The 144,179-nt window shown below is 43.5% G+C and overlaps 1 long non-coding RNA gene and 1 pseudogene across 2 annotated transcripts; one reads left to right on the top strand and one right to left on the bottom strand.

Annotated features, from left to right (window-relative positions):
* Positions 1-17,544: 17,544 nt before the first annotated feature.
* Positions 17,545-18,675, bottom strand: LOC147890980 (uncharacterized). The gene is made up of 3 exons (XR_015542651.1): positions 18,458-18,675; positions 17,914-18,076; positions 17,545-17,815 (listed from the first exon to the last, which is right to left on the bottom strand). It is a non-coding gene; the product is annotated as an uncharacterized LOC147890980 (long non-coding RNA).
* Positions 18,676-46,519: 27,844 nt separating this feature from the next.
* On the top strand, positions 46,520-143,083 carry LOC147890979 (argininosuccinate synthase, chloroplastic-like; annotated as a pseudogene). Its single transcript, XR_015542604.1, has 9 exons — positions 46,520-47,144; positions 47,295-47,388; positions 78,580-78,718; positions 84,215-84,263; positions 96,358-96,540; positions 138,980-139,054; positions 139,164-139,349; positions 139,504-139,592; positions 142,170-143,083. The product of XR_015542604.1 is annotated as an argininosuccinate synthase, chloroplastic-like (transcript).
* Positions 143,084-144,179: the final 1,096 nt, after the last annotated feature.

Below are 144,179 nucleotides of genomic sequence, written 5' to 3'. Positions count from 1 at the left end.
TCTATTTACGAAAGCTCTACCTGGACCTAAGTTAGAGGCTTTTCGGCAAGCTTTAAACTTAGTACCTTTTGTAACTTGATCTATTGTACTCTGTACAGTCATAGGTTGCTATATCCCTACAGGATGAATATGTGCAACCATGACCTTAGATATTTAGGTATCCTAAGCCATGTCCAGGATACTTCAGCCCATACCATGGAGAGGGGTTTGTAGGCCATTCTATGGGCTAACCATAGGTGCCACTTATTCTTTGGTATGTGCCTTGTAGGCCTAGTTATAGTCAGTTAGGACTATTGGTAGAATTAGTACATGTACCACCTAGATCAGTTAGGACACTTAGTCCAGTTAGGGCATTTACCCCTAGGATTTTGTCATATTGGCTCACTCTTGAACCTCCACTTGTTGCAGCATTTTCAATGCAGCATCTTGTTTTTCTTCTTCCATCACTCATTTCTGGGCTCCCTTTGTCCAACAGTTGTAGCCCTACGGCGAATAAGTGCCACAGTGACTCCCGTGAGTCGTGCATCTGGTCGAGCAAATATCGAGGTAATATCCCCTAGCATGATCCGTGCTTGAGTACGCTGGCGGGTCTGGCGTGGCTCTAGCTCGAGCCACCATGGTCGTCGCCCCTGTAAGCCCTATTCAAAGCTATCTGATCGAAATAACTCGGTGATCATACTTTGAGGAGTGTTTAGATGTGTGCCTTGGTGCCCCCTACGCCCTCTGAGCAACCGCTCCCCGTGTTGAACGTCCTCATGTATGAAAGCTACCAAGCACCGCTAGTCTGGAAAAGATAAAGAGGCTGGGTAGGGAGCCGAAACCGTCTCTAAGATGATGTGGTACCGACCTCTGATCTAGTAGTACACCGGGCACCTAAAAGCGAAATGGTCCTCTAACTTGATCTCCTGGGAATCGCACAGAGTACAAATGTGACCCTCTCTAGGTATGCCCTCCGAAACTGCCCAATCGAGATCCTCATGAAGTGGGGGAGGTGGATCCACATGTATCTTGGTGCGTCGATGAAGCCCTCCTCTGAAATCTGTAGGCAGTGATCTCTGAAGAAGCTAAGCTTCACAAGGAGCTCATGTGGTGCTAACCAAGTCGTGAATGTGTGTAGCTGTAGGAGATCCTCTCGTATGACCTGGTTCACCTTGTGGTAGGTGAGCAGGATAGGGGGGTCTCAACGCTATACTAGAAGGGGGGTAATCTATCTATGTCGAGCCCAAGGCTCTCAAATCATCTGCAAGTATGTGCATACTAGCTCCCCTACTGCCAGTAACATGGAGGAGCATAAACCCAGCCATGGGAGCCTACGCCGCCCTGTGGTGTAAAATCCATACTGTCGAATGCGGAACAGACATGTGATGACCTGGAATACCGCATCTAGCTGTAGTGGGTATGCCCCGAACTCGGCCACGACTATCTTATGTGAAACAGAAGGCTTATTGCGGATCATTCGTGAAAGCATGAGAACTTGAAGTCTCTCGCGACTCGAGACCACTCCGCCTCTGAAAGATCAAGCCCCCAACAAGGACTGCCATACATACCTGCAAGTCGAACCAGAGAGTCAAAGAGGAGAGACTTGGTCTGAGGGTCCTCGAAGTGAGAGTGAAAGCCTTGTCGCTTGAGTCTAGCTAGCGCAACGTACCTCCTACTCAGTCGAGCTTGTAAACTTGCTCACGTCGTGAAAATCGGGCCGAAGAACAAAACCCCCAAGTAGGTATAGGATGCAACTACCTCCACTGGCAACCCATCCAAAGTGAAATGCTCTCTGTGCATGGCTGCTCGAGATATGTTGAAGATCATAACCATGGTTTTACCAAGGTTAACCTTCAAGTCGTGTGACTCTAAAGTGCGTCAAGATGTCGCTAAAGCCCCTATGCAATGGAGGATAGTAAAACCATATCATCCGCATGTAGCAATATTTGGAGCAAGGATCCGGCTAGAGAGCAACCAGTCCCTCCTAGGGTCCCGATGAAGGTCTCAAGCTCATCAATGTAGAGGCCAAACTAAGTCAATGATAATGGACAACCTTGTTTGACCCCAATAGTGCTCATGATCTCCTCTATCCATCCTGTCCGAACCCATATATATATATATATATATATATATATAGAGAGAGAGAGAGAGAGAGAGAGAGAGAGAGAGAAAGAAAGAAAGAAAGTTTATTACAGTCTGCCGATGGGTGGTCGTCCCATTGATTATCTGACCTGGCTCTTAAAGGGTGGTCATATTTGATTTGCCTGATCTAGCCTTTGCGAGTGAACAACACTCGTATGGCTGACCTGGCCCTTTGTGGGTTGGCCCATGGGGGGGGGGGTTGGAATATGGGTGTATTGCGCCCGAAACCCCTCGTGTGGCATCACGAAACCCCTCATGTGGCATCACGAATAGATCAAGGCACTATGTGATATGGGGGGCCTAAAAGGCCTCAGAAGAGCGTTGAATGACACGTGGCTAAAGAAGACTTAGTCCCATATACAAAGATGTGAAAGACATCCCTCCTGGAATATTTTGAAGGCTCTAGAGGCTGCGCAGCTATGGGATAGGAATCAGGGCCCTCGCACCCGGCGCTTCCTTGGGTGACACTTGGCAGCTTCTGGCTGCGTTTCTAACATCATAAAACTCCATAACGAGTAGCTGGTTCCATCCAACTTGTCCTCCGGTGTCAAAACCCAAGCATATCTACTCCTTGCTGATCCAAACGAAAATTCAAAGAATGCTTACAATCTACCTTTAAAATCTGACTCACACTAAGCCTAGATGTTTGCAAAACTTGCCTTGAGTGTACACTACACTTAAAAATCCGCAACAATAGCTTAAGCCTCAAAATGCCTGCAAAAGAGCCTGTATGTTTGTCTGCAAAAACAGATCTAGGCGAATGGCCCAAATTTCAAGATAAAAGTACCTGAAATCGACAACAGCCCTAAACTTGCACGCTCCATCTGAGTGATTTTGACTGCAAAAAATACTCAGATCTGCATATCTCAAACTAATCCCCACTTCGCACCTAGTTTAACTCATCCTCCAAGTCTACAGTGTCTTGATCATTAATTTAAACCACCTCCTCCATCTGCACCTCAACCTGCTCCGTGGGCTGCTCCAGCTCTATCACCTGACATTCATCTCTGCATTGATATCGCAGAGATGATCATGCTTGAGTTACATGTGATCCTTTTAATAACCCTCATGCTCAAAGCTGATAACTATGAACTGGCTCTGGAGCCTACGGTAATCCAAGACCCATGCCGTGTGTACATATAGCTTCTACAGTAAGAAATGCTCATCATACATGAGTCGGGGCACAAACGTATCTGGCACTGAAACCAGAGCATACCTTCTGGTAAATTGTCCTCTTGACTTCAATCTGTCAAGGTTGAAAAAGATCATTATGACTCACTTACTTTAAGCTCCACTCTACCGCTGCTTGATCCATTTGGAGATCTGTGCTTCTCAAGAAGACGTAGGTTTGCATTTACATATACAAACCTATTGAGTTGCTTGGAGTCTGGACTAAAGAAAACTTACTCTTCATCTTTTCTGTATGTCAGTAGAAATGCTCCATTTCTCTCAGTTGGACCTAAGGTGAAATGCCTATGAGAGGATGTGGAGAAAGAAAGAAAGAAAGAAAGTTTATTAAAGTCTTCGGAAGACCAAAGGGTCTATGAGACTGTGAAAAACCTGATACAATGAGCTGTGGTAGTGGAGCTACTAAACGAGCATCCACACCAATGCAGAATGCAAAAGATGCAAAATGGCAATACTAATTCCTAAGTACAACATAGTCATGTCGATAGTCGACTGTATATATCAATCTCAGCATCATCATCGACATCATCATAATCATCATCATCATCATCAGCAGCAGCAGCAGGACATCAGAATGGATGAGGCAGTGGAAGTGGAGGCATGAGGTCAACAATAGAGCATTGTCGGCCCCTCAAGGGTGCAGTCCTGGTACGTCTCCTAGTCGTAGCTCTGCGTCTAACTAGGGCCACTGTGACCCCCGTTGGTCGGGCTCCGACCCTAAACAAGGAGGGGATGTCCCCAAGTATGATCTGTGTGTCAACCCTCTGTCTAAGCTGTCGGGTCACAAGCTCCGGGTCGCGGTCATGTCGAGGTCTCGTCTCATGAAAGTCTATGTGATCTGGCTGAAAGAACTCCGTGATAGAGCTCTGAGAAGTATCAGTCGAGGAAAAAGTCTACTCCTGTCTCCGTGCTCGTAGTATCCTCTCGCGGTGTCTAAGCACCTCATGAATGAAATCAGGCAAACACTACTGGTCTGGGTAGGAGAGGAAACGGGCCAAAACCCCATAACTATCTCTGAAGAGGCAATAGAAACACCCTTGAATCTCATAGTAAACAGGACACCTGAAGATGAAATGCTCCTCTGTCTCAACCTCCTACATGTCACACAGTGTGCATATGCGCCTCTCCCTGGGTAGCCGCTCTGCTCTGCCGCTCTCGATACAAAGTCTGTGTGAAGAGACCCGGAACTGCCCAAGAGAGATCCTCAGCGAGGGGGGTAGGTGAATCTGCATGTATCCTGGTGGATCAATGAACCCTCCGCTGTGATATGTAAGAAGTGATCTCTATAGAATCCCAGCTTCACTAGAAGATCACTTGGACCCAACCAAGTCCGGAATGTGTGTAGGTGTAGTAGATCCTCACGGATAACCTGGTTGACCTCGTGTGATAGGAGGGGAGAGAAAGAAGCATCGATGCTGTACTGGAATGGAGGTAGTCTGTCCATGTGGAGCCCTAGTCCCGCAAACCATCTCTCTGTGCATGCATACCAACACCTCTGGTCTCCCCCTGCTGCAAGTGCCATAGAAGAAGACAGTGCTAGCCATGGTATCCTGCTACGCCTGGAGGTGTAATCCCCATACTCCCTGACTGGGTACAGATACGTAATGACCTAAAATGCAGTATCTAGCTATAATGGGGGTGACCCAAACTCCACCTGAATAATCTAGTGAGGGACGGATGGCTTACCATGGATCATCCGTGATAACATGAGAACCTTAGCCGCTCCACCCTCGCCCACTCTGTATCCGACAAGTCTGGACCCCAGCATGGACTGCCATACATCCCTGCTCGGCGGACTAAGGAGACAAAAAGCAACCCTTTGGTCCGTGGATCCTGAAAGTGAGAGCAGAAGCATTGCCTCTCTAGTCTAGCCAATGAAGCATATCCTCTACTCAGGCGTGCATGCATCGCGGGTCTCATAGTGAAGATGGATCCGGAAAAGACGACCCCAACAGGGGACCCATCAAATGCGACTGCTCCTCGCGCATGATGGCTTGAGATGTATTGAAGATCATAACCTTGGTTTTATCCAAGTTGACCTTCAAATCATGAGACTCACAAAAGGACTGTAGTGCATCAAGGTGTCTCTGAAGCCCCTCTGCTGAGGAAGACAAGAGAGCTACGTCATCTGCGTAAAGCAATATCCAGATCAGCGTGCCCGGGAGAGAGCAACCTACCCCCCCTGTGTCTACATCACTGTCTCGAGCTCGTCAATGTAGAGGCCAAACAAGGTAGGTGATAATGGACACCCTTGTTTGACCCCGACAGTGCTCATGATCTCATCTATCCATCCAGATCCTGTATGAACTCTGCCTGAAACTCGCTCATAAAGTGCCATGGCAGCCCAAATGATCTCCTAGTCGTAACCCAAATCATGTAGGCGTCGTATGAGGCAGGCTCTCAGAATAGTGTCAAATGCCTTGCGGAAATCCACAAAGCAACAGTAAACCCTCTGCTTCCGTGCCCTCGCCTCCTCGATGATACATCTTAGCGCGAGGATGTGGTCCATGGTCCCATGATCCCACCTGAAACCGGTCTATCCCGCTGCTCTAAGTCCTCAACACTCCGCAAATCTGTTGACCTCAAAATCAAGTACTGATGCATAAATCTTGGACATGACATGTCCAATCATAATGGTCATGTAGTTCTCTGGACTCATAGGATCCCCTGCCTTGTGAATGGGTGAGATAGTGTTAATGGTCCAAGTACATGGAAACCCCAAGCAAACAGCTTCATTAAATAGCTTGGCTAAGATCAGGGCTAGGAGGTTAATCCCATATGCAATGAACTCAGTGCATAGTCCCTCATGATCCTTTGCTCGGCCATTATGAAGTTTCATTACAGCATCCTTTACCCCCCTTAGTAAAGAGGGTGCAGGATGTGGGGTGTGGCATATGTAATAGGTTAGGGACTGGCTGATTTGGGATATCATAGAGCGTGCGTGCATAATCAGACCACACCTGAGTGTCAATGAGTGGTGAGCAGGACCATCCCTCTAGAAATCTCCACCAAAAGTCCTTAGAGTTGTTACTGAACAGAATGTTCAGTAGCTCCTCCTCGTTCCGGCACATAAAGTCAAGTTTCTTCATGTGTTCCAATCGACGGTACTCACGTAGAGTATCTGGCTCGCTCAGAAGGCTGTTTTTTATTTCGAATCTGAGCTGACGGCGTAAAGCCTTACACTAATCATCATACCAGCTATTACACGGTACGGTCCCAGGTGGTGGTGGGCGGGTGGTGTGGGGGAAGGCGTGAAGAGCAGCCTCGTGTAGTGAGTGGGTGACTAGGGCAGCACGATCCTCTACTAGGGGTATAAAGTCAATGTATGCGAGAAGTATGTACAGACGGTCAAAGTAAGTAGGTGAGTGATCGCGATTAAAGCGTATATCATGGTAGGTGGAGTAAGAACTCAACGCGGTAGAAAGTGCTGTGCAGCGAGGAGTAGAAATGCTAAAGAAAAAATAGGTATGATCAGCCCCTGGAGGGAGAGGTGCTACGGTAAAGTCAGTGATGCGAGATGTGAAGGCAGGGGATCCCATGATGTAGTCCACAACACTGAAGCCTCCCCCATGTGGGAAGCACGTGAAGCCACCTGATGCGGTCCATCTGTCAAGACCATTATAGATAATGAGATCATGCATCTTGCCGAGGTCTAATGGGCCTGCCCATAAGATGTGAACGGTCCTCATCTATCAGCCAAAACTCGTAGCATACTTGCCTTCTCAAGGTCAATGTCTGGCAGTAGAGTGGAATCATCCTTGAAGTCGAGGAGTGGTGCCTGACGAACATCTGTCCTCGCGTTGAAGTCCCCAACTAGGAGGACTTCTCCGCGGCTAGAGAAGTCAACAATGGACTGATAAATGGGGATGTCTCATCCTCCCCTTGAATATCTCTGGCAAAGCGGGAGGTCTCAGGGGGGAAGTAGCAAAATGCAATAAACAGATCCCGGCTATCCATGTGCCGAATCCGGATCCAGAGAAGCCTGGAGTGTGGATCTCTCTGCTCCACTGAGATCGCCCCCAAAAGTGTGGATCTGTAAAGGACTGCGACTCCTCCTGACCCTCGAACCCCTCCTATATCCCTCGTCTCATTTTTGTAGGCAGACTCCCATGTATACCCGATGACTACTGGTAGTGGGAGCTCTGGACTCTGATGTGTCTCTGTATAAAAGACTATGTCGTGACCTGTATAGGATTCCAAGAAGTTCCCTGGTTCTCACCATAAGGTACCATTACAGTTCCATATGGTACAGGAGAGGGTCTCGGATGTTTGAGTCTCATAGACCCCGCCTCCCTATGCGGGAGGAGAGGTGGGTGTCCGACAGGGGCCTGTAAGGAGTCATCCATCTCATACTACTGCCCACTTCCCCTCCTTGCAGGCCTGATCCCGTTGCTCCAACACAAAACGCCTCTCCTCAACCTCTAGTGGAGTAAGGTCCTCATCCATGGAGATCGCTCGCTGGTCTCATAAGGCTGACCTACGATGTAAAGCCAAAAGTCGTGCCTCGGCGTCATGGAAGCGTATGATTAGGGACTGCTCTCGGTTGGGGTCCCTCCCTACCCGCCATGCTCTCTCAATCCTGTGCTCAGTCGCCCCTAGAGTAGTGGCCACGAAGGTCGTCCCATCTGCCATCAGTGTAGCCTCAATGTGGGGAATCCCAAGTACTCTGATATTGGGAGCCTTGCTAGCTCTCTGCAGGAGGGTAGCCGAAACCGTTACCCTTGTAGGTTCCTATTTGGCTACGTCAACCCATCTAGACGTCTCCTCGATGGCAGATTGCATGCTCGCAATCTGTGCCTCCACAACTGGGGTGCTCCCTAGGACTGTACGTATAGCAGTGACCTCCTGTCGGAGCTGCGAGATCTCCTGTCTAAGCCCTTGAATAAGATCAGCCTGGTCTCCTAAGACTACTCCTGTATGAGACGTGCCTGCTCCTAGGTGAAGCGTGTCTGCTCCTGTGCGAAGTATGACAGCTCCCTCTTGCGTTCTCGGATACTCTGAACCTCCATCAGCAAGTACTCCCAAGCCTCTGATGGGTCAGCTCGTCCGTGCTCTAACGAAAACTGAAAGGACTGCGGCATGAAAGTGTGAGGATGAGACTAGAGGCTGGGTGATGACTGGGTGAGATGGGTGCGGTATGGAGATGATAGTGGCTTGGAGGAGGCGATCCCAACAGGGTGTGGGAGCGTGGGCTGACTGAGAGGCAGAGGGGAGAAAAAGGTTGAGTAGTACGGAACACTGTATGACCCCTCCAAAGTAGGTGTCATAATTGGGGAGAGAACTGTAGCGGGAGAAGAAGGAAGAGATGGTGTTAGTGACAACCCCTCTATCCTAGGGGAGGGTGGAGCAATCGACGTCATGGGTAGGGGTATATCAGAGCCAGTAGAGGCTGTGGGCGGAAGTGGAGCTGACGCTGAAGTTGAAACTGGAACTAGAGCTGACGCTGGCGCTGAGGCTGAGGATGAGGATGTAGTTGAGACCGAAGCTGTAAAGCTCCTGGTCCTACAGAATTTTTCCAAGTATATTGGAATACTTGTAAAACTCATATGGTTAGATTGACAAATTGGTGCATTTTAAAGGGTGAGCTGCCCAATGGATTGAACACAGGGTTATCAAGTTGATACCTAAGGGTCACAACAGGCTATGCTCGAGCCAATGCAGGCCGCTTCACATGCTGAACACTGTTTATAAGGTCATTGCCAAATTACTAGCCCACAAGATCAAATTTCTCCTTAGGAGGTTGATACACCCTAACCGGTGTGGTTTTGTGACGTGTAGGAATATTCATGTTCTAGTGATGAATACCTTATTGGCTATGGTTATGCATTGTCTCGGAATGAGAAATTCATCGTGCTTAATTTGGATTTAGAGAAGGCTTACGATAGGGTAAGCTACGAGTTTGTTCTAGGCAGCTTGGATGCTCTTGGATATGGGAGGGGTTTTTGCAAATTGGTTAACATGCTTTTTTCAAATACTTGGGCAACAGTGTTAGTTAATTATTTTCACTACCAAAAGTTTTCTCTGCAAAGATCAATACGCCAAGGGTGCCTGCTAGCACCTCTATTGTTTGCCATCCTTACAGAACCCTTGCTAGTGCAGATTGATCGGCATCTAAATAGTGGGAGTATCAGAGGGTTGAGATTGCCAGATGGGTTGTCTTCCTGCTCACAATTCTTTGCGGATGACAAATCTGATTTTCTGGCTAGAACTGAGGCAAATGTTAGCAGATTTCTAGATATTGTTAATGAATTTACTATGTTATCTAACTCTAAAGTTAACAAGGACAAGACCACAGCTCTCTTGCTTGGATGGCATGAAAGAATGGGCAAGCAATTTTGAGTTCAAATGGATTCCGAAGGGCCAAGTGATAAGATACCTTGGATGCCCTCTTGGGATTGGAGTGACTTTAAAAGATAAGTTTGAATGGGCAGTCCCGAGAATTAAAGAAAAGTTTGACAGATGGGCTCGGAATCCTCTTTCATTGGCAGGTAAAATTACGATGCTTAGCACATGCTTGAATCAATCATGGTCTTTGTACTTTCTATTCTACCTTTCACTAAGACAAACTTGAAAAGTGTGGACAGGAACATTTCAAACTTTGTGTGGGAGGAATGAGGGCACGGAATGTGCTAGGAGTTAATGTCGACATCCAAAGAGGCTGGGGGGCTTGGGTTGGTATCCATGAAAGAAAAGAATGAGGTTCTTTGCAGTAAATGGCTCTTGCAACTAGGTTGCAGCCAACCTTGTGGTGTTATTGCTAGACAATTTATCTGCTTGAATGGGGTCTAAAGGGATAAATTACCCCTAGCAGGATGTGGTATTATCAATTTTTTTTATTAAATTAGTACCTCAATCAGAGATACTTTCAAGATTGATCCAAAGTTTGAAGACAAAGTCAAAGGGGTGCATATGGGGAGGGTTGAGGTCATTGCATGGGGACGCATCTCTAGAGAGATCATTGTGGCTGCCGGGTTGGCGAATAAAGAGTGGACTTGCCTTCCTCAAGAGTCACCCACGGATGGCTGCAAGAATTTCTAGAAAAGGTCTTAGGACGTTTAACCAAGTTTGGGACCCAAGTGGCAAGAAATGGAAGGACCTCAAGACTATTATGCAGAGGTTTGGGTTAGCTACAGGTGAGGGAGAGACAATTGGTCTACTATTGAGTAAGCTTAAAGATGGCTAGCCAAATAGCCAGCTCTATCGGGAAGAGCTGGGCCATAGCGGGTTTATCTGGAGTTCAGGCAAACCTTTCTCTAAAGTCAGCCTAAAAGAGTTTAAGGAGGCTGTCTTTGTTGATGTTCCTATGATAGCAAGTAGGTAGTGGAAGTTTCATGCTCCAATTGACAATTTGTCAGTGTGGAATTTTAGGCTCAAAAGGGTGTGGAAGGCCACTTCTTCCTTTAAGTTGAATTTACTACTTTGGAGAGTTATTATTGGTAAATTGCCTGTTAGAGCAAGGATTGCCAAATGGTATCCTAATGTTCCCTCAATATGCCCATTATGCAATGTAGGGAGGGAGACTCATATGCATCTATTTTGGGACTGCTTCTTCACTAAGGAAGTCTAGAGGGAGATCATTAAAAGTCTAGCTAGAAGACAAATCCATGTCAAACTCAAGTGGAAAATGGCGCTCTTAGCAGGGGCAGCTTGAGTGATCCCTTGTATGGTTTTTGGGAGGTGGTTGTGATGATGCATCTGTGGAAATAGAGAACGACCTAGTTTTTCATAGACCTCACCTTGGGAGGTTGCTGGTTGTGGCTAAAGGACACTAAAAGAGCTGTATAATTTTTTCGGTAAAAAAATGAGGCCTTTAGGACTATAAGAAACATCTAGAACTAGAGGTCATTGCCTCTTATACTAGAGGCAGTCATTTTTCCCTTTGTCTTGTATATTTCTCTTTCTTTCTTAATATAATTTTGCTGAGTTTACCGGCCCCCCCCCAAAAAAAAGCACAAGGATCCATCACAAAACAAGACTAAAAATGTATGATCCATCCATTACAAAAGATGACTAAAAATGCATGATCCATCACAAAAGAAGACTAAAATGTAGGATACATTTTTAGTCTTCTTTGTGTCAGATCCATCTTTGTGATTCTCAGTCTCACAAAAGCCTCCCATGACCCAAAATGGATACATTTTGATGGATCCATCTTTGTGTGTGATGGATCCATAACAAAATGTATCCATTTTGTGTAATGGCAGCCTTTCGCAACTAAGGATCATAGACTTCCATGATGGATCCATCACAAAATGTCTCCATCACAAAAAAGACAAAAAGTTTTATGATGGATAGATTTTGTGATGGATCCATCACAAAATGTATTCCAAAATAATATATCCATCACATTTTATGCACCCTGAACCACAAACAAGACTAAAAATGTCTTTTTGATGTATCCATTTTCAGGTTGCACAAAGAAGACTAAAAATTTCTAGTCTTCTTTAATATTATGTATCCTTTTTTAGGCTTCCTTGTGATGTATACATTTTATGTAATGGAAGACCTTAGTGCAAAAGTCTGCCATTACACAAAATGTATAAATCACAAGGAAGCCTTCTTTGTGATGTATCCATTTTGTGTAATGGCAGGCTTCCACGACTAAAGATGTATTCATTCAAGCTTACAAAATTAATACATATTTAGTCGTGGAATATGTATTTATTTTATGAGCCTAAACATTAAAGATTACATTTTGTGAAATGGCATTTAAATGGACAGGCTTCCTTGACGAGATGTTTTTGGTCTCGTGCCACGTAAGGTTAAAGGTCATGCGTCTAGAAGTGATAGTGGATTAAAGCCTGGAAGCTTGGCCATATTTTTTATGCAATGATTTAATGACTTCCTAGCAATCAATTGATGCTATCTTGTATGCTAATAGAACAATTGTGGAGCAACTATGTTCCTATGATTCCCTTGGCACACTGAAGAGAGAGCGACCTAGGTGTCCTATTAGGCCATCTCTCTCTCTCTCTCTCCCCCCCCCCCCATGAAACTTGGGCAACTCCCTCTTAAGTTCTTCTTCAATCAACCAAGTTGCCTCCTTGTAAAAGTCTATTTGTTAAAGGAGTTTCTTTAATCTCAATCATTTCTTCAAATTCAAATTAAAATTGCAAGCATCATTTATTACTTCGTCAATTTACAATAGGTGGGTATTGTGTGCCACATGTCTTTCAACAAGCTCATGTGAAACACATTATTGATTGTGTATTGGTTGGGAAGTTCTAAGCAGCAAGCTTGTTATCACTTGTTCTCCAATCTAGGGTCTTTATCTAGAAGAGTCCATAATATCTGAGCTTTAGTTTGCTTCGCCTTTAAATTTAATGGATGACAGATAGGGCTTCACGCTCACTCAGATGCTTATGAATATATAATTTCTTTTGATGGTCGACAATGGCCACTCAAAGAGATGTTTCTTAACTAAGTTTCTGTCGGCACTCCAGAGGTGAAGGGCAGACTCAGCCATGACAAAAGCTACTATAGCACTAAAGGAGAAGGCTAATAAAAAAGTAGTCCAAAATCTCTTCATTCAATCTACAGCTGCTTGTGAAGTTTCATTTTAGTCTCCATACAAGTCCCATGCCGTCTTGACATCATCCTCATGGCCACACATCCCTTGCTTGTTGGTTCGCTTTGCAGTCCTGTCCTCTCCAAGCATGGACAGCCTCTGGAAACTTCTTTGCCAGATCTATAAGCTTATGTAGACTCTTTGTCCATTGATCCCTTCCACCTTGCTGCCCGGGTAGTCAGCCTGGGTGGAAGCACCTTTTGAGCTACGTCTGTAGCCTCTTTATCTTGGTTCCCCTCCTGGGAATAGGCCCAATTGTTGCTGGTCTTGCTGCTCCTTTTTGCTATTCTATGGCTGCTCCAATTGATGCCTTTGGAGGCCCCAAGGGCCCTTCTTTTATAGGGGTTGAACCCCCTTCAAAATGGCCCACCAACCAACAATTACCAGCTAACTAGAATCCCCCCTACCAGCCGACTGGATGGGGGGGGGGGCTTATAAATGCCCCTTACAGCTTCAGTTGGAAACCTTTGCTGACCTACTTGGCCACGTAGCTCCTAGCCACTGGCCCAGGTTGTTCTAGCCCTATTATAGGCCCCAAACCAGGCCCATATGGACTCAAAACATTCATAAACTATTGTGCTTACCATCAGTCTCTAATTTTCCTCTTGTGGGGCTCCTGTAGACCTTGGGAGCTGCCCCAGACTATCTGTACATCTATCAGCAACCCTCCGTACAGATCCCGTGCCGTAGTGACATCATCCTCGTGGCCATGTAACCCTTGCTTGCGGGTTTCCATGTGCAGTCTTATCTTCTCAAAGCATGGACAGCCTCTCAAAACTTCTTTGCCAAATCTGCCCTCCATGGTGACTCTCCTCTTCAAGAGGTGAACCAAGGTTTTTTTTTTTTTTTTTTTTAAGGAGGTGAACCAAGTTAATTCTAGCAGGTGAACCAGCAACAATTGGGCCTATTTCTAGGAAGTGAACCAAGTTAATTCCTCCGAGCAATGAATTAAGGTCGTCCTTGAGCAAGGTCCTTGCCTTCAAGCTCCACCTCGCATGAACTTTTTCAAGGCCCGTAATACCATGTTAGAAAATGGAAATCCCACTAGAGGATATCCCACAACAGATAGACGAGCCTATGAATTACATGCGTAAGTGTTTCACTACAGACTGAAACTTCTTAACTTGTGTGTACTTCACAACCATAGATGTGTGTGCAAGCCAGTAAACAGACAGTGCGTCCAAGACAAATATAGAAGCAAAATCATATGTTTCCGTCCATCCACACAATACAAAAGAAATGCAAAGTCCCACCAAACCGTGGCCCTCCTATCTTACAAAAAATCATCTTACTATCTACCTGGCACTTGTAGATCTCTGAGCCTGCATGCTCCTATAAGCTTATGTAGACTCTCTGTCCATTGATCCCTTCCACCTTGCTGCCCGGGTAGTCAGCCTAGGTGGGAGCACCTTTTGAGCTAAGTCTGTAGCATCTTTAGCTTGGTTCACCTCCTAATAGGCCCACTGCTACTGGTCTTGCTGCTCCTTTCTGCTCTTCTGTGGCTGCTCCAAGTGATGCCTTTGGAGGCCCCAAGGGCCCCTTTTTATAGGGGCTGAACCCCCTTCAAAATGGCCCACCAACCAGCAACTACCAGCTAACTGGAATCCTCCCTACCAGCGACTGGATGGGGGGCGCTATAAATGCCGCTCACAGCTTCAGTTGGAGACCTTCGCTGACCTACTTGGCCACGTGGCTTCTAGCCACTGGCCTAGGTTGTTCCAGCCCCACAAACCCAGCCCATATGGATCCACAACATCCACAAACTATTGTGCCTACCATCAGTCTCTAATTTGCCTCTTACTGGACTCCTGTAGACCTTCAGAGCTGCTCCAAACTGTCTGTACATCTATATGCAACCCTACGTAGAGATCCTGTGCCGTAGTGACATCATCTAGAAACTTCTCTGCCTTATTTTCCCTCCATGGTGGCTCTCCTCTTCCAGGTACTTCCTCTCTTTGTCTGCTGCCAATGATGCTGGAAGTGTTTGTCTGTACCCTCTCTCTATTCTAAGCAGCTAGGTGGTTATGTGGGCATGGTCGTGAGGAACTGTGGCCAAGAGTGGGCTGCTAGTAATAGTTCTAGGCCGTGTGCAAGATTTCTCAGACAGAAATGGATGCCTATTGCCAGGATTGGTGAGAGCTATGTACAGCAAACGCTATGCTTTAGATGTTGACGTCAAATGGTTTGTGGAATGTCTATGATGCAAGAGTAATTGTAACCTTTGTGTAGCCTATTTTTCAAGGATTTTCCAATCAAATAAAGAAATGGGTTTCCAAGGTTTGGGGGAATCTGTGTCTTTGCATTGGTGCAGGGGCAATCTAGCTCCCTTTGCTATGAATTTATTTGCTAATTTGTTGCGTTGAGTTAATTTTGATTGCAAGTTATTGTTCTGCTGCCTTTTGGTAGATAGTGAAGGCCAGTTTCATGGCTTCATTGCTGGGATATCACCATCTTCTGTAAGGAGGTGAGCCTATGGTTGTCTTTGGTGCATGTACTACTTGCTGTAATTGAGTTGCAGTCAAGAGAACTCAGTAAAGATGTCATACAGTAATGAAGATTGGGAAGAGGAGTTGCAGTCCTCTCTTGACTGACAATCATTGCTTGAGGATCTTCTTCTGATGATCAGAATGTTGATGGACAGCAAGCTGTAAATGCACTAGATGTGAATGCTACACAATCTAAAAGGTTTAAGGAGGAGGATGATGCAGAGGAGGCCAGTGGGGGAGGTGGACTTGGGCATATTACGGTTGCCCCATGGGCAAGGCATTGGTTGCCACATGGGCAACATACAAACAGTAAATCATGAGAGCATGGATGGGCAGCACATAGGCTACCATGTGGACGGCACACCTAAGAGAGTACTTGGCCGATAGAAGGATAGATTTGGTACAGGATGGCCAAGAGGTGCTCACAGGTTGGTGGGAGCAGAACTGCGAAGGAGTTCCAACCTGGAAGGACCCATCAGCATCAAGGGAATCTGCAGGAAGCATACGGATGGCTGTGCCAGGGTACATGCTGCTGCAGGCAGTAGTACAGGCCTATACGGAGATCTGGAGCAAGGCAAAAGGAGCCAAACCAAAGGATCTAGGGCCGGTAAAGTCCCTAAACATAGTCAAAACAATAGGGCAATGATTGGCCTATTTTGGAGCAGATTTAGATGTTGGAATTGGCCTGGAAGAGGTCAGGGCAAGAACAGGAAAGCCTGGGCCAGTGGCTGCCTAGCAAGCCCCTCAGGTCAGTTTTACAGACCAGGGGGTATGTTGGTTAGTTCGGTCCATCTAGGACCCCCACTCGAGCATTTTGGGGGGAGGGGGGGCAGCTCCTATAAAAGGGAGTCATTGGGGACTCACCATTTATCCATCAGAGCAAGTCTTCAAGGATCCAAATCAGACTCGTGATGCAGAGGCCTTGGCCATTATCATTGGCACCACGGCAGATGCGTACTTCCTCACATTTGGAAGACGGACAATTCCTCGAGGCATGGACCATGCTAAGAGATGTGTACAAGCTGAACAACGAAGAGAGGATTCTTGACCTCGAGATAGAGCTCTATGGCATGAGCATGGATGAGAGTGATTCAGTACAAGAAGACATCACGAAGATGAATGATTGCTATCTGTTCTGTGAATGATTGCTACCCCCATGGCAGCGAAGGTGCTGCCCATGTGGCAACCCCATGACTTGTCTTTTCTATGTTTGTATGCTGTCCACATGGCAGCCCATATGCTGCCCATGTGGCAGCCTCAATTTCATAGTTAGTTCAGCCCATGTGGCATGCTTCCACAATGCCCACATGCTGACCAACAGATCCATGTCCACCTCCCCCACGCTCTCCATGGGGAGGTGACCACCTTATCTCCAACACAAGTGTAATTCTCAAAGATTTGAGGTCAGTCCAAGTGATTGTTAATGGCTACAAAGTGCATTTTTCCCTTATATCCACTAGACTTGCATGGCTGTATGTATTCAGAACACTAACAATGTCACTAGATATGGTTTTGCACCTCCTAGCAGTACAACAAGCATCATTATTCTCTCTAATTGAGCATATGCTACAATAAGTGCACTCCACAAGACAACATCTTAAACTAGAAGCTACAACATCTCACACAAAGGCCGCCTCATGAGCCTTGCCAATACCTTTTACAGGCTATGCACTCTCTTGATTAATGTCCACAGGCTTGAGCCATGAGCTTCAGTTGCTCCAATCTGCAAGGGACTATGGCTTGCCTTCTTTGGTGCCTATAGGGTCATTTAATCTTGAGATCTAAATTCCTAGCATGTAGTGCTAAAAGATGGAAATAAAATTTTTCATGCATTGTCTTCTCCCGAGCAATTTTCTGATGGGCTAATTAGTTATACCAATAGTGGGCCATTGAACTCAAGATAGACCGCAAAAGCAGTCGATGCTTGAGTCTTTAACCAAATCCTAGAATTAGAATAAAATGCTCTACCACAATGTCCTCATCTTTGTTGAGGAAGTCTCTTTTCTTGTGTGGTAATGAAGAAGCCAAGTCAGCCTACCAAGACTCAGACTCGTGAATCATTTATAGTTAGGCCATTTTTGAGGTAAAATACGCATGCAATAGCGACTTTGAAGAATACATCACAATTGTGGCACATCTCTCATTCATCTTTCCAGCCAGGTATCATAGTGTCCCAACGATCTCAATCTTGTAAATTGAGCCAATGTCCAAAGCAGTAGACCCAAGAAAAGGACCTTTTCTATGCAATGGCACACATTAAAGCTCTCTGGAATTTATCAAATAGAATGTTTTTTATAATTTATCATAATTGTAACACATATAAAAAGAAAATTTTGCAAAGAAAGGTCGCTTATCGGTATCTTGCAAAAGATGTCCACATGTGTGTCTCAAGGCTAAACCTACATCTAAACATGTACTCTAGCTTGAAGACCTGGCACAAGCTAGACAGGAGCTGCATACAAACATTGCAAAATATCAAGGGTGCAATATGACATAGCTATAGAGAGTACATCGAACGGAGTGAATCATGAACGATTTTTGCAAACCTACTGCATAAGGTGGAGCTTGAGCAGGCAAGTGGAGGACATGTAGCAAGCTTGCGGGTTTGTACAAAATGGATGTCTTCAGTGTGTCTTTTGTGGGTGCTAATGGTCGGAATCATACCAAAGAGGGGTTGCGCCTGTTGGAGAAATGGGGAGCCGATGTCAGAATACTGACAGCACACCCAAAATAACTACAAATACCCAACTTGAGAACTATAAATGCACACTATCCAAAACGCCAAACTATAAAGTGTAAATTCGTACATCGCTATACTAACTGCAAACATCCAACGATTGCAACTTGAGAGCTAAAAATTTTCCAAAACTCAAACACTGAATTTCAAGAGGGAATAGAGAGTTCCTTGGTCTGATTTCTCTGCCGTCATGGAATCCCAAACTAGTGAAAACCTCAAAATCGCCTCAAAACCCCTATTCGGTCCATTGACTGACGGAAAAAATAGGATTCTATCAATTACTAATGGAAATCCCAAACCTTGAATCTTTCTCTATTCCAATCAATCGTTTTCTTTCCTTTTTTGAACGAAACATACTATGCCACCAAAATCAAACCTACCAATTTGCTGCAAATTTCATCGTTGATCAGATCACGACATGACTACTCTCTGTTGTTTACACGTGCTGATTGAGAAGATTAGGTCATAGGACTTTACTGGGCATGGATAAAATTGCTTGAAAACATTTTCTTTTAGCTGAGCAGGAACTAGCTTCCGCAGGCGGAAGGAAAGGGTCATTTGGCGCAAAAACTTTTCTTTCTTTTTAATTTGTTTCCCCCAAAATGAATTTCCCCCGCTTTTTTTTTTGGAAAATTTTATTGCAAGAGAAAATAATAAAATTACAAAGCTGACTCTCCTCTCAAGAGCTTCACAATGTAGGCAAATTCCTTTCTTCTTGCAAAATAATGCAAAGCATCAAGTATGGAAGATCGTACTTGAGCAAAGAAGTCTTATGGGATAGGTCTATGGTTGAAAAGAATATTCTTACAGATGTGATCAATAAACACAACTCGAACTATTTGCCAAATTGTCCACTGCAAGTCATTTAGTCCTGTTTTATCACCAAGATTGCCATTTTCCACCTAAGTGGGATGACAAACTGAACCGAGGTAAACCAATGTTGTTGTATGCATCGCCAAACTCATTTCGTGAACACGCATCCCCATAGTAGATGGAAGTGATTCTCAAGCATGGTTTTATAGAATACACAATATGGAGAGACATCTTTCCAATTAGTTATGCGATCTTTTGTTGGGAGTTTGCAATGCAAAAACTGCCACAAAAGAAAGTAGTGAGTTTCCATACCCGGATAGATCTCATCTTCCAAATTTCAAACAAATCATTAGGAGCAATATCTTTCCAAGCTGATTGAGGAGAACAAGCAATATGTGAATCGGGAATATTGATCAAGCATTTGTAATTGAGTCTATTAAGGTCCCTACCTACTGCATCAACCAATCCTTTGAAATCATTAGATCACTGGAGTACTGGAATAGTAGGCCAACTTGGGTCACAAACCGAGCAAATGTAGCCTCGATGAATCTTCTTTCTCGTGTTTGGAACTGGTCAGCCAAAACATCCAGGGTCAGAAATGAATTTTCTTGAAAGTCCCAAACCAAGGCCCAGGTACATATTCCCCTATCATTGAGCCCTCTAACCAAGGGCAGCAGGCTTATTTGAACTGGAGCTATATGAGGCCACTTACTAATCCAAATGTTTAGCCCCAAAGAGTAGTAACCTGGCCGCTCCTTGCCAGCGGCCACCCACATTCGCCAATAGCTCGGCGCTAAATTGGTATGAGCTTGGCTTAGTTTGTAGCCGTTGGTCTTAATAGGTAAGTCACATAGTAGAATCTCCCTCCATGATAATGATCCATGTGAGAAGCTAATAACATCTGTTGTTTGAATCCAGTGTCAAGCTAGTGAAGCCCACGGTTGTGGCGAATGCAGCACTATAGCTATTGCAAGTATTTTGTAAGAGGCATTTAACATTTTCAATGACCTCCAATCACCAGGTTGCATACAATTTGCAGATTTAGGAATGAATTTAATCAATCCTTGATTCACAAGTACTGGCAGAGTATTCTTTCGAATACAATTGTTGAGCAATGCTGTGAGCTCTGTACCACAAAGGTGCCAGTAATGTTTAAAAAATTCAGTTGGGAAGCCATCAAGGCTAGGGGCCTTTGTTGTTGCCATGGAGCAAAGAACATAGTGAATCTCATTCTGAGAGAATGGTCACTGAAGAAATGGTGCTTCATGAAGAGAGACAATTGAGTGAGTGTTTTCCAGGAAATGAGAAAATCGTGCATCATAGTCTAGGGGATGTTGTGGAACAGCACCTAAAGTACCAGATAGATGGTTGGCAAAGACTGAAGCAATAGAGGCTTCATCTATGTGCTAAAATCCATGAGAATATGTGACAATGCATATATGCTCACGAACTCTTTTCTCCTTAACATGCTGAAAGAAGAATTCGAAGGGTCGAATTCTTCTTTCAGCATGCTGACGAACTCTTTTCAGCCTTTCCACCCTATGGTTCACCCCCCCTTTGTTATCCTAATTTGAGGGCTTATAGATGGGGAGATGACCTTCCCAACAACATTGAGAAACTGTATCACATGTGTGTGGAAGTTCCTGTGTGGGTATGACCTTGCTTTGAGGACTATAGGTCAAACTTCAACAAGGTTTTTAGCTATAATTCCAATTATATAAAAGTACAAATTAGCCACTCACGAGGTCAAACTTCAACAAGGTTTTTAGCTATATGATTTAGTCCTCGACATATGTGAATCTAGGCTTGTCTCCTATAAATCCAACCTCATAGTTGGATTGCACCTTTCCATCTCCAAACTCTACCCAAATGGAATTGTATGCCATGATCTCAATGTATGGGCCTTTATAACTATTACAATTCACCTAAGCATCATTATTTCTTTCCCTATGACCTAACAATTGTGGGAACTCATTCAAATGTCCTAGATCATGGTAGTGTCAACTAAAACCAGCCTCAAAACCTCTCCCAAGCTTAAGCACTGAGGGCTACCAGTTAAAGAGGTCCTTGAGAAACAACACACACTACTAGCCAAAGAGCTTTGCAAGTGGCAATCATTCTAGATAAAAGAGAACAAAACGTCCATGTGCATTTGCAATTCAAAGAACTTTGCAAGTGGCAATCATCCTAGATAAAAGAGAACAATACATGCATGTGCATTTGCAATTCAAAGACTAAAAGAGGGAAAACCACATTATATAGCCCTATAGGCTGATTTGCTTTTTTGGATTTACCATGTCCATATACATGTGAAGCTCTAAAGAAGAAGCATTTATGTCATCCCAACCACTGGCCTAAATATGAATCTCAATTTGCCGAAAGGTAGACTGTGCCATTGTGGCCAAAAGGGAGCAATGTCTCGATGTGGTTGTTGTAGTTGAATGTGGTTCGTGTGTAGCAGAATGCAAAGGGCAAGTATAGACCCCATGGCAAATCCCAAATCTACATCCAATAGGGGAAACATATCTGGCTCGCAATCACTAGGGTACACTACCATCTTCTTCTATTTGTGATATTGTGAAGCAATTACTATACCCTGTCCATCTCCAATGCATTTGGACTGTATTTGAGATGAATACATCCTTTTATGAATGGAAGTAATCCACATTGGGACTTGTCATAGAAAGATATGACAATGCTATGTGATTCAATGAGGCAAACACTTTAAAATTTTAGGTCCCATGGCATAACCACTTTATGTAAATGTCTGTATTGCATATCGAGAGCTTCTAAGACTTATAGTGTTACGATGCATACGAATCCTTACAATGTTTAGGAAAGAAGGATTGATCTATAAGGTTCAATTCAATATCAAAAGCCACATAACATGCTAAACCCTCATATTGAGGCCCTTTTTGTCCTTTAGAAAGGTAATAATATGAGCATTCCATTGCTTCTCCTTTTTTTCTCTATTCTTTCAAGAAACCTTGTGAGGACCACTTTTAGATGTACTATAACCCAAGATATAAGACATAAGTTTGAGTATTCCAATACCAATTTTGTCCTTAAAATTATGGCATGCTTAAGGTTGAAGTGATAGATTTGGTTTATGCAAACATCACTACTGCTAGATGTAGGAGTGCCCTGCTTCTATATCCTTGCGGTGTAAGATGGTAAGGGCAATCATGACACCATAGGAAATGGTGATCTTTGTGGACATATGGGTGCATTCTTGGTGCATGGTTTCAGCATCCTGTGGATTAGCATTCATAGTACACATTTATTAGTGTGAATTTGCACGTTTATTAATGTAAATTCTTCATATGTGCTAATTTATGTATATGTTGTTTCTAATTTCTTTATTGGTTTAGACAATGGATAGTTCGAAAGGAACCAAAAGGCCAGATGTGACACTGGGGAACAAGAATGCCCATATTTGCATGTGGATAATGGCCTTAATGTCCTTCCAAAGTATCAGGTGGATCGGATGTTGTTTGTGCCACCGGGAGCAAGAATGCACGAAGCAAAAATGTGCAATGGACACCGACATCCATATACCACACCATCGGATCAGCACTAAACTTTGCAAGGGTCTTAAAACAAGTTGTTTTAATGTCCTTTCAAAGTGTAAGGTGCATTGGATGCCAGATGTGATACCAGGGAACAAGAATGCCCATATTTGCGTGTGGATGCTATGTATGTGAAGGAAAAATGCACAATGAACATCCGCATCCATATGTCCCACCGTCGGATCAGCACCAAACTTTGCAAGGGTCTTGAAAAAATTGGTTTTAATGTCCTTCCAAAGTCTCAGGTGGATCGGATGCCGTATGTGACACCGTGGAACAAGAATGCACATATTCGCACGTGGATGCTACACGATATGAAGGAAAAATGTGCAACGAACACCAACATCCATATATTCCACCATCGGATCAACACCAAACTTTGCAAGCATCTTAAAACAAGTTGTTTTAATGTCCTTGCAAAGTGTAAGGTGCATTGGATGTCGGATGTGCCACTGGGGAACAAGAATGCTCATATTCACATGTGCATGCTATGTATATGAAGGAAACAAGCGCAACGGACATCGACATCCATATACCACGCCATCAGATCAGCACCAAACTTTGCAAGGGTATTAAAACAAGTTGTTTTAATGTCCTTGCAAAGTTTAAGATGCATTGGATGTCGGATGTGACACTGGGGAATACACAAAGTATGATGCTTATCAAATGTCATTTGCATGGCTAGAAGTTGACAGATGAATGTTTTTCAATGACCATGCATGATCCATGGTGCGAAACAAGGAAATATCCAATGAAAATGACATCGAATGACCATGATTCTTTGCATTGGCCCATGTTTTAAAGGGTGCAAGGTGTGGTGAAAAAGGAGATTTGATAAAAAAAGTAAACACACACCCTAAAACAGGGCCTCCCAGGCTACAAGATTTTGGAATCCAATACAAGTCATCATTTATTAAACCTAGTAAAAAACTAGAAGTGAGAGAAGTACTAAAAGTTTTAGGAAATGCAAAAACAAAGGAAAACTTTATTTTCGTTGGTATAGGTGCCGGTATATACCGATGCCTATACTGACTCAGATAAACTTTCAAAAAGCAAACCCAAATGCCTCTTTTTTTGCCACACCTCTCTTGTTTGAGATCTTGCCAACTTTCTGCCTCTTCCTCATGACCTTTCCACCATCTCCCTACCCTCCCCTGCCATCCCTACACCACCCACACCACTGTTGTCCCACTCCCCTCCACTCCAAGCTTGAAGAAGAAGATTTATATTTTGGGAACTAAAGAAGTGGATGATATTTTGAGTGGTTTGTCTTCAAATTTCTTCTTCTAGGTAAGCTTCCCAACCCTTTCATCTGCATTAGAATAATCTTTGAAATCTGCATTGTGTGTTTACACATTTCTTATGTCTTTGTGGTTGCACAAAAGGCAAATATGAGATTTTTATACGGCCCAGGGGAGATGCTACCAAAATTTTCCAATTACTTGCTTGCTTGATATGATTGCATCTTGTTGCTTGCTTGCTTAACTTCATTGCTTTCTTGGTATCTTGTTGTCTTGTTTGTGTTCTTTCATTTCTCTTGTTTCTTTTAATTACTTTGTTGCTTGACATTGTTGCTTTTTACTGCATTGGATGCCGGATGTGCCACCGGGGAACAAGAATGCTCATATTTGCATGTGGATGCTATGCATCATGCATGAGTGCTTCTAGCATATGTACGTGTGTTTGATAGGCATGATACTTTACATAGATTCAACAAGATAAAAACCCTTGTGCTTTCAAAGTTTGATGGGGATCAGGCATCAATTTCATGGTTGGGCATGTGTATTTTCAAATTTCTTAGCATGCATTGTGCATGAGTGCTAAAAATTATGCTACAAATGGGGGCCCTTTTTACTTTTTCCCAATATTGAATTTAAGTTAGGGGGGCCATGCCATATTTAAGAGGGGGGGACATAGTATAGGCTAGCTTGGGTAACTAGTCTGAACAAGTTTGGTTTTGTGTATGGTTTTAAATAGTCATAGGGAAAGTAATCTAAATTTTATTATTGTGTAATCTAAATGCTTGAGAAAGAACATAGATTTAAGAAAAGGGGGGGACATAATAGAATTTTTGTGGTATCTTATAAGCTTAAATAGGGGTGTTATGTCATCCTACATGGATCTTAACTAGGGGGTTTTCTTGAAGTTCATGCACGCAGGTGACGTCCTCATTTAATGAAGATTGAATCCAAATACGCCTGCCCAACCATGCAAATGATATCCTATCAACTTAAAAATTTGCAAGGATAAGGGTATTATTGGTATTGAGACTTGTATAAAGTATCATATCCATCAAACCCACACACATATGCTAGAAGCACACCGATGCATATTTTTAACACTCATCCACGTTGCATGGTAAGAATTGTGGAAATACACATTCTCGGCCATGAAAAAGATACCTGATCCACATAAAACTTTTGCAAGAACAATTCTATTACTTTCATTAAGGCCTATACAAAGTATCATACCCATCGGGAGTGTTAATGATGCAATCATTAAGGATGCTTGTATATTTAAAGAAAATTATGAGATTCAGACATTGGGTTAAACCATAGGCTTGAATGTTTCTTCATGTAGTGTCTTTATAATTTTATATTTTATTTTTCTATGTAAAAATTGTATTATTTATTTCTCAATCAACTATTGAATAATATTTGTTATCAAGTAAAATGCGTGTGTTATAAAAGTTAAAGTTATTCCTTAGAATTTTAGATGACTTCTTCACACTGTGTACTATGAGTATTGATGCACTTAAGACTTTTGATTAATCTTTCACACTTAGACAATACAAAAATAGTGACAATAATATCAATGTTGTGAATGGTAGTACTGAATCTTTGGCAACAATAAGATACTTTGCAGTAACAGAATGGTCAACCATTGTGTAATTTTACTCCACATATGCATTTTGTGCTGCTATTTCTTGGTAAGAATGACAGTTAAAAAATGGTTGCCATTTCTTCATAAGAAATGGCAGTCAAGAGATAGTTGCCATTTTGTGCTGCCATTTCTTCTTAGAAAATGGCAATCAAGAAGTGCTTGCCATTTCTTTGAACGAAGTGGCAGTCAAGAAATGGCTGCCATTTCTTACCAAGAAATGGCAATCAAGAATTTGCTGCCATTTCTTCAGGCAGTCAAGAATTTGTTGCCATTTCCTCATAAGAAATGGCAATCAAGAATTTGCTGCCATTTCTTCATAAGAAAGGGCAGTCAAGAATTGGATTCCATTTGGTGTTGCCAATTATTGCTAAGAAATGGCAGACAATAAAAGGTTGCCAATTTTTGTTGCCATTTCTTCTAAAGAAATGGCAATTCAAGAACTACTTGCCATTTCTAACTGCCATTTTTGCAAAAAATATGGCAATTTGAGAAGCTGTTTCCATTTCATACATAAGAAATGGCAAAATTGGAAATTGTGTGCCATTTGCTATTGCCATTTCCACCTAGTTTTGTAGTAGTGTAATTTTCAGGGTCTCCTTTTGCATTTGTCTTTGCAAATATCAACTTGCTCACCTAATCACATATCAAATGCATGAGAAACATTAGATTGACTGTATAAGGCTCTAAAGAGGGACATCTTAATAAAATTTTGGGATATGCTATTCCACTAAGTGAATGTATTCTTCCCATAAACTCCCTTGTAGTACATGTGAAGCATGTCGGGAGCATGTCTTTTAGGATTCACCTTCTCAATCTACTCATCCATCCGAGGATGATAGGCAGATTATGTCGACTTGCCAAATTTCAGAAGTAAATTTTCTTGTCCCTTTTCAAAACTATTCTTTTTGGGAGGCCATGCAATCTAAAGATGTCCTTTACAAACACTCCACCAATGTCCAAGGCAGTTTTTATAGTCTTAACTAGGATGAAATGTCCCACTTAGTTAGCTTATCCACTACTACAAAAGTGGAATCATGCCCTATCTAAGCTTAGGTAGCATTGATAAAGTCCATGGGCACACATTCCCATTTCATTTTTGAAATGTCTAAGGGACTAAGATTTCTAGCTATCTTCACATGTTCAAATTTAAGTTTCTGGCACAACAAATATTTAAGCACGACGTCATGGTTTCTAATTTCTTTCTTCAGTGATTTGTGGGACATTTAAATCGATCATTTTAATTCGATGATTTAATATGTTTGAACAAAATTTTGACAAAAAGCCAGCATTTTAAACTGGTCCAGCATGAATTTTTCCACCAAAGGCTATGTCTAATTACTATGTGGTAACCGTCTATCACCAAGCAGTATTTGGTATATCTCATGGATTTTGTCTCTTATCGTGTGGTATTTCGATATACCTCACAACTTTGGTCTCTTATTTTGCACTATATTTATTTTTATATATAGTCCAATGGCCATAGTACTTTATGCATTTTTTGAGAACCCAATGCTCTATTTCTTGTAATAGCCCACACTTCCCAACAAAACTGTTCACTTCGTCACTCACTGGTCAACATGGGCCTCACTAACCCCTCAATTCTTAGCTTACTACCTTGGTTCTCTAGATCTCCTAGACTAACAACTCGTCAACTCACAATTCAATTGACCCTTCCCGAGCAAGATTGCCAAAATGTTGACGCTTTGATTCACTCACCCACAACCAACTAAAGATGCTCGATGCTATCCTAACCCTGTGTAGTGCTTAGTGTGAAGATGCTCACTCTTGCAGTACTTACTACACCGTGCTTGGGTGACAGAATAGATGACAACATTAAACAAGTCTCGGAGTTCGGGGTTAGTTGTTGTAGGAAGAACCGTATGTTGACGAGAGACTCCAAGCTCACACACTTAAGGAAAACAATACTGAGTGCACAACACCATAAATGAAGAGACAATGTATAAAGGAAATCAACTTGTATTGATATGCTCTTACAACCAAGCTACCTCACCTTGCTATAAACACTTAGTGTAAGCTTCCTATCCTACCAAGCTCAAGTGAGAGGGAGAGAACTCGGCACATTTCTCTCTTGTTCTCTACCCTTCTCCATGCTACAAAATCTTTCTACTAACTACACAAAATTGCCTTCCAAAAAACATCGCGCCTAGTGCACCACACTGCTACCTGCTCTACTGGTTGAATCACCACATCACTTGCACCTCCAACTGTAAATGGCGCTCAGTCTAGAATGTTTTCACAGCTTCCGAGTGAGTCTGCACTCGATAACCACACTTAGGCTTGACTCTGCCCATGTTAGCATGACTCGAGGGCTAACAAGGGGGGTATCAGTCCATAGGATAGAGAGGTAGGGAGGGAGGAGAGAGTAGAGAGAGAGGAGGAGAGATAGGAGAGAGGAAGGGGGAGAGGAGGGTGGGGATAGGCCATGAAAGGAATGTAAGGGAGAAGATGTCATGAAAGGGACAAGAGGAAAGATACTTGCAGTAAGGGAAGGGAATGGAAGGGAGGGAATATTCATCACACAAGTGAATGCAGGAGAGGGAAGAGCGAAAAGGTAAGCAAAGGCAGGAGAGGGAAGAGCGAAAAGGTAAGTGAAGGGAGGGGAGGGAAGGCAAGGAAAAGTCATCTTGACTCAAGGGATGGAGGGAAGAGATGAAAGGTAAGGGAAGGGAGGAGAGGGACAAGAGGAAAGGTAACAGAATGAAGGGGAGGGAAGGGAGGGGCGAAATATCCTTGTACGTGGAAAGAAAGAAAGCCATGAGAATGACTTGAGAATGTATAAGAGTTGTATCTAGGGAATAAAGAATATCATGAGAATATAGTAAGAGAGGAAAGCTAAGTAGAAGGAAGAAAGTAAGAAGAGGAGTGTCATAACATTTTAATTTAATAAATAAATTATATAATTAAATTATAAAATTAAAATATGTAAAATTAGTTTATATACTTACATACATACATATATATGCATGCATGTATGTATGTATGTATGTATGTATGTATGCATGCATGCGTGTGTACTTATGTATTTATATGTTTCTTATAAAGTGTGGGATAGGGTCAGATAGCTGGGAGGACTTTCCTCCTTCATCTACAATTCTATTTTGTCGGGTAGTACTCCCCTATAGGTCCCCGAGGGATTAGTTTGAGCTTAGGAGTCAGGTCTTGTGGTTCACATGGTTACAATGAAATGCTATGGTTTTCAATAAGGTTTTTGTGGATGCAATTCTACTCACCTCTCAGTGGCTTTTGCATGCAGGCACAAAATTTCTAAATCAAATAGTGTGATGGCCTCATTGAAAAGATCACAGAGAATCTCAAGAAGGGCATGGCCTTGAACACCTCCGTATTACTAAAGACATATGGAACTTGTGGGGAGATGTGCATGTACCCTACATCAAAATGGAATGTGCTAAGCTGAATTTGTTCATCTCAGCTATTTTGTTGCTACTTTGGTTTCACCCAACATGTGGAGACGGACTCTTAAATTTTTTTGCATTTATTGTGAAAATAGCTTTATACATAATTAAAATAACCTCTTGAATGATTTGATATAATCATGATTTGTAGACATAAGATTATCATAGCACCTTTTTTAATTCCAAGGTTTCTTTCCCTAATTAAGTTGTTCTAGTTTAGAAAGTGGGATTGAGAGCCCCCCTAACATATGTTTGATGATGTAACTGATTAGGGCTACATAGCTAGTTAGGGTAGATTATACGTATGACTTGGCTAGAAGATTTGGTAGTATCCTAGGTGTATGATGGGTATGGGATGCCTCTTATCATGCTTTTACTTTCTTGATTTAAAATTTTAAATAATACTATTATCTATTATGGCACCAATTTGTAGCTTATTGAGATTGAACCACCCCTTGGCATGATTCAGATCTTAAGATAATAACTCCGTCAAGCCTTTTGTTTTGCAAATTTTTGGTTATTTTTCCTAAACCATTTTGTATAGGGAATCATTGCTATATTCCCCTTATCTTTTATCTTTCCTTGATTTGTGTTATACTTGTTCAACTCTATGATTTTGGGTGTGGGTCTCATCATAATTTACAAATAGCTATAAATGGAAGGTGGACACTATGGATGTGGATTACCCCTCCTACCTTTGTTATGTAGGTATAAGTGTATATGATTTTAGTTTTTGGATACTCTATACTAAAAAAACCCTCATCCAAAGTAGTATGTAACAATATTTTTTAAATCTTAGTTGCCATGTCCTAATATGAGATGACATCTGATGCCAATGCCAGAACTAAAATCTATTGGGGATTTTCTATTATTTCATCTCACATATTATGATGTTTTGTCAATTATTATCTTATACTACCATGCACTATCATTTATCAGCACTGCTATTAGTTTGTTGCAATAAATGTCATTTATTGTAAATTGTTTTCAAACATTATTATTTGCAACAATGGTTGAAATAAATCAGTCTCATTGAGGAGTACCCCTCCAAATTGGGACATGTAGCATGTCAAATCAAATGGCAAGACATGATTTAGAAATTCATCATGTTTGAACATTACACCTTGTCAATAATAAGTTGTCAAAGTTTGGTAGTTCTTGGCGATTAACATAGATTTTTCCCAAAAAAAGTTGAATGCCATCGTCACCCAGCTTTACATCTAAAATTCAACTAGCCAAGTATGTTGCTAGTATTCACCTAAAAAAGAAAACTATGGTTAAACATCAATATTATATTGATCATCCACACGAAACATGAGAAATCAATCCATTTGATATCGTATTGTTGTAAGCATGAATATTAGATAGCTCAATGGCTCCTTGTGTAACTAGAGAACAACATCACAACATTGCTCAATATAAAAGGCGTCAAATTTTTGATAGCTCAACACTTAGAACAACATCAAATCATTGCCCCAATCTACAAGGTATTAAAATTTACATAAGTCAATACTTGCATAACAAGACAACAATGTGGCATCATTTCTCCAATCCAAAAACTGTGAAAAATTAATGCAAGGAGTGACATGTAAGCGATCAATGTTAGGATAAAATGCGCACACAGGCAAACACAAAGGCACTACAAAGGCAACAAGATAACACCCAAAAACACTCTTGGAAGAGAAGAGGGAGCTAAACTTGTGCATCCAACAATGAAGACCAAAGTCAACCACTTGGCCATTCATACATCTCACCTTTTGAAGGGAGGGCCAATCCTAATCTCTTTATACCACTCTCTCTTCTCATTCTTTTACCATCCTCTTGGGCCCATGTAGCTCCAAGACACAATCTTGGCTCTATGGACTTGCCACTATCCATTAAATCACATCACTAACCAATGGTGTCATATTGGTAACCAATTGGTTAACATGCCCCCCTTCCTGCAATCCTCTAGATCGTGCAATGTTCATGGTTGTTGGAGTGTTGTCAAATGAAGATCATGCAAAGTAGTCTTTCGTGTGCACTGGGCTGAATCTTCTTTTGTTACATTGCAACAGAGGGATGTAGTGAATCCTTGTTATGGAATTGTTGCTCGAAGTATGGATGAGTGATTCTTCTATGACTGGCACCTCAGGGTTTGAGTGAGCCGAGTTGAATACTTGTGACCATTCAAAGAAGGAAGAAGAAAAAAAAAAAATTTAAGGGGTAAGTTATTAGGAAAAGATTGTTAGTAGGGGTTGATGTAAGATCCTAGTTGTGTTAGTGTTAGCAGAGTAAGTAAAGTGCACTCTCATGCTCCTCTTAAGTCCCATATTTGATTTGAGTGGGAATTCTAATGGATTCTCATCAGACTATGTCTTTGAGTCCGGAGTTGTGCATGACATTTTATCATGCTTCTCTGCATTGAAGTTCCTTTAAAATCCATTTTATGGATTATATTTCATTGAGAGCTTTGCTTGGAAGTATTTGAGGCCAATAAGGTTGTGGCACCGTCTGTAGCTTTATTTGTCTGAGTCATCAAATCGAGAGGAGTCTGAGAATACACCACACAAACCCCTAAAATGAAGACTATGGATGGTATTTGCACGGCTTTTGAGGCTCAAGTGGTTATCTCATGTCTTGGATGAATTGTATCAACACTCTTGCTTGCCTTGAGCCCCTTCTCACATTCCTCTTAGCACTTGCATACCAATTTCTGTGCCTCGATGAGACATTGTTTCCCCACCCATGGGTTGGGATATTCACCGTGACCCTTAGGTGTTATGGCTTGGCCATGGGTTGAAGCCCTTATCATTGCCTCATTTGCCTCATGCAAGTGCTTATTGATGCTACCGTTTGATAAGGTACCACCAAAGGAGGAGTATGTTGCTAGGGAGGCCGTGTCTTCATCCGACCCATCTTGGATGATGACCTTATTTTGTCCCTTCCCAATCTTTGTTGTGCCCTTGGTGCTTACTCGTGCTACTTCAGTTGCCTCCCTAGGCTGTGACGTTTTAGCTTTATCCCTTTTGGCTTGTTTGCAAAGCTCTTTATTAAGGTCTTTAGCTTGCAACCTCGTGATTACATTCAAGGATACTCCTGACACTTGGCCTCTTTCAAGCTTAACAAGTTAAGGTCTTAGATGGCCTTCTCATCGATCAATCCTTAAAAAGATGGTCCACACCACACCCAATGCATGATGGTGGTGGTGTATTAGACGTTGGTGCACATGTGACCGGCTGATTCATTGCTCCCTTGAGGGGACACTCATTGGATCAGCGGGGCCCTTGACACATAGGGCAGGTTGTGTGTTGGTGAAATTGTTCCTATCTCCCATTGTTTGAGGAATTGGTGTCGTTTGGTAGACCGAAATGTATTGGTCATCTTGTATAATGTAGTGACTTATAATGATGGATCGATTTGCATTGTCACCATATTGGGGGTACTCATTTCCACTAAAGGTAGGTTTGGGGTCACCCCAATCACTAGGTAGCTCTTTCAAGGAAGTAATTCGTGGTGGTGGTGGTTGAGGTCCCAGTACTGGTGAGGGTAATGGAATATTTTTAGCCCTAAATTGCCCTTGATTAGCTGATGTGGCTCCTTGTATTGCCAATTGTGCCTAATTGGACAGATTGGGTGGTGCAGGCAATGGTAGCAGCGGCAGATTGTTGATACATGGATTGCGAAATCACCCTAGGATAACGACAATGGGATGTGTCGTGATTTTCCCAACGAACACAATGGGCTCGGTAGAGTGCTGGCCTCGCCTTAAGATGAGGGCAATCCTTAGTGGGATGATTTCCATTGGATACCCCACACCATATGTTATCTCTTTGTGGAAATAGATGGGGGTTTCTAGGAGCATCTTTTGGTGCTTCTATCTTCCATTGTTGGCTCAATTTGTTTAATAGATCGGTGGCCAACTCTTCCATGTTTGGCACCTCGAGTGTCATGCTTGCATCCTTAGTTGCTTCTGAGGTCAAATCTTTTGTTGTTTGGGACATATCAAAGGAAGCTAAGGATTTATCCTTTTGGGGCTTCTCCCTCATGTTATCCCCTAGGCATATCGCCGGCTTGCTACATAGCTCAAATGATGTGGGATTCATAGTAAATAGATGATCGTGTAGCTTAGCATCCCCTAGCCCTATGAGGAAGCTTAGCAGAAGCTGCACATCACTCATCCTCTCGTGGGGTTTGAATCGCAAGTTTAGATGTTTAATCCTAGCAATATAGTCTCTTAAGGACTCAGTCTCCTTTTGCCTCACCTCATAAAGCTGGTTAATCGGGCTCCACCTAGGACCACTGGGGGCAAGCCCCACAATAAAAGATTTATGCAACATGTCCCAATTTATTTTTTCCTCAGGGCTTAAGGCTCTAAACCATTGTCTAGCCTTGCCATAAAGACTCAAGCCAAAAGCATTGGCCTTGTCTAGATCTCAAATGTCACCAAATGTCTCACAAATTTATTCAAATCTCTCAACATGGGAGACTGGGTCTCCTTCTCCTACAAACTTGGTGATTAGCTTCAAGATTGTGACAGGCTTGCACCTTGAGGGGTTGGTTTCCCTTTCTTAGAAAAGCTGGAGGTGGTGTTGTGGCCCCCATTCCTAGTGCTCGCACTAGGATTCTCATAGCTTCATCCAGAAGGACCATTTGTGATACAGTGGGAGCTTGTGTCCAGAATGGTGGGCGATGTCCCATACTTTGGTGGTCCTGATGAAGGGTTCCATGGATTTGATGGCACAAGGTTGGGATGGGAGGATCTAGGCCCACCAGACATTTGCATTGTGACTTAGATTGGGTTGGGCCTAACACGTTGGACTGGAGGTCCTCTAGGGATTGGGTTACTCCTTTTCCCCCTTTGCTCTCGCATTTGGGACCCTTGTGAGAATCTGGGTCCAAATCCATCCCCATAGGATTGTCTATCATTAAAGAATTGGTACAATGGGGGTTGATTGCCCATAGGTATAGTCGGACTTGGTTCTCAAAGCATTGCTTCTAACACTGGCAGTTGGGGGCTGACACTTGAGGCTCTTTAGGAGCTCTAGTCTACCAAGCAAATGGGTTTAGCAATTCTATTGGGTCTGTCTATCCAAACCTTCCCATGATATTGGAAAAGGCTTTCCTAATCCTAGTTGCTGCTGTAGATGAGGTAGGAGAGTGGAGATCATCGGGGATGGAGTTCAGAGCCAATGAGGCTCTAACATTAGAGGGTCACCCATATCTCCGTCCTAACTCATGGACTGTTCCGAGTAGATAATTCACCTGGCGGTGATTCTTGCAAGGATTGAGAACCGACTTTTGAACTTGCTGACCCTGAGGATGCCAAGCTAGGTATGGAGGTTGAAAAGATGGTATTTGAGGCAATGTCTTTAGGCTAAAGGTGAGCTTGTAGGACTCTTCTTGATCTCAAGATCATGTGTTCATTAGCACAGTTGAGGCCCCAATTCTAGGTTGAGTCCGCCTTGATGCGGGGTCAAGGGGTGGTAGCCCCTTGTGGCTTCCCTGTGCCACAGTAGGGCAAGGTCCAGGAACAGCATCCTAGCAGGGTTTTTTTCAATGCGATTTGCATGCAAATTTCATCATTTATTGATGCTCGTGGTCCCAATTTTCACGTGCTAGATTGCACTTATATCCCTGCTTTTTTTCTAATTTTTGTGTTCTCAGAGCTATGGCACCGACTGGTGGAATAGAGCTAAGGCAACGACCCGTGGGGATAGTAGGCCAACGGGATAGAGCTAAGGCAACGACTCATGGGGATAGAGCTAAAGCAACGGCCCATGGGGATAGAGCTAAGGCAACGATCGGCAAGATAGATTTAAAGCAACAACTGGCGGGATAGAGCTAAAGCAACAAGTCAACACCTATTTGATCGACGGGATAGAAGGTTGGTAGGATAGAGTTAACACAATGAGTCAATGCCTATTTGACCGGTGGGATAGAGCAAAAGCAATGAGATAGGATAGAGTTAAAGCAACGACCGGTGGGATAGAGCTAAAGCAACAAGTCAACACCCATTTGACCAGCGGGATAGAGATAAAGCAACGATTGGTAGGGTAGAGCTAAAGCAATGAGTCAATGCCTGTTTGACCGGTGGGATAGAGTTAATGCACCGAGTCAATGCTTATTCAACCAACAAGATAACTGACTGACAGTAATTAATTAGGGCGATGGGTTAGGTACTGACATGTGTCAGGTCGTGGGGATAGCGACATAAGGCGACGGGTCGAGGGGATAGGAACTCACAATTTTGCCAACTAGTTTTTGATGATTTTGAAGGTTCCGTTCAGGTTTTTTTGTAATAGGACTCAATGCAAAAAACAAGAAAGAAAAACAACATTTAAATGCAAAATGAGAGATTTCTTGTAGAGGTGACTGTCAACACTGAAAACCAGTTCCATTTTCAACATGATTTATCATTCTTGGTTGTTTTTTGTGAGTTTTGACACCATACACTCCTTATCAATCTTCCAAACTATCTTGCTATCAACTCAAATTACTAAAAAACATAAAAAGTAAGCCTCAAATTATCCAAAACGCTTTCCTACAGAAAATGATAGCTTCTTCTTTTTCCTTCCAAAACTCATACTTCTTCACTCACTCCACTCCTACAACTCCACTAACAAAGCTCCAAGTTAAGCTTGAACTGATGTGCAATGGGTAGATGACGAGAGAAAGCAAGTGCAATGCAAAAGCATACCTTAAACTCCTTGGCAACGGTGCCAAAGATGTGTAGTCTCGATGGTGACTCACGTGCCGTGTGGATCTTGAAGGAATGCTAATGGAGCCTCCACTCCAAGCTACTCCTTGTGAGAGCAATGCAAAGCACAAGCCGTCTGCGTAGGTGTCACTCAAGCGGCTCTCGGATTGTTGCAATGTGTTTTCACGAGAGAAAGAGGGAAAGAGGAGATGGGAGAAGGAGGGAAAGGGGAGATGGGAGAAGAGAGGGAGAAGGGGAGGAGAATGAATGGGGATGAAGTGGCAAACACAAAGGCACTACAAAGGAAACAAAAGAACACCCAAAAACACTCTTGGAAAAGAAGAGGGAGCTTGTATTCCAAACTTGTGCATCCAACAATGAAGACCAAAGTTGACCACTTGGTCTTTTATACATGTCACCTTTTGAAGGGAGGGCCAACCCTAATCTCTTTATACCACTCTCTCTTCTCATTCTTTTACCATCCTCTTGGGCCCATCTAGCTCCAAGACACAATCTTGGCTCTACGGACTTGCCACTGACCATTAAATCACATCACTAACCAGCGATGGCATATTGTTAACCAATCGGTTAACACATGGAGCCGTACTTGGGATGGAACCCAATGTATCACAATATGTGGTCCTTGGGATGGAACCCAATGTGTCATAAGATGTGGTACTATCTATACAGCTTCCAAGCTGACCTTTAGAAGTTGTTGTCAATTGGCAGAGATAACAACCTGAGGCATGGGGTCTCCAAAATTAAAATAAGGGATATATGCCCTCACTGGAATGACATGCCTGAGGGCTAAAAGAAAAGGTACTTCTTGTGTAGGGTCAAGGACGTGTTTATGTTCCATGGGCAGCTATTTAATCTACATCAATGTAGCCCCAACACTTATTAGTGTTGGCTTGTAGAGTTTGTTAAGAGTTGTAATCATGGTTAGGTCAATTGAATGTGTGCCTTGTAAATTGAGACTCTGTGACACAGTTATCATCTCGGGAGGGATTATTGTCATTTCATCCTCTGGCACAGTTGGTGAAACACTCAAACTGGGTAAATCTTATGAAATAGGTCTACCCCTTTAGGTCCATGATGCTGACAGCTTCTTCTTGCTAGGATGATTGGCCATCCTCATCCTGTTGTGTCGTTATAGCATCCTGGTTGGTGTTCTACAGAAGGGACTATTCTGTAGCATCATCGTGCTCACTCCCCTTTGACTACCCCTTCTTTATAATGGGTTCTATACCCATTGCTTCACTATTAGGGCCTTCCTTATCAGCTATCTGGGTGGCTATCTAATTGGTTGGGGGCTTCTCTTTTGGCTTTTCATTGCTTAGCTGCTTAGCTTGGTGCCTTGCTTGCCTGTTAATTGTTACTCTTCAATAGAGCACATTGGAGAGAATTGCTTCTTGTGGGGAGGAGAGGAAACTAGTTGAACTCGAGTGGTGGCAGTGGAAGCGGGTTGGGAACAAGAGGTAAATGGGGAGAGCCATTCCCCGCGAGCAAGAGAATGTGGCTCATTGATAGGAGGAGAGGGCTGATGGGGCTCTTGGTTGGAAGGGGTTGCCTTTTGGGATGATCCACATAGGATCTAGTCCTCGTAAAAATTTAACTAGATTTGGGTGGAGGGGGCTTGGGCATACAGGTTGAATTCACAATACTCAAAACTTCATGTATGTGCTGCTCATTAGAGTCCAGGCCCTAGCCTTTAGGTGGCTCATCCGATTCTTTTAGCAAGAGCCTTGGTATTTGTCCCTCCAATTGCAGTGTTGGCCACTTCACTTCTCTAAAAAGTAGTCTATGCCTAATCATGCACATATGCAGTCCAAGCTTACAGTGTGACTATCCACTCTTGCAAACTGCTTAAAGTTACGCATCAATCCTTTTTTAAAAACCCTAAGCGAGCCAATGTTGACTTGGTCTTTGTATGTAGAGAGGGCCTTTGCAACATAGGCTCTAGGGATATTTTCTGTGATCTTCTTCAAACTGATGTATTCCAACAAAAGTTTGAAGAAGGGTTGCATATCATCATGGATGGCTTTGCTAATAAGGTACCTCTATGACAAAGAGAATCTCTTTGGCTCAAAAAACTTGTCTCCATGGGCATTACTCAGCACTGGTGTAGATTTGGAACTACCCATTGATATGAGAGAAATCCTAAATACTTCAGCATAAAGCCACTTATTGAGATGAACATACTTGTTTTTGATGGAGATGTTGTATGTATCTACATTGTAGCCTCTAGTAGCTATTATGTGACCTCGTCATCCCAAACTTTTTACTAAGGTAAGCTTCAAATGTGCACAGGTCATTGTTTTGCAAAAAGAGCGACCCGCCAAGCATCACAAAATTGCTCTAAAAGACATTCAATGAGGTGAGGAACTGATGTCTTCAGAGCAATCTTGCGATGCTTGGCGGGTTACTCTTTGGATTTAGAAGAAGGAGGAGGAGGGGATGACCATGAACAAGGACATCTTATGCATGGCTTGCAACTTGATCAAGTATCCCATCTGTGAGTAGAATTGGGAATCGATGTGGCATTGTTTGAGAATTCAAATCCCTATAGTCCACATAGAATTAGAGTTTTCCATTCTTTTTGGGCACCACTACGATTGGAAACAACCAATCACTATGATCTATTTCATAAATGAATCTTGATCATATGAGCTGATCAAGCACAATGTTTACCTGCTTGGCATAACTAGGATTCATTATACGCATAGGTTTAGCATTTGGTACCAATGGAATTCTATGTTGGAACTCCTTGCAAATCTTTACAAATCCATGCAAACACGTCTTTGTATTACAAAAATAGAGTTTTAACAGCTTGAAGTTAATCAGCCAATAAGTAAGCACTTACCACCATTGAGTGTTTTAAAATTAAGTTCTTAGTTGGCTCATGCATCAAATGCTCTATTCATGGCTCATTGAGTGTTTTAAAATTAAGTTCTTAGTTGGCTCATGCATCAAATGCTCTATTATGAGCCAAGTGATTGTAGCTTATGGCTCAGTTATCTGGCACTCTTACGTGACATCTTCAGTGAAATTCTCATGAAACAAGTGCTATTGTTCTGCCAAACTTGAGTTATGCTGCCACTTGAAATATGTTAATCTCTCCCACAAGCAAGATTTGCATTTCCATCAAAGCCGAGTTTCAACATTCTATGGAACCTAGGGTGATAGCTACTTGGGACCTTACTCGCGTTGGTAGGGATTTTCACCTCCTTGTCTCTAGTCTTGATAATCATTATTTTAGCACCCCAATCATTGCAAGGCCTTAGCACGCTTCAACCAATGTTTACCCAGATAGCAATAGTGTTCGCATTTCCTTTCATTGGGATGACCATGGTTGTAAGACACGTTAAGACTGTTAGATATGCTCAATGCCCCACCCTCCTGGTAACCACCAGTGGTCCAAGGTGCTTAAGTTGTAAGGCCCCCATACGAGGAGAAGCCATGTGTGAGCCCGGGACACTGGATGGATCTTGACTTGCATGTCAAATGAGGTCTATCAATGAGACCGTTGATGGTAGAAAGGTGATTGTGTGGGAGCCCCTTATTCTTGTTGGGCTCTGGGGGCTAGTTGGCCCCCAGCTGCGGGGTCGCTGGCCCCCCTGGTGGGGGTTCGGGGGCAAGAGCCCCCGAGGTGATGGTATAGGGAATATTCCCTGAATATTCCATGGATGACTAGTCGGTTCCACCAACTAGGTTGACTAGTCGGTGGAGCCGACTACGTTGACCCGACTACCGCCTCATAGCTACAAAGAGGCGACCTTCCCAGTCCATTGTATCATATCAGTTCAGATCAGATCAGATCTTCCAGCTAGTAGCTCTTCACCTAGTATCTGTCTAGATCGCCATCTAAGCTCCACTGTGGGAGCGCACAGGTGGACAGAGCCATCATCTATACTACATCAGTATTGAAGGAAAATTTTGTTCCTCTCCAGTTTGTTGTGTACTCTCTATTCTTTGTTCAGTTTCTCTTCCGCTGCGCCGTGTAATTTAACACAGACATGACACTTCAGACATGCTTACGACATGAGTGTCTAAAGTGTCTTATAATAAGTAAGACATGTCATTGTAATAATAAATATTTAATTAATATATGTATAAGTACACAAGTGTACAACTTACTAGCATAGCTAGTTGCTAGATTCTAGAAGTAAAATAAGCTACACTTAAACAATGTAAGAAGTAACAATGCACTTGTACAATGTATTCAAGACTTAAAAGTTAAAGTTAAGACTCACGACTCAAGATCTTGCAAGTTAAGAGTCACGACTCAAGAGCTTGCAAGTCAGACTCACAGCTTTAAAGATTTAAACTAACAATTGAATCTTGATATTCAAAAATCTAGATAAATGACTTAACAAGAGCCTAGAGGGCTACATAGATTATATACCAACATCATTAATCAATACAGTTAAATATCATGGCAATAGTCTGTGAATTACATGTGACATGAATGAAAGATGCATCTCAATACATATAATTGAAAGGAAACTTTCGACTCTCAAGAGTCAAATCTCTCAAGATTCATCCTAATCCAAACCTGCGAGGTCACTGCCACTGCTGGATCCAAAGTCACCATCAATGATAGCATGGTTAAACCAAACTCGATGTTTGTTGTTACACCCCACCTTGCCAGACAACATAAATTGCTACTCTCAATGTTTGTGCACTCGGTACTAAGGATCACTAAGCTCAATCCACTCCATCCCTCGTTCACACTTTCAGCATGTCACTCCTGAGAAGGATCACCAAATATTGACGGTCTTTTCCTCAATCCTCATGTTCCAATGACCCAACGCTTGGATTGATGTGTGTGCACAACACTTTTGGGAAGATGCCCTCTGTTGCACTCCGGAAGTTGGCTACTTGGTGTGCAATATTTTCACTATGCTCGGGTTGCAAAACAAGACATCAAGGAAAGCACAACGTAGGGGTTGGTGAGGTGGGGCAAAATTGTATGGAGACAAGTGATTAAGCGTATACCATGTGTACAAGTATGCAATAATGAAAAAGCAATACGATGAGAAAAATAATACTTGTATTAATATAGTTACAATAGTCACCATTAGCTGCTGTAGACTCAATGCTTATACATTTTGTTGCTCGCCTCAGCTGAGGCTCACCACTCATTGTCAATCACTAGACTCGAATCCTTCTAGCCTATGCCAATCCTAACAAGATAAAATACGAGGATCCAAGCAAGCTAGTGAGTGAGTCCGTGCTAACTCAGAATCACTTTCTAAGTACCTATAGACTCAAGCAGCTAAGATATGCCACCTTCCTATTCTAGACCTTGGAATTTGTTGGACCGTTGCTACCAATTGGTTTCCCTTTGTCAGCCTAAGTTGGCCTTTCCTATTACTTGGAGTCACACTACTTCAACTATCGGTGTTGAGGGAGGGAGGCATGTACCAAAGTAGGAGAATGGCCAAGACCTAGGTTTTTGAATGCATGCACCAAAATAAGGGACAAAGTGAATCCCAATGGAGCTGAAGCAAGAAAAAGACATAAGGAGGAGAGCATGTGGAATAATATTTGACGATGGTGTAAAGGTAGGCTCCATTAGGTTGTGGTAGCAATCTAACCTTGAGGGTTTTTGCAGAAAGAACAAATTGTGAAGGAGTGCAAGATTTGGTAAAGACAAGAAGCCCTCCACAACAAAGAGACAAATGCCACAAACTCTTTCCAATAAATTGAAAAAAGAGAGAAGGAAGGTAGGACTATATGCATTGAAGTGCTTTGTAGTTCTTGGATTACATTGTAAAATGAGACCACATAAAACTCTACAAAACTATGAATCAAGGTCTCCAACTACATCCAAGAATGCTACAACCACCTACAAAGCAACTTACACAACAAATTGGAGATGAGAAGAAACACATGATGATCACTTTTGACCTCAGGTTATCTCAACTACCTTGGGTTGAGACAAAGCATGCAAGTAAGTGCAGCTAGCTCAACTAAGTCAAAAAGACTACTATGAAAAGATGTGCTAAACTACCCTTTAGGTTATAAAAATAACAAAGGAATCAAAGGACACAAGTAACTAGCTTAGTGATATACCTGTTTATAGGAAATCAGGAAATTACTTTTTTGGCATGGGGAAGATTATTAAGCTATTTTTGACCAATTAGACAAGTCATGTTCTTATGTTCTAGTTAACTTTGAGTAAATATTGGGTGCTACTATATCCATGGTGACGGCACTAGTAATTGATTAGCTCTTATTGAAACACAATGCTCTTTGATAACTAGTACAACTATCTATATGAAAATAACTAGATTTGCGGCAGGCAGCCTTTTCATCATGGAGCACGTAACTACGGACTCAAAATTGAAGTTGAATCCTACTATTTTATCGACATTTTTAGGAAAAAAGTGAATGAGTAAAATAGTGGACATGAAACGTGACACAGGGTCCATTAGGACCCGATCCTCCCTACAAACGTCAGGGGGGGTGATTTATTATTGATTTTGTGATGTCCATATTTTGGGAGCTAAAGTCCAACAAATACATGAATAAGGCGATACAATAACTAATCCTCATTGCAGTTTATACAATATTATCAGATTGACTACAACCATATGAATAAAGGCATAGTCATCCTTCAATCTTGCATCCATCTTGGATTTCCTTGCTCCCTTGCATCGATAACATGCATTAAACGAGAGGAATGTTGTAAGAATTCGGATTAAAAACAAGATATTTTGAATGGACGAGTAATTGAGAATATTTATATTATAATATATAATTATTATAACCACATAGTGTGGGGAGGCGGCGTGCTTCCTTCCCTAAAGAGTTATAATCCGAGGGAACGGGCCCTTCCAGTGCCGAGATAACGCCGAGAGTACTAGCGCCGAGGATAAGTCTCGTGAATGGATAAGAAACTGGCATATTACCTGAATGTCAATAGTCGTAATCGTAGTCAAAACACCGAGAGACAATATCCTGAAAATTTGCCAGATGTGAGCCTAAGAGGATTTGTGTAGACTCTAGACACCACAAAAAGACAACTATCATTAGAGGAAGAGCACATAACATTCTCACTCTCCACTTAGCCAACATTACGTGTCTCTCCAACCTCGGAAAAATGGGAGTTTGAACACTGTAATAAGTCGAGCTTTTAGGCTTGTGAGAGTAGAGCATAAGGTCATCATGAGACTCTCCAAAGCTTCACATGCTAAGGCTATGCCACGCTGGGCTTCATCTTTTCAAGGCCCTTGCTACGCTCATGTGCTAGCACCTGCTTACACACAAACCCATCTTGGCTGCTTGCAGCTGCTTAACCTAGAGGCTGGCGGGCTTCCAACAACCTCACCACAGTGTATCCAATGTAGCTAACGTGGCACGTGGAGTGATAGATAGATTAGCATAGAGCTACAATCATTCAATTGTCTTGCAACCTCAAATCTATATACAAAAAATACCGAACGGACATCAATTGGGCGAGAATCTTACCTCAGAACCTTGGTTGAAGACATTGCAAGCAACTAGACCTCTCCACTATTGCTTGAAGACATAGACAATGCTAACAGATTTATGACAAAAGCACTGCTATGCTTTTCTCCCATCCTTTTGATTAAAAGCTTAACTATGCTTTTGCACCTTGCATTTCACACCGTTAGATTTTCTTGAAATAAATGCCCATGATTGTGACAAGTGGCTCAAGGAGAGCTCAAAAAACCTCAAACTTCTCCTTAGGCTGCCTACCATTAATTTAAAAAACCAAGAAGAAAAGAAGCGCATATTTGCAGAGCTTTGTCCTTCATACGATTGCTCTCACTAGCTTGCTTGCTCGAGGATTTCCAAATTCCAACACTCCACTGATATAGATTCTCTTGGTTTTCAGTTGTGTTGCGGTTGTTCTCCAATGCCTTTGATCAAGCTGCTAGAGCCAGTTATATTTTCATTCCCGCTGATCCTTTGATCAAGCTACCCTTAGACCCACACACAGTCAAAAGTGACTTTTTGCTCTAGATTAGTGTGAATTCCATTGCTTTTTGCATAAGTAATTTCCTCTTTGAGATTTTTGCCGCGGCTTCTCCACTCTCTCTGTGAAATTCTCTTGACTTTTTCGCATAAGTAATGCTTTAGGGTTCAAAGAGACACCTTCGATCTAGATTGAGTTCCGTTGCTTTTTGCATAAGTAATGTATCATCATCCGCTTCCTATATGCTTTTTTGGCTATTGTTGAAACAGTTTATGGTCGATCTTCACAACCTGATTGCTTGTGTTCTAATACATTAATCCTATGCAGGTAATCTCCCATAGAGTGCACAACTCTTTGCATTGATTCTCTTCATTTCACTCCCCGCATACTTCCCTTTTGACTCTTTCGTATAAGTATCTTGCTTTTGGATAGCACTTTTGCATGCAGATATCCTAAGTCTCTTCATCACAAAGTAATTTAGACTGTGTGTGGCACCGCACACAGTCAAAAGGGACAAAAGTATTTCCAAAAGCATTCCCATTCCATCGTAGACATACTTCCAAACCAAGTGTACGCTATTCAAAATACAAAGGCAAAGCTCAGTTGTGAGACGTTTTTCATTTCGCCATCTCTATAAATCAGACCATACAAGCTATCCTCATTCAATCAACCCTCAACCATACAAGCTATCCGCGGTTCATACAAAGAAGAAGCATCCATTCTGCGAGCTAATGGAGCGAGTATATTCACAAGGCACCAAAGGACACACTACATCAAACGCCACCGAAGGAACATAACAGGCCCAATGAAGTAAGCCACCGTGCCTCAGGAGTGAAAGAAAGCCGTGCACAAGGTCAAAGTACGCTAGGATGCAAGTCTGAGGGCATTGAATCTGTAGTTGACCAGCATGATAAGGTCAAGCACCACGAAGATAGCCAGGAAAATAACAGCGCCATTTTGAGGTCACGAGGAAAGAGGGTCAAATAGAACACATTCTGATGAATGAATTGGAGAACAACACTACCACCAGCTACTGCAACACCAATATACTAACATGCAACGGCTAGAGCAGTGCAATAAGGCTTTAACACAGTAGATTGAGAAGTTCACCTAGCAAACATGGTAGAGACAGGCTCCTACGAGGATGTAACGGCCACTCCTCCAGTTCTCCAAACTGTAGTGGACTATGTCAAGGAAGCGGTAAGGATCTATGCCAGCGATCTTTTCAACCACATGAAAAAGTATTCCAGTGAATTCAAGCTCAGCCTTGCAACGGATCTGACACCGAGTCTATTGAAAATCGTTCTGCAATCAGAGTTGTGCAAAAGCTTGTTACGTGGGTTTGAGAACCACGCTCTGATCCAAAAATAAAGGAGAACTAATCAATGCGCTCAACCCCAAGTGCAAGCGCATGAATCAGTAGGCGATTGGAACTCGGTAATGGATTCCATAGCCTTCCTCAAAATCTCAGCTTGTAGAATTGACCGAGATGTCGTCTCTCTTCGCAGCCTCTTCTTATCGATCACAGCTTCACTTTCTGTCAATCCTGTTGCATTGGTGTGTGAGAACTGATGCCCAAATTATAGGAGGGCAGCCAAGGTAGAGTTGGTGGGTTTTGAGAAGAAGGTGACAACCAAGGTGAGTGGATTGGCACCAACAAGGTAGCAAGCGTACTTCAACGAAAAAGGTGTATAAGAGGCATGCACTCAGCTCATAAAAGAGCTTGCCTAGCCCTGACGATGATCACCGTAGCATAGTGTCTATGACAGTGAAAAGATACAAAGCTATTCTGAAGCCATGTTGAAAGCATTTCCTTGCGGTGGGATTCGTGAGACATGGTCAAGAATTCTATACTGTTGATTAGACAAACAAAAAATGAATTGAAAGAATTCTCTCATGAGTATCAAACATCATAGACTTAGACATTTGGTTAGTCGTAGTTGTTACTTACAGGAATAGATTCATGGTTTTCTTTTAGCTGTTCGTTCGTTTATATAGTTTAGTTTTTCACTAAATCAAGGGCCTAACTCAACTAAATCAAGGAATACTTAGATTCGTGGTTTTCTTTTAGCTGTTCGTTGAAGATTGCACGTTGCACCTTGCATCGAAAATTGAGTAGACCATTTGCTTCTTGCAATCACAGTTTAAATGTTTATATAGTTTAGCTTACCATTAAATCAAGGGCCTAAATCAACTAAATCAAGGGCTTACATTCATGACAAGTGGCTGAAGGAGGTGTGAGAAACCCCAAACATCTCAACTAAATCAAGGGCTTACATTCATGACATGTAGCTCAAGGAGGTGTGAGAAATCCCAAACATCTCCCTAGGCTGCTTGCCGTAAACAAACAATGCAAATCAATAGTGCTATTTTCTAACTATGTATTTGCTAACCAGTAGTGCTTAGTGGTACTATTATTTGCCAAGTACCAGTACTATTTTCTTTTAAGTATTATTGTTAAGAGTGGGTATTATTTATATATTTCTAGGCAGCCAAGGAGTGAGCATTCAATGGTGTTTACAATGGCACTAGTGTTCATAGAAAATAATTTTCTCAACAAATCAGTAAACTTGGGGTTTCTAAAATTTGAAGGGTTTTCTTGAGAATTTGTAGATTTTAAATAACTGAATTGCTTAAAATTTGTAGATTTTACAAAATTGAGAAAACATTTATTACAGGTGAAATTGAAAATGTTACAGGTTCATTGTATGTAGTTTACAGGTTATATATAACGCCCATTCAATGGTGCTTGCAATGACATCATGCTTTATAGCGTGCTATTGTGTAAACACATCCATGAGAAAGGGGCTGGGAGTATTTCCTATCCATCGGAAGAAAAAGTGTGTCCGGCATACACCCGCCGTGCCCAAAGTACGAGTTACCAATTGGGCCGTACGTGCCAATAATCTTCAATTCACGTAGAAGCAGTCTGTCGCCGCAAACCCTAGGAAACCGCCCTGTTGGAACCGACACATAGTGTTTGTTGCGATGACATCATGTGAGACGGGGGCAATGACACGAGGGTGATTGCAATGAAATCATGTGAAGGTGAGATGGAATGATGGGATGGCAATTTCCAAACGGCTCTCTAGATTGAACAAGGCATTAGGGTTTATAGGGCTTAAGAACGAAGGTAATAAATAGGATCTGTATGTGTAAGTGCTTGGCGGCATCTCTCTCTCTCTCTCTCTCTTGCTCTCCTTTTGCTTCTGTGAAGGAACTGAGCTTGGGCGATTTGGCTATGGAGTCTGTGTGATGCTAGAGCCCTCTTTTGGATCTGCAACAAAAATTGAGCTCCAAGAATTGGGTTCTTTTGTGCGGCGCATTACGATGCTACGGAATAAGCTTTTTCTGTCCAAGTACCTTGGCTGCATTTTCACGTTCTAATATTAGGCAGCTGGCGGCTGATGATCCCCCGCCACCCTCGCCGATATTTTGAACACTTCATCTCTCATCCCGCCGCATCTCCCGTTTCTTCGTTACCCCTTCCTCCCTCGGATTATTACCCTCCTCCCTTTCTCTGTCAGTCCCTCGTCAACGCCCTCATTGCATCCCCCTCCTGCACTCCTTCCTTCCCCAGCGATTTTGCTTTGCTTTGCCCCGACTTCCCACGAGAATGGGCAGTATGCTTCTTTCGTCCGTAGTGAGCAAGAACGTGATCCACGATCCGGCAATGTTGCAAGAAGGGGGAATGCGTGACGTATATTTGAGCTCACCAGTAAGCACCCAGAATGGAATTCCCCCCAACTTTTGTCTCGCGAGTGTAAATTATTGCTAGTTGGTGTCTGTAATCTGTCCTATAATTATCGATTTCAGTCAGCATCAGTGTACCTTTAGTTTTAGTGACTGATTTTATATGTAACAACAGAGAGCGTGTCGGCCTTTGCCAAACCAGTTTTTTGGCACAGCAATGCAGATTTGCGAACAGACATGCCTTCTTCGTAGGCGTCCACTCAATCCAGGTTGTTCTTTTACACTCCTTTTTGGGTGCTTCATGTTTATTGCATAGTGGTGAAGACGTCTATATGTTCCACTTCAAAAGTGTAACACGGTGGATACGAGCCTTTTTATAAACATCACTCGTTGACCTGCATGCAACATAAAGAAATGTTTCGATGGTCAAGCTTTCTCATCACCATTGCGTCGTAACAACTACCTCAATTCAGCTTTCCTTGTCTAAATGCTCAATGGGCAACATGAAAATGTTTCCATGATAACTAGCGAGGTATTGCAAGAAGTGCCACATCTAAGTAGGTGATGGCGGTGAGCTTGATGACGACTTCAAGGCTTGTGGCAATTAGAGGTGTTGGACGCCCCCGCCCCGCCCCCGATAATGTGGAGCAATAGAAAAACACATTTTGGATGTGTATACCATGATCCTTTGGTGGTTGATCCTTTGATAGCTTGGCCATGGTCAAGGCAAGTTGGTGCTCGTGCTTGGCTGAAATCCTACTAGGAGTCATGATGTCTCCCAAACATGTACTACTTTCTACCTCTGCTCGCTTGTTTGGGTGGAATCATAAACGACGTAAGGCAGCCCGTCATTGGCAGGCTTGCGACAAATGGGATGAGAAATCGCAGGGCTGGTGTCCAAACTCTTGCTGCTCTGGTCACTACGTGTGGTAAGGCCTGGGTATCTTGTCCTGTGGTTGTCACTCAATGGTAATGCAGTCACATTTTTGTTGAGGACTCTGAAGTCTCTCTCTCCAGTCACCACTCTTATGGGTTTGTGTGTTTGTTTGTTGACCTCTTCCATGAAGCCCTAGGGACACGAGAGAGAGAGAGAGAGATTTCCTCGGAAGATCTCACGGGCCCATGGGACAAAGTACATCAAGAGAAGAAACTTATACAAGCTTGTGGGCTGAAGCAAAGGGCGCGCTAGGGTCCTTGCTACGTGCTATGCTAAGCTAAAGAGCTCAAACTCAAACTTCAAAACTGTACAAGCTTGTGGGCTGAAGCAAAGGGCGTGCTAGGGTCCTTGCTATGTGCTGTGCTAAGCTAAAGAGCTCAAACTCAAACTTCAAAACTGAAAAACTCAAGATTCAAATGCCGGCACCATTGTGGCTCTGTGGTGGGCTGCAAAGATGTCTTGGACCTACATTTGCCGAGTTGTCTCTCACTGTGGCGGATGACGTGGTCTCCTCAACCTCTGTATTTAATGGGCTATGTCAATAGTGCCTCATCTCTGGCGGTCTTCTGTGAGGAGAGCTGAGATAGACCGGACCTCGATAGTGCGTGCTCTGTTCACGAGAGAGAGAGAGAGAGAGAGAGAGAGAGAGAGAGAGAGAGAGAGAGAGAGAGAGACAGACATTTATTAACGTTGGTAGAAGCTCAAAAAAGCCGAAGAACATCATGATAGTACATCCTCATGGCGGAAACTAGAGGTGTTTATCACACCTTTGAAAAGCTCTAGTGGTTCATACTAGCTCACGTTCTATGTGTTAGTCATGTGTTAGCCAAGAGTATCCTGAGCTCTTTGTGGGTAGAACGTGGATCCAACTTGGAGTTCTAGTTGTCTTTGGAACATATTTGAGATCTATTGGTGGTGCAATCGGCTCCTCGCTGAGTGTGATATCCGTAGATGACCTGTGGCAGCTTGATGTTAATATTGCAATTATAATGGTGCATGAATATCAAACTCAAGGTCATGATCTTAACGGTGCATGAATATAATATTGCAATTATAATGGTGCATGAATATCAAACTCAAGGTCATGATCGTAACGTCTCCCAATCCCATCTTCCTTTGCAAACTAGTAGTCCATGATCTCCTACTGTCAATCTCTGATATGAATTGTCAATGACTTTGCTCGTATCCTCGTATCTGTGTTTGGAAAGGTAGTGGCATCTTTCCTCGAATCTCATATTGTATTAAGACATGCTCCTCTTTCTTTATCTCTCGTGTGCCATAGAGAGTGCATAGTCTCCAGTCTCTATGATGCCATGTGGCTGAAATCTCGCATCCGACCTTGATATGGAATCTATGGGATAAGGTCTTGGGCTGGCCCACATTGATCCATACCATGTGAGATAGATGGTTTTATAGGTACCTTGGAGGAGCTTAGATGAACTATCCTCATACTGGTGGAGGAAGTGTTTTTGGTAGAAGGCCATTTTGGTCGCATGTGGTTGTGGAGGGGATACAAAAGTCGTGTGCATTAAACTGACCATCGTTCATCTCGGATGACCTGATGGACCTCCTCGTGTCAGACACAAGAGGAACGGCATCTAGTGAGAACTGCTATGGAGGTGAATGATTGATTGACACGCCTTGCTATAAGAGCCATTTGGTGGCCTATGCAGATTTGACATGGCTCGTTTCACTTAGATGCAAGCTGCATAGGTAATGAGAGAGCTCTCCAAGGTAGTCTTTGTGTACCCTTGGTCAAGATAATGATATGTGGAGTGCATCTCTTCTCCCAAGTTGTGTGTGAGAGAGAGAGAGAGAGAGAGAGAGAGAGAGAGAGAGAGAGAGTATGAATTAAAGTCCGCACGAGACTCCTCATGATCTATGGGACTGGCAATTACTATTAACTAATAATGATCCCTTACAATTAGTGGAAGAAAATATTACACACTTGCTCTGTAGCGAGTACTGTTGGGCTAATTTGTGTGCTAGTCCTAGTACTTTCTTGCGGTGGTCCAAAACCTCTTTTAAGTATGTAGGCTATCTCATGGGCTATCCATAGATGCCACTTATACCTTGGTATGAGCCTTGTAGGCCTAGTTATAGTCAGTTAGGACTATTGGTACAGTTAGTTTATGTACCATCTAGGTCAGCTAGGACACTTAGTCCAGTTAGGATAGTTAGCCCTAGGGTTTTGTTATGTTGGCTCACCCTTGAGCCTCCACACTTCAGTTTTGCAACAATCTATTACAGCATCTCGTTTTGCTCCATTGTGCTTCCATTTTTGAGCTTCCATTGCTTCCAACACCTAGTAGTGGTATTAGATGTCACATGCACCCCTGCACTTGGGTGCAAGGTGACACACTGGCTACATCGACAAGTGCATTATTTTTTTGCCGAAAAAACAGTGCTGATTATATTACTTCGAAAAAACAAGATACATAAGGTCAGTTTTGCAGCTGACGGGGCTGCGTTTACAAATTGGACGCAGCCCTAAATGGAAACAAAAGCTCTCTCTCACGGAGGGATCAGGCGGGTGTGAGTAAACAGCCAGAGAGGTGGTGAATAGCGCCACTGAAGGCCCTGAGAAGTATGCTTGAAGACGAGGCCCTGCGTATCCCAATCTCGGAGGAAACGTCTCTGATTATATTACTTCGAAAAAACAAGATACATGAGGTCAGTTTTGCAGCTGACGGGGCTGCGTTCACAAATTGGACGCAGCCCTAAATGGAAACAAAAGCTCTCTCTCACGGAGGGATCAGGCGGGTGTGAGTAAACAGCCAGAGAGGTGGTGAATAGCGCCACTGAAGGCCCTGAGAAGTATGCTTGAAGACGAGGCCCTGCGTATCCCAATCTCGGAGGAAACGTCTCTGCTTCTCCCGGCCAGCCCGGGAATCTCCCTGTATCTGGTCCCACTGGCCTCTGAGTGTGTGTATAATCTCACTCCAGATGTCGGCCATGACCTGGGCAGTCGAAAGAGAGGTACCACCGAGGATTTGTCGACAAGTGCATTATAGTTCCCAGATAGGAGATTTTGTCGTATGCTGTGACCCCTTGTCCAAGGACAGTCAGGCACAAGCTATGTAGGTCAGTCTCTCAGCCTTAGGTCAAGTCAGTAGTCAGTTCTTGTTCACTAGTACCCACTGGAGAACAGCAGGTTAAGTGTTTCCATCTTATGGTTTAGGTCTTAGCCTAGGTTAGGAGTCCCTTTAGGTTCCCCAAAAACTCCCCGGGCAAATGAGCCAGGGAGGGCTTTTTATAGGCTGGTTGTAGGCCAGCCAGTCTGTAAAACAGACTGGGTTGGCTCAGTCCAGCCCTATAAAAGGGCCCCTTGGCTGCCCTGTTTTCTCATTCAGTTTGCTCCTGCCTTCAGTCCTCCTACAGCTCCACTTCAGCCTCCTGTGCTGCCCAAAAACTCCCCTGGCAAATGAGCCAGGGAGGGCTTTTTATAGGCTGGTTGTAGGCCAGTCAGTCCATAAAACAGACTGAGTCGGTCTGTTTACAGACTGGGTTGGCTCAGTCCAGCCCTATAAAAGGGCCCCTTGGCTGCCCTGTTTTCTCATTCAGTTTGCTCCTACCTTCAGTCCATAGTTACCGCGGAACGGGAACGTTCCGGGAACGTCGGATGCTAGAACGGGAGCAGGAACGGGAACGGGAGCGGATTGGGAACGTCGGGGAACGCCACATCATATGACATAAAATGACAAAACATTTAAAATATCCAAGATTAAACTTTAAAGTCTTAAACATTAAAAATTTAAAGACTCCAGAGTCCAGACTCCAAATGGAAATTGAAAAGAAAGTACATTGCATGAGGATATATAATAGCTGAAAATACAAAAAGCTGGCTGCTGAGTACAATGTACATATGACAAAAGTATCAAGTATGACAAGTACAAAACTAGCCTCAAGGGCCAAGGTAACTGGTGAGTCAAAGACTAGTCATCAGCAAGTGGGATCTCATCCTCCTGTCCAGGCTATCCCTCAATCTGCTCATCCTCATGCTGCTCCACATCATCCTCTCCCTTTGGCTAATCCTTACCATCATTGTCACCAAGATCAAGGGAAAATCCAATAAATGGCTTTGGAGTATACTCAGCCCTGAACTTGTTAAGCAAACACAAGTTCGCATTAACAAATACAAGGTCATTTGCCTTCTGGACGTTCCGGCACGTTCCGCCCTACGTTCCGGCACGTTCCGCCATGTTCCGGAACGTTCCGCCACGTTCCGGAACGTTCCGCCTGATAGACACGTTTCGCTGCCGTTTCGTCCGTTCCGGGCACGCCTGCAGCTCCGGACCGGCGTTCCGGCGTTCCAGGAAGGCGGAACGCCGTTCTTCGGTAACTATGCTTCAGTCCTCCTACAGCTCCACTTCAGTCTCCTGTGCTGCCCAAAAACTCCCCTGGCAAATGAGCCAGGGAGGGCTTTTTATAGGCTGGTTGTAGGCCAGTCAGTCCGTAAAACAGACTGAGTTGGTCTGTTTACAGACTGGGTTGGCTCAGTCCAGCCCTATAAAAGGGCCCCTTGGCTGCCCTGTTTTCTCATTCAGTTTGCTCCTGCCTTCAGTCCTACTACAGCTCCCACTTCAGCCTCCTGTGCAGCCCCTGAGATCCTCAGATCTGGCCCTGCTCTAGCCTTTGTCCCTTGGCCATCAGTTCAGCCTGATCTGAAGGTGACCACGCAGCACGACAGTCGGAGGTTTGGACCAGCAAACGGAGAGAGGTTTGGACACTGTTTCCTCAGCTTTCTCAGCTCTCTTTTACAGTTTACACAGCTCACTCTCAGCTCTATATTTCAGTCATCTCTCAGTTCTCTTATAGGATCTATCACTTCTAGTTTTCACTGTTTCCTCAGCTTTCTCAGCTCTCTTTTACAGTTTACACAGCTCACTCTCAGCTCTATATTTCAGTCATCTCTCAGTTCTCTTATAGGATCTATCACTTCTAGTTTTCACTCTCTCACTCATGCAGTAACCTTGCATACTGGTAGACAGCACAAGCCTCTTCCTTGCCTCGCAGAAGCATCCTACATCGTCAGTGTGGACAGCATCAAGGTCTTGGTATCGGTCGGCGTTGCCTCTCAGGTCCTTGGGTCTGCTATACGTGTGCACAGTGAGCTCTTCAGAAGCGCGTTCCGTGCTCTCTCAAAGAATTTCTCAGTTCTCCAAGTATAAAGCAAATTCTGAGGCCCTCAGTGGGTACAGGGACCCAATCGGTTGTCAACTCTACTCTCTCTCTACCCTCATCTCCTTTCTCTCTCTATGGTGAACAACGCTCATTCCTCGCTAAAGGTTTGAAGAAGGTCTTGCTGTGAATTACATGATCAGATAACCGTTGCATGCTACATTAGAGCAGGTTGGGAATCCATTCCCTCAGCCATTGACAGCTTTCCCAAGCTGTTTGGCAGCCTTTGGAGCCCTCATTCTTGCTGGGCTTGCTGGTTTTCACACTCCCACGAGTGTTTGAGACCTTTCCAAGCAATTCTGTCGCGAAAGATCTCATTTTGACGCGAGAAGATCGCATTTTGGAGTAGCTACCGCGAAGGAGACGCATTTTGGAGCAAATTTGAGCACTTTTTGCAGCAAAACCTCATCTGTACGAAAAACTGTACCGGCGTTAGAAACTCCGTACAACCATATGGCCTTGTTAGAAATCTCGTACAATTGTACGGACTGTCAAAAATTCCGTACACATGTACGAAAATTCGCACACTGTCAGAAATCTGTACATTGTTAGAAATCCACACATTGTTGCCTCTAGTTGTGTGTTAGCACTTCGGAGCCGCCTCGAGCTGTGTGCTAGCATTTCGGAGCTGCCTCGAGCTGCGTGTCAACATTTTGGAGCTGCCTCGAGCTGCGTGTCGGCGTTTGGAGCCATTTGGAGCTACTGAATTGATTTGGAGACTTCTGTTTAAGCCCTTCACTCCTCATTTGGCATCCCTTTGCCTCGGGCTGCGAGCTTCTCTCCATTGGATCTCTCTCTTCATTTCTACGTACTCTCCTCCTCGTGGGAGCACTTCTTTTGTTGTAATTCTCATTTGCTCACTTTCAGAGCGTGTCACTACTGTACATCATTGGGTAAGCCATTGTTGCATTGGCTTTTTCCAATTTCTGCTTCATTTGCATTTTGGAAAGGCCTTGTGTTGCCTTTGGGGATTTTTCTTGCAACAGGTACACCTTGGGACAGCAGAGTCTTTTGCAGGCATAAGCTTTGAAGCTTGGGCAGATTTTTGGCACCTGATTCTGAGAGGTTGCCTTTCTCTCATTTGCTTTGCCAGTTGGTGCATTTGCCTTGTATTTCAGCACCCCTAGTTGTGTGTCAGCATGTCAGCGTTTGGAGCCATTTGGAGCTACTGAATTGATTTGGTAGACTTCTGTTTGAGCCCTTCCTTCCTCATTTGGCATCCCTTTGCCTCGGGCTGCGAGCTTCTCTCCATTGGATCTCTCTCTTCATTTCTACATACTCTCCTCCTCGTGGGAGCACTTCTTTTGTTGTAATTCTCATTTCCAGTTCTCATTTGCTCGCTTTCAAAGCGTGTCACTGCTGTACATCATTGGGTAAGCCATTCTTTTGTTGTAATTCTCATTTCCAGTTCTCATTTGCTCGCTTTCAGAGCGTGTCACTGCTGTACATCATTGGGTAAGCCATTGTTGCATTGGCTTTTTTCAATTTCTGCCTCATTTGCATTTTGGAATTGTTGGATGAAGGCCATGCAAGCTGAATTGGATTCTATCCATTAAAATGACACTCGGGAGTTGTGTGATTTGCCTTATGGCAAGATAAGTGGGTTTAGAAGATCAAACGGAAAGCTGATGGTTCAGTGGACTGTTACAAAGCCCGTCTTGTTGCTAAGGGCTATGCTCAGTAGCATGGCATTAACTTTGAGGAGACTTTTGCTCCCACTTCCAGGATCACTACCATTCACATTGTTATTGCCTTTGCTGCCCACTTTCATTGGTAGATACATCAGCTTGATATTAAGACAGCTTTGCTTCATGGGCATTTGTAGGAAGAGGTCTATGTTTCCCAACCTCGTGGCTTTGAGGTTGAAGGTTCTGAAAGCAAGGTATGTCGCTTGAAAAAGGCCCTCTATGGATTGAAGCAGGCACCTCGGGCTTGGTATTTGAGAATTTATTCTCATTTGCTCACACTTGGCTTTCAGAACAGCCCTACAGAGGCTACCCTTTACATCCGCAAGCGTGGGACAGATTTGTTGATTTTAGTCCTTTATGTGGATGACATGCTTGTAACTGGGACACATGCTCAGCAAATTGCAGATTTTAAAGTTGATTTGCAGCAAACATTTGCTATGTTTGGCATTCAATTTGCTAGGAGTGAGGGGGGCATTTTGATGTCACAATCCAAGTGCATTGGACATCTTTTGTAGCGTTTTCAGTTTGAGGATTGCAAGCCAGTATCCACACCATTAGAGACTAGTTTTCACTTCTCTTTTGAGGATGGCAGCACTCTCTATCAGCAGGCATTTGGTTGTTTGATTTACCTATGCCATACGAGACCTGATCTACAATATGCTGTCTCACAGTCGAGCAGATATATGCACAGCCCATCTATGCACCATTGGCATGCCGTGAAGCGTGTTTTTAGATATCTTAAAGGCACTCAACATTTATGGGGCTGATAATACTTCACTTGTCATGCATGGATTCATTGATAGTGATTGGGCTGGTTGTTCTGACACTCTTGTGTCACATAGTGGCAACTATTTTATGCTTGGTATTTCATGTGTTTCTTGGTTTAGCAAGAAGCAGAGTACAACTGCTACTTCTAGCTGTGAAGCTGAGTACAGAGCGGCTTTTACAGCTACAGTGGAGTGTGTTTGGCTTTGGAAGCTACTTGCAAATTTTTGTGCATGTCAGACTGCTCTTATTGTCATCTTCACTGATAGTCAGAGTGCTTTGGTTGTTGCACGGAATCCTGTTTTCCATGCTTGCATAAAGCACATTGAGGTTCACTATCACTATGTCAGAGAGCGATTATTAGCAGGTGATATTGAGTTGTCGTATGTTCCCACTAAAGACAACTTGGCATATCTTTTTACAAAGGCTTTACCTCGACCTAAGTTTGAGGCTTTTCGGCAAGCTTTTTAAACTTAGTACCTTTTGTAACTCGATCTATTGTACTCTATTTAGTTATAGGTTGCTATATCCTACGGGACAAACATGTGTAACTATGACACTAGATATTTAGGTATCCTGAGCCATGTCCAGGATACTTCAGCCCATACCATGGAGGGGGGTTTGTAGGCTATCTGATGGGCTACTCATAGATGCCACTTGTACCTCGGTATGAGCCTTGTAGGCCTACTTATAGTCAGTTAGGACTATTGGTACAGTTAGTTTATGTACCATCTAGGTCAGTTAGGACACTTAGTGTTATGCTCAAGTCGAGGTAAGATGACCTCGGAAGGGTCAATCGACATTTTTCTTTAAAGGATCAATGTTTGTATTATATTTGTTTGGGCTTCATGTAAAAGATAAAAAAGGAATAAGGTTAAGGTCCTTGGTGTGGGTGACATGGCACTAGACTAGGTGGATCTAAGGCTAAGGGACTTTAATGCATTCAAAGTGCCTAGGGGCAGATGAATTTAAAGATATCCCAAGAGAGGGGTGAATGATGCATTAAGGAAGGACCCTAAATTGAAGACATGTGGCATACTAGATCCATCTAGGGAGTTTGGGGCTCGTTGGAATTAAGCAAGCAGAGAGCTTTGACGAAATAAATCTTTTTGGGATTTTATAACAGAGAAGCTTGCAACCAACGAGGTTGGCTGGGAGGATAAACCAAGTGCCCGTGCCCGTGATTTGACGACAAGCAGGAAGAAAATAGATTGGAGTGTATCATTTGGTATTAGAGCGTAGGTTGTTTGGAGCGTACGACGATGATACGGTTCACATAAGTCTGGGTAGCGTGGATGAACGGCACGTGACGTGTGCTATCGGGTGGTCACGGGATTAGCTGCCGCAGGTGATGATGGCTATCGGGTGGTCACGGGACTAGTTGTCGCAGGAGCGTACGGTTCACGTAGGCAGGTCACGGGACTAGCTGTCGCAGGAGCGTACGGTTCACGTAGGTATCTCGGAAGGCATACGAGCGGCGCATGTAAAGGAATTGCCAGGAGTCTGTAATTCAAAAAAAGCGATACGTGGGTGGGCTCTTGTATTCAGCTTGCAGAGCCAATCGATTTGTGAAGGTGTAGGAATGGTTGGCGGAGCGACGGTGTGTTGCTCGTGTTCTTCGTTAGCTTTAATGAACTAGGATCGTGAAGCCATTCGGGGAGCTGGGATTTTGTTTTACGGGATCAGAGAAAGACTAAGGTTGTAGATCGTTGAGCTGTCATGACGGAACTACAGGAGCCTAGGAGTATAGGCTGGTTGGAGGTGATCCTTTAATGTAAGGGTCTGACGTTATGACCGTACAGCATGTTAGTGATTATAAGGCAGGTCATAAATGTGTGTGGGAGTGGCTTACGGGAACTAGTTGACTTCTTCATGCAGCAAAGATATACCAGGGGGCTTTCGACTCTTTATTCCCTCTATTTTATTTGGTTAAATTTCTGAAGGTTTGAGGTATGTGAGTTGGATTGGGAACAGATTTACGCCTTTGGATTAAGGGCTTGAGGTTTCTTAGATTGCAGGAGTTTCCCTAGTGTAGGGAAAAGCGGGTTCGGTTACAGTGTGATATATGCTTTGTTAGCTGTAAAGTTGGAAGTTGGACTTTCGATTTGTAATTACAGTTTCAAGCGGTGTTTTATTTATTAAAAAAAAAAAAACACCCATTGACCTGAATGGAAGTAGAAGAAGAAGCTTTCAGGATGGATCCCGTAGAGTCGGGAGTCCGGCCGACCCCGCAGGTGTCGCGCCCAACAGGCCATACACTATCTGGCAGAATTGCAATGTTAGAGGATGCCTTGCAACAGATTTTAGCGCAGCAGTTACAAACAAATGTGGGGCAATCTGAACTCAGAAAAATGGTGCATAGTATATCTGCTAGACCATCTCGTGAGGAGAAAGGTAAATCTCAAACCCTCGAGCTCTGGGGTGGTGATCTGAAGCCCTACTCTTTCTGGGACATCTATGTTGGCTAATATGTGCATCCAGTTCTGCAAGAATACTGGCTCTCTGATATCATTGATACCTGGTTACACAAATGGGACGATGCATTCGCCATTTGTGAAATCAGGAATGATATGAAGAAAATCCGCGAGGCCACCCATATGTTTAATGAGGCAGCGGATAGGTGGTGGATAAAACAGCAGAAAGATGAAGTAGCATCCACTACCTAGGAGGGGTTTAAAAAGGAATTTAGAAAACACTTCCTACCTCCTGACGAAGCATCCCGAGCTTGGGATCAGTATCGAAACCTTCGTCAGAGAAATTTATCAGTGGCAGAATACACTGATAAGTTTAGAGAAAGTGTAATGAAGGTTGATGAACCCCTACCTCAGTCAATCTGAGTAAAAGATTTTATCTTTGGATTGAATGATCGGATAAAGATGGAAGTTCAAGCTAAGTATGCGAACACGCTAGATGAAGCAATTGCCATAGCCCTGAACTATGAAGATGCAAAAGGGAACAGACCAAGTGGGTCTTCGTCAGAGAAATTTATCAGTGGCAGAATACACTGATAAGTTTAGAGAAAGTGTAATGAAGGTTGATGAACCCCTACCTCAGTCAATCTGAGTAAAAGATTTTATCTTTGGATTGAATGATCGGATAAAGATGGAAGTTCAAGCTAAGTATGCGAACACGCTAGATGAAGCAATTGCCATAGCCTTGAACTATGAAGATGCAAAAGGGAACAGACCAAGTGGGTTTATGCAGGTTGGGACTCAGTATGGGTACTCGAAGAAAACTGGGTTTAAGAAGAAGTGGATTAGCAAAGGGGTGCCTCACAGTCGAGTAGTCAAGCCAAGCAAGCGAAACCAGTTGAGACTCCTAAATCAAGTACCACCATTGGAATGAAAAGAAAAGTAACACCAATGGCAGCCCGGGCTTGGTCGAAGTCCTCTTTAAAGGGAAAAAGCGAGGAGAGAAGACTTGTGTTTTGGTTGCCTTCAGCCTCATCAGTGGAAAGATTGTGCACGGAACAAAGATCACCGGAGGGCTGAGATGATGGTCTCAGAATGCGACGTGGAAATGGAGGAAAGTCTCATAGCAGAACAGATGCAGATTCAGCTAGCGGGATCTTCTCAAAGGTCAGTACCTTTTTTGTTATGTGTGTCTGTTGCTAGGTTAGTAACTAGTGCACCTGATAATATCTTGTCAAAGCCCGCAGCAACGGGGTATACAGCCTTTAATGATACGGAGTTCATTAAGATGAAAGGGCAAGTAGCTAATCATTAGGTCATTATGTTGTTTAGCTCGTAAAGAGGCTGAAACTAAAGACTAGCCCATCTGACTATGCATATACAGTCAGGATGGCAGATGGAAATTCAACTGAAGTATGAGACCAAAGGGTTACCCAGTTGGAGCTTCGAATTCAGGACTATGCTGAGAAGCTTGATTTTGAAATGACTAAGCTTGCCCGTGCAGATATAGCCCTGGGTAAGGCTTGGTATTCTAGCAAGAATCCAGCCATAGATTGGAAAAAGCACATTTATCAATTCAAGATGAATGATGTGCTGTATGTCTTACAAGGTGAGAAGGATATACCTGAAGGACCGTTGGTTTCCATGATGGAAATCCGAAAAGCTTAAGAGGAGTTTTTGTTTCTTTGTACAGCATCGGTAGAGCCGATTGATGATTCTTCGACTAGCACTGATGTTGCTCAAAATGGAGAGATGGCCAAGCTGGCTGATCAAATAACAAAGGAGTTCTCTGATTGTTTTGGGGATGAGCTACCTTATCGTGATGGAAATCCGAAAAGCTTAAGAGGAGTTTTTGTTTCTTTGTACAACATCGGTAGAGCCGGTTGATGATTCTTCGGCTAGCACTGATGTTGCTCAAAATGGAGAGATGGCCAAGCTGGCTGATAGAATAACAGAGGAGTTCTTTGATTGTTTTAGGGATGAGCTACCTTATGGATTACATCCAGAGCGGAATGTTCAGCATAAGATTGAACTAATCCCGGGGGCCGAACTTGTAAATAGACCTCCCTATAGGTTGAGTTTTACTGAAGAGATAGAGGTGCGAAGACAAGTGAAAGAATATCTCAAGTTGGGGTAGATTTAACCAAGTTTCTGACCTTTTGCTTCGCCAGTGATATTAAAGAAGAAGAAAGATGATACTTTTCGTCTCTGTATAGATTATAGAGCATTGAATAATATCACTATGAAGCACAGGTATCCGATGGCTCGGATCGATGATTTGCTAGATGCATTACATGGGGCCATGATTTTCAGTAAGATAGATCTTAAGTGTGACTACCATCAGATCCGTATTAGAGCCGAGGATGTGCATAAAACCGCTTTTAGAAGTAGGTTTGGACATTATGAGTTTTTGGTAATGCCCTTTGGACTTATGCTTATGAACGATTTACTACGTCCATATATCGGAAAGTTTATAGTACACTTTATTGACGATATTCTGGTATTCAGTAAAAGTATTACTGAGCATCATGAACACTTAAGAATAGTGTTCAGTACTTTGAGGAAAGCCAGTCTTTATGTAAAGAAAAAGAAAACTATACTATGTATGGTAAGACTTGAATATTTAGGATTCATAATTACTCTTGATGGGGTAGAAATGGATTCAAAGAAAGTGGCTGCGATACTGACTTGGCCAATCCCTCAGAGTTTGACCGCTTTGGGATCATTCTTGGGATTTGTCCAATTTTATCGAAGGCATATCAAAGGATATTCCGAAATAGTATCGCCATTGACTAATCTGACCTCAGATAAAGTATCTTTTATATGGGGACAGAATCAACAGGAAAGTTTTAACACCATAAAATAAGTTGTGGTCTCAGGACCGGTGTTAAAAATAGTTGATCCCCAGAAACCGTTTTTCCTTGAAATTGATGCAAGTGGCATTGCGGTAGGAGCAGTTCTCCTCCAAGATGGAAGGCTAGTAGCCTTTGAAAGGAGGAAGCTTTCTTCCTCTCAACGAAATTGGCCAACTCATGAATTAGAGTTGTATGCTGTCGTCCATGCTTTGAAAACATGGAGACATCATTTGTACCGAAGAGAGAAGGATAATAAAGTTGCTGATGCAATGTCACACATTATGCATAACATGAGTTTCACGGTATTAGAGAGTGCTCTAATGACCGAGATTAGAGAAACTCAAAAGGTGGAGGAGTTCGTCCAGAGCCTTTGGCCTAAGGCTCATGTGTTCAAACCGGGGAAAAAGGATGACCTTGCATCCAGAAAAGACCAAACTTATGCAAGATATGCCATAAGGGGCTGAAAAGAAATGGCAAGGTAGTAGTATCTAATCAGAATGATCTCAGTTAAAGAGTCATTCTACAATGCCATGATAGCCCATGTGCGAGACATTCAGGAGTTGAGAAGACATATGATCTCATGAAGCGAGATTTCTTTTGGCCAAAGATGAAAAAGCATATTCATGAATATGTGAGACGTTGATTTTCGTGTCAGGTAAGTAAGGCAGAGGGGGTAAAGCCACCCGGACTTTACAGCCCTTGGAGATACCACTAAGTAAGTGGGAGAGCATTTCCATGGACTTTATTGTAGGACTACGTACGACACAAGGTGGATATGATTCTATCCTTGTGGTGGTTGATCGTCTTACCAAGATGGCTCACTTCATTCCAACTAGAGAGTCTGTAAGTGCCCTGCAAGTGGCGGATTTGTTTATTAGATATATATTTCGTTTGCATGGATGACCTAAATCCATAGTGTCAGACAGGGATGTCAAATTTACCGGTCATTTTTGGACTGCGGTATTTGAAACACTAAGGACTGAGTTGGGATTGAGTAGTGGGGATCATCCAAAAATGGATGGTCAGACGGAAAGAGTCAACCAAATTTTAGAGGATATGCTTAGAGCATATGTGTCATTGAGGCAACATACATGGGACAAGTGGTTGCCATTGTTAGAGTTTGCCTACAATGATAGAAAACATTCCTCTACAGGGTTCAGTCCGTTTGAGCTGAACTATGGTTATAGACCAGCGAATCCAACTATAGTTGGAATACCTCAGAAAGTGCCTAGTGCCGCGAACTTTGTGGTTCAGATGCGGGAGATGCTAGCACTTGCGAGAGCTAACATCCGCCAAGCTATGGATAGAGCTAAGGCGTATGCGGATGAAAATCAATCCACTAGAGAATTTAAGGAAGGAGAAAATTTTTTTCTTAGAGTTCCTTCACACTCTAAGTCTTTGACTGCAGGAGAGTGTGCTAAGTTATCACCTTGATATTGTAGGCCATGGTTAATTCTAAAAAGAATAGGCAAGGTGGCCTATAAATTAGAATTGCCACAGGGTTGTAAGGTGCACCCAGTGTTTCATGTTTCTCGTTTAAAGAAATTTTTGCATAAAGGTGACTCACTAATTGAGGGTGTTATTTTGTTTTAGGAGATAGAGGACAATGTAAGACGCAAACCAACAGGAATCCTGGACCGAGGAACAATGCAAGTGCGCAATCGGAAGATACCCACGATGTTGGTTGCATGGCATGGTCTACCTCTATCAGAAGCTACTTGGAAATCCGTATACCAGTTACGGAGAGTGTTCCCAGACTCTATCATTGAGGACGCTGATGCTGAAGAGGGAAGGAATGTTACGCTCAAGTCGAGGTAACATGATCTCGGAAGGATCAGTCGACATTTTTCTTTAAAGGATCAATGTTTGTATTATATTTGTTTGGGCTTCATGTAAAAGATAAAAAAGGAATAAGGTCAATGTCCTTGGTGTGGGTGAGATGGCACTAGACTAGGTGGATCTAAGGCTAAGGGACTTTAATGCATTAAATGTGCCTAGGGGCAGATGAATTTAAAGATATCTCAAGAGAGGGGTAAATGATGCATTAAGGAAGGACCCTAAATTGAGGACATGTGGCATACTAGATCCATCTAGGGAGTTTGGGGCTCGTTGGAATTAAGCAAGCAGAGAGCTTTGACGAAATAAATCTTTTTGGGATTTTATTACAGAGACGCTTGCAATGAACGAGGTTGGCTGGGAGGATAAACCAAGTGCCCGTGCCCGTGATTTGATGACAAGCAGGAAGAAAATAGATTGGAGTGTATCACTAAGTCCAGTTAGGGCAGTTCGCCCTAGGGTTTTGTTATGTTGGCTCTCCCTTGACCCTCCACTCTTTAGTTTTGCAGAAATCTATTACAGCATCTGGTTTTTCTCCATTGTGCTTTCATTTTTGAGCTTCCATCACTTCCAACACCCAACAAAGTGTTTCCTAGCTTTTTGGCTGGTTGCTCCAATAGATTTTTCAGTTTATCTGTGCTGACCCCATACCCTCCTCTAATGTGTGCGTAGAATCTGCATCTTAGGAGTACATGCTGCTCATTTTCTACCTCCCCTATGGGGTAGATTTTGCAGGTCCTTTTCTTTTTGGGGATCTTGGGTCTTGCCGACTTGCCCTTCTCCACCTCTAGATCATGTAAACTAGTTGTGGTTTTGCAATCTTCAGCCCCCTCTTTCAGCCCTCTCTTATGTCCTCTTTCAGGCCCCACTTTGAAGTTTCGGCTCTCTCTTTCAGCCCTTCAGCCCTCTTTCCAATTTCTGCCTCTTTCAAGCTTCTATGGTTTCAAGAAGTCATATCCCTTAGTCTCATCCCAAGGCGGAGCTCACCCAATTAGATTTTTGGTGGAGTCAAGTTCATCTGTTGGGTAGCTACAACACCAAGAAAGGAGGCACTCGCAAGTACATGTGTAGGTGGTGTGGATTGAAAAGAGGTGGGATCCCTGATAGGTTGAAGGTCCATCTTCTTTGCATTAAAAGAGAGGGGAATACAACTTGCAACGTCATCTTCGAGGCAAAGAAAGCAAGGTTGGCATGAGAGGTCGAGGCATTTCCTCGCGCGAAGAGAGCAAAGACTATCACATCCACTTATGGAGGAGTTACTTAAGGTTCTCATGTGGCTATTGCAAAAGGGACCCTATGTTGTTGGTACTATAATTTCTTCTTTCCAATTTCTGCCTCTTTCAAGCTTCTATGGCTTCAAGAAGTCATATCCCTTAGTCTCATCCCAAGGCGGAGCTCACCCAATTAGATTTTTGGTGGAGTCAAGTTAATCTGTTGGGTAGCTACAACACCAAGAAAGGAGGCACTCGCAAGTACATGTGTAGGTGGTGTGGATTGAAAAGAGGTGGGATCCCTGATAGGTTGAAGGTCCATCTTCTTTGCATTAAAAGAGAGGGGAATACAACTTGCAACGTCATCTTCGAGGCAGAGAAAGCAAGGTTGGCATGAGAGGTCGAGGCATTTCCTCGCGCGAAGAGAGCAAAGACTATTGCATCCACTTATGGAGGAGTTACTTAAGGTTCTCATGTGGCTATTGCAAAAGGGACCCTATGTTGTTGGTACTATAATTTCTTCTTTCCAATTTCTGCCTCTTTCAAGCTTCTATGGCTTCAAGAAGTCATATCCCTTAGTCTCATCCCAAGGCGGAGCTCACCCAATTAGATTTTTGGTGGAGTCAAGTTAATCTGTTGGGTAGCTACAACACCAAGAAAGGAGGCACTCGCAAGTACATGTGTAGGTGGTGTGGATTGAAAAGAGGTGGGATCCCTGATAGGTTGAAGGTCCATCTTCTTTGCATTAAAAGAGAGGGAAATACAACTTGCAACGTCATCTTCGAGGCAGAGAAAGCAAGGTTGGCATGAGAGGTCGAGGCATTTCCTCGCGCGAAGAGAGCAAAGACTATTGCATCCACTTATGGAGGAGTTACTTAAGGTTCTCATGTGGCTATTGCAAAAGGGACCCTATGTTGTTGGTACTATAATTTCTTCTTTCCAATTTCTGCCTCTTTCAAGCTTCTATGGCTTCAAGAAGTCATATCCCTTAGTCTCATCCCAAGGCGGAGCTCACCCAATTAGATTTTTGGTGGAGTCAAGTTAATATGTTGGGTAGCTACAACACCAAGAAAGGAGGCACTCGCAAGTACATGTGTAGGTGGTGTGGATTGAAAAGAGGTGGGATCCCTGATAGGTTGAAGGTCCATCTTCTTTGCATTAAAAGAGAGGGGAATACAACTTGCAACGTCATCTTCGAGGCAGAGAAAGCAAGGTTGGCATGAGAGGTCGAGGCATTTCCTCGCGCGAAGAGAGCAAAGACTATCGCATCCACTTATGGAGGAGTTACTTAAGGTTCTCATGTGGCTATTGCAAAAGGGACCCTATGTTGTTGGTACTATAATTTCTTCTTTCCAATTTCTGCCTCTTTCAAGCTTCTATGGCTTCAAGAAGTCATATCCCTTAGTCTCATCCCAAGGCGGAGCTCATCCAATTAGATTTTTGGTGGAGTCAAGTTAATCTGTTGGGTAGCTACAACACCAAGAAAGGAGGCACTCGCAAGTAAGGTGGTGTGGATTGAAAAGAGGTGGGATCCCTGATAGGTTGAAGGTCCATCTTCTTTGCATTAAAAGAGAGGGAAATACAACTTGCAACGTCATCTTCGAGGCAGAGAAAGCAAGGTTGGCATGAGAGGTCGAGGCATTTCCTCGCGCGAAGAGAGCAAAGACTATTGCATCCACTTATGGAGGAGTTACTTAAGGTTCTCATGTGGCTATTGCAAAAGGGACCCTATGTTGTTGGTACTATAATTTCTTCTTTCCAATTTCTGCCTCTTTCAAGCTTCTATGGCTTCAAGAAGTCATATCCCTTAGTCTCATCCCAAGGCGGAGCTCACCCAATTAGATTTTTGGTGGAGTCAAGTTAATATGTTGGGTAGCTACAACACCAAGAAAGGAGGCACTCGCAAGTACATGTGTAGGTGGTGTGGATTGAAAAGAGGTGGGATCCTTGATAGCTTGAAGGTCCATCTTCTTTGCATTAAAAGAGAGGGGAATACAACTTGCAACGTCATCTTCGAGGCAGAGAAAGCAAGGTTGGCATGAGAGGTCGAGGCATTTCCTCGCGCGAAGAGAGCAAAGACTATCGCATCCACTTATGGAGGAGTTACTTAAGGTTCTCATGTGGCTATTGCAAAAGGGACCCTATGTTGTTGGTACTATAATTTCTTCTTTCCAATTTCTGCCTCTTTCAAGCTTCTATGGCTTCAAGAAGTCATATCCCTTAGTCTCATCCCAAGGCGGAGCTCATCCAATTAGATTTTTGGTGGAGTCAAGTTAATCTGTTGGGTAGCTACAACACCAAGAAAGGAGGCACTCGCAAGTACATGTGTAGGTGGTGTGGATTGAAAAGAGGTGGGATCCCTGATAGGTTGAAGGTCCATCTTCTTTGCATTAAAAGAGAGGGGAATACAACTTGCAACGTCATCTTCGAGGCAGAGAAAGCAAGGTTGGCATGAGAGGTCGAGGCATTTCCTCGCGCGAAGAGAGCAAAGACTATTGCATCCACTTATGGAGGAGTTACTTAAGGTTCTCATGTGGCTATTGCAAAAGGGACCCTATGTTGTTGGTACTATAATTTCTTCTTTCCAATTTCTGCCTCTTTCAAGCTTCTATGGCTTCAAGAAGTCATATCCCTTAGTCTCATCCCAAGGCGGAGCTCACCCAATTAGATTTTTGGTGGAGTCAAGTTAATCTGTTGGATAGCTACAACACCAAGAAAGGAGGCACTCGCAAGTACATGTGTAGGTGGTGTGGATTGAAAAGAGGTGGGATCCCTGATAGGTTGAAGGTCCATCTTCTTTGCATTAAAAGAGAGGGGAATACAACTTGCAACGTCATCTTCGAGGCAGAGAAAGCAAGGTTGGCATGAGAGGTCGAGGCATTTCCTCGCGCGAAGAGAGCAAAGACTATTGCATCCACTTATGGAGGAGTTACTTAAGGTTCTCATGTGGCTATTGCAAAAGGGACCCTATGTTGTTGCTACTATAATTTCTTCTTCTGGGAGTGCACATGGTCTTGGAGCTACAGGTTCTACTCCTAGTGCATCTCCTTCACCTCTCTCATCCCCACGAAGGTAAAGGACCCTATAGACTACATGACATCCACAAAGGAAGGCACAAATAGATGCGGTCTTGGCCTGTCTATTTTACTCGAATGGGATTAGTTTCAATGTTGCACTATCTCCTTATCAGATGTGGGCAGATGTGTGGAATATGTGGGCCCATCCAGTGTTGTGTAGCTTGTTTTAGATGGTGGAAATACCAAGGCTGCAGGTGCGTTATTGGAGCAAAGGTATCCTCGTTTCAGTGGAGTTCTTGTGTTGCCCATTGTTTAAATAATGTGTTGAAAGACATTGGCAAATTGCCTTGGGTAAGATTTTTTATTGACAATGGAAGAGAGAGAGTTGGGTTTATCACACACCATCATTTTCCTCTCTTTTTGTACCATAAGGTGGCAAGCAAGGAGCTTTTGAAGTATTGAAAGACAAGGTTTGCATACTATTATTTGATGCTTCGAAGACTCATTGAAATGAGATCTGCATTTAAGCAGGTTGTGGTAGGTCCAGAGTGGGATGCATGGCACACTTCTAAGCAGGCCTTTGGTCTAATACTTCTGTATAGGCAATGATGACTTTTGGGCTGGTGCATCACACGTGTATGCTTTGTGTAAACCAATTGTGTTGTTGCTGAGAAATGTTGATGGAGCCAAGCCTTATATTGGCAAGGTATATGAGGGGATGGGTCGCATGATAGAAAATATCAGAGTGTTAGAGAAAGATCCCCACAAGTTTAGAGAGTTGGAGAACTTGGGCGTGAGCAGGATTTCTCTCCCATTCATGTGTCTGCGTTTGTGTTGGACCTAGATTTTCAACACAAGGTAAGTGCACAACAGAGTGCTAAAGAGGTGGTCCGTGGTTGGAACCCCACTCTTCAAAAGATGGTGCCAACTCCGGATGCTGGTAGAAAGTGAAGGACCAGCTCGGCAATATCACAATAAGGAGGGCATAATTGGATGCCTAGATGCCCAGCATGGTAGGTCATCTTAACTTGTGTCAATTTTCAGATTTTAGTGATTCATAGTTTTCAGATTTTATGAGCTTTGGCATACATTTGAATTCTATGAGCTTTGCAATTTCAGATTTCAAGTCGGAGCTGTTACATGGTGGGAGGATTATGGAGCTGATTCCCTTGAGCTGCAATTGCTTGCCATTCGGATTCTTAGCCAAGGTTGTAGCTCCTTCTCTTGTGAGCGCATGTGGAGCAGCTTTGTCCACATCCATACAAAGAAGAGGATGCGTCTCAAAGCACAAAGGGTGAATGATTTTAACTGTATTAATGCAAACTTGCGTTTGCTTAACAAGATGAGACATGAGTACGTGCATGACAACTTTATTGGTTTTCATAAGCTTGATGACACCTTATTAATGATGATGATGATGATGATGATGAGGAGGAGGCAACAGATGATGATGAGGAGGAGGGGAGGGGGAGGAGGAGGTTAAGGCTTGAGCTATCTAGATTCTACATGTTGATCATATCATCATTGATGTAATGGTTGGCCTTAAGGCTTACAGCCTAGGTTTTTTGGGTTTCGTACTTTTGACATATATGAAGTTTGAAGCATGTATTGGAATTTGTAACTTGTCAATTCTTTATAAAGCCTTTCTCATTGATTTCAGATATGTCATTTATAAATTATTCCTCATTGCTAACTTCCAAGTTCTAAGCTCTAAGTGTATGTATTATCTTCAAAGTTCAAACTTTAATCATAATAATGATATGATCATTAATCAATCTTGATTCTTTTGTAATTGGTATGTGTTATGGACTATGTTTTAAGTTACAGGTAGGTTTTAGGGCTGTAGCATTCTAAATGTGTGTGTGCTCAGCTCAAAACCCCCTTTTCTAAACCCTCCTTGATGACGCGTGTTTCCCCGTTCAGCCCTCTTGGAAATCTTGAAGTGTTTTCGTTTCCCTGTTTCCGTTTCCCCTAACTATGGTATATACACTTATAACTTAGAACGTAGAAGTTAGCAATCACGAATACTTTATAAATGACAAATCTGAAATAAATGAGAAAGGCTAAAGATTGACAAAATGCCAATATATGATTCAAACTTCATATATGTCAAAAGTACAGAACCCAAAAAGCCTAGGCTGTAAACTTCATATATGTCAAAAGTACATAACCCAAAAAGCCTAGGCTGTAAGCTTCTGCTGTATTAGTGGACATGCAAATTTCACCTTGTGAAGTTTTCGTCCAAGTTGCGGCCTGCTGGTATTGTGATAATTCTTTCTATCTTAAATGGTGCGTTGCCCTATCAGCTAGATTTAGATTTAGATGCTCGTTTGGGAGAGACTAAAATGAAATCGTTTAGACTTCACAAGCAGTTGTAGCTTGAATGAAGAGATTTGGACTACTTTTTGATTAGCCTTCTCCTTTAGTGCTAGCCTTCGTCATGGCTGAGTTTGCCCTTCACCTCTGGAGTGCCGACATAAATTTAGTACGAAGACTTTGTATAAATGGATGCTCAAGTATGTGTGGGTGTGTGGATTTGTATGTGTGAGAGCATACTTTTATACTATGGTCTACACCCAGTGTTGGGTGTTGATGACGTCAGTGGGGATGTCATAGTAGCTAGTCCCTGCTACGCGTGATGGAGTTTATGGTTTTCAATCTGATGAGTGACTCTCGTGAGATTGAAAGTGCACTATGTTGTGTTTTTAGAGGATGAGTTTGGGAATGTTCCTGGATTCATCTAGGTATATGCTTCTATCGTATTAGCGGACATGCAAATTTCACCTTGCGAAGTTTTCGTCCAAGTGGTATTGCGATAATTCTTTCTATCTTAAGTGGTGCGTTGCCCTATCAGCTAGATTTAGATTTAGATGCTCGTTTGGGAGAGACTAAAATGAAATCGTTTAGACTTCACAAGCAGTTGTAGCTTGAATGAAGAGATTTGGACTACTTTTTGATTAGCCTTCTTCTTTAGTGCTAGCCTTCGTCATGGCTGAGTTTGCCCTTCACCTCCAGAGTGCCGACAGAAACTTAGTACGAAGACTTTGTATAAATGGATGCTCAAGTATGTGTGGGTGTGTGGATTTGTATGTGTGAGATCATACTTTTATACTATGGTCTACACCCAGTGTTGGGCGCTGATGACGTCAGTGGGGATGTCATAGTAGCTAGTCTCTGCTATGCGTGATGGAGTTTATGGTTTTAAATATGATGAGTGACTCTCATGAGATTGAAACTGCACTATGTTGTGTTTTTAGAGGATGAGTTTGGGAATGTTCCTAGATTCATCTAGGTATATGTAAGCTTGAATGGCACGATTGATCATGCTAGGAAGGCATGGATAGCATTAGGGGAGGCAAAGGCAATGGAGGGAGGAAGCTGTAGGAGAGAGAGAGAGAGAGAGAGAGAGAGAGAGAGAGAGAGTCTATTAATGTCCACGGAAGATTAAAGGTCTATGGGACAATAGACCATCCAATACATCAGTTTAGGGAGGGAGCTCCCTAAATGTGCATAAAGCAACTCCATTATTTAGAGTACCTAGATTATGTCCTGGAAAAAAACATAAAGTTGGCCTTACATAATTTTAAGACTGAGAGTCTTTTGGTTTTGATTTGAACTCCTTAATGGTTGCTATTCCTCCACTATACACTGCCCATTTACCATCCTTCCTGGCAGCCCTAACTTTGGCTAATCCCGTTGCTTTATCTTTTAGCTGAGCCTTTGTGAGTTTCTCGGCTATCCATAGCTAAGGTACCTTTCAGCTTATAGGATTGTTGTAAAATCTTGAGATGTAAATCTCGTGAATTAAATAAACTTAAGGATAGCATGACCTTTACTATGGTCGATAAAGACTGTTCTAGCTTCACCATCATCATAAGTATCAGGCTTGTCATCCTCGTTAGGTATCCAATCAATGTTGTCTGGACGAGTTGTCCTCCTTGTACCATCCTTCTGGGATATCCCAATTTTGATTCTAAGTGCGTTATCCCATCTCACTTCATGTTCCTTGATCTCCTATTGAATATCAACTTTGTTGACTTTTGCTTCAAACGCCACAACGACCTCTTGTTTGGCCGTCCGTATTTCATTATGAACTAAATCCTTGACTGTGGAGAGTAACTGGGGGGTAAGGGGGGAAGTCTTATAAGACTTCACAACCTCATCAATCATTGCTTGTTTGGTAGGCCCTTCTAGAACGTGAACTAGAGCCTTAGTTTCTGCTTGCTCCAACCTTAACTTTCTCACTGTTTGCTGCAAATAACAAATGTGTTCATGTTGCCCAATGATGGGTACTTTTGAACCTTCTTGTTGGTAGTTGCGTGCAAACAAAGATCGTTGAGGTTGCTGGTGTTGAGGGGGATTTCGGGAAAAGAGTTGGCCATTACATGCTGGCCATATGTGATTACCTGCAAACTTGAAGCTAACCCCCAGATTGGGCTTGGGATTCAGCCCAGCCTAGGAGACGACGGGATGGCTGAGGGCCGACTAATGCTAGGGCGTCAGCTAGGGTTGGCGGCGGTTGGGGTTGATGGCGCTAGTGGCGGCGAGGGTTCACAGCACTGACGGCGGCTAGGGCTAGGGCTACGACGGGAGGGCAGGTGGACTACGACGAGAGAGAGAGAGAGAGAGAGAGAGAGAGAGAGAGAGAGAGAGAGAGTTTTACTTCGTAGGAACAAACCCAAGACGCACACAGTAGGCGTATCCGAAGTCAACCACAAGGATCGAACACACACACACAACGACATGAACCAGAGCCTCAACCACCAAGACCCACGCGGGTTTTACTAAACTTGATGGGGAAGGATGGCTTATACACGGTGAGAGAGAGAGAGAGAGAGAGAGAGAGAGAGAGAGAGAGAGAGAGTAGGTCATCTTCTCCCGGTTCTAGTGATGCCCTATGGGCCCTGGTATGTGCCTTGTAGGCATAGTTATAGGCACTCTAGTGTTTTAGTGCCTTTTATGCTACATAGGACATTGAGTCCTATGTGACACCTAGGACACTTAGTCCTAGGGTCTACCTTTCAAGTACCTTGTACTTTCTTTTCTCTAGTACAGTTGACGTGACGGCTTATCATTCTTGAATCTTGTGCCTTGCTCCCACGCTCACCGCACCTTCAGTGGTATCAGAGCAGGTCTTGCATTTGTCTTCCAGCTCTTCTCAGCCTCCCCGAGTCCTCCGTCGCTCATTGGGAGTTTGCTGCCTTGCTGGTCGTCACATTTCCAGCCTGTTCGAGGCTCTTCAGCTGCTGTCCAAGGCTTCCGACTGCTTCTAGGTCCTGCTGCAGCCTTTTCGAGGTCTCCTACAGCACCTGTGGCCATCTGTCACCATTTTTTGTGCTGCAGATCACTTCAACCAGCCTCAGGTCCAGGCGCCCAGCTCCCGCGACCTCTCCAGAGCCATCTGCAGGAGGCGTCCTGCTGTCGTGACCTGTCCAGAGCCCTCCACAAGAGACATTTGCAGCCACACACACATTTCGAGGTGTCTGAGGGCTGTTCCAGCTCTGCTCCAGCCGCCTTTTGCACTTCAACTCGCTGCAGCAGCTCCTTGGTCTGTCATATTCTACCTACAGAGGTATTTTTGGTCTCAGCATTCATTTCAGGGGACCAGAAGCTGATTTACAAGCAACATTTGCTGTCTTTTACTGTTTTCTGACAGTATTTGACTGTCAAACCCTAATTTTCGACAGGAAAATTTAGGGCTTTTGACATTTGGACCTTCAACTCGTCAATACAACACTTTGGACAAGGTTGACAACTGAGATCATTCCAAAAATTGAAGTTTTCAGTCAAATTCAGGTTTAGGACTGTCACATTGTGCCGCGTCATCACTCAGGCCAACCAAATTTGGGGCTTTTGTGTTGGGAGCTCAATTTCAGCTGGTTACTCTGTTCCTATACCTTGCTGCACATATTTTCAGTCTATTTGCTCTCACTATTTTATCATCTAAGCAAGAAAAGGCATTGTGTTGCCTTGAGGCCCAGTGCAGCCTCCTGGAAATATCTGTTGTTGGCTCAGAGGTATTTGGGACAGTAAGACATATTTTTGCAGTTCAAAGCATTGAGGCTATCCTTTGGTCACTTGGTCAGTGCATTTTTACTTGTACTATTTGCAATGGCTGGTAACAATCATGATCTATTTGGTATTCTTCGTGAAGATGATAAGTTGGATGGCACCAACTATCCGATGTGGTCTTATCTCATGAAACACATTCTTGTTGCAAGGCATTTTTGGAATATTGTTTCTGGGATTGATCTGAGGCCAGCCAATGCTACAGTGGCTGCCCCTACTGCCGGTCACTCTGCAGAGGGTACTACTCCTCATGCCTTATCCTCTAGCACCCCTACTACTGCCCCCCCAACTCAGGAACAATCAAGATGGGATGCAAGAGATGCAAATGCACATTCCTGTATTGCTTTATCATGTAAGGGAATCATTATTCCACACATCCGGTCTTGAAGGACAGCAAAGGATGCTTGGGACAAATTGGCTTCTCTTTATCAAATTCGCAATGAGGCACGTGTTGCATATTTAAGAAGGCAATTGCAAGAAGTCAATATGAATGAAGGTGACTTTATGGATGCATACCTGACAAAGGTCAAGGACCTCATGGAACAACTTGCGAATATTGATGAGGTGGTGCCAAATTCTCAGCTTGTCAGTACCACGTTGAATGGATTGCCAGATACATATCAAGGGTTTGCTACAACCCTTTGATTATTGGCCAAATCTTAAGTATTCTCCTGCTTTCAGAGATGGCTGAATATGGTTGAGAATGAATTAGGATGCAAGCTTGTCACCCTCAACATAGATAGGGGGGGAGACTATATGTCAAATGAGTTTGATCCATTTTTGTCTTCACGGGGCATTGTTCACTCATGCACCACTCCTTACACTCCTTAGCATAATCCTGTTCCTGAAAGGAAGAACAGGTCCACTATGGAGATGGTCAGATGAATAGATCACCTTTAGTACTAGCCTTCGTCATGGCTGAGTTTGCCCTTCACCTTAGGGGTGCCGACAGAAACTCAGTACGAAGACTTTGTATAAATGGATGCTCAAGTATGTGTGGGTGTGTGGATTTGTATGTGTGAGAGCATACTTTTATACTATGGTCTACACCCAGTGTTGGGTGCTGATGACGTCAATGGGGATGTCATAGTAGCTAGTCCTTGCTATGCGTGATGGAGTTTATGGTTTTCAATCTTATGAGTGACTCTCGTGAGATTGTTACTGCACTATGTCGTGTTTTTAGAGGATGAGTTCTGGAATGTTCCTGGATTCATCTAGGTATATGAATAGATCACCTACAAGGGCATTGAAGACTGTTACACCTTATGAAGCATGTAAAGGCAGGAAGCCTTCACTTTCACACATGAGATTTTTGGGTCTCTTGCATATGTTTATGTACCATCTTAGCTGAGACATAAGCTTGATGACAAGGCAATCAAATGCATATTTATGGGTTACAGCCAGGAGAGCAGAGGGTATAGGTTATACCAACCAAATACTGGGAAGATTATTGTCAGTAGAGATGTAATCTTCGCTGAACATTCGGCTTCCCCTCTTGTGGACTGCAAAACTAACCCAGAAGTTGACATGTTTGATGCCTTTGACTCTTGGTTACCTCTGCCTTCCTCAGAGGGGGACTTTGAACAGCAACATGAGCCTCCTGCGGGCCCTCCAACAAGCAATGATCAGCGAGTACCCCATGCTGATTTGCAGGTTTCTCTTCCAGCACAAAATGATCCCACTATTCATGATGCAGTGATTGAAGAAAGAGCTGTCAATAGACAGCAAAGGCAAGTTCCCAGATGGCTTCTTGATACATTGAGGGACAGCAAACAAGATTAACCTTTTGCTGCCCGGACAAGATCAGGGAATAGACAGATGCATGGTCACTTTCTTGAGTTTGCACTCCTTGCTGCAGCTTGCAATGAAGAGCCCTTGTGCCATAAAGATGCTTTTGACAGGAAAGAGTGGATGGATGCAATGAGAGCTGAGTTACAATCCGTTGCCAAAAATGACACATGGGAATTAGTAGATCTAGCTCCCGGCAAGCATGGCATTGGTACCCGGTGGGTCTACAAATTAAAAAGGAAATCTGATGGCAGTATAGATCGACACAAAGCTCGTCTTGTTGCAAAAGGGTATGCCCAACAACAAGGCATTGACTTTGAGGAGACCTTTGCTCCCACATCCAGGATTACTACTATTAGATGTTTCATTGCCATTGCAGCCCATCACCATTGGCAAGTGCACCAGCTTGACATCAAGACTGCTTTTCTTTATGGGGATCTGCAGGAAGAAGTTTATGTGACACAACCTCCTGGCTTTGAGGTTGTTAATTTTGAAAAGAAGGTATGCTGGCTTAGAAAAGCCCTTTATGGTTTGAAGCAGGCACCCAGGGCATGGTATGCCAAAATTCATGCACACTTACTATCGCTTGGTTTTCAGAATAGCCCCACAGGACCCACTCTTTATGTCCGTGGGAGTGGGTCTGATTTAGCTTGACATCAAGACTGCTTTTCTTCATGGGGATTTGCAGGAAGAAGTTTATGTGAAACAACCTCCTAGCTTTGAGGTTGTTAATTCTGAAAACAAGGTATGCCGGCTTAGAAAAGCCCTTTATGGTTTGAAGCAGGCACCCAGGGCATGGTATGCCAAAATTCATGCACTTACTATCCCTTGGTTTTCAGAATAGCCCCACAGAACCCACTCTTTATGTCCGTGGGAGTGGATCTGATTTTTTAGTGCTGATTCTATATGTGGATGATATGCTAATCACGGGCCCAGATACTCAGCATATTGCAGCTTTCAAGGCTGATTTGCAGCAAGCTTTTGGAATGTCAGACATGGGGCAGCTACACTATTATTTGGGCATTCAGTTTGCTCATGTTGAGGGGGTTATCATGATGTCACAGTCCAAGTATATCGGACAGCTCCTTGATCGTTTTCAGTTTGAGGATTGCAAGCCAATCCTACTCCAGTGGACCCTGGCTAAAAATTTTCAGCTCATGATGGGAGCCCACCATGTGATATCACCCTTTACCAGCAGGCTGTTGCATGTCTCATTTACTTATGTCGCACCAAACCTGACTTACAGTATGCAGTATCTCAGCTCAGTTGGTTCATGCACATGCCCAGTTCACAGCATTGGCAGGCAGGAGACATAGAGTTGTCCTACCTTAACACAGAGGACAATATAGCAGATATGTTTACAAAGGCACTTCGTCGTCCCAAGTTGGAAGTCTTCCGACAAGCTTTACACTTGGTTCCCTTTGTTACATGATCTGACATATCTTGTACATTCATAGGTGGCTATATCCTTTTGGATGAACATCTTGTACATTCATAGGTGGCTATATCCAATACTAGGTATTCTGAGACGTTTCCAGAATACTTCCGCCCATACCATGGAGGGGGGTTTGTAGGTCATCTTCTCCCGGTTCTAATGATGCCCTATGGGCCCTGGTATGTGCCTTGTAGGCATAGTTATGGGCGCTCTAGTGTTTTAGTGCCTTTTATGCCACATAGGACATTTAGTCCTATGTGATAGCTAGGACACTTAGTCCTAGGGTCTACCTTTCAAATACCTTGTACTTTCTTTTCTCTAGTACAGTTGACGTGACGGCTTATCACTCTTGAATCTCGTGCCTTGTTCCCACGCTCACCGCAGAGAGAGAGAGAGAGAGAGAGAGAGAGAGAGAGAGAGAGCATGAATTTGGTTTTCCATAGAGAGAGAGAGTTTGTAAAATATTTTATGAATGCTTTTCCATAGAGAGAGCATGAATTTGGTTTAGGACTTGTTATGAGCCTTTCTAGGCTAGTTTTTCATCACCTAGCCTGCGGTTCCCTTGTCCATTTTCTTTTCTTTTCCACTTAGGAATGATTCAATATGAGCATAGAAGAAAGCTGGCTCCAATAATAAATTGAAAGAGAGGTTGGCAATGTGAGGCAATTCAATAGAGTGGGAATGTTAGGAGTCAAAGTGGTGGTAGGTGTTGTTGTGTGTCGGGTAGGTTGCTTCTTGCCGGGATGAAGCAGTGTTTTTGTGTGGAAATACCCTCCTTGAAAAAGGATAGCCAAAGCAGGCTATCCACCATTCCAACCCTTGAGAAATGATAGCCTAAAGTGGGTGACCTTGCTCTAAATTTGGTGGAGGAAGTAGCTATAACTTGATAAAGTATAAATGCATGTAAATCATGCCTTGCCATTTAATTTGATATATAACATGACCCCATTTGAATTTGGCAATCAAAAGACACGGGTTGCCAAAGAGTGGCTTTCTTTTTGCGATCAATATACTAATTTTCCTCTTTTTTTTGGTTTTTTTGAATGCCATGGTTGGCCACTTTTTTTCCCCAAACTGAAAGGAGCGCCAAATTTTCTAAAATTCGCCCCAAAATTGAAAACTATGATGAAGGCATGGATAGTCATCAAAGTGGCAAAACTAGGGGAGCATGGAATAGAGGGGACTGTGCTGCCCAGAGAGAAAGGAAGGGAGATGGGAAAGGGTGGCAGTGGCCAAGGAGGGAAGTTGAGAGGTTAAATTGAACTTCACATTCATTCACTATACAGAATGCAATGGTTTCCTATAGTGAAGGAGTCATGGTGGCGAATATAGGCAAGGAGAAAGCAAAGGAGATGGGAAAGGGTGGCAGTGGCCAAGGTGGGAAGTTGAGAGTTTAAGTTGAACTTCACATTCATTCACTATGCAGAATGCAATGGTTTCCTAAAGTGAAGGACTCATGGCTCTGCCCAGAGAGAAAGCAAGGGAGATGGGAAAGGGTGGCAATGGCTAAGGAGGGAAGTCGAGTGGTCAAGTTGAACTTTGCATTTATTCACTATGCAGAATGCAATGGTTTCCTAAAGTGAAGGACTCATGGTGAATATAGGCAAGGAGAGCTAGTGATTCTCTTGTAAAGGTCAAGTGGTGGACTCAATATATTAATTTAAACTGGTGCTAGTGGCAAGGCTAGGGGAGCATAGAGTAGAGGGGAGGGTGCTGCCTAGAGAGAAAGCAAGGGAAATGGAAAAGAGCGGCAGTGGCCAAATAGGGAGGTGGAGAGGTTAACTTCACATTCACTATGCAGAATGCAATGGTTGCCTAAAGTGACGGGTTCGTGATGGATATAGGCAAGGAGAGGCAGTCATTCTCTTGTAGATGTCTGGTCTTGGACTCAGTATTTTAATGTAACTGTGGTGCTGGAATTCTGTTGTGATATTTGTTTCGCATATCTTGCTTTTTCAATGTTATGATATTTGACACAGCAGGTCTGATCCTAAGGTTCATCTTCACGGTTATCATCATATGCCTTATGCAAGGCTGTAACAGTAATAAGTTGAAAATCAGCCTGAGATTTTCCAAGGAATGCCTGGCTATAGTTACAAGCCAAGACTGACCATCTTTCTCATTTCAGGGCTCAGCTTTATTGTGCCTTTTTAGCGTAATTTCTCATGGTAAAACCAATGTATCCTCATTACTTCATCAATTTCGTGTGCGAGAGAGATGTATGGAAAGGAGAGCATGGTTGGGCTGATTTTGTAAGCTGATTGCAGGTACTAGGATGGTTTTGGCCGAAAATGAAGGGAAAACCTTGTCCTTGAAGACCAATGGTGGACTCCGTGGCAAGCTGAGGAAAGTTGTGCTGGCCTACAGTGGTGGTTTGGACACTTCTGTGATTGTTCCTTGGTTAAGGTAGGCTGCTTGCTAAACTCGTAAGAAGCTTTATTGTTTTAAAGGAATGGATATGGCCTAAGCACCCTTATGCGTGTGTATACTGTTGGAGATAAGTGCACACTAAGTGTACTATTTCCTAGTCTAAGTCTAAGTCTAGTCTTTATGTCTTGAGTGTGTGCCATGTGGCACTTCTACAATTATCCCATAAACACTCTTGCATTATGTCTTGTACTTTGGCCCATATATTCAATGGGTCACATCATTCTAATCTATCAGTCTAGCTTGTGTCTTGTCTACACTCTTCTCAAGGTATTTCTAGTCTTTCAGTCTTGTTATTTCATTTCCAGTTTCTAGTTCTAGTTCTTGCTTCCATATTCCAACATGGTATCAGAGCTAGGTTGATCCCTCTTCTTCCTCTTCTCTCCCCTCAGTCTGCCTTTTCTCAGATCTCTCTCCCGCTGCAGATCTGCGCTCCCTCTTCACATTTTCCCCTCTTTCTGCCCCGCCATTGCGCTCCAGATCTACGCGACAGATCTGCGTGTTTCTGCTCCAGATCTGCGCCAGATCTGCGCATCATTTCTGCCAGATCTGAGCTCCAGATCTGTGCAAACCTGCTGTCAAGTCTGCACCCGCTCCTGCTGTCGCTCCTGACAGATCAGCGCCGTCCGTACAGGCGTCCGTACCCCGCTGACCGTACGCCGCCTGTACTTCGACTTCGCCCGTTGTACCAGTGCTGTACCTGCACCCGTTGTCCCAGTTCAGGTGGCCTCTACTGCTGCAGATCTGCCTGCCTTTCTGCCCTGATTTCGTGAGCTGAAGGAGCTGCCCACGACTTTCTGAAGCTGCTGCCCGTACCTTTTCTGTTCGAAATAAAGGAGGAGCTGAAGCTTTTTTATCTCTGCCCAACCTGCATTCAGTTCTGCATTCAGTTCTTGCTAAGGTACTGTACATTGTCTCTTTCAGTTTGCTGAGCAGTCTTTGTTAATCCTCATATCTGCAAACTGCTGGTTCCTCCTGCTTCGATGGGCTGTCATATGCTATGGCCCTGACAAAGTGGTGAGAGAACTGGCTTCTGGGATCTCTTCTTCTCATTTATTTCTACAATATTGTAAGGGAATAGACACTGCCCTTGCATCCTAGCAAGAGGTAAGACCTTCCCACATGGCATCCTCCTCTCATTCTCTCATATCTATCGACAAATTCAATGGGTCCAACTTTCATACTTGGCAGATCAAAATCAAGTGCCATCTTATGAAAGAAGGCCTTTGGGACATTGTTCACCGTGATGCTCCCGAAGGTCCATCTGAGCAAGTTGTTGCTGCCAAGAACGACAAAGCCTATGCTATCATATTGCTCGGCGTTGGAGATGATTACATTCATCACATCTCCGACATACAATCTGCTCCTCAAGCATGGATCACTCTGGATACTCTTTTTGGAGCCCGATCTAAAAACTCTAAAATTGCACTTATGATCTCATTCTTTGATCTACATATGCAGGACGGAGCTACTATAGCCTCTCATGTTAATTATCTTCGCAGTCTTATGGTTCAGCTTGCGTCAGTTAAGTCTCCCATCTCCGAAGATATTGCTATTGCTGTGCTTCTCAAAAGCTTACCTGACTCCTATGATACTCTTGTCACTACCTTCAAGTATCATAATAATCCTTCTCTTGAGGGTATCATCAATGCTCTCCAAGAGGAAGAAAGAACTCAACAACGAAAGGTAACTGACACTGCATTTTTAGCAAAGAAAGGAAGTTCTAAGGTAAGAAAGCCTTGCACCCATTGTGGCAAAACTAATCATATGGAGAAGGACTGTTTCAAGGCTCATCCATGCACCATTTGTGGCCGTGATAATCACCGGGAGAGGGACTGCTACTCCAAAACTTCTACATCAACCCTTGCATCTACCTCAGCCCATGTTGCTACAACATCTCCATCAGCTGATCCTGCTGTTCCTTCCTCACATGATGAGAAGTGGGCTTTCTGATTACTTCTATGTCTTGTCTACCACCTTGACCACCGATGATGTAGGTCAAGGGGTTCTAGTGTCTTGGTCTTTCTGATTGTCTACAGTCAGTCTTCTGTCTATCTAGTCTTGTCTGTCTGTCTAATTGTCTATCAATCTGACTATGTTTTAGATCCATCTTGTCCCTACCCTTGTGGACCCATATGAGGATATCACTTGAGGAGGGGTGTCTCAGGATCTTTTGTCTGTCATGTCTCTCAGTCTATCAGTCTTTATGTCTGTCCTCTAGTCTTGTCTTTCTGTCTTACTCCTAGTGTCCACTTAAGGAGGGTGTTGGAGATAAGTGCACACTAAGTGTACTATTTCCTAGTCTAAGTCTAAGTCTAGTCTTTATGTCTTGAGTGTGTGCCATGTGGCACTTCTACAATTATCCCATAAACACTCTTGCATTATGTCTTGTACTTTGGCCCATATATTCAATGGGTCACATCATTCTAATCTATCAGTCTAGCTTGTGTCTTGTCTACACTCTTCTCAAGGTATTTCTAGTCTTTCAGTCTTGTTATTTCATTTCCAGTTTCTAGTTCTAGTTCTTGCTTCCATATTCCAACATATACATATGTATACATACAGTATATGCATATGTCTTTGTATATGTATATATATGTGTGTGTGTGTGTGTGTGTCTTTGTAGTCTTTCCCTCACACTTTTGCTCACAATTGCCCCAAGTATTCAACCTCTGCTGCCATAAAACTCAAATGTACTAGCTTTTGCGTGGAGTTGATCCAACCTCACAAATTTCAGCACTTATTCGACATGCTCAATGTGCTTGTGTTTGCTTTTGCTGTAAATGAGCACCTGAAAGGTGGTCGGTGCATTAGTCAACCTAAATGAGCGCTTGAAAGGTGTTGGTGCATTAGTCAACCTAAATGGCAGAACTCATACAAACTCTTTGTGTGTGGAAGGTTGTTTTGTGCTCATCACCCTCTTTCACTCTAATTTGATGATAGCCATATCTCAAATGTATGTATCTTTGTGAAGAATTTAGCCCCCTTTAGTTCATCCAACAAATCATCAATCCTTGGAATTGGAAATCTATAATTTATAGCGGCATTGTTGAGACCTCTATAATCAATGCACATATGGTATGAACCATCTTTCTTTTTCACAAGGAGCTCTGGGGAGGCTAAGGGAGAAATGCTATGAGAAATGAAATTCTTCTCAAGCAACTCCCGCAGACTTACTACTTCACTTTAGAGAGATGGTATGGAGCCTTGCTTATTGGTTTATTGCTAGGATCCAAAACTATGGCATGAACAACTCCTCTCTTTGGAGGTAACTGACATGGTCTATCAGCAAAATCTGAGAGCAGATGCTGCATTTCCACATTTTTTTAAACCTGGGATGCTTTCCGTTTTGAGTCATTTGCACATGCAATGCATAAATGGCATGCTCTTTATTGAGCTGTCGCGCCAACTGCCTTGCCTTGTTGAAATAATCTGCATTTTTGGGGCTGTCAAACCCTGCAGAACCACTATTTTGTCCTTATGTGCAAAGGGGAGATTCATGGCATTCAAGTCAATACTGAACTCCCCTAGGGATTTCATCCAATCACATCCTAAGAAAATGTCAATTGGACCCATGTCTAATGCAATAGATCTTCTGCAAATTCATAATCATGAGAGAGTTGGATCTGTGCATCCTGGCGCTTGCTAATCTTTTGCTGTCCATTAGCAACCTCAGCTCTCAGCCCATGGCAATCTTTGTGGCAACAAGCCCCATCTTCTACAAGGTCGTGGTGTTGATGAAACTGTGTGCGCTCTTGCTGTCGACAACTATATGAACAGTCCTGTCCTGAATGTCCCCTTTCAATCTGAGTGTCTCGGCACTCTTGGCACCCACGAATGCATCAAAAGATATTGAGTAAGTACTGGCTAATCTAAAGGGGTATTTCCATCATCATCATCATTTCGTGCATGGAATGGCATAGCTGCATGATGCTCAACAAAAGCAACTCTAGGAGTACGACATGGCTAACCTAGTTGGGCTGAACCTTGTGTATGTGATGGGCATGTGCCCTCCAAGCTGAGTAGTACGGCCTTGATTAAAGGGAGACGCAGAACCACTCCCAATTCTAGCATCTAGAAATTTTCCTGCTCGAGAGCGATATCAAGGATCTCAGGAGCATCCACCAACTCCCCATCATCATAGAGCTCTATGATCATGCTAAGTTTGGCTGTCCCCGTGAACCTTGTGTATATGATGGGCACCTCCAAGCTGAGTAATCCGCTCTCTTTTTTTTAAACATGAAAGACTTTAATTAAGTATGAAAGAAACCCGCGTGAGTAGGCTCGAAGCGGAATACATCATGCTGGGCATGAGGAAAATAAACACTCTAGAGGAGTAAATAAAACTCAAAATAAGCTGAAAAGAAACCAAGGTTGAGTCTGAAAATGCCACCCTCAACCCTGCTGTAGTCTCTGAGAAAAAGGGGGAGCCCCTCCATTCCGTAAGGAATAGAACCCTCTTGGCAGAGGTTGCTTGAGAGGATCTTTGCATGCTTGCCGAACTGGCCATCAAAGTGTGAATGGTATGAGCCCAAATACTGCCCAAGGTGTGAGAAGAGTGGATCTGTGATCCATTTAGTCGTGGTGGTGGCTTGCCTTTGGTTCAGCCCCGCTGCCCCCTTGCTCTCCTCGCCACAGGTACCATGCTCTGTGTGAACTGTGGAAGTGCGTCTTACGTTCGAGATTTTTGTCCTCCTAGGATGCAACATAGTGGTTGTCGAGCTTTGGACACACAATATGAAAGTGGGCTGCTTGCTATATGTCACAAACGAAGTCATTGATGGCCCCATTGAAGAATGAGAGACGCTCCACAGAATCAAAGAGTCCCTTTGCAATTTGTTGTAAGGGCAACAAAAGATTCATCGAGGCATTGATTACTCCTTGCTTCTGGTTTTGGGCCATCCTAGGCAAAATCCCAAGTGCATCTAGGGTGTGTTTGTTGTTGCATGCTGATTCTTGTGTCTGTCTTCTTTTGCTTGATGCGAGCTATGATGTGTGGTCACATTCAGGATGAAGGTTTACAGGAGAGATCTGGGAAGCAAAGGTGCGAGAAGCGTGGTTAATACCAACGTGGAAACGAAAGAGGGCTAATTTAGAGAAAGGGGATAGAACTAGCAAAAGGGAGAGTGGAAAGGGAAAAGGAAATGGGAGTTCGAAGGAATGGAGAGAGAGAGAGAGAGAGAGAGAGAGAGAGAGAGAGAGAGAGAGGTTACATAAAAAAGTGAATATAGGAGTGATGGGTTTGGTCCACAGTCCTCTCTCACTAGAATATTCCTACATTATACCCCTGCTCCCCCTTTGTTACGACACACACGCACGTTGGCACACATGTATGCATATTCGTTGAGTGACCTTTGGGTGTTGACATCATGATTTTTGGAATGATGTGTTAAGACCAAAATTCAAATATGTATTTTGGAGTTCAACTTCAAGTTTTTGTCTATGATGGATTTTTGTGCTTCTGCCTTCTCGCAGGGAGAATTATGGCTGCGAAGTTGTATGCTTTACAGCTGACGTTGGACAGGTAAAAATTCTTCTTTCTAAGGTCAACTTTCTTGAGAGGCTTGGTTGCTATTGATGCTTAATGTATCTTGAAATTATGAGATGATGTTGGATTAGGGTTGGTCACCTCCCCACCTCTGAGCCCCCAAATGAGTAGTGCATCGGGGGGGTGGACCATAGGATAATAGAAAGGTTCAAGGGGCTGCCACAGAAAGAAGGGAAGTACCTTGCAGAAAGAAGCCACCATGGAGGGCAGATCTGAGATACAGATGTCCAGAGGCTATCCATGCTTGGAAGGGACAGATCTGTGCAGGGTTTCCAGCAAGCAAGGGCTGCGTGACCAAGGGGATGAACTCAGCAGCAGTATGGAACAGGCACAGCGACATCAGCATGTGTATGGAGAGGTTATGCATGCTGTACGGACCTGAACTAGGACTGAGCAGAGGCGGAACCAGTAGGACTCGAAGCTAGGGCTGACCAGAGGCGGAACCAGTTGGAAGAAGAGGTGCACATACCACGACTGTTTGGCAGGGCAGTATAGGGGCAGATCTAGGCCCCTAACAGCCTGGGCCAGTAGCTGGATGCCACGCGGCCAGGCAGGCCAGCAAGAGCCTGCAAATGGGGCCCAGTAGGGCATTTATAGAGCTCCCCTTCAGTCGGCTGGTAGGGCAGATTACAGTCGCCCCTAGTGGGTTGGCTAGTCAGTGGGCTCTGTAGGCTCTCTCTTGGGCTATCCAGAGATGCCACTTACACCTTGGTATCAGCCTTGTAGGCCTAGTTATAGTCAGTTAGGACTATTGGTATAGTTAGTTTATGTACCATCTAGGTCAGTTAGGACACTTAGTCTAGTTAGGACAGTTAGCCCTAGGGTTTTGTTATGTTGGCTCTCCCTTGAGCCTCCACACTTCAGTTTTGCAGCAATCTATTACAGCATCTCGTTTTTCTTCATTGTGCTTCCATTGCTTCCAACACCCAACAGTGGTATCAGAGCAGGTCGGGAATCCATTCCCTTAGCCATTGACAGCTTTCCCAAGCTGTTTGGCAGCCTCTGGAGCTCTCATTCTTGCTGGTCTTGCTGGTTTTCAAACTCCCATGAGTGTTTGAGACCTTTCCAAGCACTTCTGTCGCGAAAAACCTCATTTTGTCGTGAGACGACCACACTTTGGAGCAACTCTCACGAAGGGAACTGTTTTTCGATGCATTTTTCAGCTTGCTGCAGCAAAAAACGACCACACGCGAGCAAATGCCTATCTCACTAATGTGAAGGATTTGAAAGAGTAGTTGGCCAACATTGATGAGATTATGCTTGATTCTCAGCTGGTTTCTAATACCCTTGATGGGTTGCCTGATTCATATCAACTACATTGAAATTGGTTGCAGGGGGTGATGCCAGTCATTTCTCATTTGACCAGCTTGTTGCTCTTCTTCTTCAGGAGGAGCAAAGTCGTGTGAATCGCAATGTTACTATGGCAAATGATCAGGCATTTGTTGCCCATCACAAACAAAAAGGTAAAGGCAAGGTTTCAGGTGGAAAGCCCTCTCATTCCCATGCTGATCATTCACATGGTACCTCTTCTTCAGGGAATGACAAAAAGAAGAAGAGATGTAATTATTGCAGGAAAAGAAAAGAAAAAGAGTCTAGTCTTGCAGGAAAAGAAAAGAAAAGATGTAATTATTGCATAGCATCTGAAAAGAAAAAGAAAGAGTCTAGTCTTGCAGTATGTGGTTCTTCTAGCGCAGAAGATCGACATGAGTCTGCTAATTTCGCACAAGACCACCATTGGGCTTTCTTGGTTACATGTCAGTATAATCCTGATGTTCATGATGCTTGTATGGCAGTTTTAGATGTTCATGATGCTTGGTTCTTTGATAGTGGTGCTAGCAAGCACATCACCTCCTGCAGGAAGTTATTCAGCTCATTGGAGCTTACATCTAAGGGGGGCAGTGTCACACGTGCCAATAATGCATCATATACCGCGAAAGGTATTGGGCAAGTTGCTCTTACTTCTGTCTTTGGTGGTATTGTCACTCTAGAGCAGGTGCTTTATGTTCGAGGCATTCGTAAGAACCTCATTTCTATTTCAGCCATTGCTACATGTGGCTTTCAGGTTATTTTTGATGGTGTGAGGTGTGCAGTGTATGATGTTGCCTCTACCCTGGTTTTGACTGGCACATTGCCTAGCAATCTTTACAGACTTGATGCTTATGACAGATGTTCAGATGATGATGCTGCACTTGTTGATACACATGCCTTTGCTATTGATTGCATTATGTCATCAAGAAGCCTTTTAGAATGATTGTTGGATGAAGGCCATGCAAGCTGAATTGGATTCTATCCATTAAAATGACACTTGGGAGTTGTGTGATTTGCCTTATGGCAAGATAAGTGGGTTTACAAGATCAAACGGAAAGCTGATGGTTCAGTGGACTGTTCGGAAAGAGCATGCTAGTTTTGTTGCTTATGCTTTGGTTGCTACAGCATGCAATGAAGAGCCATTATGTCATCAAGATGCCTTTTAGAATGATTGTTGGATGAAGGCCATGCAAGCTGAATTGGATTCTATCCATTAAAATGACACTTGGGAGTTGTGTGATTTGCCTTATGGCAAGATAAGTGGGTTTACAAGATCAAACGGAAAGCTGTTGGTCATTTATAGCTCCATGTGCATGCAGAAATTCAGCTTGATATGCCTATCATTGTACAGGATCATTTGCATTGGGCTCTTGACCAGGACAGAGCAGAAATTCAGGAGCCTAAAAAGGTATCCCGTTGGCTCCTTGACACATTAAAAGATAGCAAACAAGACACTCCTCTGCCAGCCCGTACCAGAGCAGCTGTCCGGAAAGAGCATGCTAGTTTTGTTGCTTATGCTTTGGTTGTTACAGCATGCAATGAAGGGCCATTATGTCATCAAGATGCCTTTTAGAATGATTGTTGGATGAAGGCCATGCAAGCTGAATTGGATTCTATCCATTAAAATGACACTTGGGAGTGTTGTGATTTGCCTTATGCCAGCCCGTACCAGAGCAGCTGTCCGGAAAGAGCATGCTAGTTTTGTTGCTTATGCTTTGGTTGTTACAGCATGCAATGAAGGGCCATTATGTCATCAAGATGCCTTTTAGAATGATTGTTGGATGAAGGCCATGCAAGCTGAATTGGATTCTATCCATTAAAATGACACTTGGGAGTTGTGTGATTTGCCTTATGGCAAGATAAGTGGGTTTAGAAGATCAAACGGAAAGCTGATGGTTCAGTGGACTGTTACAAAGCCCGTCTTGTTGCTAAGGGCTATGCTCAGTAGCATGGCATTAACTTTAAGGAGACTTTTGCTCCCACTTCCAGGATCACTACCATTCGCATTGTTATTGCCTTTGCTGCCCACTTTCATTGGTAGATACATCAGCTTGATATTAAGACAGCTTTCCTTCATGGGCATTTGCAGGAAGAGGTCTATGTTTCCCAACCTCCTGGCTTTGAGGTTGAAGGTTCTGAAAGCAAGGTATGTCGCTTGAAAAAGGCCCTCTATGGATTGAAGCAGGCACCTCGGGCTTGGTATTTGAGAATTCATTCTCATTTGCTTACACTTGGCTTTCAGAACAGCCCTACAGAGGCTGCCCTTTACATCCGCAAGCGTGGGACAGATTTGTTGATTTTAGTCCTTTATGTGGATGACATGCTTGTAACTGGGACACATGCTCAGCAAATTGCAGATTACAAAGTCGATTTGCAGCAGACATTTGCTATGTTTGATATTGGTCTTCTGCACTACTATCTGGGCGTTCAATTTGCTAGCAGTGAGTGGGGCATTTTGATGTCACAATCCAAGTACATTGGACAGTTTTTGCAGTGTTTTCAGTTTGAGGATTGCAAGCCAGTATCCACACCATTAGAGACTAGTTTTCACTTCTCTTTTGAGGATGGCAGCGGTACATGTGATGTCACTCTCTATCAGCAGGCAGTTGGTTGTTTGATTTACCTATGCCATAGGAGACCTGATCTACAGTATGCTGTCTTATAGTCGAGTAGATATATGCACAGCCCATCTATGCACCATTGGCATGCCGTGAAGCGTGTTTTTAGATATCTTAAAGGCACTGAGCATTTAGGCCTTCTTTATGGGACTGATACTTCACTTGTCATGCATGGATTCACTGATAGTGATTGAGCTGGTTGTTCTAACACTCGTGTGTCACATAGTGGCAACTATTTTATGCTTGGTACTTCATGTGTTTCTTGGTTCAGTAAGAAGTAGAGTACAACTGCTACTTCTAGTTGTGAAGCTGAGTACAGAGCGGCTTTGACAGCTACAGTGGAGTGTGTTTGGCTTCGAAAGCTACTTGCAAATCTCTGCGCATGTCAGATTGCTCCTATTGTCATCTTCACTGATAGTCAGAGTGCTTTGGTTGTTGCACGAAATCCTGTTTTCCATGCTTGCACAAAGCACATTGAGGTTCACTATCACTATGTTTGAGAGCGATTATCAACAGGTGATATTGAGTTGTCTTATGTTCCCACTGAAGACAACTTGGCAGATCTTTTTACAAGGGCTTTACCTCGATCAAACTTTGAGGCTTTTCGGCAAGCTTTTTAAACTTAGTACCTTTTGTAATTTGATCTGATGTACTCCATATACAGTCATAGGTTGCTATATCCTACGGGATGAACATGTGCAACCATGACACTAGATATTTAGGTATCTCGAGCCATGTCTAGGATACTTCAGCCCATACCATGGAGGGGGTTGTAGGCTATCTCATGGGCTATTCATAGATGCCACTTGTACCTCGGTATGAGTCTTGTAGGCCTAGTTACAGTCAGTTAGGACTATTGGTACAGTTAGTTTATGTACCATCTAGGTCAGTTAGGACGCTTAGTCCAGTTAGGGCAGTTCGCCCTAGGGTTTTGTTACGTTGGCTCTCCCTTGGGCCTCCACACTTCAGTTTTGCAGGAATCTATTACAACATCTCTTTTTTCTCCATTGTGCTTCAATTTTTGAGTTGGCAGTGCTTCCAACACCCAACAGGCTCAACTCCTATGAAAGGGGCCTTGAGGCCTCCATAAGGCATCATTTGGAGCAATAGTTCAAGAATAGAAAGGAGCAACAGATAGGGCTTCCCTTGGACGGGGGCATGTACAAGGGTGCAGACTTAGCTCAAGTGAAGTTTCCCACCTAGGCTGACTATCCGGGCAAGAAGGGTCACTGGATAGAGAGTCTACGTAAGCTCAGAGGAACATGCGGGCTCAGAGATCTAGAGGACAGGTAGTAGCAGAGATTTGGTAAGATCGGAGGACCATGGTTTGGTGGCGCTCCACATCTATTTTGTATTGTGTCTAGTTTTGGACGGATGGAAATATATTTATTGTAGATTCTATATTTGTTTTGGATGCACTGTCTGTTTACTGGCTTGCACACACATCTATAATTGTGAAGCTGCCCACCTAGGTTGACTACTTAGGCAATAAGGTGGAAGGATCACTCGATAGAGAGTCTACATAAGCTCAGAGGAGCACGTTGGCTCAAAGATCCAGAGGACAGGTAGTGGCAGAGCTTTGGTAAGATCGGAGGACCACGGTTTGGTGACACTCCACATCTCTTTTGTATTGTGACAGACAGAAGTATATTCATTCTGGATTCTATATTTGTCTTGGATGCACTGTCTATTTCTGGCTTACACACGCATCTATGATTGTGAAGTAAAGAAATTTGATTTCGTAGTGAAACACTTCCGCGTGTAATTCTTGGGGATGCTCTATCAGTTTGCCGCTGTTGGATACCCTTCGGTTGGATTTCATTTGTAACAAATGTAGATTGTACTTTTGTATATATGGGTCCACATTGTGAGTTGAGGCAGCTTCCTAGATATATGTAGAGGTACAATGGTTCCCGATATTTAGGAGGATAGCCGGTTGAACTTGTGAATGTTTATTTAAGTTACAACCAGTGCGATACTGGGTTGACTTTTGTTTTTAGAGGTGCATGCCCTTTTAGTACTTCTCTAGACAATCTTGATTAGAGCTCTATATATAAGAGAAAAACACAAAAATTTTACATGTTTGTCAAGCACCCATGGCACGGATGAAGATAATGCAGCTATTTTTAATCAGCCTTCAGTCTCCAATTGACGTCTTTCATCGTGCGAAATCAATTTCTGTAACTTTCTACCTAACGCCTCTTCTTGCTACAAGCAATGATTATTGCTCATGCAAGAAAGATAGATCTCCGAAATTGCATATTCAGCATGGTCAAGTGCTGGCAAATGACGTGACGTGGGTGTCACATAATTTTACACTCGTCCTATTGAAATCTTCAGTTAATTGATAAGTTGTTAGTTGCTTGTTGACCTGTCCTACCATAGTGACTTGCCTAGCTCGACCAATTTGTCCATTAGAGCGAGAGCGAGAGCGAGAGAGAGAGAGAGAGAGAGAGAGAGAGAGAGAGAGAGAGAGATGTATTATGAAAAGTCTTCGATTAATTTTCTTCAAGATTGCTGCACGTTGGCGATTGATTATATCTGGCTAATCAAAGCGCTCTCTCTTTCTCAGCTTTTCTCTCAATCTCTCTCCATCCCTCTTTGCTTACTGTGCACAACACTAGGGCCCAGGGGCAACAGTTGGGCTAGACCCCCACCCCCCCAAGGTCTTTATTACTTGAGAGAATCTGGCACAGGTTGCTCCAAAAAAAAATCTTACATGCGTAGATTTACAACAGCTCTCAACTCCTTTTCTTGGCAACATGCCACATGTCATAATAGACTAAAACTTAGTCACGTGCCTCAAAGGGCAGACTCTGGAGCCTTCGTAGCACTTGATCATGCGGGCACCTCCTGGTTGCTTGCTAAGGTCCATAGCACTTGGGTTTTCAACCCCCCTTGGTACTTGCAACGACAAGCTTGTATCCTGATTCATTCTCAACCATATTCAGCCACTTCTGAAAGTAGGAGAACACTTCAGATTTGGCTTTTAAAGGATATACCCAGCAATATCTTGTGAAATCATCAATGAGAGTCATGAAATATTTGTACCCTCCAATGGAAGTTGTCTTCATTGGGCCACAAACAGCAGTGTGTACTAGCTGCAATTTCCTTTGTGAGAGTTTTGGACAATTCTTTTGAAAAGGAAAGCGATGCATCTTACCCAAAAGACAACCCTCACACACATGTTTGGAAACTGTGTGAGTTTGAGGTACATCATTTGCCATCTGCTATGAATGTAGCTTTGTAAGAGCTCTATAATTGAGATGACCCATTCTCTCATACCAAAGATGAGTTGCAGCAAGCTGTGAATCTAAAATAGCAAATGCTTCAATAGAAAGTGCAGCTGAATGATGATCAAGGTGATAAAGACCCTTTTGTAGAGTGCCAGTGAGAACTATGGCATTGTCATCACGAAGATCATAAACTAGGCATCTGTAGCCATCAAAAATCACTCGGAAACCTGAAGTGGGAATTGCTGAAATTGAAATCTAGTTGACTTCAATTCCAGGCAAAAAAAGAACATTTGTCAAAGTCACAGGATGGCTTGAAATAGATGTGAGCTGCACATCTCCAATTCCTTTTACAGCATAGGAAGCATTATTAGCACATGTGACAGTCCCCCCTCGAGGTGCATCAGCTAAAGAATGAAACAACTGTCTGCAAGATGTGACGTGCTTGGAAGTACCACTATCAAAATACCATGACTGAGCATCATTAGCAGTAAAGAGTGCATCAGCTTTGGAGGGATCAAATGAGCAATGGACAGCCCATGCCCAATCATCTTGGAGAGCATGTGCATGTGAAGCATCTGCTGGCTCGTGGGATTCAATTGCATGTGAGGCATTAACTGTCAATCTTGCTTTCTTTTTCTTCGAAGCAATGCGCTTCCTACATTCTGAAATGTCATGTCCAAGCTTGCGACAATAGTTGCATCTTTTATTCTTTGACTTATCTGCTGTATTTTTAGATGCATGGGAGGAATTGCAGGTGGTATGCGTAGATTTAGGCTTGTCCATAGGCTTGGAAGCCTTGCTTCTTCTTGTCTGTTGTGAAGCAAATGCATGATCATGAATAGTGGCTTGCCTATTAGCTAGACTTTGCAAGCAAAGTAACTAGTTGATCAAAAGAGTAGTGATCTGGATTACCCATGGCCACTAACCGAAGGGTTGTAGCAAACCCTTGATATGTATCTGGCAATCCATTCAATGTGGTATTGACAAGCTGAGAATTTGGCACCACCTCATCAATATTGGCAAGTTGTTCCATGAGGTCCTTTACCTTTGTCACATATGTATCCATAGAATCACCTTCATTCATACTGACTTCTTGCAACTGTCTTCTTAAAAATGCAACACGTACCTCATTGCAAATTTGATAAAGAGAAGCCAATTTGTCCCAAGCATCCTTTGCTGTCCTGCAAGACCGGATGTGTGGAATAATAATTCTCTTGCATGATAAAGCAATACAGGAATGTGCATTCGCATCTCTTGCATCCCATCTTGATTGTTCCTGAGTTGGGGGAGCAGTAGCAAGAGTGCTAGAAGATAAGGCATCAGGAGGAGTACTCCCTGCAGAGGAACTAGTAGTAGAGGCAACCATTGTAGCATTGGCTGGCCTCAGATCAACCCCAGAAACAACATTCCACAAATGCTTTGTAACAAGAATATGTTTCATGAGATAAGACCACATCGGATAGTTGGTGCCATCCAACTTATCATCTTCACAAAGAATGCCAAATAGATCTTGATTGTGGCCAGCTATTGCAAATGGGATACCTTGAAAAAGACCTGAAAACCTTAAAGCCTCAAGGCTATCACTGCAAAGGGCTGGCTGTCCAAAAATGACAGCAAATATCTGCAAATGAATATTTTGCAAATTTCCAACCCAAATCAAAGGACAAATGCAGATTTGACCCAAATGTGACCGTGTCAGGCAATGTTTATTGCAAAAATAGCAAATCCGGCAAAAGCCCGTATTTAATGAGAGAAAATAGGCCAAAAAGAGAGCAAATGCAAAAAAACCCCAAATTTTGCTGAGATTTTTGCAAATGTGACCCAATGTATGAGAATCTGACTCAATGTTCTGTAGAAAAGACTCAATGTCTGAAAAACTCTGACTCAATGTCTTGCAAATGTAACTTCACACGTGCAAAGGCTGTACCAGATCCCAAAACAAGTACGGTGCAGGTACAACGTACAGCACAAGTACGAAACTAGATGTACGGTGTACGGTGTATGGAAGCTGTATGAAAGCAGATGTACGGAATCCAACGTATGGTTGCACGGATGTAAGTACGAGACAAGTATGGTGTACTGAACATGTACAGTGCAGGTACGTTGTACGAAAATTGTACGGAGCAGGTACGTTGTCACGTGACTGTACGGCGGCTCAGGTACGAAAACATACGACTGTACGGCGATGCAAGTACGGAGGGGGTACGGAGAGCAGTACGGGGCCCAGTACGGACAAGTAAGGAGTGCAATACAGAATGGGTACGAAGCTTGTTGTACGGCTGTACGACGATGTAGATACGGCTCTGTACGGTTGCAAGTACGGTCATCCATATAGTTGTATGGACTGTACGGATGGAGGAGCAGAGCAGCTGAAGGGAGCTGGTGCAAGTCCTGGAGCAGGAGATGAGTCTAAACGTGGCTTTGATACCACTGTAGGATCGTTAGATGAAAGAGCAAGTGCAAGGTACAAAGAGTCGATAGATTCAGCCATCACGTCAACTAGAGTGTGAAAGAAAAAGAGTACATGGTACTTGTAGCTAGACCTAGACCCTAGGACTAAGTGTCCTAGGTGTCACATAGGACTAAGTGTCCTATGTGGCCTAAAAGGCACTAAAACTATAAGTGCCTATATCTATGCCTACAAGGCACATACCATGGCCTATATGGCATCACTAGAACCACCAAAAGATGGCCTACAGCTACATCTTTTAATCTATCGATCAAAAGAAATTGCGGAGCTGATCGTATGGCACAAGTTGTGATCAAATGAGGGAGTTTTGTGCTTTCAGTCTTTGACATTTGGTATCATAGCTAATCGACATGATGTGAGAAGTAGGTTGTTTGTATAATTGTGATGATGATTCATCTACTTTTGATTATTGACTACCATGAGCATCTGCTTTTGAAGGAGATCATGGACATGGGTCCTTGATCTAAGGGTTTGCTATGATAGGGGTCCTTGCTTGTAGACAGATGTCGGATTTATTTGTGGTACGTTGTTGATGGAACATGTGTGTGTTTAATAGTTCGATGATGTTTATGTCCATCGTTTGAGATTGCATAAGCAAAGCTTCTTAGTGGCATGTCAATGGGATCAGAGAGGATTGAAAAAGGGGCCTACAGTAGAACGGTTGATATTCTAGGGTCTTCGTAGTGGGTATGTCTTCGACAAAGTCTAGTTCCAACAGATGTGGGGCATGGCCGAATTCTTTGCAAGCTAGCATCATATCTTGCTTGTGCGTTGAGGTCTCGAAAGTCGGTTTAAGTATTTGAACATCGCTCCTCATTTTTTTTTCCTTTCGCGAGGCTTTGGTTGGTTACTTGGAATGAAAATATGGTCAAGTTAAGAACAAGCGTAGCTACAAGGAGCTAGGTTGGGAGGTGACTTGCACGTATGTTCAAAGGCCTAGTTAGAGTTGCAGGTCAATTTGTGAAAGTTAGTTTGAGTTGTTAACGCGCTAAATGACCTCTGACATAGAGGCAGTTCTGTCGTTATGTACATATTGTATAGAACCTGGTGGATCACAAGGGCAAAATAAAGAAAACCAAAAATCAAGAGTGTGTAGTGGACCAAGGGGCTCTCCTTTCGGTGTGGTAGTTTGCCTTGAAGTTATTTACAATATTGGATTCGTAGTGAATGTTCAAGTATTTGGAAAGAGTTCAAGTATTTGGAAAGAGTCTGTATATACATTTCTACATAATGGGAGTGTATTATTATTATTTTTATAAAAGCCTATGAACATGGAAAAATATTCTAATAAGAAAATGGAAGTTGAGGGAGAAACTTCCTATGTGGACCCTATAGGATTGGGAATCCGATCGATATAGCAAGTATCGCACCCCATGGCACATGGAAGTTGGTTGTTGATTGGTAATTTAGAGGATGCCTTACAACAATTGCTGACTCAATAGTTGCAGGCTATTGAGGGTCAAGAAGAGTTTTGTAAAGTCACGAAAGCAATTACTAATAGGAACTCTAGAGAGGGAAAGGGGAAGGGTTAATGGAATCTCAGTCCAATTTTCAAATTTTGGAGAAAGTGTCCTAACATGCAAACTATAGGCTATGACTTTACAAGACGCATGAAACATAGAAACTCTGATATGATTGAAGGATGGCATAATCTGAGACACCCTCATCTTGAAGGAAACACCCAAGTCGTTTGGCTTCTAGCCAACCCAAAAAAGTCTATCCTAGAAAGGAAATACGTAATGAGTTAAGGGGAGAGACCATTGGTTGTGTTATAGCAAACCTTGTACTCTTGTCCTGTATGACCATTTAAGAGCCACGAATTGCAAGAGGAAGCTGCTCGTTACAAGGAATGGAGGACACCAATGTAAGAGGAGTGTGAGGAAATCATAAAGAATCATGGACCTACCATCGGGTGGTGAGAAATCCGTTGGTTTGCAATGGGTCTAAAAGGTAAAATATAAGCTCATGGAATCTTGGAATGTTACAAGGGTCATTGACAAAAAAGGTATTGCTAATGAGCAAACCATCACTCTAGTAGGATGTGAAAGGCAAATAATATTTTCTATATAATATTAAGAAGCATTGCATCTCCTAAAGCAGGTTCCCTCATGCGTCGATGATATTTTAAAGAAATAGGCCTCCTATAGACAAATAAAAAAATAATATTTGTCTAAAATGAGATAGTATGTATTATGTATTTGGTGCATGTTGATGATCTTGGTGCCCCCCCCCCCCCCCTGCGCGGTCCCGTCTCGTCCCATCTTGCCCACTACCCTCAGCCCATGTGCATGGAGGGGCACATACACGATCTCAAGTAAAATCATATTCCATCTAAACAAAGGAATTACAACTTTCTATACTTTTTAGCAAATGGGGATTCTCAATTGTTTCGAAATGTACTTAACTTGATAGGTTACTAATCCTTCTTCTTTTCTTAGGGTACTGGCGAAACTCAAGGTTTGGAAGAGAAAGCAAAGGCTAGTGGGGCAAGTCAACTGTTCATCAAAGATTTGAAGGAAGAGTTTGTGAAAGATTATGTGTTCCCGTGTTTGCGGGCAGGGGCAGTATATGAAAGAAAGTATTTGCTTGGTACATCAATGGCTCGTCCGCTCATTGCAAAGGTCAGCTGGCTAACCTCAGTTTAATGTTCAAGGTTCTTAATGAACTTTCTTTTTTGTAAAGGTCATAAGTTGTGTTGGACGATTTTATTGTGGAATGCATCAATAGAGTGATAGGAAGCGTGTGATTATTTTTAAATTCCCGTATCTTGTATGATGATGTGTGTGAATGGTTGGAGGATCTAAAGGTGTTTTAAAAGCAATTTCCTAGTTGATGCTGAGGCCAAGAATAGTTGAGGATATGCTGAAAACCATTGGCAAGGATGCTTTTTGTGTGACCTTAAGAAAGCTTAAGTTGGTTGAGATGCGGTAAAGATGTGTCGGGAAACATGCTATGAAGCACTGGCAAGATTTTAAAGAAGGTTGCAATATGAAATATGGAGTAGTTAATGAGATGTTGCAGAGTGGATGCATGCTGATTAGTTTAGGGATATGTACGTTTCAACTGGAGTTTTTTCGTTGAGTAGGGTTTGCAATTGTTTCTCCATTGCATTTGCGCTCTTGGTTTGAGACTTAAATCATCTCTTTGTTTTTTTGGCATGTTGAGAGGAGGGAGATAGCTTTGCTAGTGAGTGGAAAATAAGAGCAAACTAGTAACAAGAAGGAGAAAAAAAGATGCTTTTCTTGGCTGCACCCCCTTGTCTAAGTGTTTGACTGTGAGGTGAAAGCAACCTAAGCCTAGCGGGCAGAGCTTGATGTTCTCAAGTTCTGGTTTTACCCTATGGAGTTTCCCCTTCCTTGGCATCTTGGTGGAATCCATCAAGTGTGGAGATGAGGGCTTGGGGAGCTATTGGAGTGCTGAAGGCTTGGGTAGCTGGATGGGAAATGAGGGCCAGGGCCCCCCCTATTTATAGGCTTGGAGGGCTGAACCAACCTCCCCAAACTGGCCGACTTTTCAGTTGGCTGTTTGGGCCTGGTTGGCTAGTCCCTTGGCCCTGTAAAGGCTGCCCTTGGCCCCACCCTTGGCCCCATAAAAGGTGGCCTAGGGAGGGGTGCAGGGTAGCCTATAAAGGCAACCCTTCCCCTGCCATTTCCCTTCACTTGTTCCAGCCTTGAGGGGGCCCAAAAGGGCTCCTATCCTAGGCTGGACCTAAACCTATTTCTAAACCTAAGATGGAAATACTACCCTACTGTTCTCCAGTGGGTACTAGTGAACAAGGACTGATCTGTCTAACTTTACCTAAGGCTGAGAGATTGACTTATGTAGTTTGTGCCTGACTGTCCCTGGACAAGGGCTCACAGCATACAACAAAATCTCCTATTAGGGAACTATTACGCTCTTGTCGATGTAGCCAGTGTGTCACATCGCACCCAAGTGCAGGGATGCATGTGACAATTAAAAAGAGGAAAAAAAGGAAACAAACCTTCTATTAGAAAAATGAGAAAACGGTACAGATCAGCAATCCATGGGACGCTTGATCAATCAACAGAGGGCAGCTGGCTACTATGCCGCTTGCTTCTTAGGACCATGGCTCATGGCCTATAGTGTCCTAGAAACAGGTGCCTAAGCTAGGGTGATGGGCTATGCAACCAGCTGATTCCTTGATCCGTGAGAAATTAGAAAATGGCTGCAAGCCATGCCTTGCAATGGTTGCAAGCCATGCCCTTGCAATGGTTGCAAGCCATGCCTTGCATAAATGCTTCCGCCTTTCTGCAGTCTTCCTACATCTCTTTATGCCTTGCTCCATGTGACTTTCTTTATGTCTTCCGACATCTCTTTATGCCTTGCTCCTTTCTGCAGTTTTCGTCCAAGTTGCGGCCTGTTGGTATTGCGATAATTCTTTCTATCTTAAATGGTGCGTTGCCCTACGAGCTAGATTTAGATTTAGATTTAGATGCTCGTTTGGGAGAGACTAAAATGAAATCGTTTAGACTTCACAAGCAGTTGTAGCTTGAATGAAGAGATTTGGACTACTTTTTGATTAGCCTTCTCGTTTAGTGCTAGCCTTCGTCATGGCTGAGTTTGCCCTTCACCTTCGGAGTGCTGACAGAAACTTAGTACGAAGACTTTGTATAATGGATACTCAAGTATGTGTGGGTGTGTGGATTTGTATGTGTGAGAGCATACTTTTATACTATGGTCTACACCCACTGTTGGGCGCTGATGACGTCAGTGGGGATGTCATAGTAGCTAGTCCGTGCTATGCATGATGGAGTTTATGGTTCTCAATCTTATGAGTGACTCTCGTGAAATTGAAACTGCACTATGTTGTGTTTTTAGAGGATGAGTTTGGGAATGTTCCTGGATTCATCTAGGTATATACTTGCTCCATGTGACTTGGAGGATGTAGATGATATCATGGCATATGTTGAAGGGGGTGGCTGCAAGCTGAATTTGTTGCCCCCTATCACTACACTGCAACGTGTTACCCATATATTCCAGGCTGTAATGCTGTCCACTATCTCGGAAATGCCTTCCTCTGGAGAGAATACAATGTTTGCAGGCCATGCCTTGCAGATGTGCTCCCGCCTTTCGCTTTCTAGATCTCTCCGTGCCTTGCTCTCATGTGGCTCGGAGGGGATGTAGATAATATTGTGCCAAATGTTGACGAGGGTGGTTGCAGGTTGAATCTACTGCGCCCCCATCACTTACAATGCAACACGCCACCCAGACATTGTTGGCCACCTCTCCCAAACGGCCTCCTCCTTCAGAGAGAACATAGGTCTCTTGAGTCCTGGGTATCCAAGTGACACGACCTCAGCACTCCTGAAACCTCTGACCTGCAAGCAAACACAAAAACACACCAAACATGAGGAATCTATGCAGGTTGCTCACCACCCAACCATGACATCTATGGGATACGATCCCGAATAAGGAGATGTCCCCTTCGAGCCACGAGCTGAGCTGATGGCACGAATTCCTAACCAGATCATGATCCGCCTGGTGTCCCATACCACTAGGTGGTGCCTAGAGGCCTTGGATCTGTTGTTGGGCCTTGGGCTACACTAAGATGTAGGCGCGAGTCCGCAACTCAATCGAGGATTAGACCTAGCACTAGGAAACTAGACTTGCTCCCATCGGCTCTCTGAAGACTGAACCTCTGGGTCCCTTTTATAGACTCGGGCCTAATGCGCCAAAAATAGCGGAGACCTCTATCTGGTTCGTACCCTTGTCAGTTAACCCGAGAATCAAGCCTACCTAGCCCTAAGCCTCCTTAGGCTAGTCTACTCTAGTACACGTTAGATACTAATCCGTTCACATGACATACTTCCCCTACTCTAAGAACTCACTCCTGAGTTCGCAAGAAAACCCGTAAATGTCCTCTGGAGGTTAGGTAATGTCTCCCATGTTGCGTCCTCCTCAACACGATCCTTCCACTTGATCTTGTATTCCATGATAGTTCTATTCCGAATTTGTCTTTCACGAAATTCAAGAATACTCTCAGGTTCGTGTGGATTGAAAGTCAAATCTGTAACTTCTATGATTTCTTGAGAGGAAACAAGCTGATCATCGGCACCCAGTAACTCTTTCATTCTATTGACATGAAAAACTGGATGTACTTTAACATCAGGAGGCAATTCTAGCTTATATGCAACTGGTCCAATTCTTTTAATAATCTTGAACGGACCGCAGTATCTGGGGGATAATTTCGGAACCAAACCAGTACTTAGGCTCTTGGATTCCTTGGGAATATGTAAAGATACCATCGTGCCTTCAGAGTACTCTCTGGGTGAATGATGTCTATTAGCATAAAATCTATCCCGACCTTGGCAAACTGCAACATTTCTTGCATGTCTTGCAAGAATGTCCTTGCAGCATCATTTTAAATTCCCTTGAACCTAACCATAACTAGTGACTTAGGTTTAAACCGTACGTAAGCATAAATGGACTGTAACCAGTACTCCAATGCTTTGCACTGTTGTCAGCAAATTCTATCATGGGGAGATAATCTTCCCTTGAAGACTGTCTCTTAGAAACATATGCCCAAAGCATATCGCAACCAATTGGTTAACCTTCTCTGTGCTGCCATCGGATTGTGCATGATCTGAGGAACTCATACTTAGAGTAGTTTCTTACTTTTTGAGTGTCCAAAAGTTACTTGTAAACTTTGAGTCCTTGTCACTGACTATGTCGGAAGGCAAACCATACAGTTTAAACAATTGGTCCACAAACTTGTGAGCTAACTGAATAGCTGATATGGTTGATCTAGTAGGTAAGAATCTAGCCATCTTTGTCAGAGGGTCAACTACGACCGAAATGGAGTCATGACCCTTGCACGTTCTAGGCAAACCCGTAATAAAGTTCATGGAAATACTTTCCCAATTATTACCAGGGATTTGCAATGGCTGTAATAAACCCGCACTTCTAAGGCATTCCGCCTTAGTAACCTGACAAACCCTGCAACCTACCACATAGCTTTCAATAAATGCACGCATCTTAGGCCAATAAAAGGTATGTTTCACAAGAGACAGAGTCCGATATATACTTGGATGTCTAGCACTAGGGGCATCATAACACCCCTCAGAGAATCTTGGATCGAAGATCCGAAACATCTGGCACACATATCTTTCCATTTCGGAACAGCCAGCTGTTCCTAATCATGCACTGACCTTCCGCCGCCTATACTGTAGGTGGTACAAATCCCTGAGTCGTGATCAACCATGGATCCCATCTTGGACTTTTTGCCAATAAGAACTGAAATGACTAATAGTTGTGCAAAGCCCTCTCAAGGATTGAAATAGGTTCGAGGATATTTTCGTAAATGACATAGCATTTACAAACTTGATTCGACTTAAGGCATCCGTCACACTATTCATGGAACCCTTTCAAGAACGTATTTCGAAATCAAAATCTTGCATTAACTTCGACCCGTCACGCACATACTTGATTGACTGATGATATGTCAATACAAGAAACTTGGAACCATACAAGTAGTGTCTCCAAACCTTTAGAGCAAACACAACTGCTTACAGTTCTTTTTCTAGTATGGCCCAACGATATTGGGTGTCGTCTAGCTTTTTACTTTTAAAAGCTACAGGTCTGCCTTCTTGGAATAAAGCTGCCCCAATCGTAAAATCACTCGCATCGGCCTCTAGAACATAAGGCCAGGTAGGATCGGCTAATGTAAGAACATGCGCTTCCTTGATAGTGTGCTTCAAGGTTTCACAAGCTTTGTTCAATGCATCATTCCAAGAGATCGGCTTGGTAGATTTGTGTTCGCGACCTATCAATATAGTGGTCAAGGGTGCTGTGATGTGCGAATAATCACGCATAGACTTCTGTAGAAAGATCGTAAATCTTAGAAAAGAACGAAGTTGTTTCACTGTCTGAGGGATGGGCCATTCCAAAACCTTCTGGATACAACCTAGATCAATCTTGTGTCCTAAGTAAATGATCTTTTTCATAAAGAAGTCACATTTACTCATCTTGGCATAGAGCTTATGCTGTCTTAAAATAACTAAGACAAATTGGAGGTGTCCAATGTGATCCTCGAGCGATCGGCTATATATCAAGACGTCATCTAAGAACATGACAACAAATTTGCCCAAATAATATCTGAACAAGTCGTTCATCATTTGCTGGAAGGTAGCAGGAGCATTGGTCAAACCAAAAGGTAATACAAGAAACTCGTAGTGGCCATAGCTAGTTCGGAAAGCGGTTCTATGTATGTGTTTTTCATAGATACGGATTTGGTGGTAACCCGTACGCAAATCAATCTTAGTGAAGTACTTTGCTCCAGCCAATTGGTCTGTCAAATCATCCGAACAAGGAAGAGGGTATTTATTCTTAATTGTCACTTTATTCAATCATTTATAATCTACACACATTCTCCATGAACCATCTTTCTTCTTTCTAAAAAGGGCAGGTGCACCCCAAGGTGATTTACTTGGGCGAATATAGCCCGATTTAGATAGTCTTGTAGCCATGAAGCTAACTCATCCTCCTCGAGTTGGCTCATCCTTTAAGGTGGAATACTAATAGGTTGAGCCCCAGGTACTAAATCTATGCGATGATCAACTATCCGTTTTGGAGGTAAACCTTCCGGCAGTTGTGCAGGAAATACATCCATGAAATCATCTAACAACGTTCTCAATTCACAGTGTTCAAACAGGCTTACATGATTTTTGTTATTAACAGAGAGCAACAAATGAAGAAAGCGGAATCAAGAGACACTGATACATATCATAACGAGAAGTGTTTATTATATTTTGAAGTTGCATCGCAGATACAATAAGTCCCTGAGAAGAGGGAATATAATTACATTGAATACAAAATTGGGTGTCCTTGTCCAAAAAAGAGAGTGTATGATCTTTCCATCCAATCCGAATATCGTGGGTTTTATTTAAACCACTCTATTACGATTAACAAGTCCACATGTTCCAAGTGTTGGAATGCTGAAAGGAAAGAGTAGAGTTGACACAAAATCAGAATACTTGCTTATAGAATGAAGAAGAAAGAGGTCCTTAAGTAGGCACCTCATCAAGGTCACTGACATCACTGATGACCTCAAAACTCCACAATCATCTCCTCAATCTGCTCCTAGATTCACTCAATCATCCTATGTGGCTTTTCCACCACCTAACTGTGCTTGTGGGCACCTAACTGTGCCTCTAGCACTCACACATAGAAACATAAGGTGTGCCTGAGGCATACACCTTGAGATATCCCAACAAACCCCCCCTCAAGGAAATGCCTCAGGCTATGTCAAGGATACATCTAGTCTCATAATTTCTCATGCCATCTCATGGTGGTCAAGGATAAATCTATGGCTAGGTTCTCATGCTAGCAAGGGTTTCCTTGGGTGTAAGGTAAAGAGAAAGGGATAAAAACAGACCTTCCAATGGTTATCTCCCCTACATGTACATGCACACAATGTCTGTAGGAGGTACCATGGAACAAAACATACACATGGCCTACATCATAAGGTGACCAGAGGTGTTTACAAAACAAAACACAATAGTTTATTTTCATTCATTTTGGAGGACTATCCAGGCTGAGTACCTTGACATAAAAAGAGAGATCTGGAGCATACATAGAGATGATTTAAAATGCATAATCTTCATGGGATGCCTCATCTTGTGGAGGCAAAATATCCATGTCAAGGCAAGGTCTTACCACATGGGCAGTGTCTAATGCCTTATAAGATGGTGCTATGATAGAACAAGTGGATTTGAAAGTCGTATCCTTCAAGAGAACAATTATCTTGTCATCTCCATAGTTGTGTAGAGAAGCATATCTTAGGTATCTGAACTTCATATTTTTCTTGTACTTGGAGTCAAATAAAAGTGCCATGAGAGGGTAGATCTCTGTAGTTGCTTCCTTTTTGGCAACCATTGTTTTGGCAATCTTCAACAAGGAAGTCAGGTTGGCATTTTCATCCTTTGTAGCATAACAAGACATTGCTTTATGTTTTGGCTTTTCACATATTTTGCATAAGCAAGCCATGAGAGGCTCTAACCCAAGTATTGGGTAGTGTCTTCTCTCTTACAAGTGAAAAAGAACTGAAATACTTCCAAAGTATAGGCACTTGATGTAGCAAATAGTAGTGACTAGTTTTCAAACAATGATGCTACTTTTTGCATGCTTCATAGAAGTGAATGAAATAAACTCTTTCCAATCACAACCAGGTCTAGCAAGTCAAAACAAAACTGAAGCAACACTTATAGTGAAGTTATTGAAAACTTCAAATGACCAGAAATGCTAGAGTAGCATTTTATGTAGCATCATTTTCAAAAGTATGTCAAAACTGTCAAAACTAGAGAGCTGAACTTGGAGGGCTCATATCACACTCTTCAAAGCAAAAGAAAGGGGGCTTTCTGAGGCAAAAGAAAGCTGGTATACCACAGTAGATCCTCTGGGAAGAAGAGGCGAAAATATGCGTCAGGTCGCCTTCACCTTCTTGAACAAAGTCGACTGGTTTTTCTCTGTTTTCTCCTTCAATATGCAGCCATTGCTGCTCAGATTTCAGCACAAGGTAGCTCTAAGTATGGACAAGCTTGCCCTGGAAGGAATTAGGAAAAGCATGTCAATAGCTGAATTGAGATGACCTTAACAAGAATGGTTGAAAGTAAAAGTTAATGCCAAGGTCGTCGGTGTGGGTGAATGGCACTGGACTAGATAGATCTAAGGCCAAAGGCCTCGTGCACCTGATTGTGAAAATGTTCCTAGGGGCAAGTGAACTAAAGAGTAGTGGTAAAAGGGGCCTCAAAGATAGGCCTTTTAAATTATTTAGATATCTTAAGGGAAATGGGGTTGTACAGCCAAAAGCGATAACATACGTGATTGAGATTGGTTGTAGAGAATAGCTGATGCTAATTAAAAGTGCCATTGCCTGTTGTTAGTTTGATTGAATTCACAGGATTGACTTAACACTGCCAAGCTTCCCCTCGCTTGTCCCTTTCGCTAGCTTCCAAAGGATCAATGCAGTGATGCCAGCCACATCATAGTTTTCACTCTCTCCATGGGCTCAGACATTGTGTTGTATTTGTCTTTGATGTTAATGCCCCCTTAGAGAGGGAACAAGATAGGGGAGAAGAGGGAGATCTATGATGATGTTGTATTTGTCTTGGGTGTTGATGCCTTCTCTCATATAAATATATAGATATATATACAGATACACATATACATATACTTACACATATACATATACATATACATATACATATGCATATGGATAGGGATATATATATATATATATATATATATATATATATAGAGAGAGAGAGAGAGAGAGAGAGAGAGAGAGAGAGAGAGAGAGAGCCTCTCTCTCTCTCTCTCTCTCTCTCTCTCTCTAAGCAAGAGACCTCATGGACACCGGGAACTATTGCACCCTCATGATTGATCACACATTGGCCAAGATCTATGGGGCAAGGCCACGCACTTGGAACTCTAGCTCTAAGTACTTGATATCTTCATGTCACTCTCATTTTGCATTTTGCTACTTTGCTACTTTGCTATTTTGTACTAGTATAGCATTTTAGTACTCAGCAAGGGCCTTAGTGAGCCCTTTGCCCCGGCCCATAGTGGTCTGTATGAGTTACTTGATTCCGTACTTTGTCCCATAGGCCCGCGAGGCCTCCCGTGGACGTTAATATATCTGAGCCGTCTCTGAAGAGGCAGTGGTAGCGACCTCGGATCTCGTAGTACACTGGGCACCTGAAAATAAAATGCTCCTCCGACTCAACCTCCTGATAGTGGCACAATATGCATAAGCGATGCTCCCTAGGAATCCCCTCTGCTCTGTCGCTCTCTATGCGGAGGCAGTGTGATGATACCCGAAACTGTCCGATGGAGATCCGTAGTGAGTGAGGCATATGAAGCTCAGTGTACCCCGGTGGTGTGATGAATCCCTCCTCCAAAATACGAAGACAGTAATCTCTGTAGAAACTCAGCTTCACTGGGAGCTCCCTCGGCTCCAACCAGGTCCTAAAGATGTGTAGCTGCAGGAGATCCTCTCGAATGACCTGGTTGGTGTGTGGCCTAATCGGGATGGTGGGTGGGAGTACCGGAGGGGCATCTAAACTGTACTGAAAAGGAGGTATCCTATCGATGTGGAACCCTAGTCTGACAAACCATTTGTGAGTCTGTGCACACCAGCATCGCTCGTCTCCCTCTACTGCCAACCTCATGGAAGAATTGAGAGCCAACCATGGCAACCTCTGTCTCCCTGATGTGGAGTCCCCATATGATCTAACCCGGTGTAGATATGTGATGGTCTGAAAGGCTGCATCTAGCTAGAGTGAAGAAGCACCAAACTCGGCCTGAATGATGTGATGTGGTACAGACGGTTTCCCCAAGATCATCTGTGAGAGCAGGAGGATCTGCAGGCGCTCCACCCGTGTCCACTCTATCTCTGACATGTCAGGCTCCCAACAAGGGCTGCCATACATACCGGCTGGTCGGACCAAGGAGTCGAAGAGAAGAGCCTTGGTCCGAGGGTCCCGGAAGTGGGAGTGAGAGCATTGTCTCTCTAGCTGAGCCAGTGAGGAGTATCCCTTGCTCAGTTTGGTCTGCATCGCTGGTCTCATCGTGAAGACCGGGCTGGAGAAGATGACCCCCAAGTAAGTGTATGAGGATACGATCTCAATTGGTGACCCACCGAAAGTAAAAGTAACCTGCTTCCATTGCATGTTTGCTCGAGAGGTGTTAAAGATCATGACCTTGGTCTTGCCAAGGTTGACCTCCAAATCATGGGATAAACAAAAACCCTACAGTGCATCCAGGTGTCGTTGGACGACAAGAGTGCCACGTCATCTGCATAAAGAAGAGTCGTGATGATGATCCCGGCAAGTGAGCAACCGGTCCCTCCGAATGCCCCTATGAAAGTCTCATGCTCATCGATGTAAAGGCCAAACAGGGTCAGTGATAAGGGACAACCCTGTTTGACCACCTATGATACTCAGGATCTCATTTGTCTAACTTGCGCCTGTCCGAACTCGGCGTGAGACTCTCTCATATAGTGCCATGATTGCCCAGATGATCTCCTGATCAAATCCCAGTGTCTGTAGGCGTGTGATGAGATGAGCTCGAGGTACTGTGTCAAGCTCATCGATGTAAAGTCCAAACAGGGTCGGTGATAAGGGACAACCCTGTTTGACCACCTATGGTACTCAGGATCTCATTTGTCCAACTTGTGCCTGTTCGAACTCGGCGTGAGACTCTCATATAGTGCCATGATTGCCCAGATGATCTCCTGATCAAATCCCAATGTCTGTAGGCGTGTGATGAGATGAGCTCGAGGTACTGTGTCAAAGGCTTTGCGGAGATCCACAAAGCAACAATATACCCTCTCCTTCTGTGATGTGGCCTCCTCAATGACACCCCTGAGTGTGAGTATGTGATCCATAGTCCCATGGTCTCGCCTGAACCGGCTTGACCCTCTGCTATGAGCCCTCTCATCTCTGCGAACAGGCTGACCGATGCATCCAATACAATTGCATAGATCTTGGATATCACATGTCCAATCATGATAGTCCTGTAGTTACTCGGGTCCATGAGATCCCCTGCCTTGTGGATGGGGGTGATGGTGTTGAGTGTCCAGATGCGGGGGAAGCCAAGGCAAACAGCGTCATTGAATAGCTTTGCTAGGATCGGGGCTAACGTGTCGATCCCATATGCAATAAACTCAGTGCATAGCCCCTTGTGATGGTGTTGAGTGTCCAGATGCGGGGGAAGCCAAGGCAAACAGATGCGGGTGATGGTGTTGAGTGTCCAGATGCGGGGGAAGCCAAGGCAAACAGCGTCATTGAATAGCTTTGCTAGGATCGGGGCTAACGTGTCGATCCCATATGCAATAAACTCAGTGCATAGCCCCTTGTGATCCTTCACTCGGCCATTGTGCAGTTTCAATGTCGTGTCCTTGACTCCCCCTCTGGTGAACAACGTGCAAGTGGTGGGGCGAGGTGTGTGTATGAGATCTGGAATGGGCTGGTGTGGGACATCATAAAGATGGTGTGCATACGTGTGCCGGACTCTCGTGTTGGTGAGGGGTGATGGGGACCTACGCTCAAGGAATCTCCGCCAAAAATCCTTAGAGTTGCCGCTATACAAGATGTGCAGTAGCTCCTCATTTTGACGAAGAAATGCTTGCTTCTTTCGATGTACGAGACGTCGGTACTTGCGTACCGTGTTTGGTGTGTTCGGGAGGTGACATCTCGTTTCAAATCGGAGCTGTCGGTGATAAGCCTTGCACTCTGCATCGTACCAATTGTTACAGGGTACAGAACCAAGAGGTGGTGGTCTAGTGGACCGTGTGGTGTGGGGAAAGATTTGGAGGGCAGCCTCGTGGAGTGTGCGACTAATCAGGGCAGCGCGGTCCTCTATAAGTGGTATGTGATCAATGTAGGTTAGGAGTTTGTTTAGGCGTCCAGAGTAGGCTGGTGAGAGGCTGTGATCAAAGTGTATGTCGTGGTAGGTGTCGTGCTTCCTATGTGGTGTGGCTAAGCGTGGGGTGGCGATAGTGAAGAATAGGTATGTGTGATTAGCTCTTGGAGGGAGTGGGGCTACGGTGAAGTCGGTGATACATGAAGTGAAGATAGGGGATCCCATGATGTAATCTACTACACTAGTGCCCCCCCCCGTGTGGGAAGCAAGTAAAACCACCTGAGGAGGGCCATAGGGCGAGCCCGTTGTAGATGATGAGATCATGCATCTTGCCCAGATCAAGGAGCGTGTGTCCATATGGTGTAACAGGCCCGTGTCGGTCCGATGAGGTAGGAGGTCATACCTGCTCCATCTAGGTCCATGTCTGGTAGCATGATAGAGTCGTCCCGAAAGTCCAGGAGTGGTGCCTGGCACGTGCTCGTTCTCACGGGCCGAAAGGTCTGGGATATCCTGATGTAAGGGTGCATATGGCAATGTCTCACCCTCCTCTTGTGCAGCTCTGGCGAAGTGGGATGTGTCTGGCGGGAAGTAGCATATTGCTATGAAAAGGTCACGGGTGTCCGTGCGTCGGATTCGGATCCACATGAATCAGGAGTGTGCGTCCTCCAACGAGGGAAGACCTATACAATACTGCGACCCCGCCTGATCCTCGGACTCCTCCTGTATCCCTCGTCTCATCCCTGAAGGCTGACTCTCATGTGTAGCCACTGACTATTGGTAGTGGACGCTCTGGGCTCTGGTGTGTCTCCATGGAGCTGGGTCTTGGTGGGGAACTCTTGGTGGCCCCCCCCCAAGTGCGAGATGTGTGGAGCTGGAGGAGATCTAACCGTATGATGCGGTTAATCTCATCTCGTGGGATCGACTCGGGCAGTGCATCTATGCTATACTGAAACGGGGGAAGTCGATCCATCTAAATCCCGTGATTGGCGAACCATGCGGTGATGCGTGCAAACCATGCTATACCTGCCCCACTCTCAGAGAGTCGTATGGAGGACTGTAGTGCCAGTCTCAGAAGTCTCTCACGAGGTAGGTCCCAAACTCTGTGGAGGAAAGTCACTGTCTGAAAGATGGCATCAACCTGGAGAGGGGTCATGGCAAACTTTGCCCGTACTATCTGATGGGGGATTGAGGGCTTACTCCAAATCATCCTGGAGCCCATAAGCACCTGCAGCCGCTCGAATCTCTTCCACTCTAGAGTGTCGAAAAGCCCACACTTCGTCGATGGATCCTAGAAGTGCGCCTGGAAGCATTGTCGCTCTAGTCGAGCCAAGGCACCATGCCCACTCTCAGAGAGTCGTATGGAGGACTGTAGTGCCAGTCTCGGAAGTCTCTCACGAGGTAGGTCCCAAACTCTGTGGAGGAAAGTCACTGTCTGAAAGATGGCATCAACCTGGAGAGGGGTCATGGCAAACTTTGCCCGTACTATCTGATGGGGGATTGAGGGCTTACTCCGAATCATCCTGGAGCCCATAAGCACCTGCAGCCGCTCGAATCTCTTCCACACTAGAGTGTCGAAAAGCCCACACTTCGTCGATGGATCCTAGAAGTGCGTCTGGAAGCATTGTCGCTCTAGTCGAGCCAAGGCACCATGCCCACTCTCAGAGAGTCGTATGGAGGACTCTAGTGCCAGTCTCGGAAGTCTCTCACGAGGTAGGTCCCAAACTCTGTGGAGGAAAGTCACTGTCTGAAAGATGGCATCAACCTGGAGAGGGGTCATGGCAAACTTTGCCCGTACTATCGGATGGGGGATTGAGGGCTTACTTCGAATCATCCTGGAGCCCATAAGCACCTGCAGCCGCTCGAATCTGTTCCACACTAGAGTGTCGAAAAGCCCACACTTCGTCGATGGATCCTAGAAGTGCGCCTGGAAGCATTGTCGCTCTAGTCGAGCCAAGGCACCATGCCCTCGTGTGAGTCATGCTCTGGCTGCGTTGGTCATCGTGAAAACTGGCCCTGTGAAAACTGCACCCAAGTATGTGTAGGACTGCGCAATCTCCACTGGCTGACTCTGGTATGTAAAGCTATGTCAGTGAAGCATTGTGTAGGAGGTGTTGAAGATCATGACCTTGGTCTTCCCAAGATTAACCTCAGATCTCTCTCTGTGCAGAACACCTCTAGGGCATCTAGTTGTCTCTGTAGTCCCTCTGCCGAAGATGACAGGAGGACTATGTCATCCGCATATAGTAGAATTTGTATCAAGTTTGCTAGTGGTGCTCCCTCGCCTCTTAGGCGGCTATGAAAGATGTAATCTCATCAATGTAGAGCCTGAAGAGAGTCGGTGAGAGAGGACACCCTTGCTTTACTCCGATTGTCACGAGGATGTGAAATTATGGGACTTTTGATTTGCGAGTCCCGTAACTTGCGCATGATTGCCTTGAGCCTCTAAGGCGCGAGGGTCCAGCCATGGGGCGGGACTTGGGGAATTAAAATTCCTAGTGGGCCCTTGGAAATAGTGAATGTGCATCCAGTTACTAGGCAATTAATTCCTAGGGCCAAAGTGTGTAACAGGGGGGTCAAAAGAGTGGTGCAATTAAAAACTGCTATTTTTAGCATAGGACTACAAAAGGGGCCCAGAGCTCTTATTTTGGGTTCAGTTGGCCAAATCAGTTTCAGAAGGAGCCAGATCATCAGTTGTGACTTGCCAGAGCCTGCTAGGAGCTGCTAGAGCAAAAATCGCAAATTCCCAGGAGCTTCAGGCAGGGAAAAACGTCACCAGTCAGGGCTTGTACCAGCACATCCAGGACCTGCTAGGGGAAAATGCACTAGATCCAAGGCCTGTTGCGGATTGCGATTTTTGCCAGGGGTGTTTGCTGCAAATTGCATTCCAGTTTCCAGGTCCTCCAGGCTGTGCCAAGTGACTACGTCCTGTTTCCAGGTATTTTCGGGCTCCTATAGGGATTTCGATTTGTTTTCAGGAGTATCCAAGCTGTCCAAGCTGTCCAAGTTAATTGCGATTTGATTCTGGAGGCTTCCAGGTTGTGCTAGCTGACTTTGGCAACTTTCCAGGCGGGCGTGTTCGCTTCTAAGCTGTGTTTAGGGCTGTGCCAGAGCAGATTCAGCTTATTTCCGCAGGATCTTGGGTTTTCTAGCCAAGGTGACTTGTCTTCGGTGGATTCCAGGTAGAAGAAGGCTTGTCTTTGCCTGCTTTTGCCGTTCCCAGGTTGGTTGCTGGCTACTTATTGTGTTTGGGTTTCTTTCCTTGCAAAGAAGGGTTGATTTATGCTGTTGGGCAGTGGCCAGGGAGGCTATAGACTGAGGCAACCTGTTGGGAAGTGTTTGGTTGTTTGATTGCACCAGAGTTCAGTTGTTGAGGGCTTTTTCTTGCAGTTGTTCAGCCGTGTTGGCTGGTTGGGCACTTGGATGTGCGATTGCAGGAGTGGTTCAGATAGTGGATGCTATTGGGGTCTCTGTTGCATGCTTTGGTTGGCTGAGGATACAGGATTGTCTAGTGATTGGATGCCATTAACCGTTTGAAGTTGAGCAGGGAATTACAGGGTGGGTTGGACGGGAAGTCTGAGGGCGTTGGTTTGCTTGTGGAGCAGCTTCCCAAAGACCTTTGTAATCAGCCTGTTGGCTTCAAATGAATGTTAAATAAATACCGCAAGGGGCGCTAGTGTTTGGGGCCAATCGGTGTCTTTGTTTTTTAGTAGGAGCGCTCTAGCTCCCTTGTGATTTGTGGTGTGTTGCAAATTTACTTGTCTATTTACTGTATATGCTGTATTTACGTGGATCCTACCACCCTTTACGTTGTTGAGGCTGGTTTCAGTGGTTCCATTGCCGGGATCCACCTAACTTCTTCAAGAGGGGAGCCTGTGGTTGGCTTGGTGCAAGTCCAGCCGACTAGGTGAAGAAGACAACATACTATTCAGTAAATATGTCACACAGGGAGAGATCCGTGAGCCTTACTGAGGAGGAAGAGCAGATGTCTCAGTCTCTTGGAGGGGACCAAGGTGCAGGAGAGGAGACCCAGCATGTTGCACAGCATCAGGATGATCAGATGGATGCGGAGGATGTGGAGCTATTCAAGGCACAGATGCAGAGTTTTGTGAGTGCTTTCACGCAATTCACACAAGATCCTCGCTTCCAGAAGATGATGAACTCAGATGTGCAACCGAAGAAAAGGAAGCTTGATGATGGGGATAGGGATGTTGAAGCTAACAAGCGACCACATGTCACTTTCTAGGATCAGCCCTCTAAAATCCCTTATGGTCAGTAGTAGTCTAGCACGATTCCGGGACCGACTCAAGGTAATAATTTTCAGTCCATGGTTTCCGGACAGCAGGGAGTTTTGGCAAAGCCGGTTCAGCCAGGCTATTTTAGTGGTGGGTTAGTGTTTCAGGGTATGGTCAGCCCCCAAGCCCAATTTTCGGGTATGCCTGCTAGTCAAACAGTTGCGTTTCAGCCTAATTTACAGCCCATTGGACAAAACATGATGTATGCAAATGTTGGAGCAGTCCTAGGGATGCAATCAGGTATGCCCAACGCAGCAACAGGTAACCTTGCTTTGAGAAATATGCAAAATTTGGGTGCTGGTCTGAATAGTACAGCTTTTCCTAATGCTGGTAGTGTGGGGGATAGAGTGAGTGCTGCTGTGCCGTTTGCCCGGGCACCTGTTTATGACAATTTGGCACCTCAGGGCAAGTTGAAGGACTTTAAGGAGGCAGGTGCAGCCGTGAAATTTGAGACATTTAGTGGGGTGTAGGACAAACTCAAGGCCTTGACCTTTTTGCAGCAATTCGATGCAGCTTACACAAGAGGGAATTTCACAGAGTCATCTAAGATACGTTGGGCTGCTAGTTTTCTAAAGGCGAACGCACTCCAGTGGTGGACCACTATGCTTGCAAAATATTGCACCAAACACGTGGGTAGGTTTCAAGCAGGTGTTTCCGCCGCGTGGCTTACCATGACCTTTGAAGTTGACATTATCACTGCTTGGCATGAGCTGAATTCCATTAATTGCTGCAATTTAGAGGAGTATAACAGCAAGTTTTGGGCGGCTTTGTTGCCCGTTAGCTCCTACCGGCTTGTTCCTTTCACTGAGTAGGTTGAGAAATATTGTTGCGGGCTGCCTAAGGAGTTGAGAGACTACTGCACGAAGACTCAGGTCTCTATTATGTCTCAGCTTATCGAGAATGCTAGCACGGCTTGTGCTTTGATGCAAGGGAAGACTTCAGGGTTCAAAGGTGGACAGAAGCAGGAAGCCAAGAAGGATGACACAGATAAGAAAACTGGGTTTCGATTTTTCAAAATAGAGAAGAAGGCCAATCGTCAGAAGGCTGCATTTGTTGCAGGGAGGCGACAAAACAATAAAAAGGCATCCGAGTATTTGAGTAAAGAGGAGCGGAGAACTCTCTTTGAGGAAAAGAAGTGTTTCAAATGCAAAGAACCAGGTCATATATCTCGGGATTTCCCGAAGTGGAAAGAGGAGAAGACTGAGGCAAGCAAAGGTGATCAGAAGGGGAAGAAACAGAAGACCATGGCTGGGTTGATGGCTGATGTGATCAGTGAGGAGCCCCAGGGTGAGGAAACTGAGTTATGCAGAGCTTGGGGTAAGGTTCGGGATCAAACTGCCCTTATTTGGGTGCAAAGGCCAATTTTATTTCTCCTGAGATGGTAGCGAGATTGGGCATTCGAGCTGAGGAGATGGGACCGAGTTGTGAAGCTGGCATGGCTGACCCAGAGTTCACTACTCTTGTCACACCTATTATAGGGAAGTTGTGTGTACATATCCAGACTTTTGTGGACAACGAAGATTTTTACATTATGCCACTTGCAGGTTGTGACGTTTTGTTGGATTTGCCATGGATGCATCATTGGGATGTGGTAATCGAAGCCAAGAAGAGAAAAATTACAGTTTTGCATAAGGGGAAGACCCATGTAATTGACACGAAATTAAAGGGGACTCTGTCCTAGTTGTAACGGCTTCTGCCATTAATTCTGTAATGAAAAGTCATATTTCTGCGTACGGTGTTTTTGCTTGAGAGATACCCCCTATAAATGAAGAGCATACTGTTTCTCGTTTAGAAAAGCAAAGGGCTGTTTTTCTAACTGAATTTTCAGATTGCTTTTCTAGTGAGTTGCCTAGTGAGCTTCCACGAAAAAGGCTAGAGGACAATGGGAGTAGTCCACCCAATAGACCACCTTATAGAGTTAGTGCGGGGTAGTAGCAGGAGGAGATCATGAGTCAGGTAAATGAACTTTTGGAGAAGGGGCTGATTTAGCCAAGTTCATCGCCTTATTGCTCTCCAGTTCTATTGGTTTAAAAGAAGGATGGTTCTTGGCATATGTGTATTGATTACCGTGCCTTGAATAAGATCACCATTAAGAATCGCTTCCCTATACCCAAGATAGATGATATTCATGATAGGTTGACGGGTGGAGCTGTTTTCAGCCGCATTGATTTGAAGAGTGGGTACCATCAGGTTTGCATACGTCCAGAGGATGTGCATAAGACAACATTCAAGACTTCTTTTGGGTTGTATGAGTTTTTGGTTATGCCTTTTGGACTCACTAATGCTCCTGCCACCTTCAATCGTATGATGGACATGATCTTTGGAAACCACAGAGCCTTCGTGGATACATTCTTTGATGACATGTTTGTATTTTCGAAAGATGAGGAGCATCAGGAGCATCTCGCGATTGTGTTCGCTGAGCTCAGGAAGGAAAGGTTTCTCATAAACCCCAAGAAGAGTGAGTTTTTCATGGCTGAGATTCATTTTCTGGGTCATATTGTTTCCAAGGATGGGGTTCGTATGGATCCAACTAAAGTGGAAGCAATATGGAGTTGGCCACAACCAAAGAATTTGCACGAGGTTCGTAGTTTCTTGGGTTTGTGTTCCTACTACCGTCGTTTTATCCGTCACTCTGCAGAAATTGCAGCCCCTATGCATGCGCTTTCCAAGGAGAGGCTTTTCCAGTGGACACAAGCGGAGAATGACTATTTTGAGGAGTTGAAGCGCAAGCTTACAACAGATCCGGTGCTGATTTTACCAGACTTAAGGAAGTCTTTTCATGTACATGCGGATGCTTGCGGTAAAAATGGTATTGGAGCTGTTCTCACACAGGATGGGCATCCTGTAGCTTATGAGAGTCGCATTCTACAGCCAGCTGAGTTGCATTTACAGATTTATGAGAAGAGATGTTGGCTGTACTTCATGCTTTATCCACTTGGAGCATTATTTATTGGGAGCTGATTTTACAGTACAGATGGATCATCAGTTTTTGCGCTACTTCTTGACGCAATCTAAGCTCTCCGAGAAGCACATGAGGTGGGAAAACTTCTTGTCAATGTTTCATTTTCAGATTGTTCATGTTGAGGGCAAGGAGAATGTGTTGTTGATGCCTTGTCTAGGAAGCCAGAAGTTTCAGCTGTGACAATTGCCAATCACAATGAGTTGGATGAAATGAAGGATTACTATGCGGAAGACGAGCAATTTGCTGAAATCTATGACCAGCTTATTAATGGACAAAGGCAATTATGTGCTTAAGGATGGGTTATGGCAGGTTATGTGTAACTAAGCAACTAAGGCAGAAGGTCATGAGAGAATGTCACGATCCACCGTATGCAGGATATCGAGGTATGGATGCTATAGTTAAGGCGTTGGAGCATTTCTTTTATTGGCATACGTTGCGTCAAGATGTTGATAGTACGTTTGTACATGCCTAACCTGTCAGAAAGCGAAGAATGATCACAGGAAGACTCCTGGACTGTTACGTCCTTTGTCCATACGCGATGGACCATGGGAGAGCATAGCCATGGATTTTATTTTTGATTTGTCGAGGACCCCTACAGGTAATGATGGAATATGGACGATCATTGATCGCCTCAGCAAGCAGGGGCCCTTCATTCCTATACGGAAGAAGATTGGGGCATATCATATGACCAAGTTGTTCATGGAGAATATCTTCAAGTATCATGGTATGTCAAAGTCCATTGTCAGTGATAGAGACCCACATATGACTAGCTTGTTTTGGCAGGGAGTTTTTGAGAATATGGACACTACTCTCCTATTTTCTTATGCTTTTCATCCACAGACTGATGGGCAATCAGAGGAGGCTAATTCCACAGCTCTAGATTTACTGAAATGTTATGTCTCGGAGCACCAGTCACAGTGGGAGAAGTTCTTACCCTTGGTGGAGTATGCTAACAATAATACGGTACATTCTTCCACAGGTAAGGCTCCATTTGAGATAGTGGAAGGCCAACGTAAGATTCCACCCATCTTGCAGACAAAAGATAAGAATTTTGAGGCTGATAAGTATGTGGAAAGCTTCGACATAGCTTATCAAAAGGTGAAGCAAGCTTTGCAGAAGTCACAGGAGAAGCAGAAAAAGGCAACAGACAAGCACAGGCGTGACGTTGTCATCAAGGAAGGTGATTATGTCTTGCTGCGTTTTCAAAAAGCAAGGCCGAAAAGTACATGGGGTCATACTCGGCTATTCCCTAAGCTAAGTATGAGCTACTATGGGCCTTTCAAGGTAACTTAGCAGATTAATGATGTAGCATTTTGCTTACAGTTACTTGATTATTTGAAGATTCACAACGCTTTCCATGTGAGTCTCCTTAAGCCTTTTCAATGTGATGTGCCTACAGATTTGCCTTCATAAATTCAGCCAGAGGTGGAAGACTTGGATGAGATCCTTGTACTCGAGCAGATCTTAGCACATAGGGAAAGGAAGGTAAAAGGTAAAGTTGTACGACGCTATTTGGTGAAGTTTTGTAACTATTCATCATTGCATGCGAAGTGGATGGAGGAGGATGAGTTCGCAGATACTCCTCAGGCGTTACAGCTTTATCTTGAGGCTTTCCAGTTGGAGCTCACTTTACGTGGTACTCATTCAGGTTCAACAGAGGGCCGGGTGTCTGTAGCATTACGTGATGCAGAGGGAGGGAGTTAGCGCTTCTATTCTTGTTTTACGAATTTGCCTTCGGAAATTCAGCCAGAGGTGGAAGACTTGGATGAGATCCTTCTACTCGAGCAGATCCTAGCACATAGGGTAAGAAAGGTAAAGGGTAAAGTTGTACGATGCTATTTGGTGAAGTTTTGTAACTATTCATCATTGCATGCGAAGTGGATGGAGGAGGATGAGTTGATAGATACTCCCTAGGTGTTACAGCTTTATGTTGAGGCTTTCCAGTTGGAGCCCACTTTACGTGGTTCTCATTCAGGTTCAGTAGAGTGCCGGGTGTCTATAGCATTACGTGATGCACAGCTTCCATTCTTGTTGTACGCACCCGCTCATGTATCATAGAGGACACTTGGTGTTGCATTTTTGTTTCACTCGAGGTATTGATTGCTGACAGTATCTTCGTCATGAGGGCCTCTATGATTGGTGTCCTAGCCACTTGGTTTTGATGCATCTTATGTGTATATGTATTTGTTACCATGGCTCTACAGATACATATTCATTGTTGGTTGACCTGTTGGCAGCATTGGTACGTTGTTCTTTTAGGTTTGGTTGGTCTGTTGAGTCGCTCCCATTTTAGACTTGGTTGATCTGTTGATAGCATTGTTGGTTGTCTTTCAGATTCGGTTATTTGGTTATTTTGCTATTTCAGCTTTGGTTATTTCATTTGCTTTTGATTTTTCCATTGCTACTTTTTTTTTTTTTGGGTTTGCAAGCAACCGAGGATGTTTGCCTTCTTTCAAGGGGGGGGGGGGGGGGGTCAATCATGAGGACGTGAAATTATGGGACTTTTGATTTGCGACTCCTGTAATTTGTGTGTGACTATCTTGAGCCTTTGGGACGCGAGGGTCCGGCCATGAGGCGGGACTTGGGGAATTAAAATTCTTAGTGGGCCCTTGGAAATAGTGAATGTGCGCCCAGTTACTAGGCAATTAATTCCTAGGCCAAAGTGTGCAACAGGGGGGCCAAAAGAGTGGTGCAATTAAAAATTGCTATTTTTAGCACAGGACTATAAAAGAGACCCAAAGCTCTTATTTTTTGTTCAGTTGGCCAAATCAGTTTCAGAAGGAGCCAGATCCTCAGTTGTGACCTGCTAGAGCCTGTGCCAGGAGCTGCTAGAGCAAAAATCGCAAATTCCCAGGAGCTTCAGGAGCCTGCCAGGGAAAAATGTCACCAGTCAGGGCGTGTACCAGCACATCTAGGACTTGCCAGGGGAAAACGCACCAAATCCAGGCCTGTTGCAGATTGCGATTTCTACCAAGGGTGTCTGCTACACATTGCGATCCAGGACCTCCGAGCTGTGCCAGATGACTGCGTCCTGTTCTGGTACTGTTTCCAGGCATTTTCGGATTGCTACAGGGATTGCGATTTGTTTTCAGGAGTGTCCAGGGTATCTAGGAAAATTGCGATTTGATTCTGGAGGCTTCCGGGTTGTGCTAGCTGACTTTGGCAACTTTCTAGGCGGGGGTGTTCACTTCTAAGTTGTGTTTGGGGCTGTGCTAGAGCAGAATCAGCTTATCTCCGTAGGATCTTGGGTTTTCTAGCCAGGGTGACTTGTCTTCTGTGGATTCTAGATAGAAGAAGGCTTGTCTTTGTTTGCTTTTGCCGTTCCCAAGCTGGTTGCCGGCTAGTTATTGCGTTTGGGTTTCTTTCCTCGTGAAGAAGGGTTGATTTATGCTGTTGGGCAGTGGCCAAGGAGGCTATAGACTGAGGCAACCTGCTGGGAAGTGTTTGGTTGTTTGATTGCACCAGAGTTCAGCTGTTGAGGGTTTTTTCTTGCAGTTGTTCAGCTGTGTTGGCTGGTTAGGCACTTGGATATGCAATTGCAGGAGTGGTTCAGACAGTGGATGCTATTGGGGTCTTTTTTGCATGCTTTAGTTGGCTGAGGATACATGATTGTCTAGTGATTGGATGCCGTTAACCGTTTGAAGTTGAGCAGGGAATTACAAGGTGGGTTGGACGCGAAGTTTGAGGGCGTTGGTTTGCCTGTGGAGCAGCTTCCCAAAGACCTTTGTAATCAGCCTCTTGGCTTGAAATGAATGTTAAATAAATACCGCAAGGGGCGCGAGCGTTTGGGGCCAATTGGTGTCATTGTTTATGAGTAGGTGCGCTCTAGCTCCCTTGTGATTTGTGGTGTGTTGCAAATTTACTCGTCTATTTACTGTATATGCTGTATTTACGTGGATCCTACCACCCTTTACGTTGTTGAGGCTGGTTTCACCGATCGTGCTCTCAATTCAGTCTGATAGGCCTCCTAGGGCACGAACTCTCCCTCTAACGGACTCGTATAGGCTCACCACTTCCCAGATCAGAACATCTGAAATTTGCATATCTTCTAGTCTCTTGATCATGCGGGATCGCATGGCGTCTCGACCTCGCCTCCTCACTGATAGCCCTCAAGCTGAAGATGTGGTCTAGAGTGGAGTGCTGTCTTCGGAAGCCTGCTGTCCTAGAGCACGCTGCCCATGTGCCTCTGTATGACTGTTGATCTCCCTCTCCAGTATTGATCCATAGATCTTGGCCAGCGTGTGGTCAATCATGAGAGTGCGATAGTTTTCAGTATCCATGGGGTCGCCTGCCTTTTGTATCGGTACTATGGTGGTGGTACTCCATGAGGGTGGGAAGCCGTGACATAAGGCGTGGTTGAACATCTGTGCTAGTACCGGAGCCAAGACCTCTTGTCCATGATTAAAGTGCTCAGTCCGTAGTCCCTCATGGTCCTGTGCTCTCCGGTTATGAAGCCAGCTGAGTGCAGCCTTGCACATTCTGTGCAGTGAGCAAGTGGCAAGTGGTAGGCCGGGGCATAGTGGACATATCATGTGGTGCATGCATTGGGACATCATAAAGAGAGCATGCATAAGTGTGCCAAACACCTGGGTCTGTGATGCGTATAGGTGGCTTCCCCTCCGATAGAAGCCCCCATCCAATGGTGGGATCCCCCCCTCGAAATGAATTGATCACCTCGTCCATTCTATGGATAAGGAAGGCCCTTCGCTTATGACATGTCAGTCGCTGTGAAATCCGCTGTGCCTCGGGTGATGTTAAGTGGCCAAGGGATCACTTGGGTGTGAGGTGAGCTCTCATCTCTCTGCACTCATCATCATACCAGGGATTTTGTGGCATCTTCCCTAGTGAGGCATGTGCAGATCGAGTCGTGGGGAATGACCTGATGGCTGCGTCCATGACTACCGTGGAAAGGGTGTCTGAGGCGTGGGGGAGGTCTACAACATCTCTAAGTAGTAGGGCTGGAAGTCCCTTCGCCAAGTTGCTCACATAGATGGGGTTTAGGGTGCGATCAAAGTGAACCTGTACACGAGTGGGTGCGGGGGGGACCCTCTCTGTGGCTGGCATAGTGGTAGAGATACAAAAGGCTAGGTATGAGTGATCAGCCCCGAGTGGGGGAGGGGGCACAATGAAGTCGTATATCCATGAGGTAAAGGCCAAGGGACCCAAGAGGTAGTTCACTGTGCTTGTCCCTCCGCCATGTGGGAAACAAGTGAGACCACCGGATGATGGCCATCTTTGTAGACCATTATAAATGATCAAATCATGAACAGCCCCTAGCTCAAGTAGATGTCGTCCATACTCTTTTACCTGTGGTGCATCTGCAGAATGCCTCATTGTCTCGAGCTCAGTTGCATCTAGTTTCGGTACTATGAGGAAATCCAATGCAAAGTCCAGTAGGCCCACCTGCCTATTCGATGTGTGCGCATTGAAGTCACCAAGAAGAAGGATCTACCCCTCCCTGGCTGGAGAATTCGGTGATATCATTTTGAATCGACTCATATGGACTGTGACCTCATGTGCATAGGATGAGGTATCTGGAGGGAAATAGCACACTGCTATAAGAATCGGTCGTGCGTCTGGTAGATGGACTCGTATCCACATGTGTCGCGCATGCTCCTCTCTTCGTGCCACTGATATGAGAGGTCTCATGTGTGATCTAAAGAGGATAGCCACTCCCCCCGAACCCCGTACACCAATGTCTCTCCTCGTCTCCTTCCTATGTGATGACTCCCATGTATATCCTATCATGATGGGCAATCCTCTCTCAGGGCTCTCATGTGTCTTAGTGTAGAAGACCATATCTACGTTAGTGTATGTCTCTGAGAAACTACGTGGATCACACTAGAGTGTGCCATTGCAATTCCACACTGCAATCCTCAGTCCGCTTTGTGTCCCTTTGGTCCGGCACCGTCACAATTCACCCTCCTCTTTCTCCTCCTTTTCTTCCTTCTCCCCCTCAGTCCTGATCTCTTCTCTCTCGGATGATCACTCTACCATCTCTGTATGAGAGAGAGAGAGAGAGAGAGAGATTTCATTAAAAGTCTTTGGAAGACCAAAAGGGTCTATGAGACTTATACAGAAATTGATGCAATGAGCTGAGGGTGGAGCCACTAAGTGGGCATCAACACCCATGGTGAGTATAGTGAGAGCTCTATGGTCTCTCGGAGTGGGAAGAAGTAGGAGCATCAACTCTTGGAAGGTGGTGTCGATGTACGAGGCTGTTGTGGTGGCATATAGCGTGTGATAGGTCGCTGGTGACTATCAACGCGTGTGGCCCGCTATGGTCTCTTGGCTATAGCCCTGCAACGAACGAGTGCTACCATCACTCTTGTGGGTTGGTCCCTTGGTCTGGTTAAGAGGGAAGGGAGGTCCCCTAGTGTGATATGCCCCTCTGTGTGCCTGCGGGTCTGTTGTGTCTCAACCTTTGGCTCGGGTCCTCAAGGTCGCTGTCTCTGTGGGTCCTGTTGGTTGGTGCTGTTCGGCTGGAAAAACTCAGTGATTGTACTCTAAGTGGTGGCTATGTGTCATGGTCCCCTCTATGTGCTCTAACTTCTAAGCAACCTCTTCTTATGTTGGACAGCCTCATGGATGGAGGCCGCGAGGCATCTTTGGTCTGGGTAGGATAGGAATCTGGATAGAGAACCAAGACCATCTCTGAAAAGGTAGTAGTATTGACCTCTGATCTCGTAGTACATAGGGTATTTGAATGCAAGATGCTCCTCTAACTCGATCTCCCCGGAATCATGTAAGGTGCAGATGTGGCCCTTGCTAGGTATGCCCTCTGACTGACCACTGTCAATACAGAGGCGATCTGAGCTGCCCTATAGTTATCCTCAAGGAGTGAGGAAGGTGGATCTATGTATACCCTAGTGGATCGACGCTGTGTATGGAGCTGATCTAGAGGCACGTATAGGCCTGGCAGGAGGCAGAATGGCAGCAGCATGTAGGCAACCAGATCGTGGTAGGTTTTGGGGCGAAAAGGACCTCAGAGGAGGTCAGGTTAGGGCTGGACATGCCCGGGCCAGTGGCAGCCTGCCACGTGGCCAGGCTGGGCCAGCCAGCCCTCAAAAGTGTGCCCCCACAAGGGGAAAATGCGCAGACATCTGGGTCGGCAGATAGGGCTGATTGGGTCGGCCCAAATCGACCTACCAGGTCGGCCAGTAGAAGGGGCATTGAGCCCTATAAATATAGGCCATCCAGCAGATCAGCATTTCAGTGAGCAGAAAGGAGCAGCAGGAGACTTGCCTGGGGCCTACATCCAAGAAGTGAAGGAGGGATAGAGGAGATGCAGACTTAGCTCAGCAAGACGTTGTACCTAGGCTGTCTTCTAGGGCAGTAAGGTGCGGGGACGAGTCTACATAAGCTCAAAGAGGAGCACATGGGCTCAAGGATCTAGAGTTGCCAAGGGCATAGTAGGAGAATTTTTGGTAAGGTTAGAGGAACATGGTTTGGTTGGACTCTGAGCCTCTCTTTTGTATTGTGTCTTGTTATTTGACAAAAAGGTACCTTTTGTGGATTCTATATCTCTCTTGTGATTCACTATCGATTTACTGGCTTTCACACACTAATGGTTGCGAATACACATAAGGAAAGAAGTTTTGATTCCGTAGTTAAACAGTTCCACGTGCATTCTTGGAACGCTCTATCAGTCTTCCGTTTTGCAAGATACCCTCTGTGTCATTCTGTTCATCCCAACCTGAGAGTGGTGCTGATGGGTCTTCACCACGAGGGCTAGGCTCCATAGTAGTAGACTGAGGTATCAAATTTCGCAGCAACAAATGAATAGCCAGCAAGATGAAATGAAGAACCACCAAATAGAGGGGCTGGTCTAGGGCTCTGAAATGGATCAGCAGCGTTCACAAATGCAAGACAGTTGAAGCAATGCGTGAATAAATGTTTCCAGCAGCTAGTCGATGACCTCGGAGGCTCCAAAATGCAAACCTTAATGAAAACACAGCAAGAAAATGCTTCGAAATGCAGAACTGAACTAGAGTTTGAGCACTTGTGGACATAGAAACTACTCGAAGTGCTGCAGCAGGTCTGAAATCCTCAAAACGGCTCACCAGGGCACTTCGAAGTGCAAAAGCAGGTTGCCTATGTGAAAGGCGGCTCCCTAGAACAGGTCCGAAATGATGTAGCAGATCACCACAGTGAAAAACGGCTGCTGTAGGTGTGTTGGAAGACAAGAAACTGCTCGAAAATACCTTCAAAGGCCTCGTAATACTGCAGAGAATGCTGTCAGGTGGTCGACTACATAGCAGTAGCAATAAAAGGCTGTTTTTGGCATTGAAAACATCCGAAACAGCTCTGTTGAAGGCGGCTATGCAGCAGCAGCTGAGAAACCCTAGAATCGATGATAAGATACTCCAAAAGGTCCTTGGAGAACCACACGTGCAGGTGCCTCTTGCAGGAAATGCCGACTAGCAAGTAACAAAGGCCATGAACAGCGGCCAAAGCTCAAGAAGGTCTTGAATGAGGGCGGCAATGAAGGTGGGCTGTGGACTGGCAGAAAACAAGGAGAGGCAGCTAGAGGCAGAAATGAGGCGGGAGAAAGAGACATCTAGAGGCGGCTACAAGAAGAAGAGCTGAGCAGAGTTAGGGTTAGGGCAGGAAGATGATGACATGGCAGGGCGGCTAGGGCAAAGTACAGCAGTGGCGATTACACCAGTGGATCCGGTGTTAGTGAGAGCATGGCAGATCCATGATGCGGAGGCCTTGGTTATCATTGTGGGTACCACGGCGGATGCGGTGCTTCCTCACCTACAGATGGCAAATCCTTCCTCCGAGGCGTGGACCATTATGAGGGACATGTATGAGCTCAACAACTGCCAACAACTGATCCCGCACCACCTTCATCTTGGTAATGTGATCCTGTATTGAATACCCCTCATCCATGCTCATGCCATACAGCTCTGTCGTGAGGTCCAAGATCCTCCAGAGCTTGACCAGGATGACAAGGCTATTGCTAGGAATGCCCCTTCGGAGCTATAGTAGTTTTGAGACTACAATGATTGCAAGGCAGAGGGCTACCCTAGTGACGTTCAAGGAGTTGGTTCCATTGTTGTTGCAACAAGAAGCTTAGGAAAAGAAATATGATGGAACAAATGATAAAGTCCTTACAGCTCAGGAGCAAGGCAAGGGTAAGGGTAAGCAAGATGGACAAATATGACGACGGAGCGAACTCTTCAGATGATGAAGACAAGAAGAAGAGAAAGAAAGAGAAGAAATGCTTCTATTGTGATGAGCCAGGGCATTTTGCAAAGGACAACAAAAAGAAGAAGGTTGATAAAAAAAGAAAGGGGCCAACTCAGAGTCAGGGGAGTCAAATTCAGCCAATGTGGTGGTCAGAGAGGAACTTTTCTTGGTGGCATCTCCCATTGTTACTGAGATTAGGTATGCAGACCCCCGGTGTTACGGTCAGGATGTTTGACATTGAGAGATGGTCAGAAGAAGAGTCATATACTTTTGTGAAGGTGTGAGTGCTTGGAGCCATCTAGGTTGGGGAACAACACAAAACCACATAAGGGTGCTAACGGTCCAGGTAATCTGAATTTATGCTTGGGACATAACATCTAGATTATGCTCTTTGGTTGTAGACCTTGCCAGTTGGAGGATAGGGTAAGACGGACCTTGAGAGCATGGCGCCTGGAGGACTTCAAGCTGTCCACTCATTATGAGGAGCTTGGAGGGCAGCTGGAGGATACTAGTACCTGGAGTGCTTGAGTTCGATGACTGAAGGAGGTGGTGCCATCAGTGCTACAAAAGATGCAACTGTGCACCAGACTAGTGTGCTTTTGTGGAACCGGGCCTGGTGGAGCAAGAGCCATTGGATGAAAAGCTAGGATTCGACATTGACACCGCAATTATCCGAAGGGCTACGGCACAAGAGCTACTAGAGCATCTTCATCGACGGAATGGTATCGCGCCAAGATGTGTCGGCAGTGAGAGGGGGTGTTGGAAAAGTAGTGGTCACCTCGGCATCTGTGAGCCCCCAAATGAGGAGTGCATCGGTGGGGTGGACCAGGGTAGGATGGGGCATTCCTGGGATGCTCTATTAGTCTTCCACTACAGGACACCATCTACAGGGATTCATTTCTATCACATACATGTATGTGTGTGTGCATGTGCATGTATGTGTATCCTTACATGTACAATTGTGTGTGTGCGCGCGTGTGCATGTGCAGGTGTGTGAATGCGGAGCTGAGATATGGCTAGACCTTGTTACAAGGCTGCCTAGGGCTTCACCCTGATGCAACGTCTTCCCCTTGGAATCCTCTTGGCTTGTTGCCTCTGTTGTGCCCTCTTTGCAGATTGTCTACCCTGTTGTGACTTCAATCTACCTTCTGGAGCTTCCCGTGCCTATGTGGCTGCAACTTTGACTCTCCTAGGGCTTCCTCTGCTGAAGGCTTCTCATAGTCTCATAGAGCCATCAGTCTTCCGAAGACTTTAATAAACGTTCTTTGTTTCTTTCTTTCTACTTGTGCAACTGCTCTTTCTGAGCATTTGTGATGCTCTCAAGCCCGTTTTGGAGCCCTAATTCGGTGTGTAGACATGCTACAATTCGTCTCTCTATCCCGACCCTTCTTACAGTGTTACGCTCAAGTCGAGGTAACATGACCTCGGAAGGGTCAGTCGACATTTTCCTTTAAAGGATCAATGTTTGTATTATAATTGTTTGGGCTTCATGTAAATGATAAAAAAGGAATCAAGGTCAAGGTTCTTGGTGAGGGTGACATGGCACTAGACTAGGTGGATCTAAGGCTAAGGGACCTAAATGCATGAAATGTGCCAAGGGGAAAATGGTTTTAATGATATCCCAAGAGGGGTAAATGATGTATTAAGGAGGGACCCTAAAATGAAGACATGTGGCATACTAGATCCATCTAGGGAATTTTGGGGCTTGGTGGAAATTAAGCAAGCAAGAGTTTCAACGTAACGATTTGGAAGAAGAGAGAGTTTACTACTACCACCGAGATCGGCTGGGAGGTGATTTTGTGTGCCTGTGCCTGTGATTTGATGTATAGCTAGGAGTAAACAAGTTTGCATTTAAGATTTGGTATCAGAGTGTAGATTTGGGATCTTGTCGAGTTGGGAGGCTAATGATGAATTGAGAAAGGATTTTTAGTCGGGATCAGAGAAAAAAACTAAGGTGGTAGATTGTTTGCGTCATCTGGGAGGCCATCGGTAGTTCATTAGTTTGGGTGGACGTTGAACATCAGGGTGGCGCACGCGCTGGTCACGACTTGTTGATTGTTGAGCTACTACACTATGTAGGGTCGTTGTTAGCAGACGTTGTCGCAGGTTTAGTGATTGTCGTGATCTGTCACTGTCAACTCGACGTACGGCTTCAGGCCATGAGTGTACACGGTATTTGTGAGTATGCAGAATATCGCGGCAATTGGTTAATCAAAGGGCTGTGTGGTGTCCAAATTTGACGACGCATAACACGACGCACCGATTGTATTTTGGTATTGACTGTCCACGACGTCATTGCAATTGGAGGATATCCGGATCACGCACGGTCGCAAGTTCATATTGGTATCTTCAGGGCTTCTTGGCATCGCGAAGAGGCAGATTATTGTCACTGAAGTAAAATTCAACCTGTCGAAGGATTTAGACAGAGGTCTTCTCGTCGAAGAAAGGTTCCATGAAGCCGAAATAGCTATAATCGTGAAGAACACTCAATCAGCAACACTCTGAACTATTCAATGTTATACGGACATACTCAGCAATGTTGATCGCGTGGAGATACCAGGGGGCTTTCGATTTCTTTTTTCCTTCTGTTTTATTTTTTGGTTAAATTTCTAAAGCTTCGAGGTGTGTGAGCTGGATTGGGAGCGAAATTATGCCTTTGGATTTAAGAATTTGAGGTTTTTGAGATTGCAAGAGTTTCCCTAGCATAGGGAAAAGTGGTTTTGGTTGCAGTCTGATATATGTCTAGTCAGTTGTAAATTTGGAAGTTGGACTTTCGAATTGTAAATACAGTTTCAAGTAGTGTTCTATTTATTTTAAAAAAAAAAAACACGTTCAATGTTCATACGGTCGAGCCTAGGAGGGCTAAGGTGCCTAATATTGCCAATTATAGGCTAGAAAAGTATTCTGGTCGTTGTTGACCGTAGTTCCAATATCATTGAGACTTGGTTACACAAATGGGACGAGGCCTTCGCCATTTGTGAAATCAGGAATGATATGAAGAAAATCCGCGAGGCCACCCATATGTTTAATGAGGCAGCGGATACGTGGTGGATAAAACAGCAGAAAGATGGAGTAGCATCCACTACTTGGGAGGGGTTTAAAGAGGAATTTAGAAAACACTTCTTACCTCCTGACGAAGCATCCCGAGCTTGGGATCAGTATTGAAACCTTCGTTAGAGAAATTTATCAGTGGCGGAATACACCGATAAGTTCAGAGAAAGTGTAATAAAGGTTGATGAACCTCTACCTCAGTCAATCAAAGTAAAAGATTTTATCTTTGGATTGAATGATTGGATAAAGATGGAAGTTCGGGCTAAGTAAGTGAACACGCTAGATGAAGCAATTGACATAGCCCTGAACTATGAGGATGCAAAAGGGAACAGACCAAGTGGGTTTGTGCAAGTTGGGACTGAGTATGGGTACCCGAAGAAAACTGGGTTTAAGAAGAAGTTGATTAGCAAAGGGAGTGGCTCACATCCTAGTGGTCAAGCCAAGCAGGCGAAACCAGTTGAGACTCCTAAATCAAGTACCACCATTGGAATGAAAAGAAAAGTAACGCCAATGGCAGCCCGGGCTTGGTCGAAATCTTTTTTGAACCCAGAGCAAAGAGAAAAGCGAGGAGAGAAGGCTTGTGTTTAGGAAGTTCGGGCTAAGTAAGTGAACACGCTAGATGAAGCAATTGACATAGCCCTGAACTATGAGGATGCAAAAGGGAACAGACCAAGTGGGTTTGTGCAAGTTGGGACTGAGTATGGGTACCCGAAGAAAACTGGGTTTAAGAAGAAGTTGATTAGCAAAGGGAGTGGCTCACATCCTAGTGGTCAAGCCAAGCAGGCGAAACCAGTTGAGACTCCTAAATCAAGTACCACCATTGGAATGAAAAGAAAAGTAACGCCAATGGCAGCCCGGGCTTGGTCGAAATCTTTTTTGAACCCAGAGCAAAGAGAAAAAGCGAGGAGAGAAGGCTTGTGTTTAGGATGTCTTCAGCCTCATCAGTGGAAAGATTGTCCACGTAACAAAGATCGTCGGATGGCTGAGATGGTGATCTCAGAATACGACATGGAAATGGAGGGAAGTCCCAGAGCGGAACAGATGCAGATTCAGCTAGCGGGATCTTCTCAAAGGTCAGTACCTGTTTTGTTTTGTGTGTCTGTTGCTAAGTTAGTAACTAGTACACTTGAGAATATCTTATCAAAGCCCGCAGCAACGGGGTATACAGCCTTTAATGATACAAAGTTCATTAAGATGAAAGGGCAAGTAGCTAATCATGATGTCATTGTGTTATTTGACTCAGCATCAACGCACAATGTAATGAACTCCAAGCTTGTAAAGAGGCTGAAACTAAAGACTAGTCCATCCGACTATGCATATACAGTCAGAATGGCAGATGGAAGTTCAACTGAAGTATGGGACTAAAGGGTTACCCAGTTGGAGCTTCGAATTCAGGACTATGCTGAGAAGCTTGATTTTTAAATGACAAAGCTTGCTCATGCAGACATAGCCCAGGGTAAGGCTTGTCATTCTAGGAAGAATCCAGCCATAGATTAGAAAAAGCACAATTATCAATTCAAGATGAATGATGTGTTGTAGGTCTTACGAGGTGAAAAAGATATACCTCAAGGACTGTTGGTTTCCGTAATGGAAATTCGAAAAGCTCAAAAAGAGTTTTTGTTTCTTTGTACAGCATTGGAAGAGCCGATTGATGATTCTTCGGCTAGCACTGATGTTGTCTAAAATGGAGAGATGGCCAAGCTGGCTTCGTCAGTGATATTAAAGAAGAAGAAAGTTGATACTTTTTGCCTTTGTATAGATTACAGAGCATTGAATAATATCACTATTAAGCACATGTATCCGATGGCTCGGATCGATGATTTGCTAGATGCATTACATGGGGCCGTAATTTTCAGTAAGATAGATCTTAAATGTGGCTACCATCAGATTTGTATTGGAGCCGAGGATGTGCATAAAACCGCTTTTAGAAGCAGGTTTGGACATTATGAGTTTTTGGTAATGCCCTTTGAACTTACCAATGCTCCAGCTACATTTGTCATGCTTTGTATAGATTACAGAGCATTGAATAATATCACTATTAAGCACAGGTATCCGATGGCTCGGATCGATGATTTGCTAGATGCATTACATGGGGCCGTAATTTTCAGTAAAATATATCTTAAATGTGGCTACCATCAGATTTGTATTAGAGCCGAGGATGTGCATAAAACCGCTTTTAGAAGCAGGTTTGGACATTATGAGTTTTTGGTAATGCCCTTTGAACTTACCAATGCTCCAGCTACATTTGTCATGCTTATGAACGATTTACTACGTCCTTATATTGGAAAGTTTGTAGTATACTTAAGTGACGATATTCTGGTATTTAGTAAAAGTATTACTGAGCATCATGAACACTTGAGAATAGTGTTCAGTACTTTGAGGAAAGCCAGTCTTTATGTAAATAAAAAGAAAACTATACTGTGTATGATAAGACTTGAATATTTAGGATTCATAATTACTCTTGAGGGGGTAGAAATGGATGCAAAGAAAGTGGCTGCGATACTGACTTGGCTAATCCTTGAGAGTTTGATCGCTTTGCGATCGTTCTTGGAATTTGTCCAATTTTATCGAAGGCATATCAAAGGATATTCCGAAATAGTATCACCATTGACTGATCTGACCTCAGATAAAGTACCTTTTATATGGGGATAAAATCAACAGGAAAGTTTTAACACCATAAAACAAGCTGTGGTCTCAAGACCAGTGTTAAAAATAGTTGATCCCCAGAAACCGTTTTTCCTTGAAACTGATGCAAGTGGCATTGCGGTAAGAGCAATTCTCCTCCAAGAGGGAAGGCCAGTAGCCTTTGAAAGCAAGAAGCTTTCTCCTTCTCAACGAAATTGGCCAACTCATGAATTAGAGTTGTATGCTGTTGTCCATGCTTTGAAAACATGGAGACATTATTTGTATGGGTCAGAGTTTTATGTTGATGTTGATCATGATACTCTGAAACATTTTTGTAAACAACCCTACTTGAGAGGTCGCCAAGCTAGGTGGATAGAACTCATGCAGGAGTTTAAGTTGACGATTCGGTACCAAAGAGTGAAGGATAATAAAGTTGCTGATGCGTTGTCATGCATTATGCATAATATGAGTTTCACAGTAATAGAGAGTGCTCTAATTACCGAGATTAGAGAAACTCAAAAGGTGGACGAGTTCGTTCAGAGCCTTTGGCCTAAGGCTCATGTATTCAAACCAGGGGCAAAAGGATGACCTGGCATCCAAAAAAGGCCAAACTTATGCAAGATATGGCATAAGGGATGGTATGCTAAAAAGAAATGGTAAGGTAGTAGTACCTAATCAGAATGATCTCAGGTAGAGAGTCATTCAACAATGCCATGATAGCCCATGTGCGGGACATCTAGAAGTCGAGAAGACATGATCTCGTGAGACGAGATTTCTTTTGGCCAAAGATGAAAAAGCATATTCATGAATATGTGACACGTTGTTTTTCATGTCAGGTAAGTAAGGTAGAGCGGGTGAAGCCACCCGGGCTTTTACAGCCCTTGGAGATACCACTGGGTAGGTGGGAGAGCATTTCCATGGACTTTATTGTAGGTCTGCCTACGACACAAGGTGGATATGATTCTATCCTTGTGGTGGTTGATCGTCTTACCAAGATGGCTCACTTGATTCCAACTAGAGAGTCTGTTAGTGCCCCGCAAGTGGCGGATTTGTTTATTAGACATATATTTCGTTTGCATGGATTACCCAAATCCATAGTGTTAGACAGAGATGTCAAATTTACCGGTCATTTTTGGACTGCGGTGTTTGAGACACTAAGGACTGAGTTGGGAATGAGTAGTGGGGATCATCCAGAAACAGATAGTTAGACGGAAAGAATCAACCAAATTTAGAGGATATGCTTAGAGCATAGTGTCATTGAGGCGACATACATGGGACAAGTGGTTGCCATTGTTAGAGTTTGCCTACAATGATAGAAAATATTCCTCTACAGGGTTCAGTTCTTTTGAGCTGAACTATGGTTATAGACCAGCGAATCCAACTATAGTTGGAATACCTCAGAAAGTGCCTAGTATCGCGAACTTTGTGGTTCAGCTGCGGGAGATGCTAGCACTTGCGAGAGCTAACATCCGCCAAGCTATGGATAGAGCTAAGACGTATGCGGATGAAAACCAATCCGCTAGAGAATTTAAGGAAGGAGAAAAAGTTTTTCTCAGAGTTCCTTCGCACTCTAAGTCTTTGACTACAGGAGAGTGTGCTAAATTATCACCTCGATATTGTGGGCCATGGTTAATTCTAAAAAGAATAGGCAAGGTAGCCTATAAATTAGAATTGCCACAGGGTTGTAGGGTGCACGCAGTGTTTCATGTTTCTCGTTTAAAGAAATTTTTGCATACAGGTGACTCACTAATCGAGGGTGTTGTTTTGTTTCAGGAGATAGAGGATAATGCAAGATGCAAACCAACAGGAATCCTGGACCGGGGAACAATGCAAGTGCTTGAAGAGGGAAGGAATGTTATGCTCAAGTCGAGGTAACATGCTCGGAAGGGTCAGTTTATATTTTCCTTTAAAGGATCAATGTTTGTATTATATTTGTTTGGGCTTCATGTAAATGATCAAAAAGGAATCAAGGTTAAGGTCCTTGGTGAGGGTGACATGGCACTAGACTAGGTGGATCTAAGGCTAAGGGACCTAAGTGCATGAAATGTGCCAAGGGTCAAATGGTTTTAATGATATCCCAAGAGAGGGTAAATGATGCATTAAGGAGGGACCCTTAAATGAAGACATGTGGCATACTAGATCCATCTAGGGAATTTTGGGGCTTGGTGGAAATTAAGTAAGCAAGAGTTTCAACGTAACGATTTGGAAGAAGAGAGAGTTTACTACTACCACCGAGATCGGCTGGGAGGTGATTTTGTGTGCCTGTGCCCGTGATTCGATGTATAGCTAGGAGTAAACAAGTTTGCATTTAAGATACAGCTTTTCTCAGATTTCACCTCCTATCTTATCAACTTGTCGCTAGTTTTGGATGCGAACTGCTGCGAGGGTTTGTGTGTGTGCGTAGGTGGGCTGCAATTTGTTTTTTTGGGTTCCTTTTGCATGCAAGTTTTGCATATACACTTTTGCCAGTTTCAGCTCTTCTTTTTTCTTGCTCTTTTTTCATTTTTGGGTTTTGTCGAAGCTATATTTGTTGCGTATGTATACTCTCCATTTTGTGGTTCTCTAGGTTTTGGTCAACAATTTGTGCTATGTGAAAACTTTTCTTGCTGGTCTAGGTTCTCTCTCCTTTACTGTCCATACTCTAATCTTGTTTTACATATGCTAAGCATGCTATAGTTATTTTCTTCCCGGGCCGTATGCCTGTTGCAACGGATGTGGAGATTGGTTGACAAGGACATTGGGAGGTTGTTTTGTTCGCAAATTGCACTATGCAGCTAAGGGGTTTTTTAAAAATTTAATGGCGTTTTGTTCGCAAATTGCACTATGCAGCTAAGGGGTTTTTTAAAAATTTAATGGCGGATGAGCAGCACAAACAAATGTTCTTGGAGCATTCTCCGCTTTTTTATGGGCAGGAATTGGTGCATGCTCTGCCCTAGTCAACTACTCGGGATTACCAAGTTGCAACTTCACTAGGAAAGGCGGTGTGCCCACCTAGGCCAAATGGAAATTCCAACATATTTTGTATATGTGGGACACGGTTGCTCCACTCCAGAATCTAAATTTGTTACAGTTAATAATGTTGCTATGGGAAGTGCCTTTTACAAATTCAAGTGGGATCTCTTTGTTGGAGCATGCTTGGGCACATATGGCTTCACAATGCCCCTTGGTGTTGCATGAAATGCCTTCTGATGCAATGCCTCTCGTCGTTCAAAACAAAGATGTCCTTGAGGCTTCTGGGGTTAAAAATAAAGGCACTAAACCAGTAAGTGCATCACAGAACAAAGAAAAAGACGTTTTTGCTCCTAGTGGGAATGGTTTTGGCTTGATGCCCTCTACGTCACCTAAAGCGGGGGCAAAAAATTCCACCGAAACTTGGCAGACCCCGAGGAAGGTAGGAGAGCTTTATCTCCTCGGACATGGAATGGTGCATTGTCTAATGGCAAAATATTTGCTAAAAATTCAGGAATTGGCAGCAAGTCGTACTCTTTTCCTAGAAGAAGAAGTTGCTTGTTCATTGCCCTCTCATCAGGTAGTTGTGTCACCTTAGGGAAGAGGCCTAAACCTTGAGGAGGACATGCAGACTTAATGCATTTTAGTTTGTGAGATTATCAATTGTATATACCTGTACTACATTTGTAAATATGCTTGAACAGATAAAATGTCTAACTTTCAATGTTTAGGGTTTGTGTGACACCCGGAAATGGAGGCTTGTGTGGGCATATGTCAATCAAGTGCAAGCCTAATGGAGTGGCTTTGGAAGAGCACAATCTTTGCAAGAGCACAATCAGTATATGTATGCAGGCCAGACATGATACTTTGCTGGTTATGATATCTTTTATGTAGGACTGCATTCTTTTTCTGGTGTTGCCTTTCTTGTGAAACATGATTTTCAGCTAGTTGTTGCTTTAAATACTAAGGAAGGCAGATGTCTTATAATTGAGTGTCTTGTGTGGGTATAAATACTTGATTTTGCCTCGGCCTATGCACCTCAATGTTCTCTTCGTAGAGCACTAATTTGGGAGGCTATGCAGCAATATCCCTAGAGGCAGCATGCTTTTATTTGTGGGGATTTTAATAATGCACCCCAGTATGGGGATAATACGTCTCAGCAATACCCAGATGTCGACCTTGGAATGTCAACATTGGTCTCAATTAATCTCTCAGCTCGACCTTGTGGATCTTTGAAAGAAATAAACACCTATGCTTTTAGGCTTTAGAGCACTAATTTGGGAGGCTATGCAGCAATATCCCTAGAGGCAGCATGCTTTTATTTGTGGGGATTTTAATAATGCACCCCAGTATGGGGATAATACGTCTAAGCAATACCCAGATTTTGGCCTTAGAATGTCAACATTGGTCTCAATTAATCTCGCAGCTCGGCCTTGTGGATCTTTGAAAGAAATAGACACCTATGCTTTTAGGATTTACTTCTCAATGCTATGTATCAGGCAAGGCTGGACCATTGGTACATGGTGAACTTGTCAACTGTGGGTGGATTATGCCTTCCCGCACTCTGATCTTGCTCCGTTATGGTTGAGGTTGTCTCTTTATGAGATGTTGCATGACAGGTTGCCAGATAAACGACTTCTCATAGTTAATAATAGTTATTCGTAGCTTGATGAGTATAAACAAATGGTGCGTGACGCCATTGCACCTCTTTGGGAACAATGCTAGATTGATATGGTTATGCATGGAATGCTTTTGCCTTTTGAATGTAGTCGTCTGTGATTCATGAGTATGGGAAGAATTACCTTCATGACTTACAGAAGGTAGTTGCAGATGCTAAATTCAACTGTCGAAATTTGATAGAGCTTAGTCATGTCAAGAATCTAAGTCAGCATGAGCTTGTGTGTTTATGCCAAGCAAAGCATTTGCTATAGAGTAATGATTAGACAAAAGGTTCTTTTGGATAAAAGTTGCTCTTCTAAAGAGTTTACATTATAAGAGGCAAGCCACGAATATATTCCGAGTTTTGCAATCTGATGGGTATGGGACTGCCTCTAGAGGACACCTTGCTCAAGCTTGTGTCACTCACTTTGCCAGACAGTTTGGGAGTCTAGATTCTCATTTGCAGGACGTTTTGTTGGCACGATAGGAGTCGTTACAGCTTGTCTCTCCTGCGCAAGCCCCACAACTTGAGGCACCGTTCAAAGAGAGGGAACTAACTGATGCAATAAAATCATGTGGTAAATGGAAGTATTTGGGTTGGGATGGACTTACTGTGGAGTTTTTTCTTGCTGCATATGATTAATTATGCTTGGGAAAATCAGCAAAGGCCTGATTCTTGGAAGAAGGGTTTGGTCAAGTTGCTCCCAAAGAAGCATTCGTGTGAATCATTTGTTGATTGGAGACCCATTACCCTCATGCCACATTTATAAGGCAGTTGCCAAAATGGTGGTTGATAGAATTAAAGGTTTCCTATATGGTAGTCTACATCCTACCCAATACGGCTTTATCCCTCATCGCATAGCCAGGGGAAATTGTGATGCCCAATCAGATTGTTCGTCATTTTGGTTATTCTTTGGGATGGATATGGTCACTCGTGGCCAACAAACGGATTGGGTGCTTGCACAGCTTAAAAAGACGTTGGAATATTAGAAGTTGGCTTGCTGCGCGTCGTATTCAAATCAATCTTGGTTGCCTACATATAGTTCTTGTTACCTTTCATAATGTTTGGTAAGAAAGATATTTTATCTTTCATGTCTACTCTTATGGAGACTTTTTGGCGCTAGAAGCATGGTTGCAAGAGTATTATATTACTGTTTTTGGAGCATCTCTGTTTGCCAAAGATGCATGGTGGCCTGAATATTTTGAATTTTCGCATACATGTTTTGGCACATAAGGGGAAGATGATGCTGGAATTTGTGCAGGGTGATCAGACTTGGGTTGCTATGATGTGTTACTTACTTTCACAGTTGACCACTCATGCTTTTGGGCATTGGCATCCCACCCAATGGGATTTTCTTTTGGGATATATTGATGGCAAAATTAAGGGATGCCCTTTGTCTTCTAATTGGAAAGAAATTCTTTCTCACCGCAAATGGCATGGCCGCAACTCTCTTGATGGAAATTCTTGGTGTGTTGAGAGTCTGCATTGGTTAATTGTCCCCTTGCCTTGCAAGAACCCAAACGCTCTTATTTCATTTCATCCAAAGGGGTTCAATTGGTAGGTGATGTGTTTCATATAGATGATGGCATTTTGTTATCTTTTCCATTAGGAATCAGGCAGTATTGTTTAGAGCAGAATTATCGGCCCCTTTGGCATTATATTCCTTAGATGCTTCAATGTTTCTTGCTGCTCTACATCGTGAAGGTTCACACACTAGTCCACTACTATTGGCTGATGTCTCAGTTGCCACTTTATATAAGGTTTTGTTGCCTCTACCTTGGATTTCGGATTGAGCAAATCAGATTTGGTCCAGGAATAGTAATGCCAAGTGGTGACGCAAAAGATTGCGGCAGATTTGGAGCTGCAAACTTCCTCTTTGGTAGCAGGTCTTTTTATTGCAGGTGATGGTGGCAAACTCCTAGCTCGAAGACATATTGCTCCTGCTATTTGTCATAGATGTTGAGCTCCATGTGTATCCTTGGTTCATCTTTTCTGGCAATGCCCTTGAAGGCACATGGTGGAGATGGAGAGAGAGTGAGGGTAGGCTAGGGAGAGAGGAAGTGATACTCAAAGAGAGACATAATGAAATGGAAATGAAATGACTAGAGCAAGGAACCAAAATGAAAGTACTCACATGCTGACCAAAGATTGATACTTGATTGATTTGACACTAGACAAGTACAACTCTTATACAGAGCACACACACATATGAACACCTATGCATATGGGATAACTCCCAATGTCACACGTGGCATCCATAGGACAAACTAGACTAGAACTCACACTAGAACACACTAGAACACTAACTCAACTTGGCTTCATATTCTAACAGCCCTGTGACTTGTGATTTTGTCCTTTTCCTACGGCAGCGTCACCGAGCTCGATTTTCTAATGCTTGCTTTGGGAAGCTGCATGGAAAGACAGAAATCATAGATTTTTTTGAGATTCTACTTTTTCCAAGATTCACTACTCTTCCGGATGTCGCTTAGGCAATCTTTCTACGATTATCTAGTGTATTCAACAAATAGATTCCAATGTTTACTTGTCCTATATTGAGATCTTCTGATGCTGTAATTGCGAGTTCCTCTTTGGGATTTGCCTCTTGTAATATAAAATTACATCGATTTCACCCAAAAAAATAAAAAAATCATGTAGTATAACAATTGCGAGTTCCTCTTTGGAAATTGCCTCTTGTAATATAAAATTACATGGATTTCACCCAAAAAAATAAAAATTCATGTGTAATGTGTGTAATAGTACTTCTTCATCATTATTTAGTCCAATTATCTTCTAAGAAAACTTAGAGTAGTATTAAACTCAACCGAATAGAGTCTTCTATAAGAATTTGTTATGGAAATACACCTCAACAAGAGTCTAATAAAAGCTCAAAGATAGTGATCATCATGGTATACTTCCGTGGTTTATCAGGAAGGTTGTGAAGAATATAGTTTAGACTTTTTGCAACTGTCCCTGCTAGATTGCATTGCATTCTTTAGGGGAAGGTTTATGTGGCATATTTAGAGGGCAAAACGTTTAACATGATTTCACTGGATTTTTTTATCAGAAAGGATACAATAATGACCCGCTTTCCTGTAAACTTGCATTAATTTAAGTAAGTGATAATTTTGATTAGAAAGTTTTGGTTAAAAACTCTCATCTGATGAGTGTGATCGAGAATGAAGGTTTGAGGAGGGAGCTGACTCTTCAAAAAGGATACAATAATGACCCGCTTTCTTGTAAACTTGCTTTAATTTAAGTAAGTGATAATTTTGATTAGAAAGCTTTGGTTAAAAACTCTCATCTGATGAGTGTGATCGAGAATGAAGGTTTGAGGAGGGAGCTGACTCTTCAAAAAGGATACAATAATGACCCGCTTTCTTGTAAACTTGCTTTAATTTAAGTAAGTGATAATTTTGATTAGAAAGCTTTGGTTAAGAACTTCATCTGAGAGGTGTGATCCAGAATGAACGTTTGAGGAGGGAGCTGACATCAGAGAGCATAACAATATGCTTATCTTTCTATGATATGGATCCCTAATTTATTCAAGGTTCTTGTGCCAGACACATAGATTTGCAAGCAGAGCACTATACTTTGCTATATGTTTATGCAATTTGAGTTAGGTTTCCCTTGCTTCGATACAAAGAGGTATACAAGTCAGAAATGAGAATATTTGTTTGCAATAAGCACTGCTTCTACATAACTTTTTAAACATTGTGGTCAGATGGTGTGTGTCTGGCAATGATGGAAGGTGTTTTCCCAAATTTCAATGATTTATTGTGCGTTATTGCAACTTGCAAGCCTTAGTGTGAACTAGGGCAAGATGCTATGTCCTGTTCTCAATCCACTGGTTTTAGTGGTTAATTCAATGGCTTCAGAAGAAATGTCTGTCACATGATCATGGCTCTTTGTATGTAAAATCAGCAAGGGATGATTTGTTTTCACAGACAATGGTAGATATTGCAAGGGAAGTTGATGCAGATGCTGTTTCTCATGGGTGCACTGGCAAGGGCAATGACCAGGTGGATTTTGAGGCTCAATTTGTCAAATGGTTTCCAGATTTGAAGTGCTTGTTTTGAACAATCAGTACTTGGCTAATAATGTCTACTTTTTGCCCTGTAATATTGACAGGTACGGTTTGAGTTGACCTTTTTCGCACTCAATCCAAGTCTTAATGTGGTTGCTCCATGGAGGGAATGGGACATCAAAGGCCGTGAAGACGCCATTGAATATGCAAAGAAGCATAATGTACCTGTCCCAGTCACAAAGAAATCTATATATAGCAGAGATCGTAACCTGTGGCATATCAGTCATGAGGTAATTCTGGTTTTGATGAGCATGCTATTAATTCATCCAACGACTTCCACTCCCTCGCCTCTCCCCCGCCGTTCCTTTTCCTTCCTCTCTAATACTACTCCCTTTCTTTCTTGCCTTGCCACTGTTTGATGCAAGCAAGCTTATGTTATTCCAGGGGGATATTCTGGAGGATCCAGCAAATGAGCCCAGGAAGGATATGTATGTGATGACAGTGGATCCAGAGGAAGCACCAACCCAGCCAGAGTGAGTTTAATACAAAGATATGTAATATGATTGATGTCATTTTTTAATGATTCAATTCTAGTCTTTCTTTTTGGCACAACTTTTATTTCAATATGAAGTTTGAAGAGATCCAATCTTTTCATTGATCTGCTATAAGCCAGATACCCGTATCTTTTGTCCATTCTGTCATTTTATTCATTTTGCAGCCAGCAGGCCTCGAGATCCGTTCTTACTGGACGTGTGCAGATCTAATGCTTGATTTTATCATTATAAGAGGAGGCAGAAGCAGTGTGTTCATTCATCCAGCTTCTGAAGACCAAACTCTGAGCTATGTGCAGGCAAAAACACTGCTGCTAAAAGCGTCAGTTAAACAAGCTGTTAGAAAGTGGTCACCCTGTGTTTTGTCTCACTAGAGTGAGTTGGTATGGTCTACTCTCAGGCTTCAGCTGTAAGATTAAACTGACACCGGGCTATCAGATTCTTTACCTTGGGTGACTTTGGTTTTCGTTTCCACTTTGCCCATGATCTGTGCAGATATTCCATTCACAAGTGCCTTTCCCCTGAATTTTCCTTGGAATTAGGTCAGGTGTCTTCGCCTTCCCTCAGATAGATAGCATTAGGACAGTCTTGTTAATGTCAAGAGATTCAGGGGTTAACCAAGTACTTCCTTGACCTCGAACTTAGGCTTCACATAGGCGCCCTGATGGACTGGCCTTGAGAAGCTTCTTCCCTCTGTGTCTTTGGAGGAAATGCATTACAAGGTACATACAAGTAATTCCTCTTATCTCTGGAGGAAAGCTTAAATCTTTCTTTGGTGAAGATTCTGTAAAATCTAATTTAATGAAAGTTAGGTGCAGATTGGACTCCTGAGCCTATGCACGCTTCATGATTCTACGACAGTGTAAGGTATTCCTGCCTTTCAAAGTTTGATCAATCTCTTTGAAGGAAAAGATCAATTTTAGCATATTGGGATGCTCTCAGGCTTGCAAAAGAGCATTCGAGATAAGAGAACACTTTAATGGGCCACCAACGAACAAATAATAATCTTCTTAGCCCTTTTCGGATAAGAGCGGTGGAGCGGAAATGCACTCTTTCAGGCCAAGTGTCATTAGCCACATTATTTTGGCTGCTAAGGATAGCTAACACATTATTGTGCTAAATGGCACGGCCATCTTTACTGGGAGATTCTCATTATTCATACTTTGACGATGACCCAGCACTCACCAGATCTAGCGGCCCCTTCACAGAGGTATTGTTTTTTGTAGTGACACTTCAGCATGGCCTTGGAGACTGTGTCTATCCAGTTCAGCATGACCTTGAGATTCAAGGGATCTCTGCACCGTAGTGTACAGCTGTTGAAGCACTTACTGTGATATATGGATAGAGTTTAGCACACGATTGTCACTAATGGCTTTTATTTTTTGCAGTGGTTGTGTGATTATATTAGTCCAATTCTGCCTGCATGAGTGTAATAGTACCTGCATGAGTGTAATAGTCCTATCCTTGCCTTTGCAGACCTTTTGAAATAGACCAGGGTGTCAGTTATCATCCAAGATTAGCAGTGGAATGACCCCAATAGGTATTTTAATTGTCTTATCTAGGGACAGGCCTTTCTGTCCATCAAATCGTGGAAATTATATGCCCACTTTGGATGCTCATAATTCCCAATGAAGGAAAATATGACAAATTTTTTCCATGTTTTAAGCATGCCTCCTCTAAAAGGTTCATTCCACTTCGCTCCTCAATCATGGAAGATATGAAATCATTGAAAATTGAATGCAATGTTATAGTAAGATTGATTCTTACAAGTCAAACAGGTTTCTTTTGAAAACTATTGAAGTCTGTATGTGTGAGAGCATCCGTTTATACTATGGTCTACACCCACTGTTGGGTGCTGATGATGTCATTGGGGATGTCATAGTAGCTAGTCCCTGCTATGCGTGATAGAGTTTATGGTTTCCAATCTTATGAGTGACTTTCATGAGATTGAAACTACACTGTTGTGTTTTTAGAGGATGAGTTTGGGCATGCTCCTGGATTCATCTAGATATGTGTGCGCTAGCCAAAGAGCTTAGCCTGCTTTGAACTGTCAATTCTGGGGTGTGAATTTGCTCGATAAATCAACAGAAGCTGGTCATGTTAACCCTGTGAATCCTATTATGGTTAATCACCATATATAAAACATTCTGACTATAATCTAGAAGTGTACAGGCAGTGGTCTTTTTCCTCAGGATGACCATCTCTTTCCAAATTATTGAGCCTTAGAGCTGTCAAAAAAGGATCGCGGCCAATCCTGCACTGACTAATACCTGCATCAGTCAGCACTTGCAGAGGGAATATCTGAGCTCTTCAGACAATTACGTCTGATAGTTTGGTGCATTACATCCTATGAAGTCCACATGCCACTTCTAAATAATGGTATGAATAGACAGTCTGTGTTTGACTGAAAGTTGGTGCAGTCTTAGGGAGAGCTTTTAGTTTTAATTGCAAAAATGCATATTTCTTCCCTTGTGTTTCTAGCTGTATTGAATGTAAGTGAGTATGCTTTTGTTGTTTCTTGACTTTGAGAATTTTCTTTGGTTATTTGTCTATTGACAGGTATGTGGAAATCGGTATTGAAGCTGGCATACCTATTTCTCTGAATGGTGAAAAATTGTCTCCTGCAAATCTTCTCGCTGCATTGAATGACATTGGAGGGCGGCATGGGGTTGGACGTGTTGATATGGTTGAAAACAGGTTGGTGGGATGAAAAGTCGGGGGGTATATGAAACTCCTGGTGGAACCATTCTCACTTCGGCCATCCGTGAGCTGGAGTCTTTAACTTTGGACAGGGAAACCATGCAACTTAAAGATACTCTCGCTCTCAAGTATGCTGAACTTGTCTATGCAGGCAGATGGTTTGACCCACTTCGGGAATCCCTAGATGCTTTTATGGAGAAAGTTTCTGCCACATCGAGTGGCAGTGTGACCTTAAAGCTATTCAAAGGCTCAGTAAATGTGGCTAGTAGGAAGAGCCCATTTAGCCTTTATCGTGAAGATATTTCTTCCTTCGAAGAAGGTAGTGGCATTTATAACCAAGCCGATGCTGCTGGATTTATTCGCTTGTATGGTCTTCCAATCCGTGTACGGGCGATGCAGCGGTACGGTTTGTAAAGTTATTTGGGAGAGAACATGGAGGAGGCAGTTTGAGAAGATTCTTCACATGGGATACGAAGCCTCTTGCAACTCTAGTTTTTTAAAGGATTTTGTTGTATCCTCCGGAGAATGTGTTGCATTTAAATCCCTCAATATGTTTACACAGGAGAACCACGGACAACTATAAATTCTTAAGTGGTGGGGCTTGCTATATTGCGACAAGTTTTTTCTATCTTAAGTGAAGTAGCTTGTCTAAGCATTTTTTACTGAATTGCTTGTTCATAAAATGAAATCATTTCGTCGTCACAACCAGGTGTAGGTTGAATGAAGAGAATATGGACTTTTTGATTAGCCTTCTCCGTCAGTGCTAGCGTTCGTCTCGGTTGATCTCCAGAGTGCTAACAAAACTCAATATGAAGACCTTTGTATCAATGGATGCTCAATTATATGTGGGTTTGTGGATATGCATGAGAGAATATGTATAGTATGGCCTATAACCACCATTGGGCATTGATGGCATTCATGGGGATGCATAGTAGCTAGTCCTTGCTTTGCATGATGAGTTCGTGGTTTTCAATATTGTGTGTTCAAAAGATGAGTTTGGGCATGCTCTTGGATTTATCTATATATATGCATGTCTTTAGATCATAATTTGCTAAATCTGCAAGCATGGATGATACCCTTGTGTATCTTTGGGATTGCCTTAGGATAAATAATTTTTGAAGAGGATGCCTTGTTTCTCATTGAACATGTAGATTGAGGAGAGTATAGCACTAGGTCATCGTTTGGAGTTACATATAGACATTTCGAGAGTGATTGGGTGTTACCATAAATATTTTATTGGATATGAAGTAAACTTGAATTGAGTTTTATTAGGGATGCGTCATTTGTACGAGAAAATCTATGAGTAGGTTTATCTGAGCGTGTTTTTCAAGAGATTTAAAAAATGATATTTCTTTAGGAAACATGGTTTTTATACTTCTATTTTCACTAGAACTAGATCCCTTATCACTTAAAAATATAAAGCATAGTCACTCATTCACTTTCACATAATGTAAAATTTCTTATTCATAGATATCTTTTTTGTAGCCTTGTTATTACTTAAAAAGAGTATTGAAAAATAATTTCTATAAGAAACATCCCTCACAATTACTCTCAATGTATAATATTATACATATATATTTGTACGAGAAAATCTATGAGTAGGTTTATCTGAGCGTGTTTTTCAAGAGATTAATAAAATGATACTCTTTAGGAAACATGGTTTTTACACTTTTATTTTCACTAGAACTAGATCCCTTATCACATAAAAATATAAAGCATAGTCACTCATTCACTTTCACATGATGTAAAATTTCTTATTCATAGATATCCTTTTTGTAGTCTTGTTATTACTTAAAAAAAGTGTGGAAAAATAATTTCTATAAGAAACATCCCTCACAATTACTCTCAATGTATAATATTATACATATA

This window comes from Dipteris shenzhenensis, chromosome 18 (assembly GCF_047967505.1).
Source record: "Dipteris shenzhenensis isolate YYH24624 ecotype China chromosome 18, Dip_SZ_1.0, whole genome shotgun sequence".
Taxonomy (NCBI): Eukaryota; Viridiplantae; Streptophyta; class Polypodiopsida; order Gleicheniales; family Dipteridaceae; genus Dipteris; species Dipteris shenzhenensis.
The sequence above is the reverse complement of the archived record's forward strand: the minus strand, read 5'-3'. Positions and strand labels throughout refer to the sequence as shown.